The sequence below is a fragment of the Centruroides vittatus genome, unplaced genomic scaffold (genome assembly GCF_030686945.1).
Source record: "Centruroides vittatus isolate TY-2023 unplaced genomic scaffold, ASM3068694v2 contig_620, whole genome shotgun sequence".
In the NCBI taxonomy this organism is placed as follows: domain Eukaryota; kingdom Metazoa; phylum Arthropoda; class Arachnida; order Scorpiones; family Buthidae; genus Centruroides; species Centruroides vittatus.
In genome coordinates, this window is record NW_027122381.1 from 2,481,227 (window position 1) to 2,603,122 (window position 121,896).

The 121,896-nt window shown below is 34.2% G+C and overlaps 1 protein-coding gene across 1 annotated transcript; it reads left to right on the top strand.

The window, feature by feature from the left end:
• Window positions 1-863: 863 nt before the first annotated feature.
• LOC136979454 (stress-activated protein kinase JNK-like) lies at window positions 864-120,739 on the top strand. The gene is given in 13 exon segments (XM_067275465.1): window positions 864-1,395; window positions 25,701-25,989; window positions 38,441-38,570; window positions 58,276-58,334; window positions 64,988-65,126; window positions 74,378-74,543; window positions 81,341-81,405; window positions 81,407-81,413; window positions 90,572-90,757; window positions 90,825-90,949; window positions 91,027-91,090; window positions 104,710-104,805; window positions 118,923-120,739. Coding segments are annotated over 12 exon segments (1,296 nt in total). The 5' UTR covers window positions 864-1,395; window positions 25,701-25,813; the 3' UTR covers window positions 119,006-120,739.
• The last annotated feature ends 1,157 nt before the right edge of the window (window positions 120,740-121,896 follow it).

A 121,896-nucleotide genomic window follows, 5' to 3' on the forward strand; every position in this document is an offset into this window, starting at 1 on the left:
TGCGGGCCCGGCCGAACCCATAATAGGCTGGCTAAAAGAGGCCCTCTTAGTGCTCACAGGGCGAAGAGTTAGTGGCCGGATGGCCGAGCGGTCAAGGTTACCAGCCTACCGCCCTGGGGGACCCGGGATCGAATCCGGACGGGTCGAGAAATCCCCAGGAATTTTTCGGGGGGTCGTTTCTTCCGGATATGTCGGTCCCCGTCCCTCACCACCCGGCCGCCCCATTGTGGGCCTGGCCGAACCCATAATGGGCTTGCTGTAAGAGGCCCTCTTAGTGCCCACAGGGTGGAAAGAGTTAAAAAAAAAAGGGCGAAGAGTTAAAAAAGAAAATGAATTTAAAAAGCATTAAATAATTTAGGATTGTCCGAGATTTACAGTTTTAAAATAATAAAAGAATCGACTTTTTGTATGGGACTATTCCACGATCAAAGTGAAATATTAAGATTTTAAGGAAATTGTATTACGACAACGAGCTATAAGAAATCGTCATAAATTCGAGAATAAAATTAATTTTTTTGAAGTTCTCGCACGAATTTAAAAATTAAAATGGCCGCGGTCATTTTAATTTTTAAAACTTTATAAAGAACGACTCGCTCTTTATAAAGTTTAAGTTTTTAAAGTTAACCGAATATGGAATAAAATAACGGAATACATTTTTAAAAATGTCACCGATGGGGTGGCGTAATTCCAGATTTGCCACACCGAATCGATATCCCGGTTTAAAATTAATTTTAATTAATAATAGCATTAGGCAAACAAAGTAATGATATCGATCAAAGTATTTTTAATTTAAGTTTTAAAATATAAATCGGCATTTTTTATTGTTACGTCACTAATAATATCTCCGATAAAGGAAAAACCTAAGCAACGTTATTATCAAATATTTTTCTGGTGTGACGTAATAATACGATTACCGTTTTCTCCGTCACATCCGTTAATACCGTTATCGAAGACACGGCGATATTTTATTCGGTTTTACACGTCGGAAGTAAAACGTAATTCGAATAAAGCGTTAACATTTTTACAAGTTATTAAAAATATTTATGCATTTGGAAAAACGACCAATAAACGGCGGTTTTAGACGAAAATAAATTAAAGGAGCCCGAAACCTTAACGGGACGAGAATTAAGAGCGGAGGAAAAGGAAAAATCGATGTTTAGGATAAAGGAATGGAATTATAAATTTGCTAGAATTAATATAACAGCGGCGATTTTTTACGGTAACGTTTAGTGAACGACGACCGCCATACCGATGGAGTCTCTGGTAGTTGGCGTGATTATCGATCGGAAGGCGAACAGGCGCAGCTCTGTCATGTTGGTCGCTTCCAAATCTTTGGATAAATTTCCGTAAATACCATCATGTCCCGACAACTTTTCTTCTAAGACCACGCCAAAGGTAAGATTGGTTCGGCCTTCCACTTCCCTTCACGCTCGTCCGTTCCTTCCTTTCCTAATTTTCTCTTACCTTAGACACCCGCTTCTTAATTGGTAAAAAAGAAAAGCGGTTTCTCGGAATGCAGGAATATGCTTATAAAATCTCCAACGTTTTATATCTCCTATGTCTCGCTTATCGATTGATCCCCGTCGTTACGTCCCGCGGTTTCGCTTTCCATCGCCACATTTAAGCGAGAAAAATCCAGTTTTTACCGAAAATAAATACCGCGGAAATCGCCGTCCCGCCGCTACGAACTTAACCCGTCTAATTAAAGACGAAAGAAGAATACGTTTACTTTCGGACCCTCCCACTTTCCGTAGATAATTTTCTACGCTTCTGCTTTGAACGGTCGAGAGTGATTTGAGAAAGTTTGTGATTTGTCCAAATTAATTTTGTTTTAATCTTGCCCCCTCGGATAACGTCTTCTCTTGCATTTTATGGGTAATGCCGTCGAAATTCTACGGTTGTCGTCTAATTAGAAAGGAAGGAAATAATTATGGACAAATTTCTTGTAACCCCAAATCTAACCCTCGAATTTTTTGTGTGTGGATTTTGCTGGGTTGTAGACTATTTCTTAAAAACGACAAATTCTTTTATCTCCGTTTGGTATTTTGTCGTCGAAAAGTCTAGAAACTTCGGTATTTTACGTTCCGACGGCCCGCGGACGTTATCGGCCGGGTCGGATTTTTTGGCGAAATCGTCGTCGCCTCCCGTTCTAATTTTACCCGGTCCCGTCGGTCCGCCCGGAGGGTGCCTCCTTTCCCGGTCGACGACTTTTTAAATGTTTAAAAACTTTATATTTATTCTACTCTCCGACGTCGTTCGAGTATTTCGTGCGTGCTCGTTGCCGGAACGGAGTCCCGCGGACGCCGTTCGGTCTTTTCCGGGCTGCCGTCTTTGGTCTCTCGACCTTTTCGCCTTCTCGGAACGGTCGTTTCGGTACGTCCGCGGCCGGACTTTCGCGTCGTCGGCCGCGAAGGACCGCGGCCCTTCGGATTCGGCGTCGCGAAGGATTGCGGCCCTTCGGATTCGGCGTCGCGAAGACCGCCTTTCGGTACGCTAGAAACACGCTCGCTCGAAGACGCCGTATCCGGACGGAAACTTTTTCTCTTCTCGAATTTTTTCTCGGCCGAAGCCTTTTTGTTTCGAACGACGCGGCGGCGGGGTTCGAAGGTTTTCTTCCGTGTTTACGGATCGACGGTGCGGTCGGAAGGAAAGCTTTGGCGGTCTGCCGTGGAGTTCGGACCGAGGGCGGACTCGTCCGGATCGAGTTACCGTCGTCGCTCGGGTCGAAACGTTCGAAGTTAAGAGCGGTTCTGTTAAGCGTGTTTGAATTTTAGCGAGCGGATATATACCGATAACGAGACGACTTAAAATCGTCGAAAATGAAATTACCTATTTGGAGAAATATAGTTTTGTTTCTAAAATATCTATCGATTCTTAACCCTATTCCTAAAATATGTATCGAACGTATCCATAATGCTCCCGTAGAATAAATACCGACGTCTTTAAGTTGTTTATTTACGGAGTGAAAAATGAAGCCTTCTTGCCATTTTGTAATAATTGATGATATAAAAAGTTTCTTTTAATAAAATGTCATAACAGAAGGCAGTGCAGACAATTTTAAATTTTTTTGCTGAGAAAGTTATTCAACTTGTTGCAGGAGTTTTTATTTTGGCATGAATAATAATCATATAGTAAACCAAGCCTGAATTATCTATTTAAGTATTAACACTTCATTAGCAACTTTCTCAATTTTATGCCGCATGGATAAGCAACAGTTTTGATTATTTGTGGAGATTGTACCCCCTACTAATGTCGGCGAAGTATGCTAAAAACAAGTGATTCGTTCTGGTAGTGCTAATGTGCATGTTGTTGGTCAGCATATTACAACAAATGCGAAAAATGAAAATATCACAACAATTTCGCTCAAGTGCCCATTTTTCCACATATTACTGTATGTTTTACTGTGTTATTTGTTATTGTTAGATAAGATGATCAGAATTGTTGTAAACTGTGTATTTTCTAGGAAAATGAAAGTGAGCTTTAAAGCATAGATTTTTCTGTTTGTCTTGACACAAAAACACAAATATGGTGATACATTTCTAATGTTCTGTCTAAAGCAATTTAAAACCCACAGGTATTGGGGAATGTGCATGTCCATAATCATAGCTAATAAAAACATCAAGAAACATTTAAAATATCCATATGTAACATCCAACAGCAAGCTACGAATTCCAGTGAGTGGTTAAAACATGCACGTGCGTTAGTTTTGAAAAGTTAATTTCATCGTGACATTGTGCATGTTAAATGCCCATCTTAAACATTAAAATAAAAAAGCTGTCGTAGAGATCAATGCAAATTAACATCAATCATAAACTCAATTGACATGTAATATATGATGAGCTTACAACTGGCAATTAGTCTATAGAACTTTACATGGTGAAATATAACCTGGTATATCTCAGCCCATAGATCAAATTTCAAAATTTCAGGTTTGTCTACTTATAGATATTTGCAAAAAATCATATTTAATGGTTGTGCAGCTACTTTTAACTTCGATCACATACAAAACGCTTTCTTAAGAATAGTTTCTCATATGCTCCATTCAGTGATTTTTCTATGCAACATTTCTTTCTCCATTAAAGGTTTTGACTAGTGTAATTACCTAGGTTATGGCCCAATAATGAATTCAGCATTATTATTTTCAATGATGATTTTTATGATCTTATGTGTCCATTTTAACTGCACTTAGCTTTTTTCCTGTTTTTAATATATTTCACATTTTGGCTGCACATAATAATATAATTTTTCTTAGTGTTATATATATTTCATTTCTTTTTGAGATTTTGGCGTTCTACCTGATTTGATTTAGCTTCTTAAACTGCCTTTTTTTTCTTTTTTTCTTGTTTTCTATTGCTCAACTATCTCTCATGCCTTGACTTCATTTGACTCTTGAATATCTGTAAGAACTGTACACTGTAATTTCTACATTTTCTGTTTTTATACTAATGTCTGTATTTCTCTCACACAAAGTTTGTTTTTCTTACAATAACAGATAATCTGTACACTTGTATTGAAGAGTATTTAAAAGAGATCATGCAGAAGTTAATATCATGGGCAGAGCTTGAAGTATGTGAGTATTGATTATTATTCCTCAATGCATAAAGCTGTGAACTAGCCTTTCCATAAGCTCAAGACTCCAATTAATAATAGGTGACTCTTTTAACTCTTTTTATACATCTCTATCTAAAATTTCAAATAATATTTGCTGTACAGGAGGAGAAAAATATGCTTTATGCTTTGTGGAATAGAAGTGTTAGTGATTATATTGATTATTATGTTGGTATGAGGTCTTTGCTAAATTAGCTATTCAAAAGAGGCAATACATACACTTGACACCAAGTGTATTCTGTAGAAATAGTCTTACAATATTAAAGAAGCTTTATTAAATTTTTAAACACTAGCACTTTTAATTAATGAAGTATATTCATCATCTTCAGGCAAAAGAATTCTGAACGAAACACAGAACAGAATATTTTTGGAGTTCAAAATAGAACCATTTAAAAAAATTTTTAATTATTTTTTTTCTAGTTTGAAAATGGAACTATTTACAAATTTAAACATATAGCATATAGAAAATTGAAGTTTGAAATATATAACAAAACAAAGAATAAAAAAATTTTGATTAAATTATAAAACAACAAAATTAATTTACACTGGAAAAATTATTAGTACAACAAACAAAGCTAAATGGATCATGGCCACTTCTCATGTTATCGTAGGTTTCCTTTGGCATGTTGAAAAGGCCTAACCATATATCAGGCAATTCTAAAGTGGGTTGATTTCAAGTGTCAATAGTATGGATATGTACAGTACTGTACACTCCCAGATAAATAAAATATGATTCATGCAGCATTAGTTTATGGTGGCCTCTGGCTCTACAGGTTCAAAATCATATGGTAAGGTTCTTCTAGATGGCTCTTTAGAGCACCTACCATGTGTAATATTTTATTGGTTTTCAAATAACCTACTAGAAAGTGTTCTGAAAGTAGCCCCAGTGTACATAAACTTCTACATGTTGGGACCTAATTTTAAAGGACTTCTATATATTTTTGCACATATCTACATGGAGTAAGGATCCTTGCCATTACACAATAATAATCCCTATAAATTAATGACCAAAAAGCCAGTAATTGAACATAAGTTTAAAAGAAAAATTAACATATTGTACCATATATAACACACTAGAACCTTTTTATATTTCAGTAAGAACCTGATTCTGCAAGAAGTTGTTTCATTTACAACAATCATCCTCAGGTTTAAGAGAATTCCACAAAATGAAGAAAATAGAAATGGACCATAATATTTAAAAGTTGGTTGAAAAATGTTGTTTGTGATAGTAACCAGAAAAGATGAAGATAAATAAAAAGATATACAATTTTCAGTCAATGTGAAAGTGCACTTTCCATGCAAGAGAGATGGATTCTGTTCCATTACAGTTAATGGCAGTGGCATTTTTAGCAGTTTCATGTATTTCAAACTTTAAGCTTTGTACATTTTTCTAATCTCCTGGAGATCAATATTGTCACACTTTTAGCATCATTTGCAACTTTTATTGCTTCATTGTTCTTAAGAAAGGTGCATGCCAACAACTTCAGCATCTTAAACACAGTCACCAGATCCATTACATATTTAACTCTCATGCTTTGTGATAAGTTCCTTTTTTACCTCAATCATTGATACTACAGTCTTCCTCTTAGACATTATTACTTCTGTGGCATTACGCCATAATATTGTATATACACGTTAATGGTAAGTCTAGTATTAATTGTCCGTCCTGGCATTCTCTGTTTTCCTATTCCTATATCTTTTAATCCTTCGCTTCCTTATTGGGTGGGGCCGAAAATGTTCCGAGAACGGTGTGGAGAAAACAAAGAACTAGCACCCGGATGTATGTTGGGGGTGTGGGGTAACGATCATTCTAGACTCGGACTCGAGAGCGAGTGGACGACCAAAAATCAACATGTCAAAGGAAGTAGGAAAAACACTAAATTATGTAAACACTCACTACCATACTACATTCATTCAATTTCTACACTCTCACACATTCATACATTAGTTTATGCTGGGGCAGTCATACAATTGCAGACAGATACAAAACACAATTCTATCACAAGCCTGCTTGGCAGAGAAGAATAGAAACACAAATAAATGACATTAGACTGCAATTAGGCAGGCTGACACAATACACTAAAAACAACCTAACACCCAAATTAAAGAAACAACTCAAAAACATTTTTTCAAAAAAATCAAAACACACACAAAACATGAACATCATAAGACACACATTACAGAATACATTGATACACTAAAACAAAAACTTGTAGCCAAAGCACATAGACTCAAATGATACAAAACATGTTCATTACGAAAACAACAAAATAAATTATTCACAACAGTGGTGTGCCGCCATTGTAAGTGGTGGAAGCGCCACTTCCCTTGTATTTTCTAAAATATAAATTCATATTGGGCGATTATTTTCATATTTGAACGTACTTTGAATTAATTAATGCAGTTATAATAAAATATTAATTTTATGTATCTTATTACAAATTTCTATACTACATGTGAAAAAAAACGATAAGATTGCTATTGTATATTCGAATATCAGTGGAGAAATGGAAGTGCTGTATTGTCAAAACTAGGTCAGCTTCCAAGCAGCCCAATTATAGGCATTTGCGCCTTTGCTTTACAGAGCCCCAACCTCCCCCGGTGTAGCTGGTGGAAGCTACACACACGTAATGCTTCCAATGATTCTATCCCTTAGCCACTGGGTAGGGAGCTATCTGATTAAGTGAATTGTTTAAGATTTAAAAAGTAAAGAGTATTCAATATTATTTTTATGTATGTTTCTTTGCAAAGTTATATTTAATTATAATTTTCTTTTAATTATATTGTAATTATATTGATAGATTTTCAGACAAAATCTTTAGAATTTTTATCACTTTTAGATGTTAATAATTTTAATATTATGAAAAACAATTTTTCCAAGCGTGTTTTAATTCTTTAAATTAAGTAAATTTTATGGGAAATTTTTTGAATTATATAAATTACATATTGCGATTCACTATTTATATTTGTGTCCAGACTATATTGACAAGTAACTCTTAGATATGAAAAGTATTATAATTAATGTCAATCCGAACAAAGACGTACATTAATTTTTATGGTACCATCTACCAGTGCATCTGTTGAGCGCAGTTTTTTGACCACGAAGCAAATTTATACATTGGCCAGGAACACTTGGTCGGAGGAAAAATTGTGGTCGCTAGCGTTGCTTTCGATAGAAAGAGAGCTTTCAAATACGTTGATGGAGCCAACGACCAGCGACTTTTATGATAAAGTAATTAACAACTTTGCCGAAAAAATCGCTGAATAGAGTTAGTTTAGAAAAACTTGTTTTTTTTAATTTTTTATATCATTGTTTGTATCGTATCAATTTGTATTATGTATGTATTATTTGTACTTTAGAACTAAAATACATAAATTGTTTATTTTTGTCATTTCCAGTATTTGTTTAAAACTTTTATGGAAATGTCATGTACCGGACAGGTCTGATTCGTCACGAAAGACGCGAAAAACGGTTAATTTAGAGAAAAATTTATTAGTTTAAAAAAACATAGGTAAAAGTCGTTTGTAGTCGGACACCCATTGTTTATATCAAACTGCCAGGCAGAAACCATAAATCGCGGAAGGAAGTCGTCCTATGATCGATGGAAGATCGAATTCGTCTTTGATTTTGACTTTTCTCTTGCTCCAGGTAAGAGTCTCGTTATGTTTAGTAACCAGGACCAACCACTCGGGAAGCGTGATTGAGGGAGAACGACCAATCAAAATGGATGAAAGAAAGAATGGAGATTGATATAATCTTTGACAATCGAGGACACCCGGCACTCGGTTAACGTTCCGAATAACCAAAACACTGTGTGTCAATATGCAAAAAAAGAAGGGGAAAAAAAATTTCTCGTCTATTGTGCCAACCTGTAAATCGTGCCACTTCGGACTTAGACCATGTCCCCGACGCCTACGGACGAAGTCTCCCCGTGCCTTACAAACTTGTCGACGACAATGTCCAGGGTCCATTTTTGATCGACCATCAAAGAACCACATCGACGCCCAGGACATGCAAACGGTTGATTGTCCTAAAGCAAACTATTTTGTACATAGTATATGTTTATTTTATGTTAAAATAAACGTATACTATGTACAAAATAGTTTGCTTTGACCTGGGCGTCAATGTGGTCAGATATTTGTCAGATACTTGTCGTCTTTCTCTTCCGCCATTATGCACGTACAAATGGACCCTAGACCATTACCGATGCGCAATTAACTGATTGCCCCTGGAAGTCGGCATCTTACAGAAACACAGCTTCCTTATCATCAAATGTCACGACATGCCGCTGATTCACAAACAATGAAAAATTCTTCTATAGACAAATCAGTACTAAAACAAACACTGATACACAGTACAGTGGCACACCAACAGAAGAAGAACAACTTATTGGTCTTCTCTTTGCTCTAGTGCTGTCATGCACAATGCTGATGCTGGCTGGATTAAGGAGGAGAACAAAAACTTTCATAACATATCAACTATGCCTTGTACTGAAATAAATGTACATGATATCTGCTACTCTGTTAACAGAACACACAACTGGAAGACACCTGGTGTAGACAACATTCACAATTTCTGGTATAAAAAGTTTACATCACTGCACCAAGAACTAGCTAAACATCTAACACACATCATCATCAATCCACAAGACATGACAAAATTTCTTACTCAGGGCATCACCTACATGAAACCTAAGAACAACAATACCACAGATCCCACACAATACAGACCAATTACATATCTTCCAATGCTCTACAAATTATTGACAGTCTGTATCGCAAACAAAATACACAAACATGTTGAAGAACACAACATTTTTATGGAACAACAAAAAGGTTTCCGTAGAAACCACAGGGGATGCAAAGAACAGTTACTCATAGATTCAGTCATTCTATGGCAAGCACACAAACAACACAGAAACGTATACATGGCATATATAGACTTCAGAAAAGTATTCCACACAGTTGGCTGCTACATATTCTACACATGTACAAAATACATTCATCACTCATTGCATTCTTTCAAAACACTATTCAGCACTGGAGAACAACTCTACATCTAAGGGTTAGTAACACTTCCATACAAACAAACCAAATTTTTATTAGGTGAGGAATTTTTCAAGGAAATTCCTTGAGTCCTCTCTGGTTCTGCTTAGCCCTGAACCCATTATCCAACATGTTAAACAACACGCAATATGGTTACAATATCAGACATAAAAAACAACACAGTTTACACATCTCATGTACTGTACATGGACAACATAAAACATCCACACAAAAACAACTTCATCAACTCCTACAAATCACACATTCATACACCAAGGACATACAAATGAAGTTTGGCCTAGACAAATGCAAAATACTTCACACAGAAAAAGAATCTTGAAGAAAGAAGATTTTGCACTTGGAAATGAGGACGTTATTGAATCCATGGAAGAGGGCGAGTTCTACAAGTATTTAGGATTCCAACAGGCCAAACTAACAGAACATACACAAATAAAGCAAAGATTAATTAAAGAATACCAAAGTAGGTTAAATGCTATTCTCAGAACACAGTTAAATGCAAAACACACATTTAAAGCAATAAACACATATGTCATCCCAGTACTCACATATTCTTTTGGAGTTATACATTGGACTCACACAGATCTTGACCCAACTCCAAACAAAAACAAGAACAACACTCAATAAGCATAAAGAACATCATCCTAAATCCACCATAGAAAAAGCTAACTTTTCCATGTAAAGATGGCGGACGTGGCCTGATTGACATAGTTAACCTTCACTACAAACGAATACAGACATTGCGAGAGTTTTTATACAAAAAGCAAGAAACATCAGTTATTTAAAGCAGTAACTCTAGCAGACTCGAATAACACAGTATTAAATTTACACTCACAACATATGGACAAAGCATAGACACCATTAAGCAATTGTGAGCTCAAAAGGCATTCCATGGCAGGCATCCTTGTGACCTAGCCCAGGATTTTGTTGACAAAACTGCGTCAAACAGCTGGTTAGCTCAGGGATGCCTCTTTGGGGAGACAGAAAGATTCATGATTGCCATACAGGATCAGGTCATAAATACTAAAAACTACAGAAAACACATACTCAAAGATACAACACTCACAAATGACACATGCAGAAAAAGTCACATCATGCCAGAAACTATACAACACATCACTTCCAGTTGCAAGCTCTTGGAACAGACAGATTATTTACACAAAGATAATCAAGTAGCAAATATAATACATCAGGAGCTTGCGAAGAAACACAAATTAGTAGACGTCCACAAACCATACTACAGATACATTCCACAGACAGTATTGGAAAACATAATGCACAAAATGTACTATGACAGAGCCATAATCACAGATAAAACAATTTACCATAACAGACCAGACATCACACTTATTGACAAACACAATGAAATCACGTACATTATAGATATATCCGTTCCAAACACTCACAATGTGCAAAACACATGCACTGAAAAAGTCAGCAAGTACACAGAACTTGCCCAGGAAATAAGGCATCTGTGGAGGATGGATAGGTGCTTATTGTACAGTACCTGTTGTTCTCTCTTGTACAGGTGTCATACCACACACACTATGCAAAAGCCTGGGCACATTACAATTGAATAGAAATACATACGTCACACTATAGAAGGCCACTATATTGAATACATGTGATATTGTGAGGAAATTCCTAAATATACACACACTCACACACACACACACACACACACACACACACACACTCTGTTACACTTCTTTAATTTTTGTTTTAGTTACTATGTTTTGACTTTGGTCCTGCATAGTACACAGCCACCAGTGTTAACCGAGTATATCTCACATAACCCAACATAATTTATGTTGGCAATTTCTGGCATTTTGTAAAAACATTGCCAAGCACGAGACACTTTTTCTGTCTAAAGTTAATACAGTTGCCAGTCAGGTCAGCCTTGTTTATTTCAAAAGCCCCTTGGGCCCAGATGTATTAACAGCTTTACAGGTGATAGATATTTCCAAAAAATGGACTGAAGTGTAACTTTCTTGTTCCAAGCTTAGAAGGAGACCATAAGGATTGTCATTGAGTTTGTTTAAGAACAGATTCAGGTCCAGTTTTTTGTGCCATAAAATAAGAATATCATGGACATACCTAACGTAAACTACAATTTGATGTAGAAGCATTGGTGGAATCTCTTTTTGCAATTGGAGAATGACAAGTTCACAAAGGATCCTGGAGGTGGGGCTGCCCATGGGAACAACCTCTTTCCTGAACATAAACAGTAATATTTCTAGTTCAAGATATTTCAGATTGACTACGTCATTGCAGCATTGTAATAATTAGGCGTCTTTAATTTAACTTGCACATCATTATCAACAACAAAAGGAGCTAATGCAATAGTGGAAAGACCTAAATATTCAAAGCATTTAAAAGAAGGACAGCAATTAACTTTTAAAGAAATGGACTCACTAGCAATTGTGTGGAGGGTGTGCTTTGACTTACAATAGATCTTGAGTTAAGTTTGAATTTTATATTTTATGTAAACCATTTTTTTTTTTAAATTGTAATTCAGTTTGAAGATCTTGTTAAATGCAGCGTTGAGCATGCATGTATTTTCACAATGTGCAAAACATTTTTAAATTTTTGTTCTTTTAACAAGCATTCTATTAGTTCTAAACCTGATTATGACCATTAAAAACAGAGGAAAACGTTTGTTTTTCGATTAGTTAAATCTAATTCATGCTGGTTGTTGGTAATTACATATTTTGCTTTATACCAGTGATTTTGCGGAGATTATCTTTAATGCATTTCTTTTCTCTTTTCTCCAAATTCATGGCAATTCCACCACCACCAATCATACCTGTTCTATGCCAATACATCAGTGGCGTGCCGTCATTGGAAGCGATGGAAGCACTGCTTCCACCTTCCAATGACCTTCTCTTGTATTTTCTAAAATATAAATTTTCATATTTTAACGTACTTTGAATTAATTAAAATTAATATTTTATTATAACTGCATTATGTATCTTTTACAAATTTTTATACTACATGTGAAAAAAAACGATAAGATCACTATTGTATATTCGAATAGTTCAGTGGTGGAAGGAATGTCAAAACTGGGTCAGTTTTCAATCAGTCAGATTATAGGCATTGGCACATGCGGTTTACGGAGCACCAACCTCACCCGGTTTAGCTGGTGAAAGCTGCACATGTATAATGCTTCTAATTTTATATCCTGGACCGGTTCTGGGCTGTTAGCCGCCTGCCTATCAGCTTCCAAGCAGCCAGATTATAGGAATTGGCGCATGCGCTTTACAGAGCACCAACGTCACAGTTTAGCTGGTGGAAACAACACACGCATAAAGCATCCAATTTTATATCCAGGACCGGTTCTGGGCTGTTAGCCACCTGCCTGCTAGATATTCGGCCGCCCTCGCCCGATTATGTGAATCATGAGTAGACTAGATCAACGGCGGGCAACCCCAGGCCCGCGGACCAGCTTGGCCTGCAAAAAGTTTCTATCTGTCCCTCGAGATCTTTAATAGATTATTAAATTGGAAAAATAACTAATTAATAGTTATTTTTCCAATTCTTTGTAATTTTCGAAAACGATAAGAGAAATAAATGTAGTAATTAACTTTTTATTTATTTGGGGGACAACCGCTACTACCCCGGATTAAACTAATAAAACCTACTTAAAGCCTGTTACCGGTGAGCTTCTCTGAAAATCGTTACAAACGTTTTCGAACTATAAAGTTCTTCTTCAGGTAACTGACGACCTTTTTTATTTATTTATTTCATATTTGCGGACTAAAAAAATTACAGGTCACACGAAGGCGTCAATTAATTACTACGGCTCGTGGAAAAAACGTAAAATTTATTCTGGCCCATGTTATAAAAAAGGTTGCCCACCCTTGGACTAGATTTATAATTTAACCCAACTGATAGGAGTTTACTGGCATGTTTTTATGATAGTTCTGTATAGTTGACAGGAGTTAAAAAAAAATCCATTAAAATATTTGATATGTTTATTCCGCTCTCCCATCTTATATTACTTATGGAATTCAATGTTAAACCGGTGATATTACGATTTAGTATGTCCCATCTGTAAGGTGATGCAGAAAAAACGTGTACAATTCTATTAGTGTTAAAAAAATTAACTGTTACTTTGGCATCATTTACAACCAAATTTAATGAACGAGACGTACAATGGTACAAAAAAAGCTCTAGAATTTATTTTCCTTAAATTTACGATTTATATATCCGTTGTCATAAAAATTTGTCTTTCCACTGTTTTCCCAAGACTACAGATATTCAGGTACAAAGTAACTGGTTTTGACTTATTTCTACTAAGTAGTAGTTAAATAATTAAGAGATTAGGGAATGGGGACATAAATAAAACCCTGCTGAAAGAGCCAGAATTTTACTTAAACAAAAGCTTAACCAAACAATTACTAGCTCAGTACAGTGGGGAACTGATTTCCGTGTACACCTGGTACTAAAACGAATTACAGTAGTTAGAAAACAAATGACTATTAAGTTTAACATATTTAGATTTTTACATCTATGGTGAGAAACGTTTAAAATTTACAACAGCCCTGTCGCGTCCTTTGAGATACACTAGTGATGCGACAAGAGGCATTTGACATTGACTGGTATCGGCACCCTCGGGATTTGTCATGCATGCACGCACTGCACGCCTACCAAAATCGTCTCTGATTCCATTCACGAGCCACTTGTAGGGAGCAATTTTAACTAAGTGGATTGTTTTAATATTTAAAAAGTAAAGAATATTTTATGTTATTTTTATATACGTTTCTTCGCAAAACTATATTTAATTATAATTTTCTTTAAAAGTATATTCATACAATTGAATATTTTGTACCAGGTATGTGTAATTGTATATCCATTACAAATTTTATTTTACTAAGTAAGTTTTAATAATTTTATTTTTAATTTCAGCCTTTATATCATGGCTAGCGATTTAGACTGTAATTGTGATATTGAAAATTTACTTTTAAAAAGTTTTGGCTCAAGACCATATAATGAAATAGAAAACATTATTAAAAGGGAAAGACCAATGCCTAAATTAAATACGCTGCTGGCCATCGAAAATGCAACACTCCGAAGGAAGCGTCCAAATCAAGTAAAATTTGCACCATGCGTTTGCGGCGATGAGATATGCAAATGATTAGCATTTCAGCACAGATGCACATCACGGGTGCCTGTTGTGCCACCTGCAAGTGCTATATGAAGGGAGAATAGAAGGCCATTTTGAAGTACTGGAATTGTTCTTTTGTGCGTTTTTTTGGCGTAAGCAGCTTCAGTATGCCACACAGAAGAAAACGAGCGCCTTTTGAGCACGTTTCTGAGTTCAACTGAAGAAGAATAGTTGCCTATAGGGATTGAGGATTATCCTTCAGAAAAATCGCCGATTGTGTCGGACGTAACCAAGCAACTGTGATGTGGATCTGTAACCATTGGATGCAGGAAGGAATGACAGACCGACAGGACCGATTGCACCCACCTCGTTGCACCACTGCACATGATGGCAGGCATATCGTGCACATGGCAGTGATGGATCGCTGTTCCACATCACAAACCATATCACAACAAATTCGGTCTGTTGCGCAACAATCAGTGTCCACGCGTACCAGTCATTTACCAGTCATTTTTTATTTTATTTCGTACAAAATTGTACATTTTTCCGGCTTCACAACAAGCATTATGGGGAAAAGAATACATTAATAGTATATACGAACAATATACTATAAAGAAAAGGAGTAGGTATATACAAGAGTGGACTCTATGCGAACTTACATGGTAAGAAAGTTTCAACACGCGACAATATTGCACGTGAAGAGAAGAACAGGATGTCTACAAGCGTCCCAAAGCATAGAGAGGGTCACTACGCGACATATTTTACTTGTGGAGGATTTTCAACAGTTGTTGAAATACACGGCTGGTTTGTCGCGTGTTGCAAAGTATGTCGATGGTTGTCCAAAAGCCAGCCCTCGCAATAAGATTAGTGGTGAGTTGTAACCTGGAAGTATGCCTCTATAAATGATTCCTAAAACATGGTTGTAGTAAACAGTCACAATACAACCCAATGCCAAGCAGAGTGGTGCTGATATTAATTGAAGATATTGCTATGCATGACATAATTTATTTGTCTTGCTAGGTTTTTGAAAGCCTGGTAGATTTCTTTAGTAAGCCAAATATCAGATGGGGCACATGGCCAAGCAATCCCCTGTTCCTCGAGCAGGAGTTGTAGTTGTAGTCTTTCACAACCGAGTATCATACCGTAGAAGAGGTAATGGGTGGAACCATCTTCCGTGAAGCAAGTTGGGCATATGTTGCAAGTCCTGCCAGTAAATCTCGCGAGGTAGCTCGTGAATTTGTCAAGATTTGTGTCATGCAGTCAGAGGTGTACCACCTGTTACTGATAAAATTCTTCAGGTCTGGGATGAATTGGTACGTAAGATGGTGGTTTTGTTGATCCCAAGTATTCTGCCACAGTTGTAATGTATCCTCCCACAGCATCCCGCGAAGTGTGCACTGACTGATCTTACTATATGAGATAGGAAGTGATTCATTCATGGCAGCCTCTTTCGGTAGGTGGTCTGCCCTCTCATTGCTCACCGTCCCCTGGTGGGGTCTAACCCAAGAGATATTGAATTTGTTTGTAGAATTCTGTATGGAATTATGAATACATTGAGCAAGAGAATGGAGTTTATTGTTCATAATTGTGTTGTAGGCTGAGAGGGAGTCAGTATGAATAGAAATGAAAGAATTGTTGTAATTGCTGTTTATGTGATCGATAGCCATGTTTATTGCGAACAGTTCAGCTTGAAACACTGTGCACTGATTACTGAGTTTGTGGATTTGATGATAGATCTCGGTGTTTTCAACATAAATTACATAGCTGCACCCAGTCGAGTCATTAATTCGAGAACCATCAGTATAAACATTTATCTCAGTACTTAGTGTTGTTGATAATGCAGAAGTTAGTAGTTTCAGGTGACGGCAGATCCTTGTAGGGAAAGGGCCACTCTATATCATTGTGGTTAACTGTACGCACAGAGGTCTGTATAGTTCCACCCCATTTAAGGTGATAATAACTCTCTCGCTGTTTAATGACAAGGTCCACAGGTGGTTTCCTCGCCACCACCTGAAGGCAGCGGTTGCTAGTGGTGCAAAAAGCTTTTGTTATTAGAATGAGAGCGTGTCTTTGGGATGATACAAGCTTCCTGTTGATATGGACTTTGCGTGTGGCCCATCCCCAGGTACCACACGCATAGGTAATAACTGGTAGGTATAGCCCATCGTAGATTGCCAACATTGCACCTGCAGAGAGGCCCTAGTCTCTCTTGGCCACCTGGGCGAAAGATTGCAGTATGAGGCCTGTTTGGCTTGCGATGTAGTCTACGTGAGCGTGCCAAGAAAGGCGGAAATCGAGGATTACGCCCAAATACTTCAAGGTTTTCTCCACTGTAATCGTTTTACCTTGCATTTTGAAATGAGGTGGACATAAATACAAGTTGGGTTGACCGGGTCAATTGAACACGATTGCCCTTGTCTTCTGCGGGTTGAAGCGCAACTTGTGCTTGTTACCCCAATTGTGGATATTTTGTAACAAGTTGCTAGCCTTGCTCTCGAGGTCAGCCCTGGACCGACCTCCTAGAAGCATGAAAACGTCGGCGTAGGCGTAGCACCTGGTTTGGCCAAAATCTTCTCTGAGAAAAGAGTCAAATGTGACGTTCCATAGTAGGGGTCCTGAGACTGACCCCTGCGGGCATCCTCTGGTTATGCATGTCCACATGTACCATTCGACATCGTTTGCAACAGAGTGGAATGTCCGCAAGATGTCCATTGCAGCGTTTACTGTTGAGTCAAAACCACAGGCGTTTGCGCCGGCAATGGTGCAATGAACGACGGACATGGACAACTGAATGGAATGACATTGTTTTTACTGACGAATCTCGCTTCTGCCTGCAACACCACGATGGTCGGATTAGAGTCTGGAGACACCGTGGTGAGAGACTGCTGAACTGTTGCCTTATGCATCGCCATACTGGTCCTAGACCCGGTATTATGGTTTGGGGTGGTATTGGATTCCACTCCCGCACCGTCCTAGTACGCATTGCTGGTACATTGACCAGCCAGCGCTATATCTGTGAGGTGTTGCAGCCTGTTGTCCTCTCATACCTTCAGAGCTTGCCAATGGCCACATTCCAACAGGATAATGCGCAACCACACATGGCACCACGCATTGCTCAAGACTTCTTCTTCACCCATCAGATTGCATTGATGCCTTGGCCTCCTTGTTCTCCCGATCTTGCCTATAGAAAATGTCTGGTTGATGATTGCAGAACGACTGGCCCGGGATACACCACCCGCTGCTACACCAGATCAACTTTGGCAATATGTGGAAGCAGCATGAAATGCTATACCCCAACAACATATCCAAAACCTCTTTGACTCAAGGCCGAGGCGTGTAGCAGTGGTTATAGCCAGCAATGGCGGCAACACCCCATACTGATTTCATCATCTTCCTCACTTCACAAGAGACTGTATTTTCAATCATTTGATCTTGTACAATATGTTATTTCCCAAATGAATTTGGTTGTGATATCTCTGGTCCTTCTTGGTGTTGCATTTTGGATGGCCAGCAGTGTATAAATACTTCAACAAAAAAATTTGTTTGACATTTTTACGATAAAATTTATGAAAACATAAAATGGCTTTGTGGATGCATAAAAATGCAAAAATTGTTTTGTTGGCCTTGCCTATTATTTTCAAATGAAATTAGTGTGTGGAATAAGAATGGCTTTGACGATTTAAATAATTTGAGTAAAGCTAGAAAAAGACACGAAAATCGTAAATGTCACATCGATTTTTTCGTAAAATTGAAGGAATTTGGAAATCAAAATAGAATAGAATTTAACATTAGTAAACAATATAAAATTAATATTGAAAATTATAATAAGATAGTTATGGCTAATACATGTAATATCTATTAATTTAGATACAATATATGTTTTTTTATCAAAGCAAGAATTGGCATTTAGAGGGCATAGGGAATGTATTGAATCTAATAACAGAGGTAATTATATTGAACTTGTTTATTTATTAAGTACGTCAGATAATCAATTAAAAATTCATTTAGAGAAGTCTACAGTTTTTACTGGCTTATCGAACAAATGAATACGAATGGATCTTAGAGTCTAGGGTGGGCAACCTTTTTTATAACATGGACCAGAATAAATTTTATGTTCTTTTCGCGGACCGTAGTAGTTAATTGACACCTTCTTGTAACCTGTAATTTTTTAAGTCTGCAAATATGAAATAAATAAATAAAAAGTTAATTACTACATTTATTTCTCTTATCGTTATCGAAAATTACAAAGAATTGGAAAAATAACTATTAATTAGTTATTTTTCCAATTTAATAATCTATTAAAGATCTCGCAGGCCGGTTAGAAACTTTTCGCGGGCCGTAGCTGGTCCTCGGGCCGGGGGTTGCCCACCGTTGCCCTAGACCAGGGGTGGCCAACTTTTGTGTACATAAGATCTACTTTTTATCTTAAAAATGTGTCGTGATCGACTTGTTGTCATAGGCATAGTCTAAGTGGGGAGGGGGAGGTGTGAAATACATGCTATGTTTATACACTGTGTTTCAGTACGCAGTGTACTGCTTATGAGTCGAGTCATAACTGCATGCATACTGTTGCGTTCGGTTACAAATATAACACATTAAGTCAAGACATCGCGAGCGATCGACCAAAATTGGCTTGGTGATCGACCGGTTGATCGTGATCGACTTGTTTGCCACCCCTGCCCTAGACCATCACTGACGTGCAATTAACTGATTGCACCTGGAAGTTGGCTTCTTACGGAAACACAGCTTCCCTGTCATGAAATGTCACGGCACACCGTGACATTTGATAACAGCAATACATAAAGAAGAGGGTTTGTTTTTTTCCTGAATTAACTTATAAACATTATTACTGTTTTTATTTCTACCTTTTCTGTAAACTAGAAAGATATCCTTAGGTGGTCTCAGCTTCTTATTAGTAGCTGGCAGATTAACCACTGTACCAGATTTCACACATACCAAATAAAGGATTACATGATTTAGTTGTCTCTAGTTTATATAATTTTATCAATAACTTAGTTTTTTGATTCACATATTGCATTGTCATTGTCAATGTTGTTGATGAGAATATCAAGTTTATTAGAGATTTCTGTTAGTTCTCTTAGTCTCTGTTCAGTAGGGCTATATATATATATAACAAGCTGGACACATCCAGTAATATATTCCATATGTCTTAGTGTGATGTATGACATGAGAAGTAATAACACAAAAGTATAATACATAAAGAATTAACTTTATTTTGCATTTGAACAAAAGGTTTTTTTTTTCAGGTCCCAACTCTGCTACAGTACCCAGATTCTTGGAGGTATATATATCCGGGAATCTGAGTACTGTAGCAGAGTTGGGATCTGAAAAAACCTTTATATATATACAGTAGACTCTTGTATAATGCGGGGGATACATTCCACGTTGTAGGAAATCGCGTTATACGGGATTTCCTACAACGTTATACAGGACAGATCAATTTATGCAAATTCAGGAGTCTGTAAATTGTAACGGTTGTCAATAAATCTGTACTATACAACCAATATTAACAAAACGGCATCGTTGGAACTTATTTGTTGATACTTCCAATAGTGAATAAATGTTAAACAGCGAAGTGCATAATTTTATTTTAAGTTGAATAAAATTATTTTCCTCTTATACCTTTAAATGAGTATGTATTATTTTTTTTATAAACCGCTGCTTCTTTAAACTATCAGCTTCACTATTCATATATAAACAACAGGTAAGTGTATACATTTGCTTTTCTAAATAAAAAATCAGAAACTATGTGAAAATGTTAAATTTATCTTATGCATTATATGGGACTGTTTATTGCGCTGTATGAGTACTAGTTGCAATTTTTTCGTCGCATTGTACAAATTTGCGTTTTACGGGAGTGCGTTATACGGGAGTCTACTGTATGTATATGTGTAAGTTCGCCGAAATGGGGGGAGTTTTTATTCCCAACCGTTGGGATGGCTAAGGGCTATTCGCATGTGGGTGGCGGTTTTGAGGAGGCAGAAAAACAAGCGTTTCACATAGAAACCGTTTATTTTAGTCGAAAATGCTTACATAAATTTAGCAATGGTCCTTGAGTTCAGAGCTTTAGGTTGTTTTTGGTTTCGGTCTGGTCCTATGCTGGAGGGGCCCCGTAGCAACGTCGTTGTTAAAAGTTCGAAATTCTGAAGAGACAGTGCACAAAAGATGAACAGAAACACTACTATTGGAGGTAAAGGAACACAACGGGTAGTCTAGAGGAAGCTCTTCTGTCCTTGACATTGGAGGCTTTATAATTCTCTCGGGATCGAATCATCGCTAATTGGCTAACTCTTCTCCTCCTCGCTTCCCAATTGGTTTCCCACCTGTCTCCAGGTGTAAATGGAGCTTTGTTAGGTCACAGGAAAGGTCGACAAGAGAAGGTTTATCCGACACCGTCTTTTAGACTATGATCGCGTTTAATTGTTGACTATGACACCAACGCTCATTTTGATATTTTTTCTTTTTTCTTTCTAGTTTCGTTTTGCTTTCTAAACTGCGTCTTAATTTTTAATATTTTTCTTTCTAAATTTTCTTTACCTAAAATTTTGTTTTTCCCGTTACTCTTTATGAGCGTCGACATCTAAGTCCGGTGTCGCCGACTCGACACTTATAAAAGTTATAATCTTAGGGTTTGACTTAACAAACTTGTACATATCCCCTTTGGGGGGTTATTTCTGGGCCTCACATATGTATATATACTGTATATATAGGGGATATGTATATATATTAGTGATGTAACAAATATTTGGTTACTACTCTGTATTTGGCCTATTCAGCCTATTTTTCGCTATTTGGCTGAATACCTAAAAACAGGAGTAAGAAATAACAAAAACACAGTAAATTAATTATTTTGGTAACTTTTATTAATGCTGAACATTAAATTATAATTATTAAAGTTAATAAGAAATAGCATCTAACTCTAGTATTAAATTATTTCGTAATTAAATAATAATATAGCCTGTATCTAGCTCGATATCTTATGGCATTGATGACATACAGATTAGAATGTTATTTTAAAATGATTTACGAAATGTTTTATTGAAACATATTGTATTTAATGAAAGAATTATTTATCTATTTCTAGAAGATGAGTAACTAATATATAATTTATTTTATATATAAAGTAAAGAATGAGCATTTCTCATTATATACAAAAGATAACATTTGAAATCATGTTAATTTTAAAAACATTGACAAAAACAATAGCAACAAAATATCACAAATAGAAACCCCCCAATAATATATTTGAACTGTTCCATAACTGGGGAGAAACTAGACCATGTGTCCCCACTAAAGTATATCCTTAGGGTACTGTTCAGTCTACAAATACATAGTAGAAACAAAATTTTAGTGCTTAAAGAGTTAAAAAGATCGATTGCAAATAAAATGACTTATAACTTACATCTAAATACCAACAACTGCCAAATCATATTGGGCTATTTACGACTATTACGTAAATTATAAACCAATTTGGCACTAGAAGTAGACATTAGGTGTCGTCTCATATTAACTTTAATAATTATAATTTAATTAATTAATTAATTAAAATAATTTAGACCTACTGGAAGAAAAAATCGTAGTGACAGCGAGCCAATAGAGAGCAGGGTGTGTGATCCTTACCATGCCAATTTTCATACGTGTGTTAATCAAGCCGAATAGTTTGGCCAAATATTCGGCCACGCACCTGGCTGAATATTTGGTATTTGGCCTGAAGCTGAATATACTATTCGTTACATCACTTATATTATATATATATATATTATATATATATATATACGCACACAGTGGTGATATTCAGCGGGTTTGCATCGGTTCGGTCGAACCCGTTGTTAAAATTTTCAGTTTTTCGAACCTTGTTAAACACACAGAACATTTCTCAGTGGTTTTTTTTTTTTTTTTAAATATATTAAAATATACGTATTATACTCTGTAATACTACTAAACTAGAGCCTTATACCCCGTTCGCACCGAGCATTTCAATTTGGATTTTGAGCAAGGTCGGGGACTATGTCTTGGTGCGATCTCTCTCGACCGTTTCAATCTCGACCGAAACGAGGTTTAATCGCGGTTGATTCAAGAGAGTTCTCGAAACTAGATCCAGTCATAAGAGAGATCCCACAATCTCGCACGCGAGATAATACAAGATGGCTGTGGAACACGTGTCGGGCTATGGACAGCGAAATAAAAAGGATATTGTATTCTGAGAGATGATGACATCTGTCTATTATTAGCAATGCCATTCGGGGTAAAAAATTTCTCTGCCTAAAAAAAAAACAAAACAAAAAAGATCGACAGCACTAATATACTATTGTTACCTGGTCTTCGCCCAGGGCTCATTATGTTCCAAATACGCCTCTAATTATTAGATATATCGCAAGAAAAGGTATTGTATTTATTTCTAGCCAAAACTTCCATTTCATTCGTCGGTGATTGTCAGGGTAAAATTTTCTGCTAGCGAACCCTTTGTTAACTATTTCCAATATCACCACTGTATACACACACACATATATATATATATATATATATATACACACACACACACAACAATTTTTCATCACAAGATAATTTTTATGATTAACACTTTGTGTCCTGCCACCAGTAATTTTATCAAACACTCGCAATTTCGGTACATTCGAACAATCGCAAACCGAATTTATCTTAAACCTAGGCCCTTAACCTGCTTACAACTAAATTAAGTAATTAGACAGACAGAGTAAGAATAAAAGAAAATGGAGATTTATAGGAAAGAGGGTGCCCAGTTCTAGCTATATCTCTGTGCAGAGACTCAATTTTAACTCTGATGTTGTTACAAATATGCTGCTTTGGAACTTTTTCGTTCTGTTACTTGTGTTTTCCTAAGGAATCTTCCCACTCAAAGTTCTCTTCCACGATTTTTGTACAGGACTCTTATTCTAAGATCCCGTTCTGTAGCTCCTGTCGATGCCTCGATGGTCTGGAGCCTTCTTAATTTACCTCTTTCTTCCTCGACGTCCAGCCTAAAAATCTCTGTCCTCCAGTCGGTACTAAATGGGACCCGGAGACCTACCAGTCAACCATCCTCTCTCCTCGATGTCTGGTCCAAAAGTGTCTCATCAGCACCAGGTTTTGCTCTCAGGGCGTTTTACTTTTTATTGTTGGTCACCCACACCTTCCAGGTAAGAATCGGGTGAGAACATTCTAGAAATAGGAAGAACAAAAGGGATAGTGAAGGAATCAAAATGAAATAACATGGACAGAAATAACTATACATAACTTATCTCATACTGCCACATTAGTGCCTATCTTTGAGTGTTTGTTAATCAGTTAAGTAGACTTTTAGTTTGTCTAAAACCCGAAGAGCAGCGACACGGAATTCTTCAGAAGTGGCCATAGCATAACTGACCTGAAAAGTGTTGAACCCGTGTGGAAGCCATGGTCAGGGTGAGGAGGAGAGTTAGGAACACCATCCAGGGAGGATGTGAGTGAAGGTACTGCTTAACAGTACAGATTATTCTGATTTCAACAATATATAAGGACCCCAGGTAAAGGGCCCTGGAAAGTCCACTAAATTGTGTCCGAAAAGTATTGACATGGCAATGAAAACACATGTTAACCTAGATCAAAAACAATGCCCTTTGTTCTTTCCAAAACTAGGCTTTTATAACTTCACAAATCCCCAACAGAAACAAATGAGATTTTTAAAAGACAAACTCACTTGGTTATGGAGAGTCTTGAACCATCAAGCAAGATATAATCCACAATTAAAGTCACAAATAGTCCAGTGATAGAAAACAGTAACAACTGTTACAAGCTTAACAGTCATCATAAAGTTCAAAGTTACAAGCAGCCAATGCTGTAAAAATACCAAGTTTTTAAAATCAACCTTATTTTTAAAAATTTGGTACACCAACTCCAACCACTGAGACAAATCTGATGGTACTAAGATTAATGGGATCAGTCAAGATTTTACAGAAAAATTGCAATTTTTCCAGGCAATCCAGTTAGAGCTACTAGGGTAGTTCTAATGAGATATACAAATAAAATGGGATGAGGCCAGAATCGTTAGATTAACTAAGAATCGTAACACTAGGTTCTTAGAAATGCTGGAAATTTTTAAAACCAACCAGAAATTATTTTTGTATCAACTATAGGGATGTAGACACTTTGTCTATGGTATAGAAGTCCTCATATGAAATGTAATCTGGACTTGGTTCTGTAATTATTTTTGTGTATATTGATCTTCATTAGTTTTAGTTTTATTTGTAATTGTTAATTTTAATTCTTTTTCCTCTATGATAGTGTTTTCTTTAGAACACCTCTTAATTTTTAAATTAAAATAACCCTTCTAACCTTTTACCCGGTGTCGTTCTATTTTCAGAATCGCAAACGTTTTCACAGCCCCTCCTGGGCTCTTCTTTAGGCGTCGTCAATTAGGCCATTAACCGAATAAATTTATTCAAATGTTAACGGCCTAATCGACGACACCTAAAGAAGAGCCCCTGAGGGGCTGTGAAAATGTTTGTGATTCTGAAAATAGAACGACACGATTCTAAAAATAGAACGACACCGGGTAAAAGGTTAGAAGGGTTATTTTAATTATTACAAATTCCGGTGTATAGAGAGATGATAAATTTTTAAATTATTTCTGCTGAATATGATATTCTTGTTCTTTTATTTTAAATGGTGTAATTTACTGAGGAAGGCCTATTGTATTAGGTCGAAAATGTTATGATTTATTCAGTCAATTGATGGAGTACAAGATAATCTGTTTCATTACTGTTTTTTATTCTCTAGTTAGATCTTACTTATTTATGTATCATTATATTTTCAATTTTTATTATTTAACTTGTTCAGAAAGACTAATTATAAATATTTTTAAGTGATGATATTTATTTCATTAATGAATTTTTTTTATTTTCAGGTATATCAAATTGAGCCAGATGTAACTTATTGATCACTGCCATAACCATTCTGAAAGTTCTGTCCTTTTATAATTTTCCAACTTGTTCTATCTTTTTGGATATCATACTCCTAATGCCATTGTGTTCTAGGCAACCATCTTTAACTGGGAGGCAGAATTGTAGTTCATGGGAAATGAGCAAACAATCAAGTATGTTTTTCACAGTCGAAGTTGGTGATACAAAATTCACCATACTTAAAAGATATCAGAATTTAAAACCTATTGGATCTGGTGCTCAAGGAATTGTCTGGTAATAATGAAAGATAATGTATTTAATGACATTTTAATGTTAAAATTTATTATTTTCAAATGTAATTATCTATTAAAAAGGATGAAAAAATGTTATTAAATCTTAAAATTGATGATTGAAAGTTGACAGTTGGAAAAAGCAATTTCTCTCAGTACAGTGTTATCAATAGGATCATTAAATGATTTTTATTTCAAGTAATAATTTTTTAAATCATCTACTTTACTGAAAATTACATTTGAATATTATTTTTGTGTAAAATAATATAACAATCAGTTAAATATTAAGTAATTAAGAGATTATAGCTACTTTTTTTATAAGTTATCATTAGTCTTGGATATTTTTATTATGTTTTTGGAGAAGCCAATATTTTTGCAATGAAGAAATGGCATTCCATATAAACTGTCCCGCATGAATAAAGTAAACCGAATGCTACAGTAGTACTTTTTTAAATAATTTTTGAAGTAAGAATTTACAGTACAATATATTTGTGGAATTTAAGTTTTTTATATGACTGTTTTTGTGGTTTTTTTTATTAAATTTTAGTACAGTCAAAGAATTTTTTATACTAGGCTATTATTTAAAAAATGATTTTCTTTTAATCAGTTCACAATAATAATGCTATTGCAAATTGTTTTTTTATGATCTGTCATTTATTAATACGACACTACTAAAAAGCTGGATGTGATACTTTAAAATAAACACATTAAAACCAAAAATTTCCAGCTAGAAGTAACTTTAGTAAATTAAAATATACATTTTTGATGATATTAAACCAGCATTGTTAGGATTAGTTACAATAGAACATAAAAAGGAAGATTGAACTAAATTTTCAAATTTGAGAGAGATATTGTTCCATTGGTCTGAGATGAGCCATGTTACAAAATTTTTTAAAATAATGTTAGTTTAAAAGCATATTTTAAATAGTAATCTCCAAGCTATAGAGAAGGACTCTTCTTCTCTATAATTTGATTATGTTCCTAGTGGAAGCCTTATATATTTCTAATTTTCAAGATGTTTTAACATTACCCAGTCTAATAGGATATAGTATGCAGACTTCACCTAGAAACACTTGTATGTCATTTTCAGAAGCAAACTTAGCCAGCATAGCAGATGGTACATCCCTTTTGATGGAATATATATACTCCTTAATATATGGATCCAAAGAATATGCGTGGATCTTATGTATACCCACCCTTTATTGAATCTGTTGTCAGTAATTGGGATGGTGTAGACCCCAATCAATCAATCAATCAATGTAATTTTATTGGCACAAAATAATTGTACAAAACCTGACCTCGCATTAAGCATTACCAGGTAAGAGAACAATAAAGGTAGATATACAGGAATGGTAAGAACAATACAAAAGTGATTGAGATAAGTGTGAACAAAGTAAAATAGAACTAGCAGACAATAATACATAATGCATAAAATTACAATAATACTAAAATATACAATAATACTAAAATACATGATAATACCAAATAATACATAATAATACAATAAAGTAGCAGACAATAATACATAGCGCAAAGTAGAACGAAATAACATGGCAGGCCTAATATGGCAAAAACACAAGAAATGCTGTAAACTAACAGGTACTGTACATATAAGCATTATGCAACAAGAGTTCCACGTGTGAGAATCTTAAAATAAACTAGTTATAGATAATTTGATGAGTGACATAGCTAATTTGTTTTGCAAGTCTTTTAAAAGCAGAATAGACATCTTCAGTAAGCCAGATGTCTGAAGGGTGACATGGCCAACCAATATCATGTTCCCGAAGAAGAAGTTGCAGTTCCAGTCTTTCCCGATCAAAGATCGTACAGTGGAATAAATAATGGGTTGTACTATCCTCAATTTGACAAACCTGGCACGTGTTGGAAGTCGTGTTGGTAAAGCGAGCAAGGTAGCTCACGAATTTACCATGGTTACTTAGGATTTGGCTTGTGCAATAGTTAGGAGAATACCACTTGATGTTGAGAAAATCTTGCAAATTTGGGATAAAGCTGTACGTTGTATGCTGGTCGTGCTGGTTCCACTGTAGGAGTGTGTCTGTCTTTAACAGTTGCCGGATAGTACGTTGGCTGATCTTATTGTAAGAAATCAGAATAGAATCATAAGTGGTCACCTCTTTTGCCAAAGTATCAGCCCGCTCATTTCCCACCACACCCTGGTGGGCTTTGACCCAGGAGATCTTAAATTTGCAGTCAGAGTTGTGGGTTGCTTTTTTGATGTAGTCGGCAAGCGAGTGGAGCAAGTTACTTTGAAGTAAGTTGAAAGCCGATAATGAATCAGTATGTATTTCAGCGATGATATTATTATAATGGCTGTTGATGTAATCAATTGCCAGACAAATGGCGCTAAGCTCTGCTTGGAAAACAGTACACTCACTATCCAATCTGCGGGTTTGATGGTAAATCTCTTTGCCATCTTCGTATATCACAAAACTGCACCCGACAAGATCGCCGAGACGTGAACCATCAGTGAAAATATGGATATCGGCACTGTATGCTATGTTAAGGTTGAAAGTAGATGTCTCGTAAGGTGGAAGAGTTTCCCTATAGGGGGAAGGCCACTCGATGTCACTATAGTTGATCATTCATGTTGAAGTCTGGGTGGTCTCCCCCCATTTAAAATGTAAGTACCGCTGTTTTTGAGTGATAACGAGGTCGATTGACGGCTTTCTTGCAAGTACTTGAAGACAGCGGTTACTCGTAGTATGAAAAGATTTAGTAATCATGAGTAGAGCTCGTCTTTGTGAAGACACCAATTTCCTATTAGCGTGAACTTTACACGTCGTCCATCCCCAGGCACCACAAGCATAGGTAAGCATAGGGATGTAGATGCCTTCATAAATGGCAGAAAGAGCGCCAGTGGAAAGGCCCCAATCTCTCTTGGCCACCTGAGAAAATGATTGAAGAATAAGACCTGTTCTATTTGTTATATATTCAATGTGCCTGTCCCAAGTCAGGTGAGAGTCAAAAATGACACCCAAGTATTTCAGGATCTGTTCCACCTTGATTGTCATATTCTGCATCTTGAAATGTGGCGGGCATCGGTGCAAATTAGGATGGCCTGGCTTATTAAAGACTATGGCCTTAGTCTTGGCAGGATTAAAACACAGGTAATGTTCAGAACCCCAATTGTGAATCTGCTGCAGCATGTAGTTGGCTTTACGTTCGAGATCAGCCCTAAACTGGCCCCCTATTAACATGATGACATCATCAGCATATGCATAGCAGTTATTTTGTCCAAAATTTTTCCCAAGAAACGAGTCGAAAGTAATATTTCACAACAGGGGCTCGATAACAGACCCCTGTGGGCAGCCTTTGGTAATTTTCTTGTCAACTTGATGTTGCCTGTAACGAAAGATTGCCCTACGATTCTCCAGATAATCCTGTAGCAGCTTAAGGATGTTACATGAGCATTGAATGTCACGGAGCCGGTATAGATAAGGGGCCACCAGGCACTATCAAATGCCTTCGAAATGTAGAGGCTGACCCCAAGCACATATTTATAGTCTTCAAGTAACTGATGGACAGAAGAGACCACGGCATGTATGGCCACTTCTGCAGAACGCTATGGACGGAATCCGTATTGCGATTCACCGAGGCAGTTTTTGTTTTCCATGAACCACATCAGTCTGTCTGCGATTAACTTTTCAAGTATCTTGCCCAGGACAGGTAATAAAGAAATAGGCCTTGTTTCACTGGCGGAACCCCAGGTAGATGTTTCTTGTCCACAAGATCCTTTATGGTGTATATCAAAGGATTCCTTTTGTAAGCAATATTGGTGTTACCAGCTCTTGCCATTTGTTTGTAGATGTTAGAGAGATGATGGTTTTATCTCATCACCTGATATGCTTTATTGTTGTCTTTCTTCATTTAAGTACCTGAGAAGACAGTTATTGATGAGACTTTTTGAGGCTTGGTCAGTAACCATGTTTCTTCATTACATGTGTGATGTGAGTTCTATTTCTCTATTCTGAATATTGGATGAATGCATAAACTCTTTTAATTACTGCTCTAAATGCAGCTGTTTTGAACTGGTACAGATCTTGAGATTCAATTGGGATAAAGAAAGGTTTGTATTCTAATTTTCTGTATACTTGGGTAATGATGCAGCTCCTATGAAATGTCAATTTGATGTCCAAGAAGTGAGCTGAATGGTTACTTTGTTGCTCTAGACTAGTGATTCTCAAACTTTTTTTATCCACTGCCCCCTTTGTCTATAAAGTTATACCCAATGCCCCCTAACCCATTTTCTCTTGTGTGAGAAAGGATTGGAAATATTCTTAGGAAAACTTTTCTATGAATCTCACACTTTGTGCCCTTACCGTACATTGTTCTCAACATCTGGAAACCATTAAACACAATGTTTCCTTTTATCCGTTTAACAGAGGAAAGGGAATGGCTTTCGGTGACCCCAACTTTTGCCTTTGGTCACTGTTCAGTACCCTGCCTCCAGCGTCCCCCTAGATTTACTCACCACCCACAAGGGGCGTTATCGCCACTTTGAGAAACGCTGCTCTAGACTGAGGTGTAGGCCATATGGATTATGATAGATAGATACTAAGAAAAGTGACAAATCCAGTTTGTCAGCAAATTATGATCATATCATTGAGGAGTTGAGTGTACTGTACAAAATGATTTGCTCCTCAAAACTTGGGAGAATATCCTCCTCAAGGCAATGAATTACCAGTTCATGTAATTTGCCAGAAAGCAGGCTGCTCATTATGACACTTTTGCCTTGAAGGTAAGTCATAGCCATGAATTGAAAGAACAAGGAATGATGTACACAAGATTGGCAATTCCAAGACCTTGGTATAATATTTTCCTGCCTTTGGAAAAAGATTTTCAATGTCTGGTAGGAAGCTCCCTGGGTGGTGGAGCATACATAGAACCAAATTTGGTAACCTGCAATAGCTGTTTGGAAGAATAGAATTAACCCAATGAATAAGTCTAGCATTACTTGTAATACTTTGTTAGATATGCAACAAGCCACTATCTTGGCTCCTTTGACTTCAGAAATCTTTGCATTCACCAAAACACATAAACCAGGCATCCAACTATGTCTGGTGGTAGACAAATCAGCAAAAAAAATTGAGAGCATCCTCAATCATTTCATCACATTGCTCAATTATGGCACATACAATCATTGAGAGCATCCTCAACTGCGGCAGCTATTAATTATCAATCCCAGTTTTTAAACACTTAATGAACCATCAAACATCTTCTGTTGCTGAGAAATGTTTTATTAAACAAAACACTAATGTTTTCAACCTAGTGTTTTGTTTAATAAAACATTTCTCAGCAACAGAAGGTGTTTGATGTGGCAGATATCATTGTAGTTTATTCTTCAAATTAATATATTCTCTTCTTTTTCCATTTTTCACATTTTAGTCAAACTGTAGTGCATTCTCACTAATCCAAGTTCTGCTTAGTTTGAACCAATCTTATTTCTTTTCCACTAAATATTCTAGTCAGAAATAAAAAGAAATCATACATTATTTTTTAAAAATATGATGAATTTATAAAATTATATGTGTACTATACATCTACACATAAATACAGTATAACTTTTTTTTAATGTATAAATGTATAATACTCTATGTAACTGTTATATATATATATATATATATATATATATATATTAGTGAAATTAATTTATAATACATAATTAATTTATAATACATAATTAATTTCACCAATCCAAAGAAAGAAAGACAAACTACAGCAGATATATATATATATTATTATTAGTTTGTCTTTCTTTCTTTGGATTGGTGAAATTAATTATGTATTATAAATTAATTTCACTAATCTGAACAATAACATAAGATAATTCAGATTAGCAAGAGTACTGTAGTTGATCATCAAAAGTTTAAATATATTTTTCCCAAAACAAAATATGCATGTTCTGTTACATGGAAGATTAATAGCACTCAATTATGGCACATACAAGTGTCAGTGTGAAAAATTTTCATTTCATAATTTTCTTACACCTTAATTAAAATTATACCAGAGTTATATTAATTTTCTGATTGCAGGAATTTTTCTGTCAAAACCAATCTCTAAATAAACAAAAAAAAAGTTTAATTGTTATCATTTCAAATATTAAAAGTTTTAGATAAACATTACACAGAAATGAAGTACAGTACATTAAGTTTAATGATTCAGTCTATTTTAAAGAAGGTTTGTCATGTTTATTATAACTTCCTTTTGAAAACATGTTACAGAATTGAAACATATAATTATGTTTTCTCAATTATGTAAGTTCATCATAGCATATACAGGTTAATGTCACATTAAAAATCTATTTTTATTTTGCCAATTTGCAAACATTTTAATTGTTATAGTCAGTGGTGATATTCGAAATAGTTAACAAAGGGTTTGCTAGCAGAAAATTTTTCCCTGACAATCACCGACAAACGAAATGGAAGTTTTGGCTAGAAATAAATACAATGCCTTTTCTTGCGATATATCTAATAATCAGTGGCGTATTTGGAAAGTAACGAGCCCTGGGCGAAGACCAGGTAACAATAGTATATTAGTGCTGTTCACCTTTTTTTTATTTAGGCAGAGAAATTTTTTACCACGAATGGCACTGCTGATAATAGACGGATGCCATCATCTCTCGAAATACAATATCCTTTTTATTTCGCTGTCCATAGCCCGACACATGTTCCATAGCCGTCTTGTATTATCCCACGTGCATGAGATCGTGGAATCTCTCTTATGACTGGATCTAGTTTCAAGAACTCTCTTGAATCGATCGCAATTAAACCTCATTTTGGTCAAGAGAGATTGCACCAAGACAGAGTCCCCGACCTTGCTCACAATCTAGATTGAAATGCTCGGTGCGAACGGGGTATAAGGCTCTAGTTTAGTAGTGTTACAGAGTATAATACATATATTTTAATATATTTTTTAAAAGAAACAAAACCACTGAGAAGTGTGTCTTTTCTTATCATGAAAAGATACGATATGAACAGTAAATAAGAGCTTGTATACTAATTTTTATATTAATATTTATAAATTGTACGTTTAATTTATTATATACAAATAAAACCTACAATTTATAAATATTAATTGATGATCCTGTGTTAAGTGAAAAAAAAAAAACTTTTGTCCTATTGCTAAATTTCAATTAATTTTATAACAAATTTTTTGGCAATTTCGTAAAGATAAGATGCTTTAAACTCAAGATTTCCAATATTGGCAAGATTTTAGAGGCATTATTTAGTTGTACAACAATCTCCAAGTCTGTTGCATAAGTGACCAATGCTGTGGTATGAACTCCTCTCTTGATGTCCAATTCATGTTCTCATATACATATGATGATGAGATGTCCCATTTTTCTACATTTTGTTTTGTCATCCCATCAAAAGTTGTCAGGACACTTAAATGTCCCATATTCCTTTATTTTTATATTTGCCACAATTGGTATATTTTGAGCAATTTTGTTTGAGAGCTTGAATGACTTCATGTATCTTGGTGAAATCAGCTGTGGCAACTGTATCTCTTTAAGATCAAATTATTTTATGAAAATTACTATTGAAAGCAGTGTTTAAAGTTGTCAATAGTAATTTACACTACAAAGTATATATCATCACAGCCTGCATAGTAATTGTTAAAAATAGTAAAAGTTTACATGTTTGGTATTGTTCATATTACAATATCAAGCATGTATTATAATTTTTGTTGTTTTAGTTTATCTTAGCTTTATTACCTATACTCCTGAGAATATAAAAGTAAAGTAACCCCATAGTAAGTGCCATTTATTGTCATCACCAATTCAAAACAGTAAAATCCACTGCATTTTAGTCATTTATTAGATAAATTTTAGATATTTTTGTGTCATTTTCAATGCAGGCTGTGCTGATATATACTTTGTAGTGTAAATTCAAGACAAGTGAAAATAAAGGAATATTTTAAATAATTATGTAACATATTTTACACAAACTAAATTTTGCAGATTTTCTAGAATTAGTTAATTTTGATTAAATTTTATACAGTTATCAAACAAAATAAAGAAGTTATATGACAACTAAAACATTTGTTAAAATGCAATTAATTTTTAATGTATTATCTTATTTAAAATAATTTATTAAAACATCATTTCAATAAAAAATTTTTCAAATAAACAACAACAACCGTTAACCGTTTATAGCTGTTTCCAGCCCGATAATTTCGGCTTTGGTTGGTGGTAGCTTTAAAAAATTTTTCATTGAACAAACTATTGTAATTACATAATTTTCAATAAAAACTATCCACAAAATGATGTTTTCTTATTATAACTAGTATTTTTCCAAAAGTTTCCAAAAAAAAAAATTTTGGCATGAAAAAAATTTTAGTGTTCCATTATCATATTTTCAATTTATGGTCACCTTAAACGTACTAGGAGTGAGAAATTACTTCAATATATTGAAATAACTTGTCACCACTATCATTTTCATGTTATATTTTCTTATTTTGTAATTGTACTGTACCTTATAAATACCAGGTATTCTATGTATGTCTTGTCGTCTTGTCTGTCTTTCTCCTTTCTTAGGAATTGATATATTATATGGTTCTTATAATTATGTATTGCTTGCTTTGGCTATTCCTGTAAAGATGCTGTTGAATGTCATAAAAAATGGATGACAGCTTTACTTCAATTTTTTCTATTCTTCAATATGAGAAAGACAGAGAGACAAAGACATAGAATAATAAAACAGATATGATAAAACAGTTGTTTCTTGATAATTTTTGTGTACACAAGAAATATACAGTAGTCACCACTGAACTCAGACCAGGCTGCAGTTAACATGTCATTCAGTAAACAGGTTTAAAAAAAGTAGCTTTGACCTTTTTACATAATTTACATAATTTAAAACAAAAATACAGTAATTAATCTTTATTTTTGCTAAATATCAACTTGATATCTTGCAAGTTTAACAAAATTTGTAAGTCCCCAGATGAGTTTGAAAGCGAATAAATCGCAAAATTTTTGCGTTAAAAAATGATAACGATGAATTGTGTTATGAAAGAGAGAAAACCCTTTGATCTAAACAATGCGACACAAAAATGTAAATGAAACTTGGAACTGGTTGAACACGTGTCAAATAATCTGTAAACTCCAGCACGGGCGCTCATAAACAGGTAGATCTTTGACTCGAGTATTTATAAATTTTTGACGGGATAAACTTTCTTGAAAAAAGGGAAATTTTTGACAGATGAAAAAGATCGTTAAAGTTTTAAACGTCAAGGAAATTACAATGGCCTGAATTATGAGTGCAGGTGTTATAGTATTATAAACAATCCCAAGCAGAGTCGACAAAGAGATATCAGATGTACACCTCAAATCGGACCTTTCCCGCAACTCGAGATGGTCTCATCTTGCACTTGGAAACAAAGGGGAGACCAATTGGGAAGCAAGAAAATGGATGAGGGACCAATTTGAAATATGGATGGTGGACGAAAAACGTATAAAAACTGGGACTTCAAGGTCAAAAGAGAGTCTCCTCTGGATTAAGCTAACAGTCTCCTTCGAATTAAGAACTGTTTCCTCTGGATTAAGCTCACCGTGTGCTTCATAGTGTATTATGCCATCGCCTGAGACATCTCTGTGAATCTTCGATCATTCCCAACACCAAGTGATCCTTCTCATCTGCCCTGGGGTGCAACCGACGCCAAGGTTCTCGTCTGGATCAGTGAAGGACTGTCAATCGACGATGTAAGCATTTATGTTACAAATAAACAGTTTTTGTGTGAAAACGACCCACATACGCATAGCCCTTAGCCATCCCGACGGTTGGGAATAAAACTCTCCCCGTTTCGGTGACCTTACAAATTGAGCCATTCAAACTTGAATCACAGGCATCAAAAAACAGACTCCTGCGTCACCCGTGTCAATGAACATAGACCAACCGATAATTTGCATTTAAATAATGTTACAATTGCAGTATTTCTGAAACAACTGATTATTTTAGCCTCACTTTAGCCTGCTGTAATCCTGTGAATGATATAAGGTACTTCTTTAGTTTTATTTATGAACCTTTGCATTTTGTCTACAATGACCAGTGGAAAAACTGTTTCAGAAGATTTAAGGAATGCTATCATTGCTAAACAAAATCGTGGCATGTCTGAGAGAGCTATTAGAAAAGAGCTAATGCTAAGCAAGACAACAGTGCACCAGAATATTGTTTATTATACTGATCATGGCCATGTTATACCTAACAAAGCTGCTAAACATCAGTGAAAAACTTCAAAAGTTGATGATAGAAATTTTAAAAGAATCGTAAAAATCAACCACCTTGCCACAGATATTGAATGTAACTATAATATGGAATGATACAACTGGAAAGAATATATCTGTTTTGACAACACTCTGGAGACTGCAAGAAATGCATTTCCACTTCTATGCAGCACATGAAAAACCTTTGCTAACAGCACATCAAAAGAAGAAACTGGTACAGTAAGGCAAAGAACATCTTTCTGTGGTCTTATGCCATACTTTTTTTTGTATATTTTATTCGTATATACAAAGGACAGAGGAAGAAGGGAAATGAAAAAAATATATATATATTTCTTTTTTCATTTTCCCTTCTTCCTCTGTCCTTTGTTTCTTGGCCTTCTACTTCTGGAAACTTCTCTCTGTGGTGGCGATGACCGATTTGTAAGACAAAGGGAATGGGTAGCCTGGAGGGCTAAAGAGGAGATAGACTTGTCACTTTTGGCTTAGACGTTGAGCGGTACGAATGGATTTTGCGAAGGTCTCCAGGTCAATTTAGCACCGACTGGACATTTGAAAGAGGCAGTAAGCTAAAGATAGTAGAGACTAGAGAGGATCTCAAACATTTTTATACAACACTTTCTCTGGAAGCTTGTTGAGTAACAAGTAGAAAGAAAAGAAAATCCAAACTCTACAACATCGAGATTTGTACCATCGAAAATAAAGGTTTGAGCTCTAGCCACCACCACGAGGTTGTCAACTAAAATTTGGGTACCCATTCTTGTCTCGTTTATTATATTTTTCTATCCTATCATCTATCCTTTTTTTCCTCTTTCCTTTAGTATAAGTAGTTTTTAAGTAGTTAATTATAGGTTAATCATATTTTTTTTCGCTTTGCGCTGTATATCCTCGGTCAACCCTTTGTTGCGAGATTTAAGATTAAAGATTCTGTATGGGTATCTGATAATTAAAACTGTTTGTACAAGGAGTGTCAGAATCCAAACGAGAACCTGTACATTATATCAAACGCGAGTGAAAATTAAAGAGATTTTTTTATATACGTCTATCCCTTTTTTGGACTCTCTTCTTCACCACGTGCATCTACAACATTTCCTAGTCTCAACAAAAGTGGCATGAAATTCTGTGGTCTGATAAATCAAACTTTGAATTATCAGCAACAGACAAAAGCAAACATGTCATTTGATCTGCCAGTCAAGCTAATGAGCCATCATTGTTATACTGCTCAGTGAAGTTTCATGGTTTGGGGGTGTTTGAGTGCCAGTGGTATGGGTCAGTTGACATTTGTTGATGGAACACTTGCTTCAGAGTAATACATTAACATTCTACAACAGTATTTACTTCTGTCCATAGCAAAGCTATATCCAAATAGAACCTGAATTTTCCAGCAAGATGGGGCCACATGTCATACAAGCAGAAAAACAAAAAGTGGTTTGCAGAAAAGAACATAGAAGTTCTTCCTTGGCCATCTAACAGCCCAGATCTTTTACCAATTGAGAATGTATGGAACATTATGAAGAGACGTCTGCGAAAAAATGCCCCCAGACAGTTGAGGACTAAAAGCATCCATCTTGACTAGCTGGAATTCCATAATGGCAGAGGAATGTGAACACCTAGTCAACAGCACGCTGAAACATATGGAAGGTGTTTTGGCCGCAATGGTGATGCAACAAAATGTTAAACATGCAATGGTCTATGTTCATTGATGGGGGTGATGCAGTGGTCTGTTTTTTGATGCCTGTGACTCAAGTTTGACTGGCTCAATCTTGTTAAACCTGCAAGATATCAAGTTGATATTTAGCAAAAATAAAGATTAATTACTGTATATTTGCTTTAAATTATGTAAAACATTCATACAATGAATCGAAACTATTTTTTTTAAACCTATTTATTGGATGACATTAACTTTGGCCTGGTCTGAGTTCAGTGGTGACTACTATATAAGATCATTCACATATTTGTGTAAACAAGAATAATAATACAATATAATTGAAATTTCTTTTTGTTAGTTCTATTTTGAGGCCCCTTTATCCCTGGCCCTTTGCCTGTGATCTTGTTGCTCCTGCCCAGTTATAACACTCTCTCTATAATCCAACCAGTACAGGAAATCTCAGGTTTAAAGCATTTGGAGCAACTGGAAATTTGTCTGATTAAAGATAAGATGAATTTTTCATTTTACAAAGTTAATAAATTTATATATTAAATTTATTTATTTCAGTGCTGCATATGATACTGTTACAAGACAAAATGTAGCTATTAAAAAACTCAGCAGACCTTTCCAAAATGTTACTCATGCAAAACGAGCCTACAGGGAATTTAAATTAATGAAACTTGTTAATCATAAAAATGTAAGTATTTTTTATAAAATATATTTTGTAGATATGATTATATATATAAATGAGAATGTTTGTTTGTTCACTATATGCTCCTAGGCTGTTCAACCAATTGCTATGAAATTTGGTAGTTATGTTCAAATACTTATAACTTAGATCATGTTGCACATTCCACCCCAAAATATCAAGTGCATTTCTATAAATCGATTAATTTTTATTTACATTCAATGTTCTGAGTTACACGTAGTGTCTATATGCAAAAAGTTAACAAAACAATTAATTAAATATAATTCTTACAAAAAAGGATATAGTTTGTAAAAATATATATTATATTTACTGAATTACTGCAACAATGATATAGTGTGAAATGGATGAGCCATTATGCCATTACTGCAACTGGTAGCGCACAGCACTTGCTTGTAAAGAGTGCAGTAGTATTTTGCCTCTGTATATCATACTTTTTCTGTTAGCAATAGAGTCATGTCAGTTATGTATCTAACTCTGTTCAGAGGAAAATTTTTTAAATTGAAATAACATGATTTGCAGTACAAATCGGAAGTTCATATATAGGTAATCTTGTCCTTTTCTCTTACAATTTCCGTGTTTGGTCTCGATTTTAATCTATCTAACTCTATTCTCAAGATTAAGGAAGGTCAGATATGGACAGATGACTGAGAATTTATAGCTTTACAGTTTTTTAAAATTGCAGCCCAATAAGTATATTCCAGTAACTGAGTGGATAAAACCACTGAACAGCATTAGATGGTCATGGTTCACGCATGGCCAATGGACTGGCCAAGTGCAGTTTTCTGGGTTTTCTTTGCATTAGTAACACTTCAGTTGGAGCCAACTTTATATAAACATCTTTCCAGGATGCATCCTCCTTGGAAAATCACTCATGTGTCATGTTGCCATAACTAAATAAACCAAACTAATTCCAACAAACGATTATTTATTGTGACATCATCATAATGCTGGGGCAACTTTTCATCACAGTGTTCCCAATTCTTTTAGTGGTGGTCTTGTCCCTGTACATCACACTTCTCCTGTTAGCAATAAAGTCATGTTGATCATACATATAACTTTGTTTAGGGAAAAATTTTGAATCAAAGTAACATTATGGAAGTTCATATATAGTTAATCTGGGCCTCCTGCCCTAAGATTTCCATATCTGGTCTCGACTTTCATTTATCTAACTCCTTTTTTGAGATTAAGGAAGGACAGGTAGATAGGTGACAACAGTGGGAATTTATAAGTCTACAATTTTTTTCAAATTGCAGCCCAATAATTGTCCATAAACACAATATTTACAAGCACTTTCCACATAGTTTATACAATCTGTTGCCAAAATTTTAAAAAATTTATTATCAAATAAAAGCAGTTATTCTAGCATTTTTACGGGATTTTTTTTATTTATACAAGTCATACAAAGTCTTTCAGACCTTTCAGACGTTAAGGTTAGCAATTTCAATTGCATGCAGGGCCATCACAACCCATCCAACATGGATTACTTTTCAAATATTAATAGTAGACTGGTATTAATTAATGAGTAGTTGTTGACCATCCTCTTGTCCAGGAGGAGGTCAATGACTACTTTTGGTCGAATTAACTTTGACTCTCTTCTGCAACAGTTTCTTCTTTCTATCGGACCAGCAGTATGGTGGCACTCAAATAGAAAAATTACATAATATAAGGTTACTGGCCAGCACAAAATATCATTTAAGTGGTTTTTGAGGGTGCCAAGTTTAAATATTTGGTCCGTTTTTTTGGTGAAATTTGATTGGTTGGTAGATTACCATTTGATATTTGGCTGTGAATGATACAGTTTCTTAGAGTTAACATTATAAATATTATGATATCTGTAAAATTTAAGATATATTTCAATTCCTGTCTACTTGACCATTGAATTTGTGCCATTTTGTAGCATCCGAGTATTGTGATAAACATGACATTGGTAGGCTGAAATAACCAAACTCTTTACATAGTTTTTGTTTTAATGTTTGCTATATTATAGTACTCTGGAGTTGCACAATTGCTCTGCCCAACTTGGAGAGATAACAGTATAGAAGATTTCTCGGAAAATTACCATGGAGTGCTCCCAAAACATCATTGGAAGACATTGAGGAAGACGAAATGATGAATGGATCCAAGATTGCTCGTGGAAGTTGATTGATGGGAGGAAAGATGCAAAACTTAAAAGAGACCAGGCTAAAACAATGGCTGAGATGAAGGAACTAAGCCAAAGATACAAGATACACTGAGTTGGATAAAGAAAAGCCATCAGAAAGTCAAGAAGGAATGGTTAGAACAAAAGGGTGCTGAAGTGCAGGAGGCTCCTGATCGGAATGACTCCAAGACCCTGTACTGCATAGTCAATGAACTAACTGGAGTTTTCAAGAAACATTTAATCAAGCGGAACTGACCATCATATACGATTTTGACATTGAGGATACAGAGGATGAGCTTTAGGTGGACACTGGTGATATTACCCTTGAGGAAGTGGAGTTTGCAATTAAGAGCCTAACGAATAGTATGGCAGCCAGTTTCGATGAAATTACAGCTGAGATTTTGAAGCACAAAGGGCAGCCCATGTTGGAAAAGCTAATGTTATAGTTTAACTGGAGCTGGCAATATGGGGAGGCCCCAGAGGAATGGAAAAGGGGTGCTATAGTCAGAATTCCTAAGAGAGGAGATATCTCCAAATGTACTAACTGGCGAGGTATCACCCTCCTTTCTGTGCCTGGAAAGGCATTTTGTGCGGTCCTCTTTTGATGCCTGCAGATTGCCCTCAATCAGTGCTTGCGGAAGAGTAAGCTAGGTTTTGCTGCAGAAGATCGCAGCAAAACCTAGCTTTTCTCTTCAAAATATCATTGAACAATGCATTGAGTATCGATATTCATTGGCCAACAATTTCATTGATTTCAAGAAGGCTTTTGACAATGTTCACTGTGAGTCCCTCTGGCAAATCCTGAGATTATATGGTGTACTGACAAACATTGTCACCATTTTCAAGACCTTATATCTGCATTCAAGTTGTTGCATTAAGACTGAAGATGGTGATACTGACTACTTTGAAATTACGACAGGAGTCAGGCAGGATTGTGTCCTGTCCCCTTTTCTCTTCTCATCACTCTTGATTATGTCATGCAGTGGGTAAAAGAGTCCGGTGTGCACTTTGGGGATGGCATCCAGTGGTTTGACCAGGACTGTCTTGGAGATTCGGTTTTTGCTGACAATATTGCCCTATTAGAGGAAAGAGAGAGAATACTACAGCAAGCCATGGTCACATTGGGTTGGGAGGTGCACAAAATTGACCTCAGGATAAATGCTGAGAAGATGAAAATTATGCATGTATGTAACACAGCCCAAATGCAGGGAGTAATTGTTGGAGCACAACGATTGGAGGAGGTGGGGAGGTTTACCTACTTGGGTAGTGTTATTTCCCAAAATGGCGATGTGGAAATGGACCTGAAGTGCCGCAGCAGAAAAGCAGTGACAGTCTTCTGGCAGATGAACAAAATCTGGTCCTCACCATCTATCTTATTGAGAATCAAATTCCACCTGTTCATGTCCATCATGATTCCGATAGCTGTTTATGCTAGTGAGTCCTGGAAGACATCAGGAAACATCAATAGAAGTGTGAGATCACTGATTTAGAGGCCATTAATTGAATAAATTTTCAATTTTATTTAATAATTAGAAATAATATTTTGTAAACTTGAACAAAATTTTATCTCACAGGATGTTAATACTTTCATTTTGTAAAACAAAGGAAGTTGATTTCCTGTTAAAAGATGAGTCAAAATTGCATCATTAATGGACTTGGCCGATTGCCAGTCGGTCGTCCCCATAAAAAGGGACTATTTTGGCACCAAAAGCACGCAGTTCTACGAAGTCCAGAATACGCCATACTGTAACTAAGCGCAGTTCATCAGAGGTATAATCAGAACTTGAACCGGCCACACAAACTAGAAGAAGGCAGTCCATGGAAGGATAGAAGCCATTCTTATGTGTAGATAGGCAGTGAGCCATATTTAGTTAGGTAGATCATCGGAAGATCTATTATATGGTCAGTTCAATTATGAATAAAAGATATGACTGATCTAAATTCGTCATGCTATCTTACTAAAGAAGAAACCCTTGAGGTATTATAATTGATAGATGGTTGTAAACTCTTTGCACATTTAGGGTTAAATATAGAGCGAATAAGTTAATTTTAGTTCTTTCGTAATTAGTTAATTTCCATGCCTTTATTTATCGTATTTTATGGGAATTCATTTGTTTATTTTACTATGTATATCTTGTGATTATTCTAGTTTAAGTTTCAATAAATATAATCTTTGTTTTAATTAGAAATTGGGCTTGGAATAATTCATTGGTCGCTCACGTCATTTCGCGAGTCGATTACTCACATGTGGTTATCCGCGTCCTAAAACTGATAACCTGGTGTCAGACCTGACCAGAAGAGGTGATTTAGCAATCAACATAATGTTGTGTGAATATCCTATTGGAAAATCCTGGTAATACAATATTTCTTTGGTCAACTTTTTCCAGCATTTAACCTTCAAAATTTGTCAGTTTTCTAAGATTAGCATAGTATCTTTCAGTGACGATTTGGCCTTTGCAAGATAATCCATCATCGCTATTCTCTTGGCATCTCAGAATCTTTCCAGGAGAAGCAACAGTGTTTACTTGTGGCTGTGCACCATATTGTATGCTTTTGTCTTTTTGTTTTTTTTATTTTTCTCTGTTTGTTCTTTTCAACTTCTAGAACTTTCTAATCTTAATTCTTTCTTGGAGGTGAGGGCCACTTTGAACATAATGTATACAAGGTTACTTGAGGGCATACAAGATGGAGGAACATCTTTTTTGGATTGGTGCTTGAGGAGAAAAGACTACAAAAAGAAGAGACTTTACAATGTTTGGTGCCCAAAAGAGAGGTCAGGCTAGAACTTCAAGTGGAAACTTTGAAATTCCCAGGCTGAACTGGCATGTCAGCTTAACGAGTCCAAGCGTGTGACCAGCTATTGGAATCAAATATATAAAACTTTCAAGAATCAAGGAAAGAGAAGACAGAAGCAAGAATTTTGTGTTTAAGAAGTTTCTATGTAACCCCTTATGGTAATCAAACAACATTTGCACTATCTGGGTATTCTTTCCTATCCTATTTGCCATCTTCTCTACTTCTCACCCCCTACCATTTCCTTTTTAGGTAAAAATTAGTGTTAAGGAGAAATTTTTTGTAATTATTATTTTCAGTTCTGTTTTGTACAAATCATGATAATTTCATAATTGTTCTAACAACAACTGGAATTGGGTGACTGTTAATTTATACCCCCCTTGAGTTGTAATCCCTCTGTATCTATACTTTTTTTATCATGTGTAATAAATTCATTTTTCTGTCTTCTACTTCATGTGTGTTTTTTTCCTGGGTGTAAACACACAGTCAATGAAATCCTTTCTTAAATATCATAATTTTCTTTTGTGTAGCTGAGCCAACATGCTTCCATTATTTTGATTGTTGCTTTGGTTCACCACTTTATACCAAAGTAAAAATTTGATCTATGTTTACAAATCATTGCAAAAATTCTTCAGGATTGACTTCAAACCAGGACTGTGGAGTCGGAATTGGGAGGAATTTCTGGCCAGAGAAGTCTGAGTTGGGGAAAATGTGTTGACTCCAACTCTGGCATTTTAAATTTAATTTAGTTTTTTTTTTATTTAAATGAAAGAAAATTTATTTTATATTTATTAATTTTTTACAATGGTTTTGTATTTTCTTATAATTCATTTATTTTAAATACAAAATGCAACAATTTAATTTATTAAATATGTATCAATGGTTTTCTTTGTAGTATTTGTGTTAAATTATTTTGACCTAATTGAATTTGAATATTTTTGATTCATTCCTTTATTATCCCTGCTCTAAATAAGTACTCTATTTTTCTGAATGAGCCAGACTAATTGATCAGAGTTCATATTTTTCTTTTCTGAACAAGGGGCTGAAGTAGCTAGATCACACACTTTTTAGTTGGACTAACTTTTCTGGAAAGGCGAAAATGAAGTGCAAAAGAATAAAGATATGTAGATGTATAATTTTATCGCTCCCCTTTTTCCTCTTATTAAATATTTGTTAAAAATTAATTTTTTTATACAAATAAATATTAATGTAAGTTAGATATTAAAAATACTAACTATAAAAGTATTTGGATAAATGCCCGGGGCTCCTATCAGAGCTCAGAGTGGGGTAACTCCCTATGAGTGCCTCTGCTCCCCAAAAAATGACTTGGTATATAATTTTGCTGGAGTCGGCATACTAAAAGTATCCAGAGTCGAGTGTTTTTTACCGACTCCATAGCCCTGCTTCAAACAATGCAAGGTTGTTGCAAGATATTACAAAGATAAATTAATAACAGTATTTAATGTTAAATCATCCATTTTAACAAATAAATAACTAAGATGTGAATATTTTTGACTTGTTCAAAAATGTTATCTTTAGGAAGTTAGCTTTGAACAAGAATGATGTATTAAAGTGTACAAAGCTCTTACACATTGAATGGAATTAAATCAAAATAACCTATTGGAATTTCCTTTTAAAAGACACTAAGAATTAAGATGAAATAGATAAAAATACTTAAATGTATAAAAATTATGGGATGGTCTGTTATATACTGTAGAGTAGTAGAAGAGAATGAGGATCTTTGGACTAAGCAGGTACCTGAAATTAAACTATGAATACTCTGATGCTGTCACTACTAACCAAATGTTTAACTCTTTGTGTAATAGATGTGATGACAGTTTGGTCTTTATTATGATCATAATTAATTCTTTTGAAAAAAAAAGAATTTTGGAATGCAAAATATATATAGTATTCCATACATATATTTCAAATATTTAAATTTGTAGAATGTTTTTAGCATTTTAAAATTAAAGAAAAATATAGGATATAAATTAACAAATTAAAATAATTAAAATAAATAAGAATTAAAGTAAATAAAATAATAAAACAAGAATGTTATAACTTCCATTCTACATTACATTAATACATGACATTAATTAATGCTAAGTACTTAATTAATTTATCTTTATAATATACATCAGTGTTTTCCAATCTGTGGGGCATGCACCCTAGTGGGACATGACACTATTGCAAGGGGGCACACAGCTTTTACCAAATTATCAATTTTTAATATAAGCAAAAAGTCAAATCAATGTCAAAAACATGAATCAGCAAAATGGTTAAGCCTAATTCACAACCCTCATCCAAACTACTTGGGTATGAATGCTAACAATCCATCCACACACTTTCCGAAATATCTCGAGAAGAGTTGAGCCCTGGAGGACAATATATTTTATTTAATAAGGTATATTGTTTTGTAGGCCATTAAATAAATTATAAAGACAGTATTTATGAAATTAGATTGTTATAAAAATTAAGGAAGGCACAAACACTTTTTTTCTGAAAAAGAGGGTGGAGGTACAGAAAGTTTGGGAACCACTGATATACATAATGGTGTTTGCTATACTAAAGAGGTTAATCATATGTCTTTGTTCAAACATCAGTATTTTTTTGGTACCCAATTAGACAAACCTTTCTGATTGCCTGATATTTTGTCATAATGAAATCAACTGTTATTTATTTTATTTAATTATTTTTTTAGCATGTCCAGTATTATTCATCTTCCTGACCATTCAACATCTATTGTTTAGTATTGTTTTATAAATGTTTTCCCATCTTGTAAGATTGCTGCAAATCTTACTGAATAGTTTAAGAATATTCCAGTAATAGTGTCTGAGGAAGTAAATGGATACAAGGTTTAACATTACACATTTATTTCACATCTATATTCATATGTACAGAACAAGGCCAAAAGAGAGCGGGTGACTGCAGTTTCTCAGCTTATATATCGAGCAGCCAAGCCCCAAGTCCTTGGGCGCTGCGCTTGACATGCCCTTTACAATCTGTGGTGAGACAAGACATGACAACTCCTTTCCTCCTAGAAAAATACATAATCTTTCCAATATTTTGGGGATTGTCTTATGCATGTCTGACGTTCCTCTCTGAGATTGCTGGTAGGTGCATCTAAACTCTGTTCTGCTTTGTCTGAAACTGGCTCTTCTACGTCCAACTTGTTGGAAGGAGATTCTTTGTTTGTCGGTCGGTTGGGCTGCAGTCTCCTTATCTGGTAAACATCATTAAATTTGGTCTGTATGCCGCTTAATTATCTGACCATTTTCTGTGCAGGCTGAATAAGTGACATTCCCTCTTACATCCGTGACGTCAGCTGGGGTCCAGTACTTGCTGAAATTGAAGTTTTGAACATAAACTGGATTGCCCACTCGGAAGGCTCGGTTTGGAGGATTCAATTCTAGTTTCTCATTGTTGCCTTCTTTAGAAGCCGAGGGACAGCAATTGCCTGTGCAAGTCTGCAACTTCCGCCCCATCAGCAGTTCAACCAGACTCACTTCCATTGCCAATGATGGGATCACATGCTGCAAAATTAGCATTCTCTCTAACTTCAATTTGATGTCAGCTCCTTTCATTTTCTTCAGAGTCTGCTTTGTAAATTGCACCATCCTCTCTGCTTGTCCGTTAGATGATAGGTGGAAGGGTGCTGTGATGATATGTTGAATACCGTTGTTATTAAGGAAACTCACAAAACATAAAGGCAGTGCCATTGTCTGATACAGTCACTGTTGATATTTTGTGCATAGTGAACAGTTTCTGCAACACCTTAATCACTTCACTTGCACATTGATGGCACTAGATCCACTTCTGACCACTTGGACCTGGCATCCAGCACTATGAAAAATATTTTGCCCTGAAAGAGGCCAGCAAAATTTATGTGGAGCCTATTCCATGGAGTTTCCTCCAGTTCCCAAGCAAATGTTTTGGAAGAATTATGTTGGACTGCTTGACAGTTGTCACATGTTGATCACAGTTGTCACTAATTTCTTGATGTTGCTATCCAGGCCTGGCAACCAGATGTAACTGCTGGCCTGTGCCTTCATCTCAACAATACCATGGTGTGAGATGTGTAACATATCAAGACATTTTCTGTTGATGGAGAGGAATTATGATACAGCTACCTCTGAGCAAACATTCTTTATGGATCAATAGTTTTACACTTCTGTTTTTGAATGGTTGAAAAAGGCCTGAAGTTTTCTGCTTGGGCTAGCCATTCATAATCCAAGTTTTTACCCTGGATAAGATTGGGTCTTTATCAATTGCTAAAGCTATTTTTCTATCTGACAGAGATGGACACTTAATGATGTCTATAAGTAAGATGTCTCTCTCATTCTGTTGCTGCTCTGGGACTTCAGCCACTAGAAGATGACTCAATGTGTTTGCATTTTGTATGGTTCTTTCTTGTTTGTAGACAAGTTTATAGTCGTATGTTGACAGGAGATTATTCCATTGGAGCATCTAGGATGAGATGATGCTTGGGGTCAGTCTGGATGGGATGATAGTAAGGCAAGAAGAGGTTTGTCACAGTCTGTATCTCCACTTACTGTCCGTAGATATAGTCGTGAAATTTCTTAACTCTCGCCATGATTGCCAAGGCCTCTCTGTCTATCTGTGCATAGTTGTGTTATGTTGCTGATAGCATGCATGTTATGTTGCTATAGTATGCAATGGGTGCCACACTTTTGTCTGGTATACAGTGGTTAAGGGCAGCACCGATGCTTTAAGGTGACGTATCACACGTTAACACTAATGGTTTTTGTGAGTTGAAGTGTGTTAGTATGGTGTCCAATGTCAACAATGATTTAACGGTCTTAAATGCTTTTTTTGCGTTTGGGCTCCCACTTCCACGGTGTATTTGCATCCATCCAAAAGAAAATGCAACGGTTCTGCAATTGTGACTTTGCTTTTTAGAAAACCATGATAAAAATTAACCAGTCCCAGAAAACCTTGAAGCTTTCTTTTGTTAAATGGTACAGGACTGTGCCAAACTGCTCAGACATTCTTTTCTGAGTAATTAATTCCATTTACATCTATCTTAAACCCCAAGAATGTCACACTTGGAACTCCTATGACACATTTCTGTGTTTTAATGTGCAAACCTGATGACTGGAATCTCTTAAGAACCTGTCTAACCCTTTTTAGCAGATCCTTCTCAGATTTAGCAGCAATGAGAATATCGTCAAAGTATGAGATTACTCCTCCTATTTCCCCTATGAGTTGTTCAATAAATGCCTGGAAAATCCCCAGTGCTGCATTGATACCGAATTGTAATCTATTGACCTTAAATGTCCCTTTGTGTGTAATGATTGTTTGAGCTCTGGCTGTATCATCATCTACCATGAGCTGCCGATACACCTGAGCCAGATCAAGTTTGGAGAAAGCTTTCACATGTCCCAGATCTGCCAACAAGTGATTGATTGCTAGGATGGGGTAGTCAGTGGGCTGCAGTGCTTTATTAAGTGTAATTTTGTAATCCCCACAGATGTGTATCGATCCATCTGGCTTCAAAATCAGCACAATGGGTGTAGCCCAGTCAGGATCTGTTATCAGCTCTAAAATTCCCTGCATGACCCATTTCTCAAGTTTATCGTCAACCTTTTGACGAATCCCCAATGGTACTGTACATGCTTTGCCTTTAATCTGATGGGTGTTACATTTGGGTCTGATTTAATTGAAATCAGTTTGCCCTTATATGTTCCTAACCCCCTCTCTGAATACAGTCAGAAACTCTTTCATCAACTCCTGGATTTGATCTTGGGAAATGTGATATATAGCTGAGATACATATCCCTAATTCTTTGAACCAGTTTCTCCCTAGAAAACATAGGGTTCTCTCTCCATCACAACTAGTGGAAGTTCTTGGGTGCAGTTGTTGTATGCAGTGCCATAACTAGGGCGGTGCCAACGGTGCCCCGACACAGGGCGTAGACCCTAGTGGGGTGCAGAAATGACCTGAACCAAGTTTTGGGGCGTAGTTACAGAAGCTCGCACCAGGCGCATATAAGACTAGTTACAGCGCTGATTGTATGTGATCTTTAGCTGACATTGGTGGCAATTCAAACTTTTTTTTTTTTGAGTACCCATGCAGAATGGTGCATAAAGGGTATAACTTTGGGGAGCTGCTATCAAAAATCTTGTTAAATGTGTCTTCTGTCACAATAGTATACAGAGATCTCGAATCTACTCAGAACTGACTACCCTTTCTGTTAATTTTGACTAATGCAGTGATTGCCTCGGTCAACAAAGGATTAGCTACTTGATTCATGTGGACCCCTGATTTGGCTACTTTTTCTGCTTGGAATGAAATGGAAAAAGAACATTTCTCTGAACAGTGTACCTTTTGAATGTGGCCTGGTTTTCCACAAAGGAAACATTTGTTCTTTTGATACGGGCATTCTTTGTGATTATTAGAGATGTAACGAATAGTATATTCAGCTGCAGGCCGAATACCGAATATTTGGCCAAACTAATCGGCTTGATTAATGCATGTACGAAAATTGGCACACAAACAGCATTATGGCAAGGATTGCGCATTCTGCTCTCTATTGGTCTGCTGTCACTACGATTTTTTCTTCCAGTAGGTCTAAATTATTTAAATTAATTAAGTAAATTATAATTATTAATGTTAATATGAGATGGTGCCTAACTTCTACTTCTAGTGCCAAATTGGTTTATAATTTACGTAATAGTCGTAAATAGCCCAATATGATTTGGCAGTTGTTGGTATTTAGATGTAAGTTATAAGTCATTTTATTTGCAATCGATCTTTTTAACTCTTTAAGCACTAAAATTTTGTTTCTACTATGTATTTGTAGACTGAACAGTACCCTAAGGATATACTTTAGTGGGGACACATGGTCTAGTTTCTCCCCAGTTATGGAACAGTTCAAATATATTATTGGGGGTTTCTATTTGTGATATTTTGTTGCTATTGTTTTTGTCAATATTTTTAAAATTAACATGATTTCAAATGTTATCTTTTGTATATAATGAGAAATGCTCATTCTTTGCTTTATATATAAATAAATTATATATTAGTTACTCATCTTCTAGAAATAGATAAATAATTCTTTCATTAAATATGATAAGTTTCAATAAAATGTTTTGTAAATCATTTAAAAATATTGTAAAAAATATTAAAATATGTGCGAATATGAATATAACATAATTAACTAAACAATAACATTAATGCCTGATACATTCTAACCTACATGCCATCAATGCCATAAGATATCTGGCTAGATAAAGGCTATAATATTATTTAATTACGAAATAATTTAATACTAGAGTTAGATGTTATTTCTTATTAACTTTAATAATTATAATTCAGCATTAATAAAAGTTACCAAAATGATTAATTTACCGTGTTTTTGTTATTTCTTACTCCTGTTTTTGGGTATTTGGTATTCGGCCGAATAGCGAAAAATGGGCCGAATACTGAGTAGTAACCGAATATTCGTTACATCACTAGTTTTTTATGCTTCTCTCTGCAGCCTTTACAGACTTTTACTGACTCAGGGTAGCTTAGTTGTCCTTTGCTCTTAAAATTGACCCTATTATATTCCTGATGTATTCGTGGGCATCTATTGCCTGGTTCCCTTTTGTTTTTGATTAGACCAACTTTTGTGTCAGCACCCAAGTTAGGTGTAACTTTTTTGTGTAACAAACAGCAGCTTCAGCCTCTTCCTATACCTCTAAAAACGATAGGTTTTTTGGATGAAAAGCTGCCATTGAAGTGTTTCATCCAACAGCCCACAAACAATAAATCTATCACATAACATTTCCTTTGAGGGCTGAATTTGCAAAATTCTGCAAGTCTGCACAACTCTGCAATATAGACAGACAGAGATTCTCCCGTCTTTTGATCATGTGTATAAAATTGATTGTGAACGATTTGTGAGGGTTGAGGGGCAAAATGTGACCCCAAGATGTCTTTCATTCTTCAAAGGATTTTGTGGCTGACAAGTTGTGAGACAAAAGAGACCTCAGTAGGTTGTACATTTCTCATTTGCATGCCACAGCAGAATACCTTTTTTCCTCTCTTTATCTTGTATATTGTTAACAGTTAGATATGCATTGAGCCTTTCAGCATAGGGAATCCACTCACTTAGGTGCATAGGGTCAAACTCTTCCAGATAGCCAAAGGTAGTCATTAATATTTGCTTCATGTGGTCTCAGTGAAGAGCGTGCTTATTCTACTTCCTCAGGACTCATTCTCAATTTAGTCTCGCCCTTGTTGCCAGATGTAAGATTCTCGCAAATCTTACTGAATAGTTCAAGAATATTCCAATAATAATGTCTGAGGAAGTAAATGGATACAAGGCTTAACACATTACACGTTTATTTGACATATATGTTTGTATGTACAGAACAGTGCCAAAAGAGAGCTGGTACCTGCAGTTTCTCAGCTTATATATAGGTCAGCCAAGCCCTTGGGTTCTGTGCTTAACACACCCTTTATAAACTGTGGTGAGACAAGACAGGATACATCTTTTTTGAATAAGGACTTCAGATGAATTGTGTGAGTGAGGACTATCTAATCTCATCTTCAGCACTTCATTGCTGCAGAACAACAAGGTTCTATGCACTTTTGTGCTAAGAATGACTTACTATAGTGGGTTGATTCTGCTATAGTAACAAGTGGACTATCACAGACTTCAAAAATTATAATGCTTGCTCAAAATATATGCAATATAATGTCATTCCTTTTGCATCCACCACTGAATTATGACTTGATAAAAACTTGCCTTTTGTTTTGTACTATAAAGTTTCAAATATCCAAGAACAGTTTTCAGTAGAAACATCTGGAATTTTGACAAGCAGTGGCATATGAAATCAGCAGGGAAATACAGTGATCATGGCCAAAGAGAAAATGTGGTATTATTTAGAAATCCCAAAATCATGCATTATATTACTCCACTCAGCAATGCCAACACAAAAGATTTTTAAAGCATGTTGCCATGGATGCCAACGAGAGATAACCAGTATTATGCTGCTACAGTGTTGAAGGCACTAATTGTGGCAAAATTTTTTTTAATCATATGTTGAAGTTTGATAATTTAATAACACTGCTTAACTTTAAAGCCTTTTATTCACAAAAGTTAAAATTTCTACATAGAACTTTCTGGTTCTGCAGCAACAACTTGTAAATGAACAATTGACACCTTCAAGTTTCCATCAAATGAAAATTTAATAAAAACAAATGTTTTTGGCCATAATTGAAAGACCTTCTTCAGGTAATCCAAGCAAACAACAAAACAGAATAACAATTCAAATAAGTACATTTATAAAGAGTTTTCTCCTTCTTCGACAAACACAAACATTTTTAAACCTGATAGATGTATTAAAGCCGAACGATTGCCAGATTAGATTTTGCTATATCACTGCCACTATATTAGTTTGGTGGAGGATTTTCCATGGAATTCACTTTTGTTTCTGTTGTAGAGAATCTTCCACAGAACTGTGATTGTTTTTGGAACCTTAGTACTCTACTCATACACTTGTGTACAACTCATGTAGTTGTCTCCTTACTGTACCAGTACCTGCATGTGCCAATAGATGTTGGTTGGTTTTTGTCAAAAATTGAATAACACTACCTCACTCTTGCTTTGTGCACTGCTGGAGAGTGTTGCCATTTTATTGGTCCATTGTCTTGTATTTTTACACATCAGTAGTGTTGCCAGTCATAGTTACTGTTGCCTCTGACTTGGAAGTTGTGTGTGTCAAAATTACTAAACTATTGCTCAGCCTCCCAACACTTCATGGTGCTTCTTCAGTTTTATGTTCAACATACCTTCTGTAATATGACTGATTCTATAAGTGGATGATTATATTATCTTAAAATATAGTTTCTGAGCAATAGAGATGGAGTCGACATCCTTACAGTTGTTACAGATATTCTTTTTTAGTTGATTTAAATATTTCTAGTAACTCCAGTCCAATCCTTTCAAATCTGTCATGTTACTTGTATTGGATTGTTTGGGAAGTTTTTAGCAATTTTTAAAAGAAATAAAAGAAATTTCGTTTTTTGTTTCCAACATTGGTAAGTGGTTCTTGTACGTGTGGTTTAAAAGAAATTGTTTTAAAACTAGAAACATACCTTTATTCAATTAGGTATGCATCATTGTTTTTAGTGACTTTTTGCTATTTACAGAGAAGCTTTACAATACCTTCTTCATAGTACTTTCTAGTTTTTCCTGTGGTTTCTATTATGTAGTACTTTCTAGTTTTGATACTTTTTCACATGGTGTTTTGTAAGCTTTCAAACTATCAAAATTTTTCACAGAGAATCTTTAGAGTCCAGAACAAATGATAGTCTGACAGGGCCAGGTTGAGTATGGAGGTGGGGTAAAACATCCCAGCCTAATTTCAATAATTTCTGGTGTAAAGAAGTATGCAGTCTGGCATTATCTTGATGAAGCACAATGCCTTTTCTGTTGGCAAGTCAGGACATTTTTGTTCATTTGCAATCCTGAGTTCATCCATTTGGGAACAATACTTATCAGAATCAGTTGTTTGATTCTGTGGAAACAGCTTGTAGTACCGAATTCCATTCCAATTTTACCAGAGAGTTAGCATGGCCTTCTTCAGATGAAGTCATGGCCTTTGAAATTTTTAATAGCAGTTCATTTTTCTTGTCCCACAATCATTTTCAGCTGATAATGTTGTAAACAATCCATTTTTCATCACCTGTCATGAGTCATTTCAGAAAAGAGTCATTTTTATTTCATTTTTGAAGAGAATCACAAATGGAGATGAGTCATGAAGTATTCAAATGTAAAAATTCAGATATTGAAATATGGTACTGTTCAATGATTTCACCATTTATGCTATTTCTCGAGTTACGTAATGAGGGTTTTCATCCAATAATGTTTTTATCTAATCATCTTCAATAATGACTGGCCTTCCTGAGCTTGAAGCATCTTCAAGGTTGAAATTACCCCTGTTTAAATTTAGCAAACCACTTTCAAACAGTTGATTCTACTACAGCATCCTCACCATAAACATCACATATTTCTTTTGCTGTCTGTACAGCACTTTTGTCTTTTCCACAGAAGAAAAGAAATTGTACTAACAGAAAAGAAACTTGTCTTACCTAATCAAATCAGAAGTCCTGATAATATTCTAATGATGCATTACATAAACAAAGGGTTCAAAAGTGCCAGGCCTGGACTTTGCATTGTCAATAAAATAAATGCAAGTTGTTATCAATGTCAAAACTTGAAATAATTACCATATGTAATGCAAAAAAATTTTAGTAAAAGCCCAAATATGCACAATCAAGAAATAACGTTAGAGAATACCGTATTTACTCGAATATAAGACGACCTTGTATATAGGACGAGGTGTGACTTTAAAGATCAAAATAAAGAAAATTAGATATATTAATACAATTCTAATTTTATTTCGTTTAGTAACAAATAAAATATCAAATGCACGTAAATGCACACATTGACCCACAAAAATTACTGGCATTTTAAACTTGAAGGAAAAATTTTGTAAAATCGACAACATAATTTGTTAATGTAAAGCTGGACTATCGGGGAACCTTTTTTGCCAATTTTTAACAGTCGAATTCACTCTTTGTCAATTACACTTACGAGTTTCTTCGAATTCTGATTTCCAAATAATCATCTGTTTTCACGTGGGAATGAATTAAAATTTATATCGGGCTCTCGAGTAATTTTGGAATTCAATTCAAAAGCTTTGCTGTTCCTGTTGCTATTCATCTTTACTCCTGACAATACACAAGAACAATTCAAATGACCCAAATAAAATACTTAAATACCAGAAGGAGCGAAATGTGAAGGAAAAAAAATGTGAATACACGGTTTACAAAAATTATACAAAAATGAAAAGAATCCTTCACTCGCCCATTAGGGCCAACCTAGGTTTTTGAAGCAGTGAAAAATGGATAATACGGTAATTTGCAAATAAAGATAACTTATCAAAAAATCAAAACAAATATATACAAAACATTCCTGACAATTGGGGACTTACAAATTAAGTTACAACTATCTTAGAACTATCTTCACGAAAACCGACAAGCAAAATATGAAAAAAAAATATTGGAAAAGCACAATGAATCTTACTAATTTGTCTATCCATCACCAAAAATATGTCACTGGAACTGGAAAGTTTTTTGTCAATTTTGCTTGATCCTTAACATCACCTTGTTCAATTCTTCAATTTGTTTCTTTCTATATATATATAAGCCATATATATATATAGGGCTTCGGGTTGTTTAATATACTTATTGATGATAGAGATTGCAGTCTTTGATTTAGGCATCCTCCTTTTTAATGTGAACTTAAATGTTTCTAATGTTTGCAGTTTGTGTTCCTCATACACATGCCATAATAATTTGGCCTCATTAATCCTGCGTGAATCGCTAGGAATCGTTCTCTTACTTAGGTCGCATGGTTCTGTCAGACCCGCCATTTTTATTTTGAAATTAATAAATTTTTTCTATCGCGTAGAAGAACTACAATTTTTCCATTAAATTCTACGCTTTGTTTTCTATTTAGTAGTATAAATTACTTTTGTATTGACAAAATTGTTTTTTCAATATTTATTTTTACGTAATTTGATGAAAAAAACACAAAATAATAAACACATCAAATTTCAACTCGTTGTAAGTTATCTGACGTTTCACTGATAATCATCGGGTTTGTTTGCAAATGGGGAAGAAAGATCACTCATTCGTGTGAAGTCAGTAGAAATTCAGTACTACTGCTAAAAATTTTTATAATAGACCTCGCGTTACCCCCTATCGCGAGAGTCAATAAACATTAATTGTTTTATGGCTCTATTAAAACATGCTTTTTTCTGGGTTTCAAATCCACTAATTGACAACTGTTTTATTTTGTTTTACTCATTAGAATGTTTTCTTCAAGATTTAACAGATAGTTTTGTTAGATTTTTACACATAAATTTTATTTTTAATTTTTAATGTGATATAGTCGTGTGTTAGGCTTAACTCGATCACCTAATTCAAAAATTGACATCGGTCAAAATATTATTCAATCTATCAAAATTCTTTGTTGATAGTTTAGATATAAATGTTTCCTCTGCACGAAATGAATCAATCGAAAAAATAATGAGAGGACCATCAAAAATTCGGCAATTAATGACATGTTGTCGATTCTGTAATTTGTTTTTTTTATAATATAAAATATTCACATAATAAAACTTTAAAAAGGCATCCATATCAATATCTGAATGTTATCAAAATGCAATTATCAAAAATTTTATAATTTTCACAATTTGTATTATCATAATTTAGTTTTGAGTTTTTTTGTCGCGCTTTGTGTATCGCGCGACAAAACAGTCGCTACGCGATCAAACGCAGCGATTTCATTCATAATTACTTGTTATGTAGATCGGGCTAACTTTTTAGGTTTGTTTTGTTCTGCCGCGATGAAAAATGAATAAATAATTAAAGCAGATTATAATTAAAAATATTTTTATCAGATTAATCTGGATTATTAGATTATAGAATAATTATAGCTATGCAATATGATTGTCGCGTAGTTGTAATTATTTTCCATATATCTAATTTCTTAATGTTTACTCATCTGAACACTGTCGAACATTTAATTAGCAATTTATAGCTCATAACGCGATTAAAACAAAAGAATTCATAGCGATTGTGTAAATTTGATTACCTAGATCATTTCCGAGGGGACAAGATATTTCCCGGAATTTTATAGCTAGACTGTTTTCACAAGTTTCTGATTACTTAGTAAAAGTGAAAAAAATGAAAGTGAAATATACGAGGAAATAATCATAAATTAATTATAAAAGTGATAAATAAAAATTATATGAAAAGAATAAAAAATAATTAAAATAATTAAAAATTAATTAGACATTACTTTTAAAAACAATATTATAACAAAAAAAACAAAAATATAAATATACAAATAAATAACGATATGATAGGATTTAATAAACACCGCGCGACAACTTAAAAGCGATAAAGTTATTGAGACACTCGCTATCGGCAACGGTGACAAATTAAACGGTCATTTTTTACCCCCATCATGAGTCGCATGGGTCTGACAGACCCAAAGTATTTTTTTTCTCAAAAATGAGCATTGCTATTCAAAAAAATTTAACAGCATGGTAATCGGGTTAGAAAGTTAGAAGAATATTAATTTTTTCAGATTTTTTGGAAAATATTCAATATTAAAAAATTTTAACTAAACTTCGCACCAGGTCCGTAAGACCCGTGCGACTCACGGAGGGTTAAGGTTTGCAGCTACTCCAGGCTTAATCTCATATTATGGTAAAGTAGTTATTGGATTGTTGTTATCAATATCATATTTATGCTCTGCCAGTCTGCTAGTTAAAGATCTATTTGTAGAACTAATATACACCAATTGCTGGTTAAATCTTTCATCTATCACAGGAATCACAGAGTATACTCTGGGTGCTCTTTTGCTGTTTACTCTATCTTTTGCCATTCCTTAATAATTTGTAAACTGTAGTAAAACCCTACAAAGGAATAAATTTGTCATATTGTTTTCTATAAGATGATAATTTTAAATTTATTTAGTATTGAATTCTGCCCAAATAAGTAATTAAATTATTATTACATGATTTTTACTTATTGGATTAAATGATTAATATTTCATAATTTTATTAATATTTTCAGTCTTTTTAAATGTTTTAAGATTCAAACTTTAATTTAACATGAAATGTGAAAACTTACACAAATGTTACTAAATAACAACTTTTCACTTATTTATAGATAATTGGACTTTTGAATGCTTTCACTCCACAAAAAACTCTAGAAGAGTTTCAAGATGTGTAAGTTATTTTTTGTTATAAGTATATATTGTAAAATCCAGTAATGCAGTTGGAACTGATAACTTTCCAAAATAAAAACCATATACACTTTTCTAGCAAATGGGTTTATTCATTAAATGACCATACAAATATTTCAGTTTAATTTATACACTTGCCTCAGATGTATAAATTAAATAAAAAAATCATTTATATGTTCATCTAATGAATAAAACCATTTGCTAGAAAAGTGTGAATTTTGGGAAAAATCTTACTTCAAAATTCAGCCACTATTGGGAAAAATTTGGTACTGCTGTTTGCTTAATGTGCATGTAACAAAATAAATCAAGTCAATACCTTCTATTTTCTTGCATAAACCAAATTTTAATAAAAAACATGTTTTTTGGTCTTGTACAATAGGCCTTCTTTAAGTTATTCATTAAAATATGTTCCAAAGTTGAGCATTCTATTATAGAATACCAGTTTAAACATTTTAGCTCATTTCTAAAACATAAACAAACAATCCATAAATCCAATTTTATATAAAACTCTGATGTTTTAATAATAAGCCAAACAATTACTGTAATGAATCGGGCTGCTTTATTGCTACTATTAACAATTTAATTCTTAATAATCTGGCACTAGAGGTAGGCATTAGGTGCCATATGCTATTAAATTTAATAAATATTAGAATTAATAATAAAATCAGATTTAATTACAGTAGAGCATCGATTATCCGACCCCCGATTAACCGACCGCGTTCTAGTCGGCAAATTCAAACGTTTGCTAGTGATGTGGTGCTACAATATTTGGTTATGTCTTGGCTACTTTAATATTATTTTTGTTAAATTTTTGCATGTTTTTAGCTGGCAGCACTGGCTCGACCTTGAAAGGCAGGCTAGTATTTAAACCAGGCCTAATACACTCTACTAATAATGTATTTTTTCATACTTTTCGGTTATCCGACTTTTCAGTTATCCGACCAACCCCAGTCCCCAATTAAGTCGGATAATCGATGCTCTACTGTATTAATGGTAGCAGTAGTTTAATATGGAAATTGTTTGGCTTAAACTCAAATTTTTAAATAATTTCAACAAATTAACATAATAAATTAAAATTATCATGAGATGGTGGCCAAGCAGCTACGTCTAGTCAAATTACTTTTATATCTAATTATTAAATTAGCTTTATATTATAGCCCAGTAATGTGGCAGATCATTTGGCATCATTTGGATCTAAAATGTAAACCAAAGACAACTAATTATGAGTCAGATATGCAGGTATAAAATAAAAGTGTATATACACCATGGATTATTAATATATGTTATGGTAAAAGTGATTAATTCGGTAATTATACATGATCACTAGTTATTATGCATAATTGCCAACGATTTGGTAAATGTGATAAACTTATTTCATATATTGTGATTAATTCACAATACAGGTATACCTCGTCTTACGTCGGTAATTGGTTCCAGGAGAGGCGACGTAAGTCAAAAAACGACGTGAGTCAAATTTACTTGTGTAGTTACGACGTAAGTCGTAGTTTCGACTTACGTCGTAACTAAACGCCAATAATGGAGGAAACGCCAATAATGAGCACTTAAAGACCGCTAAATAAGACAACAACACAGAAACACAGATGTTTTCATGGTTCGTTTCCTAGGATTTATGATGATTATATTAACATTTACTGTAAGTATACATATTTTAATATGATTTTATGTGCTTTTCTAGTGATATTACATCTTCAGTGTTTATGGCGGACGGATTTAAAGTCGAATAAACTGACTTAAACTTGATTTTTATTTTTCCATATACTTTTTTGACAAACAACGTATAATCGGGAACGACGTAACTCGAGGTATACCTGTATATGAAATAAGTTTATCACATTTATCATTTACCAATAATTATGCATACTCATTTGTTTAGAATAGTAAATGATATATGAGAAATATATTAATGATAAATCATACTTAATTAGTCAATTTTACCAGACATAATGCATAATTGTCAGTCTAGGAAGGCAAATTTGAAAAATAATGCTAAATGGACCCCATTGGTATGCAGTCTCAGTCAGACCAAGATTATAAGTTCATACTTGTATATCAAGACCATCTTACAAAGTTTGTTTGGCTTTTTCCTTAAAAACTAAACATTCAGAGGAAGTGGCCCATGTGTTGATAGATATTTTCACAATTTTCAAAGCTCCCCAGCATGTTACAACGTGACAATAGTTATGAATTCTGTAATCAAGTTATAGAAGAAGCTTCTGCAATGTGAACTTAGCTGAAAATCTACGTGGCAAATCAAGGCATAGTCAATTTCAAGGTTAGGTCGACTGTCCAAACAAAAGCATTGAGAACATTATAAGCTCTTGTTTAGGAAGCAATCAAACCCAGCACTGGACCAAGAAATTATGATTTATAAAGTTCATGAAGAATAGGCATTAAAGTATAGTAATTTAGAAAAGAAGTATAGTCTAATAAGAAATATATTAATACATGAGTCCATTTCTATCCATCCCTTCACACGCTTTCTTACAGGCCTTTACAAATCTATGGCGGAACCGTAGACTTGTATTTGAGGCTACTGTCCACCAACAAATGTAAAAAAGTTAAAATTTCCCTAGCAGTAGCAAACACAATTCTTTAAAAATAAAATTATTACATTAAAAATTGCCAGGACGATTTCATATTTAGAAAAGAAATGCCTCTAAGAAAGCATGGGAAGGGACGGATAGAAATGGACTCATGTATTGTATAGTCTAGTAAGAAATATATTTTCTTTTCTAAATATGAAATCGTCCCGGCAATTTTTAATGTAATAATTAAAGTATAGTTGTTATGAAGCCTTGTTTGGTTCACCCTTAAGCATAACTCCAAGGAATGACACATTATCACCAATATCTACTGAAAATCAGAATACCATGCTTTCTTCACTCCAACAATCTCCTGTTACCTCTACTATTCTCAAACTCATGACATTTCATACACTTATTAAAAGTACATTCGTCTGTTAGTGATGGGACGATTAATCAGAATCGGAAAAATTAGACATTTTCCTGGTATCAGAATTGAGAAAATCTGGTCACAATTTCTGATTCTTCCACATTTTATATGAAAATTAATTGTTTCATCCAAAGATTAAAAAGTTTTTAAATTACACAATTAAATATTAGTTTATTGGAAACTTTTATGTCAACAAAGCAGAGAGTGTGTGATGCCCCCGTACACAAAGTGACATCTGTTGTGGCAGACTCTAACCATGGTTACTAGATAATCTAGTAACCATGCTCTAACTGTCCTGTTTTAGGGAGATAGGGTGACTTTAGAGTTTCCATTCCGCCAGCTTGACTGGCAATCTTTTTTCTGTATCTATATATACAGGGTATAATAGAAAGATGTGTAAAAAATTTGAGAGATTGTAAATGGGTTAAAAATGATGTTTTGAAGAAATTTGTTTAAATTTGATGGTTTAACATAAGAATATTGCAATAAAAAACCATAAAAAGTTTAACAAAAAATGCTATGAAAAAAATCAATGTGGGAGTATTATTGCTTGCACAATAACCTGTAAATTTGTGCCAAAAAATGTTACCTTTATAAACACTGAAGAAGAACAAGTACTGTTTGAAATGCATTTGGGATTAATGAAAACAGAAACAACCTAGAAGTTTTTTCTTCCTTCAATACTACGAGTGTAATAAGTCCTGATTAAAAAAAGGGCCCAAGTTGGCAAAGAATATTATAAAAATGTTTTATATCAGTTTTAGACTGCCAAAGAATAAGGATGTCATCCACATATCTCATATTTAGAACTTCTAAGAAAGATAACTCAGTAAGATTGAATACTCTAATGTTTGATTAACTACTTCACACAGGTCTCCTGAAAATGGGCTACCTATCAAGATCCTATATTTTGTAAATAAGTCTGGTCTTTGTGAGTAAAAAACAACATATAACAAAGGAGATGCACTAGTTTTAGAAGCACCTGTTGATTTTCTGAGTTTTTGTTAACCCACCTGTTTGCCAGCTGGGTTAACAAAAACTCTCTTAAGAAACAAAAATGTTGTATGCAGATTGTGAGAATCAGACCTGACAAAAATTTGGAGAAAATTTCATTTTTTCATCTTTCAAAAGTTTTTCCAATTTCATTACCGGAGGATGATTGCATCTCTCTCCTCAGAATCGTTTCCTTTCACATGGAACTCATTGAATGTGTCATGGGGAACTAATCACTAGATTTCACGATTGGTGGAAAAGGGTAATGTGATTTGGAGTATAAAAAGGAGTGACTCAAGGACAAGGGGTCGTCGAGAGTTCGCGAGCGCATTGAAAAAGCGCCCATCAAAAAAGGAGGAGAGGTATCATCGTCATCAAGGATTTCATACTCTGTGTTTTGATACCTTCGAACTTCCCGGATTATTATATCCAGTCCTCCATCCTGTTCTCCAGTTATTCATTATTATATCCAACTGCCATTAAGAAAAAGGGAATTTTAACGCCTTCCCGACTGACCGACCAACAAATTGGCAATCTGGAAGTCCACACAATTTAGTGCATCAAAGGTATCTATACCTACTCACAATTTCTTGTAATCTCTCTCTCTCTCTCTCTCTCTCTACCGTTATTCGATAGCATAGAGTTATATATTCCTGTTTTGTTAAATTAAATCGGTTATTTTAGTTGTTAACCTCGTATCTGAGTGATTCACTTCTGATCCGTCACTCAACCCTTCTCCATTCCGAATCCAACCGCCTGCACACGTGACCGCTTGCACAAATTCCGAATTTGTAGCCATCGAGGCTTCTGTGTCTATCCTAGAAAACACAGTGATGTCAATCCTGACAAGGTACCAAGGAGGTACTGACCCTCTGGTCACAAGATGGAGGGTATAGGGGAATAAAATAGACTATTGTAAGGTGTTCATCATCCATTAAGGCCATTTCTTTTAATTTTTTGGCCAGATGACTGAGGTCAGAGATCCCAAACATACTATCCTGTATGAAAATGCTAGGCAGACTTTACACATGTTTCTAGCATAAAAATTAAACATTTGTTTTATTAAAATTTTTGTGCTGGAAATGTGTAAGATGTGTCTAGCGTTTTAATATCCTGGATAAGTTTGAGCTTGGATTTTCATTGATATATATCGTATTTTACGGACTATAAGACGCACTTTTTTCTTCGAAAAATTGCCTCCAAAATTCAGGAGTGTCTTATAGTTCGTAGCCTCCTATAGGTATTTTTTTTTTAAATTGCTTAAAAATTAAGGTGGGTCTTACAGTTCGTAGCGTCTTATAGTCCGTAAAATACGGTAGTCCTGTAAATGTGTGGACAGAATTTGGAGCAGACTCTTTGCCAGAAAGTGCATAGGAGACATACATTTATCAACAATTGGCTGTAGTTGTGTCTCCTGTTTATGTGTTTTGGCTGACACAAATAGCTTAGGGATAGAAGGGAAACATACCATATCATGCTTTAAGTTTATGCCAATTTTGTGCATGTAAATCTTGCTACCCATTTCTGTAAAACTTCTCTACAAAATCTTCTTACACCAGTAAGCATCCTGTAGTAGTAATAACATGTGTGCTCAATTTCCTGAAGTACTGTACATGGTCCTATGTGTAAGGATTATAGACCTGTTTTACTGTGCTTCTAACAAAATGGTCATTGTTTTAAATTTGTTTTACTTGCTCTTCCAGACCCTTTTGTCTTCTTTATCCCAACATACAAGTTACATTAGTGAACCTTCTATCTTGCTGGCCTATCTGTTTTCTGAAAATCCAGCATAGCTTTCTAATATGTCTCCTACACATGGTATATGCCACTTGTTTTTCTAAGTTAATAACCTTCCTATTAATGTCTGCCAGTAGATCTGGATGGCATTTTTGTAGGGCATTCTCAAATGAGACTACAGATTAACAAACAAACTTCCTTTATTGAGGTAATTTATTTTGTTTCTACGTTTTCAGTTAGTTCTTGTTTAGTTTATACATATACGTGGTACGATCCAAAAATTTGGGGACTGCAGTAATCTATGACAACAAAAGCATGTATTTGAAGTTACAGCGTATGAAATGGATTCTACCAAACCACCTCTACGTGTTCGGGTTAATTTCGCCCATGTCATGTGATTAAATCGCCAGCGCTGCTGTTTTTTCCAGAGATAGTTACCTTTGTTCTGCGACGTAATAAAAGTGGAGTTTCAAGAACAACCTCCAACATTAAATTTTGTCAGCGTTTAGGTAAAATACCTACAGAGACTAAAATTGCTAAGAAAGGTGTACGGTGATTCTACCACGGCGAAGTCGAAATGTTGGAGGTTGTTCTTGAAACTCCGCTTTTATTACGTCGCAGAACAAAGGTAACTATCTCCGGAAAAAACAGTAGCGCTTGCGGTTTAATCGCATGACACGGGTGAAATTAACCCGAACACGTAGAGGTGGTTTGGTAGAATTCATTTCATACGCTGTAACTTCAAATACATGCTTTTGTTGTCATAGATTACTGCAGTCCCCAAACTTTTGGATCGTACCACATAGTAATACCAGTCAAGACATATAGGAAGATATTTTTTAATACACAGAATTAGCATTTATAACTTGGAAAAATTTTCATAAACTTCATTATTTTTTTTAACAATAGTATATAAAAATGAAATTCTTTCAGATATTTGGTAATGGAATTAATGGATGCTAACTTGTGCCAAGTTATTCAAATGGATCTTGATCACGAACGTATGTCTTATCTTCTTTATCAAATGCTTTGTGGCATCAAGCATCTGCATTCTGCTGGAATAATTCATAGAGTAAGTTATGGTTTTAATTTAGCAAATTCTATATTAATCACAATTGCAATAAAGTTTTAAATAAACTGAAAAAATTTGTATTTGAATACTTTCATAACATTTTTACATTGTGTTATTTAAAATAAATAAATTTTGATTGCTTTTATAAGAATTTGAAATAATGTCAAACATTTAGAACAAAGAAGAAAATATAAAAAAGTTTAACATTAAAATGCTAAAAGGTTTCTTAACTAAAATAAAACTCCAAAATTGAATTTTTTTAATAATTTATGCATTTGTCATGGAAATATCTTGAATATGTTTAGTTCTTTTCTCCATAATCATTGAGTAAATTATCATTGTAAAACTTTTGAGTTAAGAATTAGGTAATTTTCAACTTATTTTCCTGGAAGCTGCATAAATCATACACGGTAAATATGTTGGAATTAAAATGTATTATTTGAGATAGCAATGTGATAGTTATTCTGCTAATATAATTGACAGAATTAAATGATATACAAAAGAAGTTTAATTTTTATTTAAAATGCAAATATAGCTTGATATCATTAAAATTTTTTCAGGCATACTTTTATAATCTTTGTTCTGAAAATGTCAGAATATTGAACTGTTCTTGATTTTAAAAAAAACTGAACTGGAGAGGCAGATTTCAAAAAAGGAATAAAACTAAATTGTAACGATGGTGGACTTCATGCCGATCTCTGAATAAGCAAGAGATGAGAAAATTAACATCCAGGCGTTAAACTGTGTACGAATATCGCTATAATTACTAGCGCTTTCGACAAAACTATTTTCGTCTTCGTCAGGTAGAATAACGGTTAAAATCCTTTTTCGAACCAAAAAATTTTTGAAATGAAAAACCGCTTTAGAACTTTGGAACAAAATCAACGATGGAACTGAGCGAGAAGAAATTTAAACATGCGCGCATGGTGACGTAGCGCATGCGCTATAAATTACTGAGATGTGGAACTAGAGGTGTTGCTTTAATCTGTTATATAAGTTGACCCACATAACAGGCAAATCAAGCATGGGAGTGTTGCACGGATTTAGTGCAGCGGTAAGAAAGGCCTCCCAAATAAACACGATGCTCCTGTTATTACAATGCCTGAGCATCACCACCTGGTCCCATAGTGGGGTGTATAGGTGCTGTAACACCATTCTTGCTAGTTCGGTATCTCCTTTGCCTGCCCCGATGGAAAGTTGGTGTTCGGAAAGCAAGAATGGTGTTACAGCACCTATACACCCCACTATGGGACCAGGTGGTGATGCTCAGGCATTGTAATAACAGGAGCATCGTGTTTATTTGGGAGGCCTTTCTTACCGCTGCACTAAATCCGTGCAACACTCCCATGCTTGATTTGCCTGTTATGTGGGTCAACTTATATAACAGATTAAAGCAACACCTCTAGTTCCACATCTCAGTAATTTATAGCGCATGCGCTACGTCACCATGCGCGCATGTTTAAATTTCTTCTCGCTCAGTTCCATCGTTGATTTTGTTCCAAAGTTCTAAAGCGGTTTTTCATTTCAAAAATTTTTTGGTTCGAAAAAGGATTTTAACCGTTATTCTACCTGACGAAGACGAAAATAGTTTTGTCGAAAGCGCTAGTAATTATAGCGATATTCGTACACAGTTTAACGCCTGGATGTTAATTTTCTCGTCTCTTGCTTAAAGGAATAAAACTTGGGAGTACTGAAGTTGTTTAAAATTGTAATGTTTAACTTTTCAGAAGCCCAGAAATTACCTAACGTGCATTACATAAACTAAAAACGAGAGTCAGTTTGAGCCAGGTAAGGACTTTTAAAGGGGCAAAAAAATTACGAATGAATCTGTTAATATATAAAAAGCACAAAATAATTACTTTAGTTTTTATAAAAAGAAAATCTATTTATTAGTCTCTGATCAATGTACAATACAAAATAAGTTAGAAAAAATTTAAATACTGTGTAAAAGGATGCTTCATCTAATCAAAAACAAAAACAAGATGTATACAAAAACTTTCCCAACACTTGGAGAACTTCAAATTAACTTAGAACTATCTCCACAAGAATAACACGAAATTCATTCATTATTCATTCATTCATTTTAAGTTTATTAGGTATCAATTTTAGTACATGTCCCGGTTCCGCTTTGGGCACTACCGGGAATAAAGACAGGTAAATTTACAGGTATACAGATATATAAATTTTCACATACATAAATGAAAGAATTGAGAGTGAAGTAACAGTTAACCGCGTGACAAACTTTGTGCGTGTCGGTAAAACCGTATCAACAAACAGGAGTAAGGAACCCAGCTGGCTGTACGAGCGTGCCTTCGCTCTTACAGTGCCAGCGCATAGGGACAACGCAAAAGGACAGAACACTCGCGGTACCCCTAGCGGAAAGTGAGGTTATGTGTGATTTGGCTAATCTTTCTAGTCAGGTTGTCGAAAGCCTGGAAAATTTCCTGTGTCCTCCAGAAGTCAGCCGGATCGCAGGGCCACCCCACCCCCTGCTCCCGAAGTAAGAGTTGTAACTCGAGTCTATGCTGATTCAATATCATGCAGTCATTTAGGTAGTGTAGAGCACCATCCCCAACGTTGCAAGTCGGGCACAGTGGTGATGTGCCGTGGGCAAACCTGACCAGATAAGCAGCATACTTTCCGTGATTTGTGAATACTTGAGAATTATAGTAGTTGGGGGTGTACCAACTATTTTGCAGGAATGTCTCGAGGTTAGGAATAAAGGTGTGAGTTATATGATCTTCGTGTTGGTCCCAGCTTTGCTGCCAGAGAGTAAGAGTCTCTTTACGCAGAAAGTTGCAGAGTGTGCGTTGACTCAGTTTGCAATACGAAATGAAGAGGGATTTGTCCGTGGCAGCCTCCTTGGCCAGAGTATCCGCTCTCTTATTTCCCCGCTCACCCTGATGTGCTCTGATCCAGTTAATGTCAAAAGTGCATCTGGAAGCATGTAAATCCCTTCTGATTTTTTCTGCAGTTGGATGTTGGTTTCTGCTAGTTAAGAGGTTGAGTGCAGATAGTGAGTTGGTGAAGATAGAGACATGCATATTGTTATAATTAGTGCTGATATGCTCCACAGCTTTGCTGATGGCCCACATCTCTGCTTGAAAAAAGTGCACTTGCGGTGCAGACGGAATTTTTGGTGGTATACTTCATTATCTTCATTGTATACAACGTAGCTACTTCCCACGCCATTGTCATGACATGACCCATCCGTGTAAACTTTTAGGTCCGCACTAGAAGTACTGTCATGGGTGACCAGATAGGATTCAAAAGGTGGAAGGGTATCGCCGAAAGGTGATGGCCATTCAATATCTTTGTTGTCAATGTTTTCGGTTTCAGTCTGTATATTACCTCCCCACTTCAATTTACAGTAACGTTGCTTCTGGGTAATAACAAGGTCGATAGGCGGTTTTTTGCACAGAACCTGTAGACAGATGTTGCTGGTCATGTGGTAAGCTCTTGAGATCAACAGCAGAGCACATCTTTGTGAGGAGTATAGTTTACGTCTGGGGTGAACCTTGGTGACAGCCCACTCCCATGTGCCGCACGCATAGGTTGTGTACATAAATGCCATCATAGATAACCGACATGGCTTTGGAATTGAGGCTCCAGTTCCGTTTGGCGACTTGAGCAAATGCCTGACATATAAGTCCTGTTTTCCCGGTAATATATTCTATGTGGCTATCCCAAGCTAGCCTAAAATCAATAATAGCACCTAGATATTTTAGAGTGCGCTCCACCTTGATGGTGCTTCCGTTCATTTTCAAGTGGGGCGGTCTCAGGTAGAGGTTACTCTTTTTAGGCCTGTTGAACACAATGGCTTTCGTTTTCTGAATCAACAAGAAATATGAAACTGGACTTTATGCAGGAAATTCACAAAATAATCTTACAATTAACTTGCCTAACTGTCATTCAGAAGAAACTTCTAATCTGCCATCAAAATTGAAAGACTTTTTTTTAACTTCACTCAATCCTTAGCTTCACCTCATCTTATTTGCAGCTCATCTCTTTTCTTAATGTGCTGGGGATGGTGATGTTACATTGATATACCCACTTGATCCTATTTGCATACTTATAATTAACATTTATTTAACTCTAGCAATTCTCTTTTCAAGTCATGTCATCACCCTCACATAATTCTTCTTTAAAATTTTGGTGACAATTTGGATGGGTGATCAATTTTTTTAACTTTGGAAGTTTCCCCCAAGATGTCATTTTTGGGTTGATGACACATTCAGTTTGTCCTAGGCCAGGGGTCAGCAACCTGATGCTCTGGAGCCACAAGCAGCTCTTTTAATGCATAATTGTAGCTCTCTTTAAGTTAGTAAATAATATACATACAACAGAATAAAATTTTAAATTTAAGAAGAAGAAAAAGATAACTCGTAAACTCTACTAATATTTTTTTTTAAAGACTTTAATTTCACTAATCACTTATCACTTCACTATCAAAATAAGAACAAAACTTAATAACGATAATTAAATATTGCCTTGATAAAAACATGCAAACTAACCTACCAAAGGTAGAATTTAGCACTTTACCAGATGGCACTTAAGGAGTGGTGTCACTTTGTCGTCATGTTTTCGTGAGCATCTTTAGGCAGTTTCATCTATGGCCCTCATGGTTTCATTTAAAAATATAACCTGTGGATACCTTTTAACCTTTTGCTTGATTTAATTTTAAAAGGGCAGTGTGAACAATCATGTTGTCTTGGTGTATGATAGTTTTATACTGTTCTTATTTACTTGTGTTTAGTTCATTAAATATTATAGTATAAAAAATAAAAATATTGAATAAAAACTTCTAGTATTTGAGGGTAATATTTAATATGGCTGGAAAAAAGAGAAAAGTAAAAGAAGAAAATAGAGAATTTAGAAGTGACTGGATTGAATCCTATGCAGTTATTGCAAATTTAACAGGATTCCTAGTTTGTTTAATATGTCAAGAAAAGTTTTCTAATAACAAAAAATCAAATGTACAAAGGCATTTTTTAAATAAACACGAAGCATTTGCAAAGACTTATTAAGAGGAAGAAGAAAGGCAATAGAAGAACTTCAACATAAAATGAATGTAAGTAAAGGTACATTTTCAAATAGGATAAAATTAAGTAATAATACAACTACTACTAGTTTTGTTGGGGGAAACCATTTACAGATGGCAATTTTGTGAAAGATTGTTTTATTAAAATGTTTGAATATCTTTTTTGCAATTTTAAAAATAAAATAGAAATAACACCAACAAACCTTTATAATTAAACCAGCAAATATATTTTTTTAATATACTTTGACAAGTTTTTTTGATCCTAATTGGGATCTGCTTCGGGTCAAAACATTCTATACAAAAATTTGGAATGCTTAAAGAGCAATTTTAAATTTTAAAATTGCTGGAACGATTAAGTATTCAAACAAATACAAAAATTCCCATCTATGTGTTAATGATTAAATATTACAACAAGTATAAAAATCACAACTGTGTCATAACTTCCCTTACTCAACACTGGAAGATAGTCAATTACATACCTCTAAAAACCTGTTACCGGTGAGTATTCAACACTACGTATCTAGTGCGCATGCTTTGTAGAACTTCATGGAGTTTTACGTATTCGAATTTCAGGTAATATTTGATCTCAACGACATTTTAACGGAAATTCGTCACGACCTGAAGAAGAACCTTGGAAGGTTTGAAAACGTTCGTCAAATCTAATTTTTTCGTTCTTTGGATGATTAAATACTCACCGCTAACAGGTTTTTAGAGGTACGTAATTCACAACTGTCTGTTAATATTAACATTAAAAATAAAAATAAAACTTTAGAATATATATAGCGACAACATTAATAACAAATAGAAATCAACTACTTCTGTTGGGATGTGTTACAAATATATATGCTCGTGAATGAAAGATCACATTGCGGACATACAGCATGCCAGGAACACCACTGCGCTTCCCACTTACGCCAGTGATACCGACATAGAGCCAGATTTTAGCCAGGCGAGAATTATCTTCACCTCACCACACACGGAACATCTAAGGTGGTTGGAGGCCTTATATATCTACAAATCCAGCCTTAACAATAGCTGAATCAACCACAGAAGGGAATTAAATCTGTCCATACCATGGCAAGCACTAATGGACAAAGAACTATAACTTCTTGTCAATTGCTACAGTCTATAGCGTGCATGCCTAATGAGACGTCATCGGGTAACATATATTCAAATTTCAAATAATGTCCTTGTTTAATGGCATTTTAACGTAAATTCATCGCTGCCTAAAGAAGAACCATTGGAGGTTTGAAAACATTTGTGAAAATCTATTTTTTTGTTTTTTGATGTTAATTTCACACTGGTAACAGGCTTTGAGGTACGTAATTAACTTTAATCCAATGTTGGGTAGTGTGGATTTGCAAAGAAAAATGTTAATTTATATGTAAGAATGTTTAAAATCACTTATTTTTTATTTTAATAATAATATTTTATAATTACAACTATTGTAACATTGATAATAAATAATTGAATTGCAACACCTAAATGAACTGTATTTTATTACAGCACCTTTAAGCAAAACACAAATACAGGTATACCTCATCTTACGTCAGTAATTGGTTCCAAAAGAGGCGACTTAAGTCGAATTTACTTGTCACTAGGCTAAACCACAAATAACCATTCCCAGTTTTGTATTTTATTTATTAATGCATTTTTAATAATATATAGTTAATAAGAATCTATTTTGAGCTTACAAATAACTTACTTCTTTTCTGTACTATATTAAGAACTAAAATTTATCTAAATTTTACGAATATATGTACAGTACATATACATGTAAATGTACAGTACATGTTTACAATTTGGTGATGTTTACAGTACATTGCAGACTCTTTATTTGTGAATGTCGTTTCCTCTAAGACATTATAAAATAAAATTATTTTGTAAGGTTAAATAACAAATACAGTTATTAAAATTACTTTGCAATAGTAGAAAATAAACTAATTTATGTTAAATTTACCAATAATGACCGCTAAATAAGAGGACAACACAGAGTCACAGATGTTTTCATATTTCATTCTCTAGGATTTATGATGTACAGTATTAACATTTACTGTAAATGTACGTATTTTAATATGATTTTATATACTTTTATTCTTATTTATTGTATAGTATCATGATTTTATGTGCTTCTAACGCTTTTCTAGTGATATTATGACTTCGATATTTGTGGCAGACAGACGTAAAGTTGAATAAAATGATTTAAACTTGATTTTTATTTTTACATATATATACAGTAGAGCATCGATTATCCGACTTAATTGGGGACTGGGGTTGGTCGGATAACTGAAAAGTCGGATAACCGAAAAGTATGAAAAAATACATTATTAGTATAGTGTATTAGACCTGGTTTAAATACTAGCCTCCCTTTCATGGTCGAGCCAGTGCTGCCAGCTAAAACATACAAAAATTTAACAAAAATAATATTAAAGTAGCCAAGACATAATTAAATATTGTAGCGCCACATCACTAGCGGACGTTTGAATTTGCCGACTAGAACGCGGTCGGTTAATCGGGGGTTGGATAATCGATGCTCTACTGTGTATAATTTTTTTTTTGATAAACAACGTATAATCGAGAACGACTTAACTCAAAACGACGTAACCCGAGGTATACCTGTAAACCCATTTTAACAAAAAAAAAAGCATTTTAGGCTCGATTTTCAAAAATGTATATTTTATAATTCAAGTTGCTGACTTGCAGCTCTGTAAGTATTATTTTGGTAAATATAATTCTAAAAATGGCTGTTTATGAAAAAATGTTGTCAACCCCTGCCCTAGGTAGTTGTCATAGTAAGGTCAGTTTCATTTTTTTAGTTTTTCAATTTTGTCTGGGTGAGGTGCATAGTCCATCCTTAATGGAATAAAATGCACCAAAATAAATAAGAAAACGAACTAAAAATAATCCCCAAGCAAAATAAAACTGGTTGGAATCGACTCCTTACAAAATTAAAATAAAAATTTTCAGGTTTATTAGCAATCTACAGATTATAAAAAATGACTTTATCTTTTATTTACTAAAAAGCAAACAAAAATGAGTGATTAAACATGATTAGAAATGAAATTGGCAATTTTCTTTTGCAAAAGATGTCCATTATTTGTCAAATTTATAACTTTATGTGCAGTGTTAGATTGTTGGGGATAGTATCCAGCTGATATACTGGAAGAATTACATTCTTGACCTACTTAGTCTTCCTTATCATTTATAGCTCTGTATAGTATAAGAGCCAAGATATGATGATTTTAGAATGCTACAATTGATACTTAAAGTTGTAATGGAGGTATACACTAAGAACAATTAACTTGTGAAATAAACTCAGACTTCTGGTGTTAATGAATGCATCGCGTTTAAATCAAAAAAGTCGATGCTAACGGGAAGTGATTTGTTTCTGTAAGAATTTTTTTTATTTAGTGTTTTATTTTTTTATGAAAAGCCAAACATTCTTCTTAGGCAGGTTGTTTCAAAACTGTTAACAAGAGTATGTATCTCAGATGTTAAACATTTCAACTATATAACTGAACAAATGTATAACTACTATATATCTCGGCAGATAAGACAATAGTTGAACAATAAAAAATGGCCCCGAAAATCCGGGGTCGTCTTATAGGACAGATACAAAAAAATTAGATTGAAATTTATATAAATTAAAACCATTATAAAAAGACAGACAAACTGTAATTATTTACTAGAAGAGAGTAGGGTATGTGCACAAAATAGAATAGCCCATACAATGTTTTTGTGAATAGTCACGGTCATTACCCGAATGTCCGAATTAGTGCGAGTGTTTGCAAAAATAACCAGATGCAAGAAAATAAAATTTGTTCATTCGAAAAATTACAAATAGGACACAATTCCATATACGCTATACAGTATTATTATTCAGATAATGATTACTGATCTAAACTAAATTCATAGGCCGTTGATAGTTTGGGGGTCGTCTTATAGGACAGATATATGCTAAAACTATAAACCTTCGACAAAAATTTATATGTCGTCTTATCTGCCGAGATATACGGTATCTACAAAATGCAAAAGGCTACAAAAATTTTTTAATTAAAATTTTATGAAATTTCTTATAAATTCTAGATATTAGTTTTAGATTGAATCTGTTGGATTTAATTAAAAAACTTACAAAATAACTTTAATAACTTTTTAACTACGATATGTATATATGTGATTATATTATTAAATATATTTTTAACTACTGTAGGACCTAAAACCTAGTAATATTGTTGTGAAGTCTGATTGTACGTTAAAGATATTGGATTTTGGACTCGCCAGAACTGCAGGAACGACTTTCATGATGACTCCTTACGTAGTAACACGTTATTATCGAGCACCGGAAGTTATCTTAGGAATGGGTTATAAAGAAAATGGTAAACAAAAATATTAAATATTATTTGTTTAACTCTAATGAAATGGAAGAACTTTTTGCAAAATTTTTTGACCTGGAAGCAAAATTTCATGAATTTATTTAAACTTTAGTTGATATGTTTATTAAATTGTAGTTTTTCATCTGAAATAAACTGTTAAAAAGATTAGACTATAAATTTTATTCAGCATAAGTTTTAGCATGTTGTTGTAATATAAATTGAAAAGATTTATGATACTGTAAATTGGTTTTAAAGTTTCTAATTTAATTACGATATCTTATTTTTTATTTCAGTTTTGCATAAAGTTAACTAGAAAATTGTTGGTTTTATTTGAATAATAGCTAGAATGTACTTATTTTAAACTATATTTTCTCTTTCGTTACTGTTTCAGGGCAATTATCTCCTATGCATATACTCATTTATTGTCTCATATTAATAAAGCTTGGATAATATAAATAAAACTCACAAGCTTTATTGTGCTTTGCATTTAATTGTGAAAACTGTTATGACACTAATGTTTTTGATCCATACCTAGGAACTTCCTCAGATATAGAACTACCTAAAAAATTGAACCTTTCCGGTTTTAGCATTTTATCTTGGAATGCGTATAAGACTTCAATGTATTCAAATTTCAAATGTTTTCTTTTTTAAACATTTTTCTTTTGTTATCCAATAAGGTACACCTGTGTTGTTTGCTATAATACAGGGTGTCCGAAAAAGATCTTTATCGTTCTAAACATTAATAATAAAAATACTAACAGGTGAAATGAAATGAAGTTTGCTGCAAAAGAATGAAGACATCTAAGAGTTTTTTCTGGTATCAATTGCCTGAGGTAGATGGATTGATTGGTCGTGGAAGACCCATATCTTGGTCTCTGCGATCGCCCGACATAACTCCACCAGATTTCTTTTTTGGGGGTTATGTTAAAGACAGGGTTTATCAAACACCTGTTTCTGATATATCCATTTTAAAGGAAAGGATACAATTCACATACAGTATGTGAGCTCCGTTAATACAGTAGCATGAACAATGGCGAGTCTGCTCGATTTCCCTCCAAGTGTTTTTTTTTAACATTTGCGGTGTAACAGTGAGGATTGCTAATTGTATCCTTTCCTTTAAAACGGATATATCAGAAACAGGTGTTTGATAAACCCTGTCTTTAACATAACCCAAAAAAAAAATCCAGTGGAGTTATGTCGGGTGATTGCGGAATTTAAGATATGGGTCCTCCACAACCGATCAATCCATCTACCTCAGGCAATTGATACCAGAAAAAACTCTTAGATGTCTTCATTCTTTTGCAGCAAACTTCATTTCATTTCACCTGTTACTATTTTTATTATTAATGTTTAGAATGATAAAGATCTTTCTCAGACACCCTGTATTTCCAATGCATTAATATATTGGAAACATTATAACAAACAGATATCTATCTGAGGAAGATCCTAGGTGTGGGCCAAAAACTTTACTGAATAACAGTTTTCATAACTAAATGCAAAGCACAATAAGGTTTGTGAGTTTTATAGTGATTAACACTTTATTGTTAGAAAAATACTTTATCCTTGATAGTTATGTAAAAAAGCAAGATGAAATATATAAATATATATTTAAATAAAATCCAGAATATATTTATTTAAAATTGGATAATATACAACACATTACATGTAAAATATTTTTGTTCTGGAAGTGGTTTTCAGGTAAGTGACTACAAAGGTTTTAATGCCTGCTACCCTAGCAGTAAGATACAAAAGTTTGCTTTAAATTAAATTTGAATGTCTCTGTTCTGTCTAAAAAGAATTTTGTACTGACTAGAATTCCTTTCAACATTACAGGACATCATACGAGCATATTTTCTATATTCTCAAGTGATTTCCCTATTCCCCTTCAACATTTGAAACACTATATGGTATCTCATTGATTTTACACATATCTTCCTATCCAGGGTTCTTTTTATAAAATATCAACTTTTTTTGGCAACTTCTGTAACAGATGTGAAATTATTAGCATGGTGTAAAAGTTTCTGGAAGTTTCTTGTGGTGTATGTAAATGCCATTTTGTGTGGTGATACCAACTTTTTAAATGTGTCAAGTTTACCAATTTTTTCTCATGACCAAATTTACACATGTGCACTTTACAATTATCAATTTGGTATAAAAGCAGCTGAATCTTATTATCATATGGTGCAATCATTTGGCAAGAACATTATCTCTAAGTTTACAATCTATGATTGGTGGAGTAAATTTAAAGCTGGGCAATATGAATTCAAAGATAAGACATGCTCAGAAAGGTCTTCCATCCTATTGGATGACAAGCTACAGTAGCTGTGGAAGCCAATCCATGCAAGAAGTTATCAAGACACATGGTTGTGACCACTCCGTCATAGTTTGTCCACAGATGAACATTTTGTGCTGTCTTCACATCAACATGACTACACATGCTTCTGCCAAATCTGCAAAGTTGACCTGACAAGAAACTTCTTAATTTCAGCTGAGAGGTTCTCTCTTACTTCCCATATAGCCTAGACATTGCACCATCCAACTACTGTCTCTTCTTCTCCATGCACACTGGAAGATGGAAAGCAGTTTGCTGATGATGATGAGATAAATAGCACTTGCAGAGAGTCAAAACAACCAAGTTTTATTCAGTAGGAATCCATGACCTGTTCAATCAATGGAAAAGGTACTGGAATGTAATGGCAATTATTTTCTTCAATAAACTATTTTGTTTTTGAAATAAATGTTGTACTATAATACTGTAAAAATTTAAGAAACTTTTACATAAAACTCAATATTTTGATGTAACTTTTTATCCATTTGTTATACAATGCTGATTTTAATAAAATAGAAAAGCCAAAACAAGGTCTTTTGGTGTCCAAGTGAAAACATTTCAAAATGTATGATAAGTCCTCCGACTAGAAGCTGATATAAAAGCTTAATCACTATTAAATTTTAAAACAAAGAAGAGCTATTATTTATTGTGACATTGTCACAATGCTGGGCTTCAATTTTTAATCATATTTTTAATTTATTTAATTTAAAATATTTGTTCTCCAACTTAATAGCGACTTGACCCTGTACATCATACATTTCCTGTTAGCAATCAAGTTGTGTTGGTCACCTGTCTATCCTTTCAGGGGGAAATTTTTGAATCAAAATAACACGACTTCCAGTATTTGTCGAAAGTTCGCATTTAGTTAATCAGGGCCTCCTGCCCTTGAGCACCACATATGGAAACCCTGTCTTTCATTGAACTTTGTTCTTGAGATTAAGGAAAGACAGACAGATGGACGACAGCGGGAATTTATAGGTCTTCAATTTTTTTAAATTGCAACCCAAATATCTTTGAAATTTGTTCTTGAAAGCTCCATAATGTTACTATGTTGTTTAAACAAGAATGCAAAGTGCAGAGACAATCATAAGGTGTGACTTCAAAGTGCCAAGCTTATCTTTACCAAAGAGAAACTCCCAAGAAAAAATTTGACTCTCATTTCAGGTGTCATAATTTTTACTTGGCACAATATTTTTTATCTTAAATGTTTTTTGGGATATCAATTATTTTTGACAAATTAATTTTTTCATTGCCTTTCTATTGTAACTGTTTATTATTGCTTATATCTTGTATAACATAATTTAGTCTTAAAACAGTCAATAGAAGCACAGTGATAAAATAAAACCGAGATCAGAATCTAACTGCAAGAAACTAAAGGAGGAAACGAAGCAAAAACTGCAAAATGTAATTAATAGGATTGTTCCAGTTTATTATTGACCAGTTGAATTTCTTGGCACAGGATTGTACACGTCAGTTCAAGATGACTGGTATATATATTTCCAAACTTCATATTTTAAAATTCCACAATATAGTTGAGTTTAGTCTACTGTTGGTTGGAAATTAACCATTCTCACGTTAGCTGGAGCTAGAGAAACTATTTTGCAAGCCAATTTATTACATCATTCATTAATCAAATCATTTATTTTTATTTATTGTATTTAAATTTTTCCTGTAAAATGATTAAATTTAAATCAATTTTTATAATTAACTAATAGAAGTGGATTAAGATGTATGTGTCTTTATGTACTCAAAAGTTTTTTCAAGGTAAATTTGTTATATCCTTTTTTTGATTTTCTTCATGCTCAATTTTAGTACAACTTTTTATAGAGAAATTTTAGATAAAAGTATTCAGATACCTAGTGGTATCTTCTCTATAAAAGGAATTGTAATGTGACATTTAAAAAATGGACAGGTCAAAGTCACACATTTCAATTTGTTGGAGTTTAATTACTTGATCATGCTGGTTGAGACATATTAGTTTATTCATTAGCCTTATATACTTTTTAGTTAGTATTTCCAGTGTAATATTACAGTTCAAAAATTTAATTATTATTTAAGTTTTAACCAAGGAAGCATTTCCTTATTCCTTTAGTGTCAGCAACCCTCTACAGTGAGCTCAGGAAATATAGCAGAATACATTAACTAGTGATAAATATATCACAGATTTTGAGAGTCTGTATTCAAAACCTTAATGCCATGTGATTTCTTTTGACAACCTTCTTCTCTTGCCTGCATAAGTCTTCTCTTTCTAAGAGGGGATCTCACATCTGACCTGGCTCGTCTCTCATCCAAAAGTAAAGTTTCTCCTCCTCTACTTCCTGGGACTACTACTCCAAAACTTGTCTGACTGGTCCTCCTCAATTGGATTGCAAGGGAGGCAAGTCCAAAGTTGAAGTTATGCAAAGAAATAAGACAGTCCAAATTTTGAATACCAAGCAGAAAGATAGAATCTCCCTGCACGATTTTACTTATCTAGTTAAATTCTGTATCAAACAAAAGGATTTTTAAAAATCTGATTTCAACTTTAAAAACTTTTCAAAGCTAACTGTGATACATTAATTAAAATTTTAAGTTCACACAATAGATTGGAAATACAAGGGGTAAACAAAAAAAAAAAAGAAAAAAACGTAATGTAAGGAAAAAATCTCAAGATATACTGCCACAGAAGATGTTGAGTATATTGTATGATTGCCGACCGGGTTATCCACAAATCGCCCAATTACCATTATCAGGTTATCCACCAGTGATTGCCAAGCTTTTGACAACTTTCGATAACATGTTTCAGGTGTTGTTCAAGCAAAGTTAGTTTCAGTTTATGTAGAAGTGTTTTTATACAATATACTTTATTCAGATGTCAAAGTTTTTTAAGGTTGAAATCAGATTTTTAAAAATTGTTTGTTTGATACAGATTTATCACTTATAAATTTTTGTGTAATGTACAGTACTTATTATAGAATTTCACTGATTCAGTTTATTTTTTAAGGACATTATACAAAAATTTATGAGAGATAATTCTGTATCAAACAAACAGATTTTTAAAAATCAGATTTCAACTTTAAAAAAATTTTTAAAACTATCTGTGATACATTAATTCAAATTTCAAAGTTCACACAATAGACTGTTTGATTTGTTGTAATCAAAGATGAATCAATTTCATCTGGATTGTTGAAATAACTTAAATCTTAAAACTATGAAACTTCAGAAACCATTCTCAATTTATGAACAATGCTCTACAATATATTGAATATATATTCAAAATACTGTGAACAGGGGTGGATCTAGGTTTTTTAGGGCCTAGGACTTATTGAAATGGTGACCTGACTTGTTACGTTACATTGATTACAATAAAACAAATAATACTATAAATTATCATTATTATTATATTATTAATATTAACTATTTTTTACTATACAATAAGTGCTCATTGTTAATGAAAAAGTATTAAAAATTTATGATGATAATTCAATTTTTGTGGGTCCATTTTGACACTTGGGGGCCCAGGGCTTAAGCCCTATTAGTCTCTATGTAGATCCAACCCCGACTGTGAGCACCATTTATACGTCTTTGTCATTTTATGCTTAATGACATTAAAAATGACAACTGTATTATGCAGTATATTTTTCTCATATTTTATTGTTTTTTTTGTTAAGGGTTTTGCTGTTTAATGGGGAGGAAGTCTGCTGTCTTACTACATTTCCAACTGTTAATGTAATAAATAAATAAAATCTAAAAGCCAAATTATTTTCAGATTAATTCCTAAAACAATTTAGCTGTCAGATATGGTTGCTTATTAAAAACTGAGGTATAGTTTATTACAATAATTTATTAGACTTTATGCTATTTACTAGTTACGTTGTTATAACTAATAAGAATAATTTGATTTATAATTGTTACTTAGGTTGTAATTCAACATTTTACAATAATTTGATAGTTATTTTTAATGAATGAAAATAATCTTTAACAAAATTTTAAAGTAATTCTAAATAATCATAATTTACTATTACAGAATCTCACCATTGCAAAAAAATTGACACACCTTAAAATCAGCATTTCATAGCAATCAAATATAGAACGTGGAATGATAATATAAAAAAGAAATTATTACTCTATTACAGGATAAGGATACATTATTAAAGAAATGTTACATCAGAAAATGGCAAATAGTCTGGCAATTAACATAAACTGAGCAATGTCAATAGATGGTTCTACAACTACTAATATGCAATATTGTGATGAAACTGTTCTTCAATGATATATCCTTGTGCTGTGATATTGTAATGAATTTTTCATATTCTTACTATCATTCCACATGCTGAATTTGATTTACTATTGCATGCCAGCTTTAAGGTGCATTGATCTTTTTATTTTAAATAATTGTTTAATCTGTCACTTGGTGTTAAATTATCCTTCGTATTCTTATTATTGTATTTATATTGTTATTCATAAGATTCCAATTTTTCAATTTTAATAGTTGACATCTGGTCAGTTGGATGTATTATGGGAGAAATGATTAGAGGAGCTGTTTTGTTTCCTGGAAACAGACCGTATCCTTTTGTGTTTGTGTGTGTGTGTGTGTGTTCTGTGTGTACACACACACACACACACACACACACACACATATATATATATATATATATATATATAAATGAGTACATGAAAGCATATAATACTTGTAACATCAGTTTAATATAATAAATGAGCTGAATATGTAAATATAAAAATAACTTAATTTTAAAAATTTTAGCCATAAAAAATTGCCATTTATTGACAAGACTATGTCTCATCTATAAAAAACCGCTGCTGTCAACTACTGCACACCTTAGAGGTATGAAGGAGTACATGTCAGGAGTTGCAATTTGGCGTAGAGTATTTGGTACCCAAATCATGCACACACAAAATAAATCAGACTTGTAGGTAGTCAGGGGAGTGAGAACCGGGTCAAAATAAAACACAAAATGCTGAGACTGTTTCTACAAACAGGCCTGAGTGCGACATTTGCACATGTGTTGCTCACACTCTCCAAGACATAGTCTCATTCCAAAAATTGCTTTGCTGTTTTACTTGTTCCTTATCTAATACAATAAATATTGTATTTACTCAAATATAAGACAACCTTGTATATAGGACAAGGTGTGACTTTAAAGATCAAAATAAAGAAAATTAGATTTATTAATACAATTCTAATTTTATTTCATTTAATCATAAGTAAAACATCAAATGAACATAAATGCACACATTGTCATGCAAAAATTACTAGCATTTTAAACTTGAAGGAAAAATTTTGTAAAATCGACAACATAATTTGTTCATGTAAAGCTGGACAATCGGGAACCTTTTTTGCCAATTCATAACAGTCAAATCCACTCTCTATCTGTTACACTTATGAGTTTCTTTGAATTCTGATTTCCGAATAATCATCTCTTTTTACGTGGGAATGGATTAAAACTTATATCGTGCTCCCATGTGATTTTGGAATTTCAATCTGGAATTCAATTCAAAAGCTTTGCTTTTCCTATTGCTATGTATCTTTATTCCTGACAATATACAACAGGGATGGGCAACCTGCAGCCCTCGGGCATGTGTGACCTGCAGTAATATTTTTTGTGGCCCGCATGGCATAAAATATAAATAAATATATCAATTTCCCAGCTTAAGGAAGTATTGGACAAAAACCAAACGTTATTTTCTACAACTTATGTTTGTGAATAGTTTTTTTGCAATGAATTTAGTAAAAATTAAAACAAGAAACCGGCTAACAGACACATCAAAACTAATTTAAAACTAGCAGTGACTAATATTTAACCAAATATTTCCAATATATTATGTTCAGATCAGTGCCAGAAGCTATATTAAGTATACATATGCTAATTTATAATTATATATAAATAAAGAATTGTGATTTACCGACAGTTCCCCCCTCTTTTCTCTTGTGTGCGGCCTGCATCGGTTCAAAAGTTTTGAAGTGCGGCCCTTACGTAGAAAAAGGTTGCCCATCCCTGATATACAAGAACGATTCAAACAACCCAGAAAAAATACTTGTTTTTAAATACAAGAAGGTAAGCATCCAGTACAAAATGCAAATACACAATTTACAAAAATTTTTTGCCGAAAAGCAAAACATCTTTCATTCGTGCATATAGGATGACCTAGGAATTTGAAGCCGTGATAAATGAGTAAAAATCTCGTCTTATATGAGAGTAAATACTGTAATTAATATTTAAGCATTTGAGTAATTTATTTAAAATTATAGCTTAACAATATCTGTAATGTTTTATCTTTAAATAAATTTGTTTGCATATGATATACTTATTTAAAATATTGCATGATCATGCATTAATTATGTCGTATGTTTAGGATACAAAATTTGCGTTTGTATTCATCATCCTAGAGTTATTTAATTGATATATTATGCTTATCTAAATGTGTATTGTAGCTGCATAATTGGAAATGCAGCTATATTTTTAAATTGGTTCCAGTTTTTTGTGTTGTAAATCAAATTATTTGAATGAAATTAAAGATTGAACTGTCATATGAGAATTTGTTATAAGTCTGTTTGGTAGAATTGTTTTATTAACCGACTAATTTGGACATGAAACACGCACCGGGCGTATATGAGGTTCCCCTGTGGGATGACAGATTTAATAGAAGTCTGGTCTACGTGGGTTCGACCAAACGCTCCCTCCATCAGCGACTCCGAGAGCACAGGTACGACATTGCCAATAATAAACTATCTACCACACTGGCAACGTATGCCACACAGCAGGGAATCACTGCCGACCTCAAAAACGCCCGTATAATCAGAATGTCACAACACACGGACCAACTCAGAACGCTGGAGACCCTAGAGATATATAAAGCGGGTTTGCACAACACGTGCATCAACTACAAGGATGCAATCAACATCTTGCAAGCATGGAAATTTTACTATGAGGGAATCCCACACCCACAAATAACTTAATATTGCATTAATTGTTTTAAATTTAAAGAGCGGTGAACGTACATAGTATGCAGGCGTAGATAATAGATAATAGCTCGTGCATAATGTTCCATTTTTATCTTCCAATTTCTTTGATTTCAAAAATTGGAATAGAACTCGCTTTGGTTTCTTGGTTCCATTCACGGGCATTTGAAACTACCTTTGTGCTGTGCCTGATGAAGACCCCGAAGGGGTTGAAAACGTTAGCAGTTGTATATAAAAACACTGGATTGTCAAGGTTTTTCGTGTAAGAAAGAATTATTAACTGATATTTTCTTGTTAGCAGACAGCATATACATACATACAAGAAAGACTTCAGCCGTACACAAGGTGTTTAGCTTGTGGAAAAGAGGGTAAGGGAAAGGGGGGTGAAGAAGGAAGGAGAGGAGATAGACACTAGAGAAAGATAGGATCCCTCTGAAATGCATACATATGGCTACAGTACTTTCTATGTTTAAAGTTGGCTTGCAGTTTTTAGGCTGCAAAGCCATAGTTCTCCGAAAGGTCTAAAAGAAAACCTGAGTGTAGCCACAAATTGTGAACACCAATGATTGAGTGCTGCCACAAATAGCTAAGTGTTGAAGTTAGTGCCAAGTGGCTGTTAATAGGAAGACTTATATCTACTTCATACTAATAAAACTGAATGCAAGTGCAATTCTTAATACTACTTAACAGCTAGACAGACAACGGGAGAAACAAACAAACACGGTGACAAAGTAGACGAGACAAATGGATCGACAAAAGACAAAGAAGCAAGACCCAAATTTTTTTTAAAACATTAACTTACTCACTAACTAATCTACCCTACCATAACCTAGGACAAACCTAACGAGATGACGAAAGCTTGCAAATTTGAATCTAATTTAACCTAACCTAGCATAACCTAACCAGAAACCAAGCTAAGAGTCCCTAATCTAACTTACAACTAGGACCAACTTAAACTAAATGAATTTAGACTGAAAAAGAAGATGGAAAATAAGAATTAAATACAAAGTTGAAAGACAGCTATATATTAACAGCTGAAACAAAGCAAGGGAAAGCTAATTGCCATCCATGCCCTCAGAGTGAGTGCTCTCTAGAGCCTCACTAAGGGAAATGAATGTGAGTAGATGATGGAACACTGTATGCGTGTGAATGAGTTGGTGCAGATTGCAAGGCAAGTTGTACCCTTCAAGAATAGCAGCTCTCATTAAACTATCTAATGTGATTGTACCTATTGCAGCAAAAAACTAAGTGAAGTGGTGTTTGGTCCTCCTGAATACCACAATGGCATTGCGGATTGTCCCCAAAGTTAAATCTATGCAAGTATTGCTTCAAGTTGCTGTGTCCTGTAAGTAGCCAAGTGAAGGCGTAACCAGGGTAAAAGTGGCAAAGAGTCACAGTAACGTCAACCTTGGGAATGAAAGTGTAGGTGAGTGTACCAATGGTGTCACGGTCCCAGCTGTCTTGCCAGAGAATGAAGATTCACTTCTTGACGTGATTGTTGATATACAAGGTAGGAATGTAACTGAAAGTACTAGTGACTGAAGACTTTGCAGCTTGTTTGGGAAGACGGTCAGTGGTCTCGTAGCCTAGAAACCCCACCTGACCCATTTGAAATCTATTCTTATGTTGTTGTGTCAGTGTCTGAAGATGTGGTGTATGAGATGGAAGAGTTTTAAGTGGCTATCAAACGTCATAATCCTGTGTAAGCTACCCTACTGACAGAATAAATGCAATAGTGTAACTAGTGTCTTTTGTCCTTCCTATGCCTAATGTGAATTAAGCTCATATAAATAGCTAAAGTTTCTGCCTGTGCTATTAAGCAGTGTGTACCGACACAAAAAAAAGCATTGTGAAGCTCGCGGCCTAAGTCGGAGTAAACTACAAAAGTGGCACCCACTTCGTCACCTATCTTGGAACCGTCAGTGTAAATCCTAAACTTGGGATGGTCACCTGGATCTTCAAAGTAAATGACAGAGGCAAGCTGATGGGAGGGGTGGTAATAGTGGTAATGCTGAATTTTTTGATATCATCGATCAAGATCAAACTGGGGGGGGGAATCTTACCTACTCTAATCATTTTGTCGACATCTAAGTCACTTTTAATTAATATTTGGAGACAAAGTTTGCCCATGCTGGGACTACCATTTACTAATTCTGTGTTCCAGACAGACAATACAATCTCGGCGACTGATCTTCCGGCAAGTGTTTTTTAAAAGGACTTTTTAGCATTTTGGCGGCTAGTAGTGTAAAAAGGAAGGTCGGTCACCGAGATTGTATTGTCTGTCTGGAACACAGAATTAATAAATGGTGGTCCCTGATGGGCAAACTTTGCCTCCAAATATTAATTAAAATTAAAACAACCATCGGACGAAAAAAATGAATCTAAGTCACTATAATCTTGCCAGGGTAAGGTGACGAGACTTTCCTGCCAAATAATGCATTTCATTTCTAAGTTGATAGGGGTCAATCTTGACATTACCAAAAGGGCACTAGTGGGTGCAGTCCTATAAGCCTTATAAATGCAGAAAGCTGTAATCCTTTGAACAGATAACAGTTTTTTACAGTTATCGACACGTGGCCCCAGACCTGTACAGCATAGAGTGCTGGCTGAATTGCACCCCTGTAAATAAGCTTAGTAGCATCAGGACAAAGATCCCATGTGTTCCTAGCAATACTAATGAGGGCGTTGGCCATCTTTTTAGCTTTGTTTGTGATGTATTTGATGTGGGGTGTGAAGTTAAGTTACTCATCAAGAATAATGCCTAAATATTTAATTTCCATTGTTTGCTTTATTCTGTGAGCACCTATTCGAAGGTTAAGCTTCTTGACAAATGGTGCATTCCTACCAACTATCATGCTTTTGCATTTCTCTGTGTTAATGGGTTGCCTATGTTTAATACTCCACGGGTGAATGTTATTGAGAATGTTGTTGCATATGTTCTATAAGCATTCACTGTTCCTGTGTGAAGCTAGGATAATTGTGTCGTCCGCATAGTTCTGTATGTGGCAGCCAGGAGGCAAGATGTCGTTTAAATGCAGGATAGAGTTATAGGCTATGTTACAAAGACCTGGATTCCTGAAGATAGCCTCAAGTGATAAGTATGATTATATTACTGTATTTTATGTTGTATAAACACCTATAATCCTGTTGCTAAGATAGGATTGAAGAAGTTTGTGAAGATTTTGAGGGCAGTGATGAGCATGTAATATGTGCAGGATAGAAGGCCACCAGGCATGATCTAAAATGCCTCTAAAGTTCATAGTGATTATTGCTGTATGCTGATTATTAAGCTTAGCCTGGTGGATGTAATTAACAACCTGGTGGATGGCATCCACAGTATCTCTGTTTTTATAGAAACTGAACTGATTCTGATGCGGGACTCTATGCTTGCATAGATGACAAGTGATGCTATTAATCATTAGACCATCTAACACTTTTCCCAGAGTTGGGAGAAGTTAGATTGGCCTGTATTTTTTGTAAGTGTTAGTGCTGGTGGGTTTGGGAATCAATTTAACACTATCCTTTTTCCACTGAGTAGGAAAGAGGCCAGTGTTCAAGCAGATATTAAAGAGAATAACAAATGCTGTAGGATTGGCCTCAAACACGTGTTTAATCACCCTAGTAGTTATGCCATCAAGGTTTCCCTAATACGACATTTTGAAGAAACAGGAAGTTTGTGTAATCGCCCACGCAGTGGTGCACTATGTTCATCAGAGGTCCGTACCTCTGATGTGGCTTCACAAATGGAAACCTATCCAGCAGGAGTGATTGGACCTGAACCTTTCTTCATTCTCTTCTGTGTCCTAAACCTTCGTAAAGTTTCAGCCGGCGATTCGTGGCTGAGATAAAACAACTTCACCAATAATGCTTTATCCACCAATGTCAACATCATAATGAAAACCGTATGTCAGTGCCAGTAACAGGAAAATTCAGAAATGAGCTGTTAATCATACACCCTGCATTTTATAAGACTCAGATTTGCACAATTCCAGTGATTTTTCTTGCATTCAGCACCCTCTATCAACAAAAATTTGAACTATTTTCTTTTTCTTTACCCTCTAAAAAAATCCTCTTTTGTGAGAATAACTTTTATGCAAATCGCATTCAAATATACCAATTCTTTCAACTTTTATGAATTTTTAAACTACAGATTTATGAGACACCCTGTACTTGTGTTATAAAAAAGGATTTTAATGCTGTCTGATATTATGTGTATTAAGTATTATATAATATTTGGAGTGGAGTATGGTAACACACTGTTTGTCAGGTATTCTGTGAATCAGAATTTGTTTGAACATGTGGTGCACATATTTAAACAAAGGTGTACTAAAGACCACAGGCAGAGATTGAAGCAAAAGTAAAAAATGTGGAGATTGATTTTGTGCAATAGCATGTTATTTAATGTTTTGCAAGTTTTTCGATTAATCTTAACACAGTATAGTTATGCTCCTTATCATCTTTAGACTGATTAATGAACATGCATGCACAAATTAGAAGCATATTCCTGTGACCAAAGGATCGGCATCATGTCAGGATGACTATGTCTTAAGTGGCATAGAAATCGCAATAGTGATAGCATTCTTGCACGAGTGGTCACATATTTACATGGTTGGATTCAGGATGGAGGTAATACTAGAGACAGCGTGTTTTAAAGGAAGTGCACCAAACACAAAAGATTAACAATAACAAATACAGTGGGTGATTTGTTAATGAACAAATCGGATAACAAACACTTTCGAAAAAGATTTTTATGTTCAGACAACGAACGCCTTACAAAACAAACACGAGAAGAAGCGACATAAAATAATGAATACCGATTGGTCTTCTCTTGTCTTCGGGCAACAATTTGAAACTTTTCAGAGCACAGGAGACGTCAACATTGACGCTAAACCCGATATATACTGACCGGAATAGTATTATCTTGAACCTTGAAACTCTTCCTTGTAATTCCAGCCTTTTATTTTTCTGACAGAAACAATTCTTTTATAGTATTCGTGAGACTGTCGAGCGGGCACTTGTTAAGTTTTGTGTCAGTTCTTATTTTCGAAAGGTATAATAGCAAACGTAGAGAGTGCACAGAAGATGTCTGACGTTGCTGGGCAGTATGGCTCAAACAGGTCTACAGTAGGCCACAGTTCAATCTTATCTAAGAAAGATACTGTATAATCAAGAAGACTCGAGCAGCTAAAGGAGTAACAAAAATCACATATGAGAAATAAAGAACATTGAAGAGCTCATAATGAAACCTGCAATTGATCAGATGACAGAAGAATGTCAAGAACTCTTGAATGAAGAACACCAAGAAACTCGGCAAGATATGTTTTCTTCTGAAAAAGAGGATTAATGCTGGTATCTGCTATTAAAGATCTTTTGAAGTGGGAGGATGTCAGAACAATGGTCTTAGAATGGCATCCAGGTTGAGGTTAATAGGCTTAGGGATATCTACAATTACAATGCTATTAATTACTTCTGGAAAATCCTGAAGAAGAGAGAAAAGCAATCGACATTAGACAGATTTTTTAACCCCCACAAACGGAAAAACCATGACTAATAAAAATGTAAGACTGTGTATATATGTATTTTTATTATTACATATAAATAAATGTAGTAAGAAAGTATATATTTTTTTATTTTTTGGAGTCTCCAGAATGAATTAATAAAATTCCCATAGAAACCTATGGTAAATCAATAATCGGTTAACAAACAATTTGGATAGCAAACAAAGTCTTGAAACAGATTATTATGTTCATTAACCGATCACCCACTGTACCCATTTAACTATAAGCTATTTACAAATAGGCTGAACATAGGCTGTTTACAATTGAAAGGTTGAACATTATGGTTATCTATTATATTTTATAAGGCTTGTATATTGTATTAAAGCCTTAGCATATTATATTAACTATCCACTTGAGTCCTAATCTTGACAGCAAGAGTTGACATAGATTCACAGGCAGATAAATACCTTGTGGAGAATCTGATGATGCGCTTCATTGCCGATCAGGTTGAGGACTTGAATTGCCAACATGACGAGTTGATGATTTGGAAGTTTCAGTGGAAGGCTCTGGAAGGTCTTGATATATGGACTGTTTAGGTGACATGAGGGTCATCAGATGGAGGGAAGTCACTTAGGTAAGAAATCTTCGGTGTCAGTAAGATAACCGAGCTCTAGTGCAACTCCGGGGAGAGGGCAAACTTTCAATAACAATGGACCACGATCATCCCTTTTATCTTGGGGTTCTTCTCGTTTCTCTATTGTTCTTTTTTGGTAATGTTACAGGTCGTGGCCAATAGATGAATTTCGGTTGTAAGTTCTGGGTGACATATTCAGAAGCTATGTTACCTTTGAAAGGAAGTGAATCCAATGGAAGATGCAATCGTATCTTTCCATCTTTTTATTAATTGTTGGGAAAAATTTATATAGTTTTCTTTGCATTTATTATAGATTTTTAAGCATTATTTTTCGATTTATATAATTGTGCAAAAGTTTTATAGTTAAATAAAATCTGGGCTCTCACATTCCCATGTGCACTGATACAAAATATTCAGTGCACATGGGAATGTGAGATCTCATTATCAAATTTTACAAAAGTACAAAAAAACATCCAGTAATTTGGCATTACTCTGGCCCCATAAGTGCTGGAGTAACCAACTTATAATATATAACTTAAATATATAAACAGTTACAGTATTTTTATTATAAAAGAATCTTGTTATTTGAATTCTTGAATTATAAAACAGATATTGACCAATGGAATAAAATTATTGAACAGTTAGGTACTCCATCACAGGATTTTATGAAGCGACTACAACCAACTGTTCGAAATTATGTTGAAAATAGACCTAAATATACTGGTTACACATTTGAAAAATTATTTCCAGATGTTTTATTTCCAGCAGATAGTTCAGAACATAGTAGACTGAAAGGTATTTTTTGTAATTGAAGTGTTAATAATGTTTATTGAATGTGATATTCAAAAAATAAAATTTTCAGCTAGTCAAGCGCGTGATTTGTTGTCCAAAATGTTAGTGATAGATCCCGAGAAAAGGATATCAGTCGACGAAGCTCTTATGCATCCATACATTAATGTCTGGTATGATGAGAGTGAAGTTAATGCTGTAAGTATTTTATTAAATTTATTAATATTGTATACATGTATAGAAAGAAGTTAGTGTATAAAATATTTATATTTTAGCCTGCTCCTGCTCCCTATGACCATTCAGTAGATGAAAGAGAACATACTGTTGAACAGTGGAAAGGTATTTATTTTTTTTTAAATACAAGACTGAAAATAATGAATTAACTGTTAAAAATATTAAAAATGTTAAAAGTACCAATACAACATACTGATATTGTGTTGGTACTTTTCCTTCAATACAGAGTATGTTTTAATTCAATCAAAAAATGAGTTCAGTACAGAGTACTCGATACTTTTGGTCAGTATCGATACCAGTATTGATACTTTTCTTCAGATATTAGATCCTGGTATCATTACATTTTTCACAGATAAGTAAGGTCCAACCAAAATTGGATTTTGCAATCAAACCGAATTTTTGTTTTAAAGTCAGTTTCGGGTGAAACCGAATCTTATTCTATTTTCAGTGAAGTTAAACTTTAAACATCTCTATCGACAATTGTGGAATATTGTCTATGGGGAGATCACGTGGTGATTAAGATGAGATAGATGAGATATACAGGTTTTTTATAAAGTTAAACTTATATAATAAATACAGGGTGTTTCACAATGTTTTGATGATTTCAAAACAAAGTTGAATAACTCACAAACTAATTGCTAAAAAAAAGTTGAAAATTTTACACAAGATACAAAATTTATTCAATTTTACTTATGAAATACTACGTCGACCATTTGTGGTTACACAAGACTCGAGGTGTTTCACCCAGCTATTGAACACATTTTTCATAACTGCTGGAGGAATTCTGGAAATTTCATCTTAAATTTGATCTCTTAATTGTTCCAAGCTTCTTGGCCAGTCAGAGTACACTCTCGCCTTCAAATAACCCCATAAGTTGGTCTGGTGGGGTTAAATCAGGTGAGCAAGGTGGCCATTCGAAACGAGCACTTTTGGAAATTATGTGGTTGCCAAAAGCTTCACAGAGAACTTCAAAAGTCTTCTTGGCTGTGTGGCATGCACTGGCAGTTTCATGGAAGTTTTTTACCCAATTTAATATTGTTCCACGAGCAGGAATTGGATATTGTGGCTGAATCTTAAAATGTTTACGAAATTCACGTTGCATGTGACAGATTCTCCAACACTAAAATAGCACTCTACCGCGAATGCACAATGTTGCTTCCATCAGTAAGCCAGGATATTACGTAGTAACCTATATGAGATGAAAGTTGACAATCTGCACTACTAATAGAGGGCACCACCATTGCTGTATCTTGGTTTTAATGCGAGTTATTCAACTTTGAAATCATCAAAACATTGTGAAACACCCTGTATTAAGAACCAAAAATTAGTAAATTTATTACATCAAATTTCAGTTCCAGAATCTACATATGCTTAGAATCCAGATCACTATTTACAAAATAACTCCAGTAAGTTATACGAAAAACTTTAAAATGTATTAAAATCTCAAATTAACTGATACACTATTGATAACATTTAGTTTATATTGACCTTTAAACACCCAATCTGTCAATGTATTGGCTTTTCAATTTTCTGCTAAAATGCCCTTGCTGCTGATAGATCAGCTCCTGGAAATTTTCAGAATTTTTCTTTTGTGGCATTTCTTAGAAGAATGTGTTGACTGGTAGAAGATTCTAGGTTTAATTAACATATTTCCTATTAAATGTAATTTAATAGGAAATATGTACTGTACTTGTTACATTTAAGACAAAGAAGTTTTCAAAAATTTTTGCTAATTCATTTGCATTTCTCATCCTGCACGAAGCGTTTTCCTTGTTTCTTGACATCATACATTCTAGTTTACTGTGCTTATTTCATATAGTATATCATTTTAGTATGTTTGTTAATTTTTATTTATCCTATTTATTCTATTTTATTCCAATTTTGGAATTTACGTTCTTTTACAAACATTCCATTACATCAAAACCTGACAATGAGCATTTAAAACAAGAAAACATTTGTTTAAATGACAATTAATTGCTGGTTTAATGGTAATTTCTTATTTTTACTGAACAAAACAGTATTTTATGTACTTATTTAGAAAAACAGCTCAAATTGTATATGGCCTATGTGGAATTTTCCACATGGCCATATATACAATTTGAGCAAACTGGCCATGTGGAATTTTCCACATGGCCAGTTTGCTCCTGTCCCCAAACCATTATGCCTGGCATTGGGCCTGTGTGATGCTCAGTGTAAAGAGCTGGCACATAGCTTTCTCTGGGATACCACCACACCCATCATTCCTCTACAGACAGAAGCAGGATTCATTTGTAAGTAATACCTGATGCCATTCAGTTGTCCAGTTGCAATGACGCTTGCCATACCAGTCTTGCATCTTTGTGTCAAGTAGTTAATGGTACACCCATTTCTGGTTGCCTTGTGTGCAGCCCAACTTCATGCAGCCTGTTGACAATGGTTTGGGTGGACACATGTGTACCCATTGATGGCAACAGGTGGCTTCGGATGTTACGTGCTATGGTGAACGGGTCTCAATGGGCTGTTTGGCAAATCTGCCAGTTTGTGCACTCTGTCCTAGGCTAGTGCAATTCACACCCTCCATTGATATGTTTGCAGGTGTTCCTGCATCTATCATATTGCATATCACTGGATGGTACTAGGGTTTCTCAAATAGGATTCCGGGATCCCAGTTGTTTTTTTTTTAACTCGGGAAATTCTTCTCATTCCGGGAAATCCTGCAAATTTCTTAAAAGTTCACTTTTTTCTTATTTTGTTTTAAGGTTGAGGAAATTTTGCACGTAGAAAGTATAATTAATGCATAAACTGTTAGAATACATTTGTATTTATTAATTTTAAATCTACTTATTAGTTTTTTTTAATTTTTGCTTGTTATGGCATGTCATAAATGGTCAATAATCAATACATAGCTTATTTGTGGCAGGACTCTGAAAATTCTTTAATTGTCAGAACCTGTAATATCTGGAATAATTGTGCTTATGCTGTCTTAATTTTTAACCCAGTAGCTTCAATAACTGCATAGCTGTAATGCCAGGTTGTGCAAATTGGGCAAGGATAGAAATGAGTATTAAGTTTTTCTTCATAAACCTAATTATTAAAGCCAAATGAATTGCCAAATTATTGGTCTATAAGCTTGATATCACTGTTAAAGCAGCCAAGGTAGACAAATCAAGAATACTAGATAGCAAAAGAAGTAATACAATCTTGAAAATGAACTAGAAATCTTCCAGGCTTACAGGTGAAAAAACAGGTGATTTCTCTTAAATGCACTAAACACAATTCCACTCATATCAATTGAATGAGAAAGAACATTCTCAGTAGCAGGACTTTTCATTACTGAACTAAGAATCAGATTGAGTCATTGGAGTATTGACCTTCTTTGCTTTTTAAAATCTTATAAAAATTTACAATAATATTTTGTATTATGTTTTATTTAAATCACAAAAATTACCTTTTAAGTTCATTTTTTAAAAATTTCAACTCAATTTAAAGCATTTTTGTTGTTGTTGTATACAGTTTCCAGCAAACTTTAATAAATTTTTTCTACGTGTGAAAATTTCTGTGTAATTCAAAAGTAATTTTTAATATGTATCTTACACAGCATTATTAATAAGATTTTGGAGATTGCAGAATGTATTAAATTACTTTAAAAAATAAAAAAATAATTATATCATTTGATTTCAGGATATTTTGTATATCTTAAAAATAATTAATTATATCCCGAAATCCTGGGAAACAGTTCACTTTTATCCCAGAATCCCGGGACAAACAAAAGACCGTGAAATGAGAAACTCTAGATGGTACTCACATTGTGTCCAACACATATGGCAACTGCATGCATCAACAAAGTGTGAGATTATGATGCTTGATTAACAACCACAAAGAGTACTCAAACAAAGAAAACATTTATTTTTCTATCGCAATGATGTACAGATTTTTGAATTAGATGCCAGGCAGTCTCAATTCCACCGCTCAACACTAGAGACACTTTTCTTTTATTTAATAGGTGGTTGTCTCTTTAATCTGAAAATATTCGGTAGACTAACTTACAGCTAAACAGGCTTAAAACTTTTTTATTGGTTCTTCATCAAATGCATTTCGGACCAGTTTTATGAGTCCTGGTCCCTCATCAGTGCTACAGGAAATCAAAGGTTTTTTATTAACATGGGTGACGCGAGTACGTACATAATAAGATTTACAAAAAATTCCTTAAAAAACATTTTTAACTAAATATTGGGTTGTTCGGAAAGTTCGTAGCGATTTTTAAGAGAAATAAAAGAAATTGTTTTAATACTAAAAATATACTTTTATTCCATTATGTATGCGCCATTGTTTTTAATGACGTGTTGCCATCTATGGGGCAGCTTCATGATACCCTCTTCGTAGAACTTTCCAGTTTTTTCCGCGAAAAACTGATCCACGTGGTTTTTGCAAGCTTCCAAAGTATCAAAGTTTTTATCATGAAGGGAATTTTGTAGAGAACGGAACAAATGGTAGTCCGACGGGGCAAGGTCGGGTGAGTAAGGGGGGTGGGGTAAAACATCCCAGCCTAGTTCCAATAATTTTTGGCGTGTTCGTAAAGACGTGTGAGGTCTGGCATTATCTTGGTGAAACACAATGCCTTTTCTATTGGCCAGTTCCGGACGTTTTTCTTTAATTGCCATGTTCAGCTTATCCAATTGGGAACAATACTTATCAGAATCAATTGTTTGATTCTGTGGAAGCAGCTCATAGTACAGGATTCCTTTCCAATCCCACCAGACAGTGAGCATGACCTTCTTTGGATGAAGACCGGCCTTTGGAGTTTTTAATGGTGATTCATTTTTCTTACCCCACGATCGTTTTCGGCTGATGTTGTTATAAATGATCCACTTTTCATCACCTGTCACTAAACGCTTCAGAAAAGGGTCATTTTCATTTCGTTTTTCAAGAGAATCACAAATGGAGATGCGATCCAGTAAGTTTTTTTCTGTTAAGTCGTGAGGTATCCAAATGTCATAACGATTCACGTATCCGAGCTTCTTTAGATGTTGAAATACAGTACTGTTTGATGACTTCACTATGTCTGCAATCTCTCGAGTTGTGTAATGAGGGTTTTCATCCAATAATGCTTTGATTTGGTCCTCTTCAATAACAGGAGGTCTTCCTGAGCGAGGAGCATCTTCAAGGCTGAAATTACCCGTTTTAAATTTTGCAAACCACTTTCGAACAGTTGATTCTGATACAGCACTCCCACCATAAACATCACATATCTTTTTTGCTGTTTGTACAGCATTTTTGCGTTTACGAAAAAAGAAAAGAAACAAGTGTCGATAATGCACGTTGTTCGCATCCATTTTTGCAATGAGCCAAATTAAACGCTATTTGAATAATCTTAACGGTTTTTTTGTAACGGACGCGTCTCAAGGTCATTTATCGTAATATTCATTGGTTTGTACAATTCTAATCATTTTTGCGTCAATCGGTGTCTCAACTGTCGGCTATCAAAAATCGCTACGAACTTTCCGAACAACCCAATACATTTTTTATACCTTTTTAGTTTTTAAAGTAAAGAATTAATAAAAATTCGTGGCCGGCGTTAAATTACATTTAGTAAATATAAAATATAATTATGACATACAAAGATAAAAAACTTTGCTCTTGTCTTTCTTTTTCGCCGTTCACTCCATCGGCAGTCCTTAGACGATTCACATAATCTCGGAGACGACCTTTCCTTTGAGGCTACTGCCTCCGCAGAACAAATGTAAAATCAGGTAACAGCGTCATCTGGTGTTATTGCCACATTTATAATATAACATTTTTAAAGTAAAGAATTAATAAAAATTCGTGGCCGGCGTTAAATTACATTTAGTAAATATAAAATATAATTATGACATACAAAGATAAAAAACTTTGCTCTTGTCTTTCTTTTTCGCCGTTCACTCCATCGGCAGTCCTTAGACGATTCACATAATCTCGGAGACGACCTTTCCTTTGAGGCTACTGCCTCCGCAGAACAAATGTAAAATCAGGTAACAGCGTCATCTGGTGTTATTGCCACATTTATAATATAACATTTTTAAAGTAAAGAATTAATAAAAATTCGTGGCCGGCGTTAAATTACATTTAGTAAATATAAAATATAATTATGACATACAAAGATAAAAAACTTTGCTCTTGTCTTTCTTTTTCGCCGTTCACTCCATCGGCAGTCCTTAGACGATTCACATAATCTCGGAGACGACCTTTCCTTTGAGGCTACTGCCTCCGCAGAACAAATGTAAAATCAGGTAACAGCGTCATCTGGTGTTATTGCCACATTTATAATATAACATTTACTAAATGTATAATAGTAAATTTTATATTTACTAAATGTAATTTAACGCCGGCCACGAATTTTTATTAATTCTTTACTTTAAAAATGTTATATTATAAATGTGGCAATAACACCAGATGACGCTGTTACCTGATTTTACATTTGTTCTGCGGAGGCAGTAGCCTCAAAGGAAAGGTCGTCTTCGAGATTATGTGAATCGTCTAAGGACTGCCGATGGAGTGAACGGCGAAAAAGAAAGACAAGAGCAAAGTTTTTTATCTTTGTATGTCATAATTATATTTTATATTTACTAAAAAAACCTTTTTAGTTCTTCGTATACTCCTTATTAACAATACATTGCTTACTGGTATCTGTTTTCATATTCGTTTTTAATTCATATTTTCCCGTGTACTTACAGTAGTACTACAATTATAAAGTTTTCTTATATAAAATTTTTTTACAAAGATCTGTGTAACTAATATAGAGTTTTTTAAAAGTAAATACGTACTTACTATTATTCCGGATGTATTTCAAACATTTTACAGCAAATTTTGGTTCTATAAATATACACTTAAGGTTGTTCGAAAAGCATTGCGCTTTTTACAATACTAGAACGTTTTCGCAGTAGGGTGCCACACACAAAACTATTAGTCTGTTGCGCCCTCTATTACATAATACCACTGTTGGTCGATTTGCATACCATTTGACAGATTTACTAAGTTACTATTATTGCTATGTTTTTTTATTTCTATGTGTTCTTTAAACTTATGTTTATATATATTTTTCTCGGAATGTAAAATTTTGGTGTTATTTTTTTCTATTTGGCAACTATTGTTTATTATGTGGTTAAACCAAGGGGAGGTGTTATGTTTCAACCTGATGGCAGCCATATGTTCATTGATCTGTGATTCCAATTTACGTCCCAGTTTCACCTATGTAATATTGTGGGTGTTGACAATTGCAGCTGATTTTATAAACGACTCCTGTTTTTTCCCATATATTATTATTATTTGGTTTTTTAACATTACAGATTTGCTGCGATATTTTGTTTGTTAACAAAGGGGCCAAAACAATATTGTCATTTTTTAGGGATTTGGAGCATTTTTCATAAATATGTTTAGATATATAAGGGAACGGTTTATGGTTGGTTTCCTTCTTGTTTTTTATATTAAACCTGTGTTTGTAATATTGTGTTTGCCAGATATTTAATAAGTGGTTGGGGTAGTTATTAAGTGTATATTTACGATTTAAATTTTCAACCATAGTTTGGCGTTCGTTATGTTGACTCGTCCCAGTGTATATTTTCTTTAAGTCCATAATATATGTATTCTTTTTTATGGTACTAGGGGTGTAGGAATAATAATTGATTGTTTTGTTTACGTCTGATGGTTTTTTGTAAGTTTTAAAAGTGAAACAATCTTTTCCTTTTTTTATAGTAATATCTAAAAAGTTGATTTTTTTATATTTTTCTAATTCTGTATCAAATTTTATGTATTGGTTTATGCTATTAATTTTCTCAAAAATTATTTTTTCATTGGTTATCTGATGGTTAAAAATCAATAAGTAATCGTCCACATATCTCATTACTCTTTTCACACCCGGAATATTTTGTATCTTGTTATCGAAATCTTTCATTACTAATTCAGCCAGCTTTGGTCCCATTTTTGATCCCATGCTGATCCCATCAGTTTGTCTGTAAAATTCATTAAATACTTCAAAATAATTGTTTTTATAGGCAAATTCTATTAGGGTTATTAAATCATGATCAACGGTTTCATTTAGGAGGCTGTTTTTTTATTAGATCCCATTTTATGTTTGGATACATGTTTTTAACATCCAGACTGATTAAAGTATCTGTTTTATCTATTTTTATTTTTTGAATTATATTAATGACTTCATCGGCATTTTTAATACTATTTTTTGAATTTTCAAAATTTTTTAATTGTTGTTTAATGTAATTTTCTAAATTATATACAATTGAGTTTCGAAAATCTACTATTGGTCTATATTTTTCACCAGCTTTATGTGTTTTTAACCTTATATTTAATTTAGGAGTTCTATTATTTTTGAAATTTAGTATGTAATTTTTATCTATTTCTTTAATTTTATTGTTCAGATACATGTTTTTTACCATTATCGTTAAATCTTTTTTAATTTTTCCATATGGGTTTCTATTTAATTTTCAACATAACGAACGCCAAACTATGGTTGAAAATTTAAATCATAAATATACACTTAATAACTACCCCAACCACTTATTAAATATCTGGCAAACACAATATTACAAACACAGGTTTAATATAAAAAACAAGAAGGAAACCAACCATAAACCGTTCCCTTATATATCTAAACATATTTATGAAAAATGTTCCAAATCCCTAAAAAATGACAATATTGTTTTGGCCCCTTTGTTAACAAACAAAATATCGCAGCAAATCTGTAATGTTAAAAAACCAAATAATAATAATATATGGGAAAAAAACAGGAGTCGTTTATAAAATCAGCTGCAATTGTCAACACCCACAATATTACATAGGTGAAACTGGACGTAAATTGGAATCACAGATCAATGAACATATGGCTGCCATCAGGTTGAAACATAACACCTCCCCTTGGTTTAACCACATAATAAACAATAGTTGCCAAGTAGAAAAAAATAACACCAAAATTTTACATTCCGAGAAAAATATATATAAACGCAAGTTTAAAGAACACATAGAAATAAAAAAACATAGCAATAATAGTAACTTAGTAAATCTGTCAAATGGTATGCAAATCGACCAACAGTGGTATTATGTAATAGAGGGTGCAACAGACTAATAGTTTTGTGTGTGGCACCCTACTGCGAAAACGTTCTAGTATTGTAAAAAGTGCAATGCTTTTCGAACAACCTTAAGTGTATATTTATAGAACCAAAATTTGCTGTAAAATGTTTGAAATACATCCGGAATAATAGTGAGTACGTATTTACTTTTAAAAAACTATATTAGTTACACAGATCTTTGTAAAAAAATTTTATATAAGAAAACTTTATAATTATAGTACTACTGTAAGTACACGGGAAAATATGAATAAAAAACGAATATGAAAACAGATACCAGTAAGCAATGTATTGTTAATAAGGAGTATACGAAGAACTAAAAAGGTATAAAAAATGTATTTAGTCAAAAATGTTTTTTAAGGAATTTTTTGTAAATCTTATTATGTACGTACTCGCGTCACCCATGTTAATAAAAAACCTTTGATTTCCTGTAGCACTGATGAGGGACCAGGACTCATAAAACTGGTCCGAAATGCATTTGATGAAGAACCAATAAAAAAGTTTTAAGCCTGTTTAGCTGTAAGTTAGTCTACCGAATATTTTCGGATTAAAGAGACAACCACCTATTAAACATAAATACAGCTACTACACAAATTTAATTAAAACTTTTCTTTTATCTTTACAATCCCAAGATTCGTAACCGGATTACGACACACGACAAAGGTATGTGTCTGATGGTAAAACGAACAACCCACTCTTGAAATACACCGCTTACAGCTAAAAATTGATCTAAAACTAATTTTTAAAACTAAATCTACAACTAAGAAGAAAGATAGAAAATAGGACAGATAACAAGAATAGGAGAATGGGTACCCAAAGTTTTCTTTGTCCAAAAAAAAATGGTTGCAAGCACGTGGATCGATCCCGTTAATCCGACGAATCCGGGCTTCTCGTCTCGCTTCTTCTCAAAATAAATCACTGGGTTTAAATTACTACGTTTTCACTTTTTCCCTTTCATTATCGTTTTATAAATCACCAACACTTAATTCTTTGGTCACACTTCTCTAGACCAATCCGCACGGAGCTAAGGCGTGCTGGAATCCTGGATGCACGTCTCTACCCTCCGAGGTTCGAACCAAAAAGGAACCTCTCTCCCTCACAATTGCCCTCGGGCTATCGATCCCCATTGTTTCACTTTGACCATATAAGGTAAGATATTCTGAGTAAGAAAATTCTAGGAAAGACAAACAATAGAACAAAGAGGAGAAAATATGCAGGAGATATAGAAATAGAAGGAAAAATAAGAATATAAAAATATCCGCATGTAATTACAAAATTTATATGGCGTACAGCCACAAAACTGAGGTCACACATCTCCGGGATAGTTTTATTCCTCAGATATTAACAGGTGGTATTCAGCTTACTGTCATCTCCGAGGCATTGTCTATATTTCTTTGAAAGTTTGGCTGCTGCAAACTGTTGCTGATAGCATTTAAAATTCAAGCCAGCTGCTGGTCTTTAGAGCCAAAAACTGCTTACCACATGATCCAATGCTTATGCAAACTTAATCATTTGCATATCTCTGTCATCTCTACCAGTCCTGCAATTTCACTTTTGAGGAGTGAATATTCATAGGGCCAATAGGGTAAGTGTTAATATATAAAAACATAAATTTAGATGAAAGAGTGTACAAATGCATATTTGGCTTTGAAAAGTCATTACAGGCCTACTTATTTTTAGCCATATTTACTGATAAAAAATATCAATTACCAGTATATCCTCTGTCACATAGTGCCATATATAGCTACTGTTCTTAATTTAGATTTTATCGGAATCTAAACCAAATGATCACTGTAATTAATCAGGCTATTTTATGCTACAATTGATAATTATAAATTAAGTAATTTGGTACTAGAGGTAGATGTTTGGCATAATTGTAACATAAAATAGTCTGAATAGTCTGATTAATTACAGTAATCATATGGTTTAGTATTAATATATTGGGCATCGGGATGTGTATATACGTGGTACGATCCAAAAGTTCGGGGACTGCAGCAATCTATGACAACAAAAGCATGTATTTGAAGTTACAGCGTATGAAATGGATTCTACCAAACCACCTCTACGTGTTCGGGTTAATTTCGCCCATGTCATGTGATTAAACTGCCAGCGCTGCTGTTTTTTTCCAGAGATAGTTACCTTTGTTCTGCGACGTAATAAAAGTGGAGTTTCAAGAATAACCTCCAACATTAAATTTTGTCAGCGTTTAGGTAAAACACGTATGGAGACTTTAAAATTGCTAAGAAAGGTGTATGGTGATTTTACCACGGCGAAGTCGAAATGTTGGAGGTTGTTCTTGAAACTCCGCTTTTATTACGTCGCAGAACAAAGGTAACTATCTCCGGAAAAAACAGCAGCGCTCGCGGTTTAATCGCATGACACGGGTGAAATTAACCCGAACACGTAGAGGTGGTTTGGTAGAATCCATTTCATACGCTGTAACTTCAAATACATGCTTTTGTTGTCATAGATTGCTGCAGTCCTCGAACTTTTGGATCGTACCACATATACATATACACTGGACGACAAAAAAAATATGCACCACGAAGGACTTGTTGGATTTGAATAAAAATTAGTATATTGCATCATCATAGCTAGATATGTAAATGATTAGCTTTTGGGATCAGGTTCCTGTGTTGTATCACCACCAGAGGGTAGAAAAGTGCTTCCTCTGTCTGGTATAAAGGTGCACACTGTGATGACTTGTGCATATGTCCTGCACTTGTGTTGATGGTTGTGACTTCGTTGAGTGATAGACATGCCTCTACGACACATTCGACGGCCTTACACTCAGTTAAGTGAGTTTGAGAGAGGTCACATCGTTGGATTGAGAGGAAGAGGATTGTCATACTGCCAGATTGGCCGCCATCTGAACCGTTCTGATGGAACTGTTAGGATGTGTTATGAGCAGTGGGTACGTAGGGGTAAGCATGAATGGCAAACAGGCTCCAGACGCTATTAACAGACCACCAAGTGGGAGGATCGTCTCATTGTATGTCAAGCACAGACAGCGTCTACAGCTTCGTCGTCTACCATTCACGCAGCAGTAGCACCTGCGTTACGGAACCATGTATCCAGCCGCACCATTTCCAGGCGTTTAGTAGAAGGCGGATTGGTCTCCCAACGCCCAGTATGTGTTCTACCATTAACAGCCACCAACCAATGCCTCCGTCTGCAGTGGTGTCTTGTATGACAATCATGGACAGCTACCGACTGGCAGCGTATTGTCTTCAGCAATGAATCCCGCTTTTGTTTGGGGGCTCACAATGGCCGTGTGAGGGTATGGCGGCCCGCTGATCAAGGCATCAACCCAGCCTATACTGTGGAGCGGCACATGGGCCCAACCCCCGGTGTTATGGTGTGGGGAGTTGTAACATATGACAGTAGGACACCTCTAGTTGTCATGCGTACTACCCTCACAGCCTAACGATATGTGCAATACATTCTCTAACCACATGGGTTGCCCCTCATGGCAGGGCTTCCAACAGGCATATTCCAGCAGGATAATGCCCAGCTACACACCGCAGCGGTCTCCCAAGCATGCCTACATAACATTGCCACACTTCTTTGGCTTACACGGTCTCCAGATTTATCGTTAATCAAACATGTATGAAACTACCTGGGACACCAGCTGCGACAGCCGTGAGATCTGACACATCTTGAGTCTCAGTTGCATCACGCATGGACAGATATGCCACAGAACATTATACACAACCTTTATGCCTCCATGCCAAGGCGTATCACAGCTTGTATCCGCGCTAGAGGCGGCCCAACGGGATATTAGTGCCTGCACTGTATTGAACATTACTGCACATTAAAGTATGTTTTTGCTTTATGGTTGCAATTATATACCTGTCTAGCTATGACGATGTCACATACCAATTTTTATTCAAATCCAACAAGTCCTTTATAGTGCGTTATTTTTTTTGTCGTCCAGTGTATATATTGGAATCTGTGTTCAATATTAGACCTCAGTGCAAGAATCTGTCAGAGTAGTTTTTCTGAGGTCTAAATCCTGCATACCTGAAATTGGAATTCACTCTATGATTAGACTGAATGGCATTTTCTCCAGCAGATAAAAAGAATCAGTTATAATAACAAATTACAATAATTACAGAGAAAGATTTGCAAACTAAAGCTGAAAGTGAATTTAAAATAAAAATAAATTTTAGTGACTATTTGATAACTTAATAAACTACTTAATTTATATATTTAGTTTTCTATACTATTTAATTATATTTAGTAAATTAGTATGTTTTTAGAATATATAAAACGAAATTTTTTCAACAAATTTTATTTTTTAATTAATTAATTTATAAATCTTGTGATGAATTAACAAGAAAAATTTTTTGAGCCAATACAACAATATTATGAAGAAGAAATTTTATGTAAAATATATATTCTGCATACTGACTATACATCTGATATCCATTTACATAAGTTTGGGATATATATAATAAAATAATAGAAAAAATGAAAAAATTATGACCTTGTGTAGCATTTTCTTAAGTATAAATTGTTTGAATCAATATTAAAATTAATCAGAAGATATTAATCTGTTAAAATTAGGTCTGTAGAAAATTTTTATTTTATTAAAATATTTTTATTGTACTGTGTTAATTTTTTCCATAGAATTGATTTATCAAGAGGTTTTGGAATATGAACAGACACACAATACATTAGGAATAGCTTTAAATTCAGGACGATCTCATCATAATTCACAAACAGGTAATTAAAGTTTTTATTATGTTGTTAGTGGTTTAATTTAAAACTGTTTTAGTACATAAAATATGTGTTTACCTCAAATATTTTCTGAAATTTATAGTAGTCATGTGAACAATATCTGTTGATACAGTAGCCCCTGTATATATCACTCATTTAGATATATAGTGCTTTTTTTTATCTTTCAAATATAAAACTGCTTTAGTCAATAATTTTTAAAAATTGGTGTAAGGTAATATTCCATTGCCAGTAGAAATTCTACTGGCAATGGAATATTATCTTACACCAATTATTAGCATTGAAATTACCATTGTATGAAATAAAACCCACAAAAAAGTAAATTGATATGGAGATCAAAAGTAGACAAATCAGGTAAATAAATACATTGTTATATAATTCTATCTAATATATCACTCATTTGGTTTGTTTTCTGACATGTGTGATATGACAAGGGTCCCCTGTATTAGTTTGAGATGATGGTTTGCTAAATAAAAGTTATGAAAAATTTTTTTAATAGAAATGTCTGCAATAAATAAAACTATTAAAGATAATTTTAAAAGCTATCTTATAATAATGCATGCACATCTTTGACTATCTTAAATGGTCAACTTTAGATTTTACGATTCAATATCAAAAGAGGATATTTAAGAAAGTCAAAAGCATTTGTTTGTTAAAAAGTTTTATTTTATATTTTTAACTCTATAGCAGAATTGTTATTTATATAATATAATTATTATTAAACACAATCAGCTTCAGTATCAACTTTAAGGAAAGCAGTTTACGGATCAAGCTGTTACAGAAGTGTGAGAGTCACGCGAATGTACAAAGGTCCACGAAAGGCAGTACACAAATAAATAACAACAATTATTTATTTTTCACGTGATTAGTGATTAGTAATACACGGGATTCTTTTCAGATTCCAACTCTGAGTGTTACAAAATATCCAAAATTGGAGCAAGGAGTCAAGTAAATACAAATCAAGGGAACCCATTTGCAACAAATAAGTAAAAGACAGACTTGTAATCTTACAACTAATACTTACACTAAATTATAAACTAAAAGAGGAAAGAAAGGTTAACAAAAAACGATTTCAGTATGATAGAAGAGGAGGTTATAACGAATACCCAGGTTTTTTGTCTGGTCTTGATGCTCTTCTGATGGGGAGCCACTATAAATCCTGTTTCCCAATGATCTTTAATTGGATCTATTCAATGATCCTCCTTATACAAGGGATGTTTTTTTTCTCTCCTCATGTTCGCAGGGTCCTTTCTCTCCTTCGCAGGCCACTTTCGTCTCCTTTTGTTCTTCTAGATGATAAGCAGGTGTGTACCTTTCATGTGTCTGCTTTCACCGAAATTCCAATCCAAGAATGTCCCTTCTTATCTGTTATAGTAACCCCAGGGCCTTCACTTCCCATTGTTAATGTGGATTTTAGAAAGGGTTACTCCACCCACAGGAAAGGAATGTTAGTCGAAAATTTGAGGGAAAAAAAAGGGGAGAACAAAGAAGAAAGAAAACTTATATCTAAAATATATACAGTAATATGACATATCACCACAGAAGAATAAGGAATAATAAAGATAACTATTATACAGGGTGTCATGTAACTGGCAGTACAGGTGAGAAGGTGGTGGATTCTACATGAAATACTGAATTGAAAATATAGAAAAAAAATTTTTCATAAGCAGCTCTGTTTTTGAGAAAAATGGCTTTCAAAGTTTATTGAATATGCGTGCACTTGATTACTGGATTACGATTCATCAGATGTTGCTGTATGCTGTTTTTACTTTCATACTTTTTAAACATTGTTGTGTTACTTGATATATTTGTAAACACTGTTCATATTATTATTTTTTTTATCATTCTTATTCTTCTCTTATATGTCTCATGTATAGTGGTGACATACCAAATATTGAAAAGTTAAAAGAAAAATTATTATGGCATATAAAAATTGAAACTGCAAAACTATACATAGAAAATGTTTGTATAAATTTAATAAGAAGAGCTCAGTTATGTGTGCAACAATGTGGACATCATTTCCAACAATTCTTGAATTAAAAAATTTCCTGAAAAGTAAACATTTTGTCTTATTCTGCACCCTCTCCAATTAATTCATTTGATGCATACAGACATTGGAAACATTGGGTTATAAGTGTTAGTAGAGATAGTTTATATGAAAGCCATTTAGTTAAATCTTGATCCATTGCATGCGTACTTGATAAACTTTCAAAGCCATTTTTCTAGAAACAAAGTCTTGTATGAAAAAATTTTATTCTATATTTTTGATTCAGTATTTCATACAGAACACCACCTTTCCACTTGTACCACCAATTATATGACACCCTGTATATAAGGACAATTCCCAGCGTTCTTCAAGCATGATGTGGTACCAACCAGCGCGGTGCCCAGGTACAGGGCACAGAAATGACCTGGACCAAGATTTGGGTCATACATGCCATGCATTCTCCAAAAATTGGTCCTTGTGTTTGACAAAAGAAAGACACATTGCTGCCAATCCAAAGAAAAAATAACTATCTAGTACAGATGCAAGTTGGCCAACCCATAGTTAATAGCACACATACAATAGTTTGTATTGCGTATATGGGTGTAGATGTGCCCTACTATACTATATGACATTTGTCGAGCGATCTTGAAACTACAACACTCGTAAGTCTCGCAACATTACACACACAAACAAAAGTATACCATGAGACAAGAATCTAAATTAATTTGAAAGATGGCACCACCTCTAAGCAAATCTATCAAACTAGCTGAGATTTATATGTAGTTCACGCTGTCAGCCATGTTCATTTTGATCATTGTCATATTGTTAACATCGGGGGCACTCGGAGGTTATTGTCTCGTCGTTATTTTATGGTCTTTATATATTTAAAATTTAATTTAAAGTGAAATCGTGTGTGAGAGTGAATAAGCTTTTTGTTGATTTGATACTTGTTGATGAACTCATTTGGGTAAGTTGAAAAATTGTATTTGTAAGTTGTACTGGAAAGTTTTATTATTTAATATTAATAAATAATACTGTCTTGTAAATGTTGTTAGTTATTACTTTAGATGTTGGATTAAGTACCTTCCTAAGTATATTCATTTTTAGATGACATTTTTATGATGACCATTTCTATGCTCATGTTCAGCACACAAGTACATAACCTATATATATACTAGACTAGACCTGATTCGCGAATCTTCTTTCATAAATATTACCTGCCAGCTACTGTAAGCCAAGCAAGCACATCATAACAAACACCATATCACAAAAACGTCCATCCAGATCTGAATTTCGAAAAAAAAAAAGCACATGAGGGAGATTGAAGCCAAAAAATTGAGAAACTTGTTAAGAAAGTGGATAGTCACACAGGCAGAAAATAGACAGGAAGATGATGTACCTAATGATGTTTTGACACCCTCTGGTATGTCTGGGTCTGAAAATAATTTAAAGAAAAAAATAAAGACAGCCCAGTCAGCCCAATCCAGCAAGACTTGACTTTGTCCGTCGTTAGTCAAAGTTCTGAAATTCAAATTGTAGAAACAGCTGCAACGAATAAGACCCAATTGGACACAAACGATCCTGATTCATGGTTACCCTTAACTGACTCCATTTGTTGTTTCTTTGTCAAGAAAGGACCTGATCAAGGAAAAGGTAGTAAAAACATTTCTTCAACTGAAGACACAGGATGAAAATTTTATATGCATTGGTTTACAAAAAAGATGAGCAAGGGTGAGATGATACCCAGGCGATGGTTGATGTACAGTAAAAAAAAAAGACACAATATTTTATTTCCCAAATATACTTTTTGATTCTTTCGCAACTAACCAGATAAGGTCAGCACTTGCTGATGCACAAAAAGGATTTAATGATTGGTGTCATTTAAGTCCATGTATTCCTGAGTACGAAAACTCTACATTTCATAGAGAAAATTTTATTAAGTGGAAAATGCTTGAACAGCAATTAAAAAGTAAGACCACAATAGATGCATTTTTACAAAAAAAAACTATTGATCAATAAACACAAAAGTGGAGACATATTTTAAAAGTGTGTACTAGCATACTTTTGTTCTGCACAGAAAATAATTTACCTCTCACAGGTTCTCATGAGCATATTGGAAAATCAGGATCTGGAGTTTTCCTAAGTGCCGTGGATATGATTTCAAAATTCGATCCTGAATGTAGAGTGCACATCGAATCGCTTGATAAAGGAAATATTTCATATTTTACGCCATATATACAAAATGAGCTAGTGGATATCCTTGCGTCTGAGGTCAAAAAACAAAGTTTAGACGACATTTGTGCGGCAAAATACTTTTCTATGCTTTTTGATTGTATGCCAAATGTATCGCATCAAGAGCAGATGTTACAAATATTGAGATTTGTAAAAATATCCAAGCAAAAAGTTACAATCAAAGAACATTTTATAGATTTCTTCAAGTCTCATGAAAAACAGGCAAGAGTTTATTGAAAGAAATTTTAGAGAAATTAGAAGCTGACAGATTGAACATTCAAGATGTTCGTGGCCAAGGTTACGACAATGGTAGTAATATAAATATAACAGTGTTCAAGCCAAAATAAAACAAATTAATGATAATGCTGATTACGTTTCGTGTGCAGCGCATTCTTTGAATTTATCTGGCGTACACGCTGCTAGTGTGACACCTGATATGATCACTTTTTTTGGAGTAATTCAAAAAAAAGTGATCATATCAGGTAACATATATCCATTCCAACATTTGATTATGCATAACTCATTCCTCCCACCATGGCAGCTATAAAGAACACCTGCTGTCCAGAGTTGCAACCTAAATTGGAGCTTTCTGCAATAACCAACATAGCATCAAAGTGAAGTTCAAAATCCAACAATTCGAACGCACAAACTGCTCAGATAGTTAAATCGTTTCTTGGAAGTAATCATTTAAACCTGTTGGTAGCAGATAAAGATAAAAGATTTGTATTATGCAAAAACCAGGATTTCCTATCAAGATCCAATGTATTCCTTCAACAATCCAAATTGGTTATACTAAAAGAGGATCCGACGGCAACTATACTAAGGAAGACACGTAAGGTTATTGCGCTCCCAGGGGTAGCAGCTTCTTTAATAGGATCTCTTAATCCTCCAACAAACGTTGCTTTTCGAGATTATTCTTTGAAGTGAAGACACATACACCTGCTTGGTCATTAAGACTGTTGATTAATAAATACTCCCACTCTACATATTTCCTTGAGACAGCACTGGCAAAACATATCTCTGCTTTAGTTCCTCCCTCCAACTTTGTAACCAATGCTGTTTTGGATGCTAAAGCTAACATAGTGGCTACATTAAATAACCTCCTCACTCAGTCGTATCGGTTGTACAAAATAGACGTAATTTCACTAAATCCATCGGTACCACATTTTGGAGCAGTCATGCTTGCAAATACACTGCTACTGAACTCTGCGCACCCTATATCACATGTATTACATCTGCATGAGGCCCTCTTACTTGTCACGGAAAATAATTATTTTCAATTTAATTGCAAAATGTACAAACAAACTCAGGATATACCAATGGGTTCCCCTTGTCACCCATTTTGGCAAAACTCATGATGAGGAATATAGAGTATTGTATTTTCCATGCACCTTTAACAATTCACTATCTTATTATGTATCTACGATATGTTGATGATATTTTTCTTGCATGGGATGGCTCTGCAGAGGATTTAGACAAATTTATCCAAATGTTGGCTTCAATATATCCTATCAATTTTACTGTAGAAGAAGAACAAGATAACAAAGTTTCCTTTTTAGATTTGGAAATACAGTAGAGCATCGATTATCCGACCCCCGATTAACCGACTTATCGGTTAACCAACCGCGTTCTAGTCGGCAAATTCAAATGTCTGCTAGTGATGTGGCGCTACAATATTTGGTTATGTCTTGGCTACTTTAATATTATTTTTGTTAAATTTTTGCATGTTTTAGCTGGCAGCACTGGCTCGACCATGAAAGGGAGGCTAGTATTTAAACCAGGTCTAATACACTATACTAATAATGTATTTTTTCATACTTTTCGGTTATCCAACCAACCCCAGTCCCCAATTAAGTCGGATAATCGATGCTCTACTGTACATAGATCTTCTGACCTTAGTTTTGCAGTGCACCACAAAAACAACAAAGTGCCTGATATTATCCCTGCAACTGCCTTCCAACCCTCAAATTTTATAAATTCCACTATTACTTCTCTTATTTGGAGAGTGCTCCTTATCCTATCAGCCCAGATATTAATTGATAAAGAATTACAAATTATTTGTATAGCCGGTCACAATGCCGGATATTTTAATTCCAAGTATCGATATCTCTACAACTGGGTCACAAACAAATTGTTTCCAAAATCTTTCCTCTGCAACAAGGAAGACCTAAAGATAATAAACCCTCCGGTACCATATTTGGGCTCCATATTACTAAAAATAACACGTATGTTTAGAAGACATGGTTTTATATTGGTTTTATTTATACCTGTAACTCCTCAACCATCATTACGAAGAACATTGTGCAACGATAGAGACACTCTCACATTGAACAAAAAATTGGAGGTTTATAAAATTCTGTTAAAGCATACAATAATAGGAGAGGAAATTGTCTACATTGGAACTATCTCCAGAATGCTACGGTCCTGCATCCTTGAACATCAAGAGGACATTAGAAATAACAGACTAGCAACAGAATTAGTGAAAAAGGTTCTAGACCAAGATTATCTGCTACTTTGGAGCCACACTAAATTGCTCAAGCATTGCAATGATCATAGACAAATATTCATATGGGAGAACCTTTACATATCCGCCATACTGCCGCGTAATTTGCCAACATTGGAAATACCACAGCTATGGATAACTTTGTTTAAGCAATTCAAGTTATAATTTTGTTGCTCTAATTTTATACCACAGCCATACACAGCACAATTACTAGCTATTTTTGTTTTTGGGGAGCTTATGTTATTACAGTACATTTCTTTTAAAAAAAAATGAAATATATATGTTACCGGCAAAACCCAATTTTACGCCAAACTAGTTTGGCATAAGTGTGTCAGGCCAAACTAGTTTAGATTTATTATTCAAGTTTAATGGTTAAAATAAAATTAAAAGGCAATCAATTAGATGAACAATATTTATTTAAACATAGTCTACTTAATTATAAAAAACAGGGTTAATGTTACCCTAGATATTGAAGATGGCAGCTTGTCTCCGATTCCAGAAATCAGAAGACAGGGAACAGTGGAGGCACACGTTCTAACCTAACCTAACCTATTCTAATAAATTACCATAATTATTGGCAACCAAATTATTAGAATAGATTAGGTTAGAACGTGCATCCCCACTGTTCCCTGTCTTCTGATCACTGGAATCGGAGACGTGCCACCATCTTCGATACCTAGAGTAACATTAACCAAAAATGGTATTGATTAGAAGTGACACAACACTTGTACAAAATACGATTCACCTATACACACCAGGGTGAAACCATTTAATTCTCTTGCAAACCTTGTAACCGGTGCTGTCAAAGTTCGTACGCGAACATTTTCGGCCCCTCATTACTCGAATACATTAATGATACTAGATGTATTGTTCAAGGAAGCGACGAGATTGAAAAGCTCCAAAACAGAGTTAAACGCGTCTCAAAATCAGAACTGGCAGCAAGACTGGGTATGAAAGATATTATAATGGATGCCCCCGATACACCAAAACTCTTTGCTTTTGCAAAAACCCACAAACAGGGACACAAACTCAGACCAGTAGTGGATAAAGCAGTCGCCCTCCACTTGTAAGCTGGAGACCACACTACATAATATATTAGCGCCGCACTTACAAGGATACCAATTCTCGATATCCAGTTCTGAGGAATTGTTAGAAACTCTTAGAAGCACGGAATGCCCGAATCAAGTCTCTGTCATGGATTTCCGGTCCCTGTACCCATCCATCGAATTGCTGCTATGTTTTTGCGCGCTTAGAGACTTTTTGTTCCAATACGTGAACGACGAGAAATTACAAAATCAGATTTTGAAATTGGCGCACTTAATTTGCTACTGTTTGATATATCAATTCGGAGGAATTACTTACACGCAGGGGAGAGGCGTACCCATGGGCAGTGTGGTCTCGGGCAACATCTGTGAGCTTGTAATTTGGCAACTGGAAAAGAGGATAATTCCATCGTACAGCAACAACATAAGCTTATATACAAGATACGTGGATGACATCATAGTACTATGGACAACGGACATAGACATCAAGGTATTAATAGAACAGTTTAACGACAACCGATATGGCCTCAATGTCGAGCTTGAGCAACATAGTGGGACAGCGGTACATTTCCTGGACCTGAGCATTGAGTTAGGGGAAAATAGCATAAATACCTCCATATACCGCAAGACTTCTAATTTCCCGGCATACATCAAGACTTCTTGTGACCCTTACCAATACAAAATGACGGTGTTCAGGACTCTGGTCAAAAGGGCGCACACACACTGCTCGACACGGGAAGCACTTGAACAGGAAATGAAGTACCTGTGAGAAGTAGCAAAAAGGCACGGATATAATGGATTAATACGGAGGCTAGAGAGGCAATATCACGTCAGGCGCCACCCACTAATGACTTCATAGGACAACCGACACAACAACTGGTACCGATAACATACAACTCCCAGTTGGCATCGTTATATAAAAGAATTGCGAAGAAACAAGGAATACGTATCGCATACAGACAATGCCCGTCGATTTTTCAAATCCTCCGTAATGATAAGGATAGACCGGACAGAAAAAAACTGCCAGGGGTGTATGTGGTCCCTTTAAAGGACCATAGATTTAACAGAGATTTAATGTACATTGGCGCCACGAAAAGATCGGTAGAAATTAGGTGGAAGGAACATCAGCAAGACATTAGCAGTTTACGCCTCAGATCAAGAAATAACAGCGGACTTCACGAGCACTAAACTCCTCATTACCACACGGCACACGGACCACCTTCGATGGTTAGAGCAAATGGAGATATGTAAAGCCTTCAAGTACACCCAACCAATCAATTCGAAGGACGAGATGAAGTTGTCTTTAGCATGGCCGGCACTAATTTGAGACAGCGATTCGAAGCAAGGAGGCAAAATGATTAAAGAGACCCTTACAGGGAACTCGCATGGATAAAGATGCAATCGGATTGCGGTTTGATAGTTTACATCACGAAGATAAGCACGTGATCGTATTACGTAAAGTTTGGAATGTTGATGGCACGCAGTTTCGATAGATTCAGAATTGGACAATTCGAATTTTTATCCGGAAAGAGGATATTCTTCGATGTAACGGTCGAAAAAAGAAAAAAAAATTTTTGCTTGAAGAAGGACCTAGTGAGGGGCCGAAAACATTTGCGTACGAACTTTGACAGCACTGGTTACAAGGTTTGCAAGAGAATTAAATGACTTGTACAAAACTATAAAATAAAAATAAGCTAATCAGTACTTATCAGTTTGTATTTTTTTTTTTATTAAGCCATGCACTTTTAAAGGTAGTTAACTTTCGAAAATATTTTCAAAAATTCAAACAAAATAATAAAAATAACTTTTAAAATTAAACTTAAATTAACCATTAATATACTTGAATAATAATTCTAAACTAGTTTGACCTGACACGCTTACGCCAAACTAGTTTGGCGTAAAATCAGGTTTTGCCAGTAACATATATATAATTATTCAATTTTCAATTTTAATGTTTTATTCTATATTCCAACCACGTGCATCACATAATTTGAAATTTCCGTTAAAAAGGTGATAATTCGATAGTAAAGGTATTCAATTTTTGCTTGAGGATGACAGTTGTAAACTGTTGAAAGTACTTGCAAGTATATCTGAAGTTTAATAAATCGCTGTTAGTAATGCCACAACACAGAAGTGTCATTTATTTAATTTCTAAACGCTGGCGTGAAGTGTACTATGTTTATTTTGGAATAATCTAGAAAATATTTGTTTTTTTTCGAGTTCTACAGTCAGATTGGAAACTTTAATGAAACATTTAAATATTTCTTTGAAAAAACATGCCGACACTAGATGGGTCTCTAAAGCTAGGGCCGTCAAAGCTTTAAACATGCAAATTTCCCAAATCTGGTGTGTGCTAACTACCAACGATTATAATGCAGAAACAATCGCTACAGCTAAAAGCATAATGAACCTAATAAACTACAAATTCATATGTACTGTACTCTGCAAATTTAGGATCAAGTTTTAGAATCTGTTGACAGAGTTAATGTAGCTCTACAGTCGAAAACCATTACTATTGACAAAAACCTCTAATTAATCAAGGGATTAACAAGGTAGATTCAAAATATTCACGAGAGTGTGGACAATGTTTTCGAAAAGGCAAAAGAAGTTTGTGAAGAATGTGACATTAAAGACAATTTTCCTGAAAAGCGACGAAAGCGAATAAAAAGACACATGTAAGCGAAAGGTTAGACACTGGCTATGACATTACCCAACAACAAAGTTTCAAAATTCAGATAAATGAAGCAATAGATAGAGTAATTTCTGAATTCAAATGGCAATTCGAAAAACTATACAGCATTCACCACTTTTTCAATTTTTTGACGGTACAAGGCATAACTACATATTCAGTTGAAGAACTAAAAAAACATGCTGCTGACTTGAGTATCAAATATTCAACAGATATAAATACCACAGAATTAAGGGCCAAATTAGAAACTTCGAAGAGTCAAATTGAAGCGACTGCATTATTTGATAAATGTGAATGTCAGTCAAGTCTGGGTTCTTCTTAAAGCTATAGTAGAACTGGATTTAAAAGAAATGTTTCCCAACTTAGTAGTCACTATAAAGATTTTTTTAACAATACCAGTGACTGTAGCTTCCTGCAAGAGGTCATTTAATAAGCTCAAATTGATAAAGATGTACCTGCACTCAACAATGGCCAAGAAAGATTGTCTGGGCTAGCAATTTTGTCGATTGAATGCGACACAACACAGCTTCCGTCATATGACAATGTCATCAAAGACTTCGCAACGAGGAAAGTGTGGAAAGTAAATCTGTGTCTAGGTCAGGTGTGGCCAACAGTTTTTGCCTCCGGGTCGAATTGGAAAGAAAACTTTTTTCACGGGCCAAACGAAATATTAAAATTAAAAAAATGTTAAATACAAAAACAAGTCATTTAAGTAAATAAATGTTTGAATATATTAGTATTATATTTCTAGCAAAGCACACCAATTACTAAGTTAAATTGAATATCACCTGTATATCTTGAATTACTGTTTACATACATTATGATAAATATTAATATTGTGTATTTGCTTTGGTGGTACATATAGTAAATATTAATATTTTAAATTTATCTTTTTTTTTTTTTTTTTATTCTGGACTATCATACAGACGAGTACAAAAGTTGTAAATCTCTACAATGGAATTTTTTTTAAAAATAAAAAAGTATCGCGAATCCATTCGACCAATTATTGGAAGTTAAGTAATATTGAAAGATTAATCACGGGCTACATAAATTCATTAAGTGGGTTGTATGTTGGCCATGCCTGACCTAGGTAGTTGTTTTTTCTTTTGTTTGTGTTTACGGTTTGCCTTAGCCTTGGGTTTTTACTATCTCTGCTAATGAGTGTCTGGTATCATTTTTGTATTGTATTATTGTGTATTTTGGCAAACATTTTCAAATAAACTTTTTTACTAAATATATTCTAAATTCTACTAAGTAGGTACCTATAAATAAAAATTTAGTTTTTAGATTTATTTTTATGGACATTTTCCATTTTATTGTCAGAACCGAGTAAGATTAGAGCATTTTTCAAGGGCATAGTTACAGAAGCTCGCACCGGGTGCATAAAAGGCTAGTTATGGCACTGGTACCAACCTGTTACAGTGTGATGGTGCAACAGTGGTTGGAACTTTTTACTATTTTGGCACCAAAAAATATTTTTTACTTTTTCAAACAATCTTATGTGTACTGCATTCCATTGCATGATGAACATTTTAATAGATGTATAAGATACATTGGATCCACGTACAGATCACTTGAGGCTAGAATATGGGACCAAAAAGTCTGCACCAATGGCACCTCGGAACAGATGCATGTCACTTGCTGACATAGCAAACTCCAGTAACAGTACTTCTGTCAAAAATTTGGAGCTCAGCCCACCCATTCATCATAATGCCTCTCCAAATGAGCATCCCAGGACGACCATAATGGTCACGTTCCATTATATTAGTGAGATAAAACTGTGTCCCTACTTCTCTTCATATCAACTGGCATTAAGAATTGTTTGTGATGCTGAAATGACTGTCATCTGTAAAGAAGACACAATTCCATGGATGAGATGTCCGGTCTTTGTGTTCCTTACACCAGTCCAAATGGTGCTGCTGATGGGCAGCTGTCAATGGGATGCAGCTTTTAAGACAGCAGACGAATAGGCCACATTAAACCATGACACTTTTCATCCTGTTGCTGTATGTTGCTGCTGAGCACTGGTATCGATCTCTTTTCTTCTGCATAATGATATATCAGTCATCCATTGCCATTGTTTTTTTTGACGACCACCACCAACCTTTCTTACAGCTATACCTGTGGTTTGGAAGGCTTTCCAACTTGTGAAACAACACTTTTGTTGATTCCAGACTCTTGGGCTAAACTCGTCACACTACGTCCCCTCAAGCTTGCCGATCATTCCACCACATGTAAAGTCATCCAGATGGTTTCTTCTAGTCATATTGCATGTACAAACTCACTTACACTTGCAGCAAATGTCTTTAATAGTGCCTTTTGTCCTTTTTTTGTATTGTAGTCTTGAACTGCAAGCACTGACTGCACACATTTTTGTGCCCTCACATCACCTGTAATGTCTCCTTCCTGATATTTGCATACGAATCATCTTTCTACTGATTGGGTGCTCATTGTACTTATTGCAAAATTTTAAAATTTCTGTACACTTTATAAATATCATTTAATGGAAACTAGAACAAAATATTTAACACCACCACACCTTTCTCATACTTCCAGCAATAACAAGAACATTCTAAATTTAAAAAGTTTCAGCCAATATTTGATGCACAATTGTAACCTGAAGTAGGCCTCTGAAAGAGACTAAAAACATTTGATAATAAATGAGCAAGTATTTATTGTGACATTGTCACGGTGCCGGGCTGCAATTTTTAATTTAATTAATTTAAAATATATGCTCCCCACTTCAAATTAGTAGTGTCTTGCCCCTGTACATCATACATTTCCTGTTAGCAGTGGAGTCATGCCAGTCATCTATTAACTCTTTTCAGGGGGAAATTTTTTAATTGAAATGATGTGACTTTTGATTTGCATTGGAAGTTTGCATATAGTTAATCGGGGCTTCCTGCTCTTATGCTTTCCATATCTGGTCTTGGCTTTCATCTATCTAACGCCCCATTCTCGAAATTAAGGAAGGACAGACAGACGACAGTGGGAATTTACACGTCTACAGTTTTTTCAAATTGCAGCCCAAAAATAGTTATCGCTGGAAGTGTGAGAAAGATGTGTTGCTATTAAATGTAGAGACTCTAGCTCCAAAGAAGGTAAATGCAAATTTTCAATTTTAAGAGGCTCCAAACAATATAAATAGTTTAACATTTAATTTTACTTAGTTAAAAAATGTTTATTTCATTATTTAAATTTCTTATTTTCTTATTAACTATTTGTGTGTGATATTACACAGTTCAAACTATGTTTCTAAAAATATAGCTTTAATTTATGAGTGTCTTTGGAAAATTAGAGTTTGATTATAATAGTTAACTGATTTCAGAAAAACCATCATTGAGCTAATTTATAAAATCAGGGATTTACTTTAATTGCTTTACTCTTATTTTATATTTAATGATTATATTTTACATCATTGTATTTTTCAGCTATTTTTTAAATATTTTAAAATTGCAAATTGTTGCTTTAAATATTTCATTAAAATGTATTATAAATTTTGATGGATCAGACTTTTATCAATTTGATTTAATTCAAGATTTTATTTCCATTGAATTTTACTGAAGTAATTAAATTTTTAAATTTCATAGTCAAGAATGATTTATTCAATTTTAAAAAATATATATATATTTTTTGGAACAAAATTATTAGACGGTGCAATAGAAGACGGAGAAGACTGTCTATCAGACCAATCCTCAAATGGTACAGCTAATCCGTATAATCGACGGAGATAGAAATCAGTTCCTGAATAGAATTTGGATCCGTCTGGTAAATCTCCTCGAGTCACAAAACCTTTGAGGAGACATTCTGTACTAGAACAGGATGTACACTAGTCAACATTTACTGTCAAATGCTCATATTTTGGTTCAAGTCCATTGCTAATACTAATACTAATAATAATAATAATAATAATAATAATAATTATAATAATATATATACATACATATATATATGCCATCTGGCCAAGTTGTATACTGAGACACACTGCTGCTCAGTCTGGTAATTTTAATTTCTTTAAATTATATAATTTTCAGTATGTTTTTGAAGTCTAAGTCAGCTTAGTTATGGAATTTTATTTTTGTCAAAATTCTATTAAAGTGATTTAGAAATATTTTTTATAATTAAGTTTTTATTTTATTATTTTTTGGTGTATATTGTAGATTTTTATTCCCTGATTGTGTTATGCCATCCTTAAAATGTATGCTGAATGATGATATACAAAATACATTTTTTTTGAAGAATTTTTAACTTAGTCTATTTATAAGAAACATTTTGATTTTGCTGCTCTGTTAAAGAGAAAAATAAATAAATGTAGATCATTATTTTTTCTAAATAATCCAGATTCACTTCAGTTAAATGCATATTTATAATCAAAGTCAAGTCAAAATTAATTATTTAAACTTCACATCTTTCATATGAAATTTAGTATTTTTTAAATAATCAAAAGTAATAAAATAGTGCAATATCCAATTCCTAATTGTTTATATCTCCATAATAGTTAGCTCTAAAGAAATAAAATTAATTTGTTTTTAATAATATAAACCATATTCTCTTTAAACTCTTTTCATATTTGTGCAATTGTGTAATTAAAATCAGTCATTATATGTAAATAGAAAGCATAAAAAGTATTTCAGTACCACAAAACTTTTTAAAAGAGGAACTAGTTTTACTTTGCAGAGGTAAAAATATAAGAGTACACTTTACTTGAAATAAGCATCATCTTTTATGTAAATAGTACATTAGTTCATCATTATATTTTCTTAAATGTGAAACATCATAAATTCATTCTTAACATTGCATTAAACTTGTTGAATGAAATTTCATGCAAAATTTAATACTATAATTAAAATACATTATTACAGATACATTCCATTCTACAATACATAATTTTGTCCAGATGCAAAAAGTTTTATATGTTTAGTGAAGCGTATTTATTAAGTAATATTCTTATCGGCAGACTGGGCAGTGGATGTTGTATTTTGAGACATCATACAATCTTCAAAGTAAGGCATGTTTAAATGCATTTTTTATTGTTGTCGTTTATTTATTTATTTATTCTTTTTGAAAGTATTCAAAGCACTTGTATATATAGTGGTATTAATTTGCTCGGTTCTCTTTTTAAATTTATGTAATCTCTACACACACAACATAATGGCTGCATTAACAGTTCTATAAAATTAAACAAGTTGCTTTTACTCTTTTAAAATATTTGTGTAGAATATCCTAAAAGAAGATACGACAATAAATTGTTGAAAAAATCATCATTGCTTATGTCATTATATTATATTTAATTTGAAAAAAAACTCTGTTGTTGTTACATAATAAATTGTAAATATATATTTAAATTAAGGAATTTTAATATATCTGAAAAACTGGGTAATTGTAAATATACCACTCACCAAACCATCACCAGTTCGTGTCACGAAAAAAGAAAAATTCTTACGATCGTTTTCGTCTATGTGAAATAGACATCCTCGGGTCTCGGCCGTATCGAACAAACGGCCAGTAAAATAATGTTTTTTAAAAGTTTGGATCGGTTACGTAAGTCGAATACATATAGTCAAAATTTATGTAATGTTTGGGATATAATTTTAAAATATGTAAAATAATTTAAAATATTCGAATAAATAATAAACTAATTTCCCCTAAATTATTCTCCGTAATTTAAATTATCCTTAATGCGAGTTTCTGTCGGTGGAGTCTGGTTCAATTTGAACTTTTAAAAACCATTCTATTTTATTGGCCATTTGTTCGATATCGTCGAGACCCAAGGATGTCTATTTCGAGTAGACGAAAACGTTTGTAAGAATTTTTTTTTTTCGTGACACAAACCGGTGATGGTTTGGCGAGTGATAAATTTAAGAAATTTTAAATAGTGCAATAGAAAGTCTAACGAAATGTTTCACAAAAATGTAAATGTAATACTAATACAGTTAATATCAAAAATAAACAAACGCTATTTTGCAATTTTGCATTAAATTATTTAAAAATTTAATAAAGATTAAGTTGCTAAACATGTATAAAATGTATAATGACGAAGTGCAATTGTGTTACATATACTGTCTGAAAAAAGTACAGAACATTGTGATGACAGCAAAATTAACAGGTTCACTTTACACAAAACTGACTGTCAGACAAAGATTAAAAAGAAATTTTATGGTGGAGTTAGGTGACAGAGTAACTCTAGACCAGAGGTTGCAAACTGGCAGCCTGCGGGCCAGATACGGTTCGTTAAGACTTCGTAACCGGCCCGTAGCCTCGGTGATTTCTTTTCTAAAAATCGATGTTTTCCAACATCTTGCGACGATCAAAACATCTAATTGTTTACGTAAGTCTTAAAGGCCTGGCAACACAAGGATCTTTGTTAGAGCCTATTTTTAATTACAGTATATTTTGGTTTACCAAATAATAATAAATACAGCTGACATCTAATATAATGTATCTGACTTACTCTTTGCTGCATTCGAGTTTGAGACTCCTGCTCTACATAAACATGCAGAATATGTACACTGTAAAATGGTGATTTTTTTTACTGTGATGAAATATATTATTTGAGTTGTTTAAACCAAATTGATGGTACTGAATTTGTTACAAAATTAATCCAATATTATAATATTCTCAAACT